This window comes from Salvelinus fontinalis, chromosome 27, assembly GCF_029448725.1.
Source record: "Salvelinus fontinalis isolate EN_2023a chromosome 27, ASM2944872v1, whole genome shotgun sequence".
NCBI classification, from domain to species: Eukaryota; Metazoa; Chordata; class Actinopteri; order Salmoniformes; family Salmonidae; genus Salvelinus; species Salvelinus fontinalis.
This window is the reverse complement of record NC_074691.1, coordinates 18,999,352-19,143,530: the sequence shown is the minus strand read 5'-3', so window position 1 is coordinate 19,143,530 and position 144,179 is coordinate 18,999,352. Positions and strand designations below refer to the sequence as shown.

General features: G+C 42.1%; 1 protein-coding gene and 1 long non-coding RNA gene across 4 annotated transcripts; both read left to right on the top strand.

The window, feature by feature from the left end:
- The first annotated feature begins 5,442 nt into the window (after positions 1–5,442).
- On the top strand, positions 5,443–10,057 carry LOC129825710 (uncharacterized). The gene is made up of 5 exons (XR_008754922.1): positions 5,443–5,648; positions 6,295–7,270; positions 9,173–9,372; positions 9,620–9,735; positions 9,848–10,057. It is a non-coding gene; the product is annotated as an uncharacterized LOC129825710 (long non-coding RNA).
- A 62,356-nt stretch (positions 10,058–72,413) lies between these two features.
- LOC129825236 (potassium channel subfamily K member 2-like) lies at positions 72,414–125,795 on the top strand. Of its 3 annotated transcripts, none has more exons than XM_055885158.1 (8): positions 72,414–73,056; positions 78,320–78,639; positions 83,680–83,797; positions 87,469–87,528; positions 94,513–94,673; positions 100,736–100,955; positions 101,215–101,354; positions 121,321–125,795. In XM_055885158.1, coding segments are annotated over exons 1-8 (1,371 nt in total). In that variant the 5' UTR covers positions 72,414–73,055; the 3' UTR covers positions 121,672–125,795. The 3 variants fall into 3 exon arrangements, with proteins under 3 accessions (XP_055741133.1, XP_055741131.1, XP_055741132.1); XM_055885156.1 differs by lacking the exon at positions 72,414–73,056 and adding an exon at positions 73,071–73,257; XM_055885157.1 differs by lacking the exons at positions 72,414–73,056; positions 87,469–87,528 and adding an exon at positions 73,073–73,257.
- The last annotated feature ends 18,384 nt before the right edge of the window (positions 125,796–144,179 follow it).

Sequence of the window (144,179 nt, the reverse complement as noted above, 5' to 3'; positions counted from 1 at the left end):
CGACTCTCACAGTTGAGTCACTCCATCCCTTCAATCTAGTGGATGAGCTAACAGTCCCACAGGCAGACATAGAGAGAGAGGGAGAGATGGATAGAGGGTGAGTAGGTGTGAGAAAGACCAGACCACTGCACAATCACAGCATTATCAAACTATCAAGTGATCATATTTGATTCAACACAACTAACAGTGGTACTTCTTGATTTGGTCTCTAAAAGACTCATAAAAAATAAAGCGGATTGTTAGTCAGAACGAAGAATAAGGATGATACCAGGAGAGAGGGGAGAACTGCAGCTCTTTTACGTCTTTAATTTTAATTTTAACCTGCAACTTTGAGCACTTCCCCTTCCATTCTGCATCGTCTGCATGGGACTTCAAGACGCTACTGTACTACAGGGAGATGATTGTGCAGGACACGTAATGATGCTGTTGCATGTTTTAATGTTGACCTCAGCGTACTGATGTGTGCTCAGGGACTTGGAAAGGGTTTGTGTGTGTGTGTGTGTGCGTGCGGGGACTTCGGGGGAAAGAATAGTCAGCATATATACTATACGGAGATGAGATGCATTCACAGTCCACACAGAGAATGCAATTACAGGTTCATCATTATGTCAGTATGCCTATCTCTCTATGCTTCTCATTTATTCTCATTAAATGTACTTGTGTTTCTTTAACTCCAGCACCTGATTACTTTTACACTGCTCAAAAAAATAAAGGAACACTTAAACAACACAATGTAACTCCAAGTCAATCACACTTCTGTGAAATCAAACTGTCCACTTAGGAAGCAACACTGATTGACAATAAATTGCACATGCTGTTGTGCAAATGGAATAGACAAAAGGTGGAAATTATAGGCAATTAGCAAGACACCCCCAATAAAGGAGTGATTCTGCAGGTGTTGACCACAGACCACTTCTCAGTTCCTATGCTTCCTGGCTGATGTTTTGGTCACTTTTGAATGCTGGCGGTGCTTTCACTCTAGTGGTAGCATGAGACGGAGTATACAACCCACAAGTGGCTCAGTTAGAGCAGCTCATCCAGGATGGCACATCAATGCGAGCTGTGGCAAGAAGGTTTGCTGTGTCTGTCAGCGTAGTGTCCAGAGCATGGAGGCGCTACCAGGAGACAGACCAGTACATCAGGAGACGTGGAGGAGGCCGTAGGAGGGCAACAACCCAGCAGTAGGACCGCTACCTCCGCCTTTGTGCAAGGAGGAGCACTGCCAGAGCCCTGCAAAATGACGTCCAGCAGGCCACAAATGTGCATGTGTCAGCATATGGACGTCACCATTTTTCATGTATCCATTTGTTTTGTCTTGTTCCCTGCACACCTGGTTTTCATTCCCCAATCAATCCATATGCATTTATTCCCCATCATGTCTTTGTGTAAGATTGTTTGTGTTACGTGTATTTTGGAATTGTGGATATTGTTACGCGCATTACTTTTTGTCTATGTTCCGTGTTTGGGCACATTTTATGTTACTTTGTGCTGTCATTTTGGACCGGAATAAAAAGTGCGCCTGATCACTACACTCTGCTCTCCTGCACCTGGCTTCGCCTCCAATACACACTCCTAACATGGTGAATCTTCTGTACTGTACAGTGTATATGAAACATTCCATATGCTCAATTTCTATCCCAACCAAATGATTGAAGGACACAAGAAGCAGATTGGAAGGGGCTCTGGAGGGATTGGTGGATGACTGACATGAGATGAATGTCGTAAAATGGTGATGTGCTTAATCGCCGAAGAGAACCCATAGGTAAAGGGCTATATTCTTGAAAATGTTTAGACCTCGCCAAGTAGGCAACACCTACAATTTATAATAAAATGCATCCCGTGATTGGATTTTTGGCAGTGCATTCAGTGAGATTAGATGTTTCTGACTTGGTGTATACAGTTGAAGTCGGAAGTTTACATACACTTAGGTTGGAGTCATTAAAACTATTTTTTCAACCACTCCACAAATTTCCTGTTAACCTGTTTGGGCTGCAGGGGCAGTATTGAGTAGCCAGATAAAAGGTGCCCATGTCAAACGGCCTCGTACTCAATTCTTGCTCATACAATATGCATATTATTATTACTATTGGATAGAAAACACTCTCTAGTTTCTAAAACCGTTTGAATTATATCTGTGAGTAAAACAGAACTCATTTGGCACAAACTTCCTGACCAGGAAGTGGAAAGTCTGAAAACTATGCTCTGTTCTAGGTCCTGCCTATAAATGGGCATGATACGTATTAGTATACATGCACGTCATACACCTTCCCCTAGATGTCAAGAGGCGGTGAGAGAAGAAATGGAGTGTTTATCTTAGTCTGAGTTGGAATAAATCCTCTTGGAATGACGTGTCACCCATTTCCTGTTTTCAGGAAGGCGCAAGAAGGAACCGGGGATTGCCTTCTGAAAAGCTGTCGTTATAGGCGACTACTATCTCCGGCTTTGATTTTATTTGATACATCTGACCATATCATCGTAAAGTATGTTTTTTCAATATAGTTTAATCAGATTATTGAAATTTTTTCGGGAGTTTTGCCGTGTTCCGTTCTCTTCCGTTTGTTGACATGGAGAGATTTGCGCCACTTGGCAAGTGTGCTTGCTAAATCGAGAGGGAAAAAGGCCGTTCTAAATCCAAACAACGATTGTTCCCAACAAAGGACCCCTTGTACAACATTCTGATGAAAGATCATCAAAAGTAGGACCCATTTTATGATGCTATTTCATATATTTGTCGAACATGTGAACTAGTCGTTTGCGTCCAGCTTTTGGGTACTCTCTCGCCATACCTAAGCTGTATGTCGTAATTAAGTTATTTTTAGAATTCTAACACGGCGATTGCATTAAGAACTAGTGTATCTATCATTTTCTATACAACATGTATTTTTTAGTTATGTTTATGAATAGCTACTTGGTCAGAATATGTGTTTCAGAAAAAGTGTCAGAAAAATATCCGGACGTTGTGGGAAAAAGTAGCTACGTTAGCACAATATATAACCACTGATTTCAGCTCTAATATGCACATTTTCGAACAAAACATAAGTGTATGTATAACCTGATGTTATAGGACTGTCATCTGATGAAGCATATCAAGGTTAGTCAAAAATTATATATCTTTTGCTGGTTTGTTACGATCGCTAACTTTTGCTGCTGGGAAATGGCTTGTGTTTCTGGCTATTGTGGTAAGCTAATATAACGCTATATTGTGTTTTCGCTGTAAAACACTTAATAAATCGGAAATATTGGCTGGAATCACAAGATGCCTGTCTCATTTGCTGTACACTATGTATTTTTCAGAAATGTTTTATGATGAGTATTTAGGTATTTGACGTTGGTGTCTGTAATTATTCTGGCTGCTTTCGGTGCAATTTCTGATTGTAGCTGCAATGTAAACTATGATTTATACCTGAAATATGCACATTTTTCGAACAAAACATAGATTTATTGAATAACATGTTATAAGACTGTCATCTGATGAAGTTGTTTCTTGGTTAGTTTGGTTAGTTCTTGATTAGTTAGGTTGGCTTTGTGCATGCTACCTGTGCTGTGAAAAATGTCTGTCCTTTTTTGTATTTGGTGGTGAGCTAACGTAAATATATGTGCTGTTTTCGCTGTAAGACATTTTAAAAATCGGACATGTTGGCTGGATTCACAAGATGTGTACCTTTCATTTGTTGTATTGGACTTGTTAATGTGTGAAAGTTAAATATTTCAAAAAAATATATTTTGAATTTCGCGCCCTCCACTTGAACTGGCTGTTGTCATATTGATCCCGACTTAGGGCTTGCAGTTTAACAAACTATAGTTTTGGCAAGTCGGTTAGGACATCTACTTTGTGCATGACACAAGCAATTTTACCAACAATTGTTTACAGACAAATTTACAGACAGATTATTATTTTTACTTATAATTCACTGTATCACAATTCCAATGGGTCAGACGTTTACATACACTAAGTTGACTGTGCCTTTAAACAGCTTGGAAAATTCCAGAAAATGATGTCATGGCTTTAGAAGCTTCTGATAGGCTAATTGACATAATTTGAGTCAATTGGAGGTGTACCTGTGGATGTATTTCAAGACCTACCGTCAAACTCAGTTCCTCTTTGCTTGACATCATGGGAAAATCAAAAGAAAGCCAAGACCTCAGAAAAAGATTTGTAGACCTCCATAAGTCTTGTTCATCGTTGGGAGCAGTTTCCAAACGCCTGAAGGTATCACGTTCATCTGTACAAACAATAGTACGCAAGTATAAACACCGCTCAGGAAGGAGACACATTCTGTCTCCTAGAGATGAATGTACTTTGGTGCGAAAAGTGCAATTCAATCCCAGAACAACAGCAAAGGACCTTGTGAAGATGCTGGAGGAAACAGGTACAAAAGTATCTATGTCCACAGTAAAACAAGTCCTATAGCAACATAACCTGAAAGACCGCTCAGCAAGGAGGAAGCACCATCCCAACCGTGAAGCACGGGGGTGGCAGCATCATGTTGTGGAGGTGCTTTGCTGCTGACTGACTGAACTAACTGACCTAAGACAGGGAATTTTTTCTAGGATTAAATGTCAGGAATTGTGAAGAACTGAGTTTAAATGTATTTGGCTAAGGTGTATGTAAACTTCCGACTTCAACTGTACATGTAAAAGGGGTATTGGGATGGAGATCGGTCCATGGGGACCACCACTATTGTATTTATCTAGATGATGATGCATTTAGATAAAAACAACAATTTAATACCAGGTGTAGACATGATGCCTGCGGTCAACTTGGTCCATCGTGAACGATTTGAGAAGTTGTTTTAAAGTGCAGCTGTTAGCCCAGATATCCCAGTTCTGAGGATATCTGGGCCATACATGTCCGGTGTTAGATAAGGGACTAGACAGACAAGTCTCACCCTGAGAGCTGTGTGTACGCTGGGATTGCCTGGGTTTGCATGGTTGTCATTCTGGTCTCCTGTCCTCTGTCTGGATCTCTCTCTCCTCTGCCAGTCACAGTCTGTGGCATAGACAACAACAATATTATTACATTTGATAGTTATCATACCAAATAGAAGTAATCCATTCACAATCATACTGAAGTGATGACCCAATCAACATATCATGAGCCAAGGCGTCCCAAGTATCCTTATACTTGGGATAAGTGCACTCACATCAGTTCTGTGAATGTCACTCCCACATGGTTGATTGCATAAAACGTAGGAACTACAAACGTGAAATGAATGTGTAAGATAAAGTACATACCATCATTCTCTAGACTCTAGAGTCTAGAGAATTCCTCTTAAGTTTGTGTTGAACGTGGACATCCCTACTCAACCCTCTCTTAAATCAACTACCAACAAGCTAATGCTGCTTGAGAGTGTCTACAATGTAACATCTGTGGGAATATACATATGAGCAATTTTAGCCCACATTCTCTCAGAGAGATACTGACTCCGCCAGTGGCAGAGACCGCTGCATTAGTGACAGGGTTGTGAACACCACACCAGAACGACACTAATCGGACAGAATGTCTCCTCCGCTGGTTCTAAATTACTTCTGGCGAGGAAGCAGAGAAAGGAGATATACACTTTAGAGAATTCTAAAGTTGATCTCTTGAATCCGGTGTGACGTTGCCATCTGTTTGACTCCTCTGCAGTCCTACCTACTTAGATTCAGTATGTATATTTACTGTATATATGTATATTTACTGTATATATGTGTATGTAAGATGGCACATCAGCCGCGAGGTTATTTCAAAAGCACTTACATTTGATACTGGTGAGGAGAGATCTGGGCGGGGAGCAGTCCACACAAGCTGCAAAACATAATAGAACAAGACCGTGTGTTTGTGGAGACCAGCTGTTATGTTATGCACTGTGCGTGCCGTAGTGAGGGTGAAACTGTGAGTACTGTACCTTTAGCAGAGAGCAGCGCTCTGTAATGGGCATCCATTTTGTCTCGAATAAGGAGTAGGGTTGAGTATTTACACGTGGACCCTGGATATTGAAAAATAAACATAATGGTAAGGCAATGACAGAGGGATGGGGCGCTCTGTATTGCATCTTGGTTCAAATAAGGAGTCAATTCAACTATATGTGACACTGCTTCAGTCTAATTTGTGTTAAATTGGATGGTGTTCAGGTTTAATTGGGAGACCAGGGTTTGATTATCCACTAAGGCACAATGTTCTCAGCTATTCCCTGAAATGGCTGTGTCACATTTCCATTAAACCAAGGTAATGCATGGTGAAAAATAAACATTGTATAATGGAAAATCTCTCTCTCTCTCTCTCTCTCTCTCTCTCTCTCTCTGGACTATTAGCCATTGATGGCTACAACGCAAGGCAAGTTAAAAGAGGGACTGACGAGTGAATACATGGGCCACGGGAGCAGAACAGATTGCAATTACTGGGCCGTGTGTGGAAAACACAAAATGACCCACTTACAGGAGAAAGGAGCTGTTATTTACAGAGAGAGAAAAAGACAAACAGAGGATCCTGACATGTCGCTGAGTCACGCAGGGGATCTGGATCTGAGATGGGGGAGAGGAATATGTGGTGGAGGTAGAGAGTGACAGTAGTTTGGGGGAGCTATAACTACAGCCACATGTGATGAGTTTTCTTGCATAAAGATACCTGTTGTGATGAATAGCGTATCTCAATATACATGCCAAACACTAGGTGTTAACTAGGCTTTATTTTGGGAAGTGTAACAATTCCGTAGGTGGAGGAGTGTGTCACGTGTGGTAGTGGTAACCAAGAGTCAGGAGAAGCAATTCAGTTCTCAAAAGGGAAATTATTACTCTTAAAGAGCGACTTCCCCTAAAAAACAACTAATCCCTTTGAAAAGAGCCTCTGTGGCATCGATGTGAGTCAGAAACATTTGTATTCTAGTATCAATATTGACTACAAAGTGTAAATAGGATAATTTTGGTCATAAAGTCAGTCTCGTGTAAAATGGAATTTGGAAACTAGGTGCGTCACAGCGAGTAAATAAAGGTTGGGTTTGGATTACAATTATGCCAACAAATCATACCCCCTTTTGCCAAGCTCTACGTGCAAATCGCCCCTCCGCCCACTTTGCTTCCATTCATTGAATGGGACTCCATTGTTTCATCGCACACAATGACGGCAGACTGAAAAGCCCTAGACGGATTGATCATGCCTCTACAGCCAAAGTTCTATACTTTGCATGCCCTGCCGAAGGACCCTAGCTACTACGCGGAATAGGTGCTTGGAGTATGTCGGTCCCCAAATCTGCACCAGTAACGCTAGCTTGGTGGGCAACGACCCGTGGTGGTGAGTATAACCAGAGATACTGAAATATATTGACCTCTCTGTCAGTGTTGTGTATACATGGATGCAGGCTTCCCCCCAAAATGTACCAAGAAAAATATAAAAACATACAATTATTTATCTCTCATATCTCTGTATTTCATAATTTTCTTTCAATTCGCAAGAGGCTGAATTTATCTCATGGGAGAAAGCATCAGAGTAAGCGAAACAGCGCCACTCTGTCTCTCTATATCTAGGCCATTTATCTGATGCTGTCTGCATTAAAGGAAGCCAGCGAGAATCTGGCCTCTCTTGAAAAAAAAGTATACAAAATTATCCAATCAGCGTTGAGCTAAACTGAGCGAGCTCAACTGTGAATGGTCAGCAAAAAAAGTGTCAAGGGAAGCCAGCTTGAATTTGCTTCACTCCTATCAAATCCAATTGAGAGCATACGTCATTGAGAGAAAAACTTGAATTGTTGCATCTGATTGTGTTGTTGTCCTCCCTAGCTAAGATTTGCTCTTTCCTGGATGGAGATAGGGATTTGGACTTGCGGTTTTACTTCATTCTCCATACTGGCCAATGATTATAGCGGTGATTCTTATCCAACCATTAATTCATACATTGTTGTGCCCCTGGCCTGAGAGGATGGAAGTTCAATATGTAGCTATATGTTGAAGGCTAATGTTAACTAGTTAAGTTAGGCTAGCAAGCTAGCATTTTAGCCAGGTAGCCTAGGACAACAAAAAATAAAAGCGCGTACTGTATGACAGTATGATAGACAGTTTCGCCAACATGAAAGAAAGGAGGATGGCATTGGCGTTTCTCTACAAGTAGGGTGAGTCAATATGTTTTTCTACCCACACACACACACACACACACACACACACACACACAAGTCTTTGCGACTTGCGGTAACTGTGGTTCTAAAATACTAGTTGTTTAGTGGTCCAAAAATGTGGGAAATTTTTACTTGTTTGACCATGCTGTAGGTCATGTATGTTACTGTACATGCAATATGCTTTGTGGACTTCACTGGACAGAGGTTGCTATCTGGTTTTGTGAGGCAGGCTAGCTAATGTTTTAGTTAATGTTAGTATAGCTAGCTAGATACCTCATTACAACTTAGTTAGGTCATAACTCATACAAGTTTGTGTATTGTCTAGATACTGCTGGTTGTGTGACGTTATCATTTGATAAAGGTAGCGAGGCAGGCTAGCTAACATTAGCTAGCTAACGTTAGCCTACAAGTCAGATTTGCAATTTAGTTCGTAGCTCATATAAATGTATTCTGTATTGTCTAGATTATAACAAAATAATGGATGCAGCTATGGCGGTAGCTAACTCATGTCTGAGTCTGACTAATACAGTGAACTAGGAGAAAAAGACCGTAACGGCATCCCCGGCCTGAATCTAATCCAATACAGGGTTACAGTCCGTCTAAATCTGATAAGCATCAAATTAGGGTTTCCACTAGTTACCACAACCACAAAGACCCAATTGTTTATATCATAAAAATCCAGAAAAACCCAAAATGTGCTTTTTGGTCTTCATTTAAGGTTAGGGTTAGACATAAGGTTAGCAGTGTGGTTAAGGTTATGGTTTTGATTTAAAATCACATTAAAAAAATATACATTTTTTTATGACTTTGTGGCTGTTGTACCTAGCAACGACCTAGAATTAGCTTGAACTGAGTTACTGCCCTGATGACACAGACGGCTTCATCAACAACCGTAATGTGTGTTATGTAAACAGTTGTATAAAAAAATACCAGGTTTGAGAAACAAGTAGGTTAATTCCCCTGCCAAGCAGATACAACTAGTAGAGTCATTTTGATTGTGAAGTGCATAAGCAAAAAGCTTTCTCTTTTCTTTAGAACAAAATGCAATTGACCACCTGGCTGTCTATTGTATCACCCTGTCACAGGCCCTCCCAGTCAACACCACGTCATACAATGAGGAAGTATATTGTTTATGAGGATTTCCTGGTGCAATTGTTCCAGAGATGTCCAGTTTGCAGCTGAACATGCAACATGTAGAAGACCAGCAAGGGGACCCTCAGCATCACCAGACATGCCCTCACTGTGAGCATTGCAATAAATGGAATTGGGAGGACACTTGAATCAGGTTGGTGACATTTGACCTGGTCAAAGGTCAAAAAAATTGAGTTTTATCTCATTTCAGCTTCATAACCTAACCTGGTGGAACCACCCGGATCGCTGTGTTTACCTTTTCTCTTCACGCACATATCAGGATATCTGAAGTGAAATAGAAAGGGGAATGCAACGATCAGGTTGGTTCCACCATGCTAATCATAACCACCATTTATAATGTAATCCGTGCTCTGTGTGTGTGTGTGTTTGTGTTTGACCAGGGGCCAGGAGCTGATCTACGCTGCCATGCCCATCAATGGGATGCAGTCAAAGACCTACCTCCAGCCTCAGCGCTTGCCTGCTCACCAAAGGTCATAGATGGGGAGACCAGGATTAGGTAGGTTTAATCTGACCTTTTCAAACTTCAACATAGTATATGTTTGTTTGTCAGATATCACCTATCCTAACTGCTATTGGTAATAGAACAGCGACTGTGTATGTGTTCACAGATGTGCCTATGGAGCCAGCACTTGGAGACTTGCAAGATGATGTGATGGAGTCCAGACTGACATCTTTGATGTCTCTAAATGGAGAGAGACTTGGCACTTGGAATTACAATTTTACTAGACACAACTTTTATTTGTTCAGGTGGGCCTTAGAGCTTCAGCAAACAAAGGAAAGGAGGAAAGGAATAATTCAAAATTGCATTTGTATTTACAGATGGCATACAAGTTTGTTATTGAGCTACATAAAAGTTCACATGTTCCAGAATGCATTTCTGCTATGTTTACGTTCAAAATGCATTTTTGCCATGTTTTCATTCAAATGCCTCTCCTGTGAAGTAGTGACGTGCGACAAAAGCCTAGCTTCCTGAAACTGGTCACATATCACCAGTGCTTAATTTGTAAATCAGAAGGTCCCTGAACACATAGGGGGGGGGGGGGGGTCCGGAGGCCCTGAGGTACGAGAACACATTGAGAAAAACGTAACAGTGCAGCAGACAGAGTAAACAGCCAAGTAGCCTACTATCTATGTGTAACAGTTTAACTTTACGTCCGTCCCCTCGCCCCGACCCGGGCGCGAACCAGGGACCCTCTGCACATATCAACAACAGTCACCCACGAAGCATCGTTACCCATCGCTCCACAAAAGCCGCGGCCCTTGCAGAGCAAGGGGAACCACTACTTCAAGGTGTCAGAGCAAGTGACGTCACCGATTGAAAGGCTATTACCGCGCACCACCGCTAACTAGCTAGCCATTTCACATCTGTTACACTCACCCCCTTTTGACCTCCTCCTTTTCCGCAGCAACCAGTGATCCGGGTCACGGCACCAATGTAACAGTTTAACTTTACGTCCGTCCCCTCGCCCCGACCCGGGCGCGAACCAGGGACCCTCTGCACACATCAACAACAGTCACCCATGAAGCATCGTTACCCATCGCTCCACAAAAGCCACGGCCCTTGCAGAGCAAGGGGAACCACTACTTCAAGGTCTCAGAGCAAGTTACGTCACCGATTGAAAGGCTATTAGCGCGCACCACCGCTAACTAGCTAGCCATTTCACATTCGTTACATATGGTGGTGAAACGGACAGCACTCTCCAAGGTGCTGATTCATTCAAAGCATTTTAGACGTCACTGCAGTATGCCCACATATTTTAGTATAGCTGCGGGACTTACACAAGTCCCAATTTCTTATAGTCTAATTTTCCAAACATCAATGTACAGGAACATTTTTAGACGACACTGAAGAACAGCGGCAACATGCATATGCACACATACTCAGCTGTGGAGCTTACAAGGCCCGAATTTCATATCATTTTCAAGACATCAATGTAGCAGTAGAACAAATATCACAATATCGGAATATAACTTAAAATAAAATAAGTCACAGCAGAACATACATGAGAATATATAGGCCTCCTGCCTATGTGATCATACGAAGCACGTATTCAAATTACCTTCACAGTACAGAACAAGTTTGTAAAGAAAAAAAATCCTGTCTTAGTTTTTAATACCTCCCACAATGACTCTCCCCATGTCAAGTCCATTTAACTCATGAGAGTCAATTTCTTGCTCAAAGCCATGAGCGGGCATGTGCCTGTGATGTTTAGCCTTCTCCTAAGGCTGTTCTCAAGACTCTGGCTGTCTATTTTTTAATTTTGAGTGTTAACTATAACCTGGGTGTCCTCTTTAGCCTCGTCTACAAGGCTTGCTGCCACCAAATGCACCTTGGTTTGGGCATGTTCAAAACCATTTGTTTCTGAGGGCTCTTTGTTGTTATTTTGAGGCATAGGATGGTAAATTACTGTACATTCCACCCACTCTTTTGCTAGTTTAATCCCTCCAGTCATTTCTAGACCCAAGCCCAACTTTGAATTCTGCATGACAAGCCAAGGGTTATACGTTTACTTGTTCTTGTACTGCAAATTGCACCTGCTCCGAGCTCCCCGTCTCCCTCTCCCGCTGAGTCTGACTCCTCGCTAGTAGGCTTACCAGCTAGTGGGGGTGCCAGTGGTGATGCTGAACTGGCAGGATTAGCATCGTCATCAGGAACAGTTTGCCCCTCACTACTCTCCTCCGGCACTGACAGTTCTTTGGCTCGTTCCGGGTTCGATTCATCATCTTCCTCGGGATTTTTGAACTGGAAAAATGTCATCAAAATCTGTTGCTTTTTCTTATAAATGTTTTGTTTGACTTTCCTACGATTCAAATTCAGTAGGGAGAGAACTAGCCTAGGCTACGTGACGTGATTACGTAGGGACCTCTTCACTAGCTGAATCCCCCTACCAAGACCTGTGTCAAGATCCGTTACTTTCCCCACCGGCCCTCCCCAAAACCTCTATGTACTAACAAGAAAGTAGGTCTGGAATCATTGTGGCACGATAGGATGATTACACAGAAGTATCACCACGCTTTTACATGATGATCTTCCTGGGGGTCGGGAGTAATAACAGGGTTCAACTTGATTTAACGCTGATCACTTTTATTAGAAAGTCTACAATGTGAACAGTTAAACAATTATTAATCATGCAGCAAGAAGTACCGGATCCGAACAAATAGGTGCCGGAACAAACAAAGTCAAATCTGAGAGATGCTGTTCCGTCAAGATCCGGCTCAAATTAAGCACTGCATATCACTCTGACCTATTCAAAGCTTCCTCCGGCATCTCACCATACATCCGCATGTAGTTATTAAACTCAACATGCAGGAGGTTTGTTTGTTGTGATAGAGTGGGGGGAAGCAGCTGCGGGCAAGGTTCTGACAGATGTATGTGTCTTGGTGGTGGCAAGGACACACACAAGAAACACCCACATCTAACCACATCCCCAAGCCAACTCACGTTTGGCTTCTGTCATGATTGGCAGCATTTCTTGAGGAGCAGGCCAAAAAAAAACGAGTCCAGCGGGTGCAATTACCCTTTAATAAGGTTTAACAGTTCCCAAAAGAAAGTACTCACTCAAACATGACACACTCCAAATCAAACACTGGCCCTTTAAGGCAACAACTGAAGTAAACTTCAAGGTCCATTGCAGCCGTTTAAAAAAAATCTAAATATCAAATAATTTCTGACTAACAATTAAGTACCTTACTGTGATTGCTTCAATCGTCAAAAAGAAACCAAAGCAGCTTCTTAGCAAAGAGCAATTTCTCAAGGAAGAATTTAGCTAGGACAGTCTGGCAGTGGTTTGAGTGGGGAGAGGAAACTGAAAACTATCTGTTGTTGGTTTGGAACTCTCTTTCTTATTGGTCTATTAACTAATTTACTGTCCAGCTTACACTCATTGGAGCCAATTACAAGTACTGGAGTATCTGAAAAAGGCTTTGAAAAAGCATCTGTGAATAGGCAACCAGTGTAGCAAGTGCCGCTGGCTGCTGGTAAGCTTTCTTGACATGGGCATACATTTTTGCCAACACATTGCTAACCTTTGTTTAACCAGCTAAACAGCTGCTCTTAGCGAAAAAGTGTTTGGAGTTACCTTTCTAGCTAATAGGCTATGTTAAAGTATACACATCAACTTCCAATTATAATGTAGGGAGGTATTTTTATTTCTTTTTTACTATCTGCCAAATCTATTCATTTTAAAATGTTGATTACTTCTTCTTGCCATTATTGTTCGCCATTTTCTTGGCTGCCATGAGGCCAGCCAGACATAATCGATTTTCCTGCAAAGACAGATCCAATTTGGAGTGTCATTGAGTATGGAATATGTTTAGAGAATTGTGGAGAGCATATTGGAGACTAGTCTCCAGAATTGGGATACCTCAGGGCACTCCCAGACCATATGAATAAAGGTCCCGGGAACACCCTTAGGGCATAGAGAGCATTTCGGGGTTGGATGTATTTTCATTTGGAACCATCTGCGCCAGGGCCGGACTACCGCATTTGGGGCCCCGGGGCATCTACCTCCAGGGGGCCCCTGAACCCCCCCAATATTTCATTTTGGGGGGGGGGGGGGACAGCTAAAACCAGGTTTATAATAATGCTATTCTACACATTTTGTCATGCAGCTGAGAGATAGTTTTCTGCAATTCTAGTGAAGAATGTGCTGTTTTATAGCTGATCTCATGCTATTCTACACATTTTGCCATGAGGATGAGAGAAAACTGTGCAGTTTTAAAGCAAATGTCCTGCTTTTCTACACATTTTGCCATTACTTATGACATGTTTATATGCTATCTAGGGGACCACGACCTCCAGGGGGCTTGTAGGTCGGGGCCCAGCGGCACGTGGCCATTCGGGAATCTGGTCCTGGTCTCTGCGGGTATGATAAGATCTGTGGATAAAATTTAAATTGATATTTTGATGATTAGGATTTCTAAAAGAGAGAATTAAGTTAGACCATACAGTTTGTCAGTTAACGTCTAAAAGTCTAAGCCCGTTGGGGGAGGGGGGAATTGTTTTAAGACGGTCATAACATGAATCATTTAGCTATTTAATTTGGAATTTTAGAACCCCTTTAGGTATCCCCAAAAATGTGTACAAATGATTTGATAAAATATTGAATTTGTTCTTTACTACTATAGCCCATAGAAACGCATTGAATAACACATTCAGAAATAGCTAAATAGACATTGGATATTATATGCATCTAAAAAGTAGAAAATAAGCAACAAATAATGTCTGTTTACATAAATTATGTTTCACAATTGGGTTCTCAAATGCATCAAAGTAATGAAATGGATTATCTTCTGTACAAATCATGAGTCTGTGAAAGCCGTTGCCACTGACAGGTGAAGGTTGCTGGCCGGATACTTGCCAACATGTGTCTGACTGTTGCATTCATAGGAATGCTCACAGCAAGAGCATATCTGCATGATGCTGATGAGGGCCCCCCTGCTGGTCTTCTCTATGCTGCATGTTCGGCTACAAACTGGACATCTCTCGAACAACTGCAGCAGGCAATCTTATGAAGTGGTGTTGACTAGGAGGGCCTGTGTCAGGGTGATATAATAGGCAGCCAAGTGGTAAATTGCATTTTGTTCTAAAGAAAGGACAAAGCTTTTTGCTTATGCACTTCACAACCAAAATGACTCTACTAGTTGTATCTGCTTGGCTTGGGAATTAGCCTACTAGTTTACCAAGACGGATATTCTTTTCTTCTTATGGCTGGGGGCAGTATTGAGTAGCTTGGATGAATAAGGTGCCCAGAGTAAACTGCCTGCTACTCAGACCCAGAAGCTAAGATATGCATATTATTAGTAGATGTGGATAGAAAACACTCTGAAGTTTCTAAAACTGTTTGAATGATGTCTGTGAGTATAACAGAATTCATATGGCAGGCAAAAACCTGAGAAAAAATCCAACCAGGAAGTGGGAAATCTGAGGTTTGTAGTTTTGCCTATCCAATATACAGTGTCTATGGGGTCATATTGCACTTCCTAAGGCTTCCACTAGATGTCAACAGTCTTTAGAACCTTGTTTCAGGCTTCTACTGTGAAGGATGAGGGAATGAGAGCTGTTTGAGTCAGGAGTCTGGCAGAGTGCCACGAGCTCACTCAGACGCGCCCCCGTGAGAGGTAGCTGCGTTCCTTTTCGTTTCTAAAGACAAAGGAATTCTCCGGTTGAAACATTATTGAAGATTTATGTTAAAAACATCCTAAAGATTGATTCTGTACATCGTTTGACATGTTTCTACGAACTGTAATGGAATTTGTTGACTTTTCGTCTGGCCTGCACGTCATGAATTTGGATTTTTGAACTAAACGCGCGAACAAAAGGAGGTATTTGGACATAAATTATAGACGTTATCGAACAAAACAAACATTTATTGTGGAACTAGGATTCCTGGGAGTGCATTCTGATGAAGATCATCAAAGGTAAGTGAATATTTATAATGCTATTTCTGACTTCTGTTGACTCCACAACATGGCGGGTACCTGTGTGGCTTGTTTTTGTGTCTGAGCGACAAACTCAGATTATTGCATGGTGTGCTTTTTCCGTAAAGTAAAAAAAAATAATCTGACACAGCGGTTGCATTAAGGAGAAGTTTATCTAAAGTTACATGTAAAACACTTGTATCTTTTATCAAGGTTTATTATGAGTATTTCTGTAAATTGACGTGGCTCTCTGCAAAATCACCGGATGTTTGAGGCAAAACATTACTGAACATAACGCGCAAATATAAACTAAGAGTTTTGGATGTAAATATGAACTTTATTGAACAAAACATACATCTATTGTGTAACATGAAATCCTATGAGTGTCATCTGATGAACATCAAAGGTTAGCCTCTTTAGGCTAGGGGGTGCTGTTGTCACTATTTCTGGAAATCGTGTAATTTTTAAACGGCTTCCTACTAAATTCTTGCTCGTACAATATGCATATTATTATTATTATTATTGGATAGAAAACAGTCTCTAGTTTCTATAGCCGTTGAAATTTTGTCTCTGAGTGGAACAGAACTCATTTTACAGCAATTTCCCTGACATGGAGTCAGATTTCACACATTTTGGCCCCTGATCTGGAGTCAGTTTAAAGGCCACTGTGAATGCTATGAGGATACAGACACTGCTTACGTCTTCCCCTGGATGCCTTTACGTGATGACGCTTTGAATGGTGTCGATTGCGCAATCACAGCCACTATAAAACAAAAAAACGTGTAGGTAGGAACTCTTTTCCAGCTGCGCCGGACGCGCGGTGGACACCGACCTGCTCTTTTTCCAAGCATTAGTCTAGCCAGTAATATTTCTCCGGTCATGTTTTTACTCGTTATAGGAGTTAAAAACATCATAAGGTAGTTAATTTAAACCGTTTTATAGCAATTTATATCCGTTTAGTGCGATTTTGGGACATTTATTTCTGAGACACTGTGAATCTCTGGGCACGTTTCCAGTTCATGCCGAACGCAATGGGCATTTCCACATGGCAAGAGGACAGCTTTCGACCAAAAGACGATTAGACCCAAGAAAGGATTCTTTGCCCAAGATTCTGATGGAAGAACAGCTCAAAGTAAGAACAATTTATTATGATAAATCGTGTTTCTGTCGAGAAATGTTAATCGCTTATGACGCCATTTTGTTTGACGTAGCTTCGCTTGGCGCAAACTGTATTGAAAAGTAAGGATAATTTAAAAAATGTAAATCAGCGATTGTATTAAGAATTAAATTGTCTATCAATCGCTGTCCACCCTATATTTTTTAGTCACGTTTATGAGTATTTATGTATACGACTAGATCACTGTCTAATATGGCGCACGACATTGTCTGACCAGCTGGGCAACTTTTGTCATTGTCTAACCATGATTTTGGTGGCTAAATATGCACATTTTCAAACAAACTGTATATGTATGTTGTAATATGATGTTACAGGAGTGTCATCTGAAGAATTCTGAGAAGGTTAGTGAAAAAATTAATATTTTTTGGCGACGTTGACGTTATCGCTCTCTTTGGCTAGAATCTATGCTCTGGTAATGTTTGCACATGTGGTATGCTAATATAACGATTTATTGTGTTTTCGCTGTAAGACACTTAGAAAATCTGAAATATTGTCTGTATTCACAGGATCTGTGTCTTTCGATTAGTGTATGCTGTGTATTTTTACGAAATGTTTGATGATTAGTAATTAGGTAATACACGTTGCTTTATGTATTTATTCTAGTCCATTTGTGACGGTGTGTGCAATTGTAAACTATGATATCTACCTGAAATATGCACATTTTTCTAACAAAACCTATCCTATACCATAAATATGTTATCAGACTGTCATCTGATGAGGTTTTTTCTTGGTTAGTGGCTATCAATATCTTAGTTTAGCCGAATTGGTGATAGCTACTGGTGGAGAGAAAAAATGCTGGACAAAGAAAAGATGGTGTCTTATGCTAAGGTGTTTAGCTAATAGATTTACATATTGTGTCTTCCCTGTAAAACATTTTAAAAATCGGACATGTTGGCTGGATTCACACGATCTGTGTCATTCATTAGCTGTATTGGACTTGTTAATGTGTGAAAGTTAAATATAAAAAAAAAAAAAAATTGTGCGCTCTGCCTTTTCAGTGGAATGTGGGAAGAGTGCCGCTAGCGGCACCCCAGTCCTAGACAGGTTTTAATGATTCATTTTATCTCTATTTCTGCTTTTTGTGACTCCTCTCTTTGGCTGGAAAATGGCTGTGTTTTTCTGTGACTAGGCGCTGACCTAACATAATCAGATGGTGTGCTTTCATCGTAAAGCCTTTTTGAAATCGGACACTGTGATGGGATTAACAGCAGGTTTATCTTTAAAATGGTGTAAAATACTTGAATGAATGTTAATCATGAGATTTCTGTTGTTTGAATTTGGCACCCTGCACTTTCACTGGCTGTTGTCAAGTCGATCCCGTTAACGGGATCTCAGCCGTAAGAAGTTTTAATACAACTTTTTATATTTCACATACAACACATTACCTATCATTGTTGATGTGTCATCAGGGCAGTAACTCGGTTCACTATCACAGGCCTCATGATGGCGTGTTCTTTTCATAGGAGTTGAAGGAGTCTCTGGCAACAACAGAGGACGTGTCACAACGGTGCTTGTGTCGCATAACACACTTTTATTCTTGCTTGACAAGCTGTGAAAATAATTTTGGATGTCACTAAACCATTGCAATCACATTGCTGGACACACCTTTACTCCTTCTGGTAGGTTCCGGCATCCATTCATGACCAGGAGATCAGTCTGGCACCATACTGTGCACTTTGTCTAACTGTCACGACTTCCGCCGAAGTTGACTCCCCTGCCTGTTCGGGCGGTGCTCGGCGGTCGTCGTCACCGTCCTACTAGCCGCCACCGATCCCTTTTTCGTTTGTCTGTTTGTTTTGTCTTATTAGTTGCACCTGTTTTTTGTTTCGTAATGAGCTTCCCTATAATTAGGAGTTTGACCCACCCTTGTTTTGTGCGGGATTGTTTTTTGTTACGTGTGTGTATTTTGGGTGTTTGGCAAGTGTTCTCTCTGCGTCCTGGATGTTCGGGCTTATTCAGTTTTTGTTAAGAAAAAATATAAGGAATATTTTTATCAAGCGGCTCTCTCTCTCTGCGTCTGGTTCTTTCGCCAACATAGTCCCGCGTGACACTAACAGATAAACATGGTCAATGATTGTTCCCATCCCTCAATTATAAGCATAGCTCGAGATTTAACGTAATCTCTTTTGGAAGGTAATTCTATACTTTACAGATGTTGACTGACTGGCTCCAGATTAGATTAGATTCAGGCCGGTGATGCCGTTACACTAAGCAACCAACTTTGGCATGTTTTGCTATGGCCCTGGGTTGGTTTGAGTTTGTTGCTGCTAGTTAGTATACTGTTGTAGTCAGACATGAGTTAGCTAGTACCACCATAGCTGGATCCAATATGTATTTGTGCCCTAGACATGGGTTGCACCTCGGTGGCTAATGTGACTGTTTTGCAGAGGTGTGGACTCGAGTCCCACGACTTGGACTCGAGTCACAAATATGATGACTTGCACCTCAACTTTGACTTTAACAACAATGACTCGTGATTTAACTTGGACTTGAGCCTTTTGACTCGACCTGACTTGATACCCTCCCCAAGCTCAAATATAAAAAATGATGCTATTAAAAAAAGTGTGCATCCCATCAACTCTTCATTTAACAGATTACAGTTTCAAAAAAGCCAATCAAATTGTGCCAGCTGAGAAAAAGCTGTGCGTGGCAGTGCAGAGGAACGCTGGCGGGTGAATTCAGATGGAGCCCTTGGAAAGATGATACCCAAAATTATTATAGTCAGTTATAGTCAGTGCGGGAACGTGATCATTGCACCCAAGATTGAGCTACAACTGGCAAGCATAAATCCTGCCTGATGTTACTGCTGTTCTTAAAATCATTGACATATGTTAGCCTACTGTAATACTGTAACCACACAGAGAGTGTGTGTGTGTTAAGGTTGGGCGATTGTGTACAAGCTTGCATCGTCCTATTGCGCCCCATAGCGGTCCTCGATAGTCCATCACTATGATTTGCGTAAATGTTATATACTAACTATTACTCTTGTGAAAAATATGAAATTATATTACATTTAGTGAAGAGCACATTATGACTTGTTTAGGACTTGAAACTCAAAGTTTAGGACTTGGGACTTGACTTGATACTTGACGGTCTTGACTTGAGACTTGACTCGGACTTGTCTGTCTTGACTTGGGACTTGAGTGCTAAGACTTGAGACTTACTTGTGACTTGTAAAACAATGACTTGGTCCCACCTCTGCTGTTTTGTCTAAATTACACAAACTTAGAGAGTCATCTAAATACAGTGATGTTGCTAAAGTAGGCAAATAATTAGTAGGAAACAACTTTGCTATTTTATGATGTCGTCAAATTTACTTTAGAGAAATGGTAATTACTGTTGCCATTACTGTTACTAGCAAAGTGTGTAATGTTAGATTGATACAGTGGTCCCCTAAATCTTAGTTAGATGGCTAAAGTTATTATTCATTTTTTTTATACAGTGGGGCAAATAAGTATTTAGTCAGCCACCAATTGTTCAAGTTCTCCCACTTAAAAAGATGAGAGAGGCCTGTAATTTTCATCATAGGTACACTTCAACTATGACAGACAAAATGAGGGGGAAAAATCCAGAAAATCACATTGTAGGATTTTTTATGAATTTATTTGCAAATTATGGTGGAAAATAAGTATTTGGTCAATAACAAAAGTTTATCTCAATACTTTATTATATACCCTTTGTTGGCAATGACAGAGGTCAAACGTTTTCTGTAAGTCTTCACAAGGTTTTCACACACTGTTGCTGGTATTTTGGCCCATTCCTCCATGCAGATCTCCTCTAGAGCAGTGATGTTTTGGGGCTGTTGCTGGGCAACACGGACTTTCAACTCCCTCCAAAGATTTTCTATGGGGTTGAGATCTGGAGACTGGCTAGGCCACTCCAGGACCTTGAAATGCTTCTTACGAAGCCACTCCTTTGTTGCCCGGGCGGTGTGTATGGGATCATTGTCATGCTGAAAGACCCAGCCACGTTTCATCTTCAATGCCCTTGCTGATGGAAGGAGGTTTTCACTCAAAATCTCACGATACATGACCCCATTCATTCTTTCCTTTACACGGATCAGTCGTCCTGGTCCCTTTTCAGAAAAACAGCCCCAAAGCATGATGTTTCCACCCCCATGCTTCACAGTAGGTGTCACGTTCCTGACTTGTTTTCTTTTGTCTTGTATTTATTTAGTTGGTCAGGGCGTGAGTTGGGTGGGTTTGTCTATGTGTGATTTTCTATGTTGGGATGTTTGTGTTCGGCCGGGTATGATTCTCAATCAGAGGCAGCTGTCAATCGTTGTCCCTGATTGAGAATCATACTTAGGCAGCCGGGGTTTCACGTGTGTTTTGTGGGTGTTTGTTTCAGTGTTTGTATTCGTGCCACACGGGACTGTTGTTGTATTCATTTTTGTTATTTTGTTTCATGTTAGTGTTCAGTTTTGATTTAATAAATTATCATGAGCACTACCCACTCTGCGTGTTGGTCCCATCCATGCTCCTCCTCGTCTGAGGAGGAGAACGACTATGACGACCGTTACAGTAGGTATGGTGTTCTTTGGATGCAACTCAGCATTCTTTGTCCTCCAAACACGACGAGTTGAGTTTTTACCAAAAAGTTATATTTTGGTTTCAACTGACCATATGACATTCTCCCAATCTTCTTCTGGATCATCCAAATGCTCTCTAGCAAACTTCAGACGGGCCTGGACATGTACTGGCTTAAGCAGGGGGACACGTCTGGCACTGCAGGATTTGAGTCCCTTGCGGTGTAGTGTGTTACTGATGGTAGGCTTTGTTACTTTGGTCCCAGCTCTCTGCAGGTCATTCACTAGGTCCCCCCGTGTGGTTCTGGGATTTTTGCTCACCGTTCTTGTGATAATTTTGACCCCACGGGGTGAGATCTTGCGTGAAGCCCCAGATCGAGGGAGATTATCAGTGGTCTTGTATGTCTTTCATTTCCTAATAATTGCTCCCACAGTTGATTTCTTCAAACCAAGCTGCTTACCTATTACAGATTCAGTCTTCCCAGCCTGGTGCAGGTCTACAATTTTGTTTCTGGTGTCCTTTGACAGCTCTTTGGTCTTGGCCATAGTGGAGTTTGGAGTGTGACTGTTTGAGGTTGTGGACAGGTGTCTTTTATACTGATAACAAGTTCAAACAGGTGCCATTAATACAGGTAACGAGTGGAGGACAGAGGAGCCTCTTAAAGAAGAAGATACAGGTCTGTGAGAGCCAGAAATGTTGCTTGTTTGTAGGTGACCAAATACTTATTTTCCACCATAATTTGCAAATAAATTCATAAAAAATCCTACAATGTGATTTTCTGGATTTTTTCCCCTCATTTTGTCTGTCATAGTTGAAGTGTACCTATGATGAAAATTACAGGCCTCTCTCATCTTTTTAAGTTGGAGAACTTGCACAATTGGTGGCTGACTAAATACTTTTTTGCCCCACTGTATATATTTTTAAATTAACAAACAAATATCAACTAACAAAAGAGGAATAGTTACATGCAAACAAGAATAGATACAAACTATTTACATTGCCAGGAATCCTAAACAAATAAATAATATTAATTAATTATACAACAAGTTTTAATTGCCATTTTGTTTTTCACTTTAGTTGAAGTAGTGCCATATTGTTTGAATTCATTTATAAAGTGAAAAGAGTTTTGAATTAGACCATTTGCATTTGTGAACATGAAATTGACCAAATATTATTAGAAGTTGAATTAAATATACTACATCTTTATCAATGTCAGAATTTCTGAAATAAATCATTACATCAATACCATTAAATTGTACAACCTGTCCTGTTTTCTTTGTAACAAAGTTATGTATTTTAATCCCAAAAATTGTACGATAAATACAGATAAAAAACAAATGATAAATGGTATCCTTCTCCATTCTACAGAAATCACAAAATATAGTCAATATTCAGCTTGAATCTTTCCAAAACATGTTTGACAGGATAAATGATATTTACCATTTTAAATTAAACTTCCGTAACCTTGTTACTGATAAAATATTTCACAGGAATGTTCCATGCTTTCCTCCTTTGTATATATCGCCATAGATATTGTCACGTTCGTCGTAATGTGAAAGAGAGGAGGACCAAGGCGCAGCGTGATTCAAATACATTCTTCTATTTAATAAACAAAGAGAAACACTAAACAGAGTAATACAAAACAACAAAACGAACGTGAAGCTATAAATGACAAGTGCAGACACAGGCAACTTACATATAGACAATAACCCACAACCCACAATACAAAACAGGCTACCTAAATATGGTACCCAATCAGAGACAACACACAACACCTGTCTCTGATTGAGAACCATATCAGGCCAAGCACATAGAAATAGACAAACCAGACATACAACATAGAATGCCCACTCAGATCACACTCTGACCAAACAAAACATAAAACATACAAAGCAAACTATGGTCAGGGCGTGACAGATATTCAACCCAAAAAATCTTGCTGAGTTAAGTGTAGTATCACAAACAATATTCCTAATCTGTTTATTACTACATTTATCTTTTAGGATATTAATATTGCCAATTAATATATTTCCATGTAATTCTATGTTACTTACATCAACCACAGAAGAATTGAAAAAAAAACCCCGTTGGAATCGCATCAAAAACAAAAGTTATGGCTAAAGGTATAATGCATCTAAACTCAATCTGGTGACATCAATCAATCAATTTTATTTTATATAGCCCTTCGTACATCAGATAATATCTCGAAGTGCTGTACAGAAACCCAGCCTAAAACCCCAAACAGCTAGAATGCAGGTGTAGAAGCACGGTGGCTAGGAAAAACATCACAATCATGACAAAAGGTTTTCCTACTAATTATTTGCCTTGTTTTGAAATGCTATTGTTTTTCCAAGCTAAATCCGAGTTGTATTGAGGTAGGCTAACATTAGCCAGCTAGCTAGATAGGTAGCTAGCTAGCTAGTTAGGGTAGCTAGCTAGCTAACGTGTCATCAGCAATGCTAGCAATAATAGTGATAATGATGATCAAAATATACATAACCAAATACATAACCAGCAGTCTATGGTCTAGCTACCGGTATACTCACCACCACTGGGGACCAAAGGACTCTAACCACCTATTCTGCATGATAGGGTCCTTTGGCAGGGCATGCACCAGTTGGCTATGCATTTTGCTGGAAGCATGCATTGCATGGACAATCAATATAGGGCTTTTCAGTTTAAAACTGCCGTGATCCTTTGAACACATTGGGGGCAATGAAAAACTGAGCCCCATTCAATGAAGGGAAGTGGGCAGAGGGGCGATTTGAACATGGAGTTTGGCAAAAGGAGGTATGATTTGTTGACATAGTTGTAATCCAAACCCAACCTTCATTTAATCGTTGTGACGCACCAAGGTTCCAACGTAGTATTAGATGAGACTTTATGACAAAAATTATCATATTTACACTTTGAAGTCAATTTTGACATTGGAATAAATGTTTCTGGCTCATATTGATGCCACATAGACTGTTTTCAATGGGATTAGTTGGTTTTTCGGGGCAATCACTCTTTCATTTCAGTGATTGGAGGTGAGAGGTCTTTCTTCCATAGTTGATCAAGGCTTCGGATATGCTTTTAATAAGAAACACAAGTATTGATCAGAAACCAGTCCCCTAGGTTTAGGCCGGTTCTAAAAACACCATAAGCTTGCATGGCAGAGTGAAGCTGTAAATAAAAGAAGAAGGATTTGCCCGGTAAATTAAAAGTTGTTTGTAAATCCTGAAATGCACGGAACCCTCCCTCATCAGCTGCTATATGTACAGCCTTGTCGCTCCACCAGTGGAAGGATATAGTATGTGAAGTATATATAATATGTGATTGTGCCAATTGGTTTCGGATAACTTTTCGGTGGTGCCTTACATAGAGAGGCCTGTGTTATTAAGGCGCCAAATTGTTTTGGGGAATATCTCAAGGAGACATTGGAGAGGACCAGATCCTGTGAAAATATACTAGGTACTCCTCTATGGGACGCCAAGCAACCTGAGCATCTCGATCAAACCATGTGGTGAGAGGGCAGAGAACAAATTACCAGAAATAATACCAAAAATGTGGAATGCCTTGGCTGCTTTTTTGCCTTTGCAGGGTCAACTACGGATTGGATTGTGGGCAGATATCATCTCCCAGGTATCTAAACTGTTTTACTACAGGGGTACCAAGTGTTACCATTGGATAATCTCCCATATTCTCCCATATCAATTAGAGTTAAAAGGGCAGACTTGACCCAATTGATTTTATTGCCTGAAATTTGGCTAAATTCATTAAAGATGTCAAAAATATGAGGAAGAGAATGCTGGGTATTTTGGGGGATGAGCAGTATATTGTCAGCATATACTGTATGTAGATGTAATCCTTGGTGTCCTGTATAATGATTGGTGTGTGAAAAGTGGATTGGCGGACTGTCTAGCCAACAGGCTCCAAGGATAAGGCAAATAACAGAGGAGAGCGTGAACAGCCTTGCCGTGTGCCACCGGATAGAGCGAAATGGAAGGAGCAATTGTTGCCCGTCAACAAGGGAACGTTCCATTATCATTCACCTGATGATAAGACAAGACATGAAAATGTTTTCTTTGCTAACATATGATGGCCGATTCCTGGGTCGCTGCTTGGGAGGCGGTCCCTGGGCAAGAAAAGGTTGAAGACACCTGCTCTACTCTGAGAAGTAGGTGGAAGGAGGTCATAAAGCAAAATAATCTGTTAAGAAAAAGAGCCTTGCGGGAAAAAAGAACAGTTCTGTGACGATAGAACAAGACTTTGCAGAAACCCTAAGTCCCAATTGGATGAAGTCAAGCTGCTCAAGGAGGACACCTGCTGGGCATTCAAGGAGAACAGGAAGGCTGGTGAGGAGGCAAAGATGCATGGAGGTGAGAAGCTCCTCCCTCTCAATAACTAGTTATCATTTGTGTCTCACAGAAAATGGCAGTAACCCCGACCCATGAAGAGGGTGAACCAGGGTGAGGCTGAATACCAGCCTTTGGTGTATGACCCTCGAGGTCCAGGGGTGTACCTCAATGGCTTTGGATCAGATTGCTTGTCAAGCAAGAACGCTCTAGGGGCATTGGGCGCTACAACCCACAGGTTGAAGCTTCGGTTGGAGGTGTGGAAGGACCCGGGGCGTGTAGGGATGGGAAAGCCCTGCTTTTGTCCCCATCTGGTGGCTACGTGTGGCAGCTCTCCACAGTGAATTAATTGACTGCAGCTGCACACCCCTCAGGTGCTCACACACCTCCCACCTCAGCTTCAACGTGTGGGTTGCAGTGGCCAATGCCCCAAGAGCTGCAATTAGGGCAGCAGCAGCAGCAGCAGAAAGGCTATGCAGTGGCATTCAAATGGATGAGAGAGAGCGCTTTTGAAGGAGCCAAAGCTCTGTTGCGGGCGTTGGACCAGCCAGAACAGAACCCCAATATGATAAGGTTTGAAGCTCTGTCTGCCCTGGTTGAATAATATATTCCCCAATACTTAAGTTAGTTTAGATATTGTCTTAAAGGGCCAGTGTCTGATTTGGGAGTATTTGCCATGTTTGAGTGAACTTGATTTTGGGACATGAAGATTCCCCAAACTAACTCTTATGAGTTAATATATCCCCATTTGCGAACTGGAAATTAATCTTGGTTTTGCACTACTACACATGTGACACTAACCTCCACCTACGGGGTCGTTGCAGAAGCTAATGCCATGTTTAAGATGACTGGGAACCTGGAACTATGAAATCTCCAAATTCAGTGCGCTGAAGACTACTGGGAACTCAGAAAGAAATGAGCTTCCAACTCAGAATTCCAAGTTGGAAACTCTGACATCTTTCTAGAGCTCGGATTTTCTGACCTGAAGATCACTGACGTCATGATTTGACCTAGTTCTTTTCCAAATTTCCAGTTGTTTTGAAAGCACAATAACATGGTCATGTGATGCAGGGGCGCAACTTCACTAGGGATGGTGGGGACATGTCCCCCCCACCACCCCACATTCTGAAATTGCATTATTGTCTCTCCCAGTTTTATCATTGGAATGTGATACAAAATGAGGCAACGGGGTGCTTTCGGACCATTCGGAATTCTCCAAGCGGTTGGGTAGGCTATTTGGAGTGTTTATCCGACCCCCACTTCTAAAACCAAAGTTGCATCCCTGATGGGGTGTACTGATGACTAGAGGAGGTTCTGTCTAACCCCATTGCTCTTGACTTAATCTGGTTACTTCCTAACTAACAGTTTTCTATGGTGATAGTCTCTTAATAGCTTCAATGATAAAGCTTGATGATTGATGATCAAGCTGCTATATTCTAGTAGGTTACACCAAAATCTCAATGGCCACATCTTTTAAAGTGATAGTAATGAAACTCAATCCAATTGAATATCATCAATGTTTTATTGCATAATTAAGTATTGAGTTTCAATTTAAAGAGGAACCCATCTAGGGACAATCAGGAAGGAAACGTTTTCAACTCACCTGAGCCATTATTATTATTTAACCATGCTGGTCATTTATGAACATTTTGGCCATGTTCTGTTATAATCTCCACCCGGCACAGCCAGAGAGGACTGGCCACCCCTCATAGCCTGGTTCTTCTCTAGGTTTCTTCCTAGGTTTTGGCCTTTCTAGGGAGTTTTTCCTAGCCACCGTGCTTCTACACTTGCATTGCTTGCTGTTTGGGGTTTTAGGCTGGGTTTCTGTACAGCACTTTGAGATATCAGCTGATGTAAGAAGGGCTATATAAATATATTTGATTTGATTCCTTTTGTCCAGGTGGGAAAGGGCAGTGTGGAGTCCAATAGAGATTGCATCATCTGTGGATCTGTTGGGGTGGTATGCAAATTGGAGTGGGTCTATGGTTTCTGGGATAATGGTGTTGATGTGAGCCAGTACCAACCTTTCAAAGCACTTCATGGCTATGGACGTGAGTGCTACGGGTCTGTAGTCATTTAGGCAGGTGGCCTTTGTGTTCTTGGGCACAGGGACTATGCTGGTCTGCTTAAAACATGTTGGTATTACAGACTCAATCAGGGACATGTTGAAAATGTCAGTGAAGACACCTGCCAGTTGGTCAGCACATGCCCGGAGCACACGTCCTGGTAATTCGTCTGGCCCCGCAGCCTTGTGTATGTTGACTTGTTTAAAGGTCTTACTCCGGTCGGCTACGGAGAGCGTGATCACACAGTCGTCTGGATCAGCTGATGCTCTCATGCATGCCTCAGTGTTGCTTGCCTTGAAGTGAGCATAGAAGGGATTTAGTTCATCTGGTAGGCTCGTGTCACTGGGCAGCTCGCGGCTGTGCTTCCCTTTGTAGTATGTAATAGTTTGCAAGCCCTGCCACATAAGATGAGAGTCGGAGCCTGTGTAGTATGATTCAATCTTAGCCCTGTATTGACGCTTTGCTTGTTTGATGGTTCGTCGCAGGGCATAGCAGGATTTCTTGTAAGCTTCCGGGTTAGAGTCCCGCACCTTGAAAGCGGCAGCTCTACCCTTTAGCTCATTGCGAATGTTGCCTGTAATCCATGGCTTCTGGTTGGGGTATATACGTACAGTCACTGTGGGGACGAGGTCCTCGAAGCACTTATTGGTAAAGCCAGTGCCTGATGTGGTGTACTCCTCAATGCCATCGGAAGAATCCCGGAACATGTTCCAGTCTGTGCTAGCAAAACAGTCCTGTAGTTTAGCATCTGCTTCATCTGACCACTTTTTATAGACTGAGTCACTGGTGCTTCCTGCTTCAATTTTTGCTTGTAAGCAGGAATCAGGAGGATGGAGTTGTGAATGGATTTACCGAATGGAGGGTGAGGGAGAGCTTGGTACGCATCTCTGTGTGTGGAGTACTAGTGATCTAGAATTCTTTTCCCCTTTGGTTGCACATTTAACATGTTGATAGAAATTTGGTAGAACTCATTTAAGTTTCCCTGCATTAAAGTCTCCGGCCACTAGGAGCGTCGCATCTGGGTGAGTGTTTTCCTGTTTACTTATTTCCTTATACAGCTGACTGAGTGCGGTCTTAGTGCCAGCATCTGCCTGTGGTGGTAAATAAACAGCCACGAAAAGTATAGCTGAAAACTCTCTAGGCAAGTAGTGTGGCCTGCAATTTATCACAATATACTCTACTTCAGGCGAGCAAAATCTAGAGACTTCCTTAGATTTCGTGCACCAGCTGTTGTTTAAAAATATGCACAGACCGCCCCCCCTCATCTTACCGGAGTGCGCTGTTCTATCTTGCTTGTGCAGAGTATATCCCGCTAGCTGAATATGCATGTCGTCATTCAGTCACGATTCCGTGAAACATAGGATATTGCAGTTTTTGATGTCCCGTTGGTAGGATAATTGTGATCGTACTTCGTCTAGTTTATTGTCCAATGATTGCACATTGGCGAGTAGTATTGACGGTAACGGCAGCTTTCCCACTCGCCTTTTCCGGGTCCTGACCAGGCATCCGGCTCTTTGTCCTCTGTACCTGCGTCGCTTCCTCTTGCAAATAACGGGGATGCTGGCCCTGTCGGGTGTTTGGAGAATGTCCTGTGCGTCTTGCTTGTTGAAGAAAAAATCTTTGTCTAATCCGAGGTGAGTGATCACTGTCCTGATATCCAGAAGCTCTTTTTTGCCGTAAGATACAGTGAAAAAAAACACACAATAGCACAATTGGTTGGGCGCCCGTAAAACTGCTGCCATTTCTTCCGCCGACATTTTGTCTTGTAGGAACTGGTATGAGGATAGTTTATATAAAGATATAAGAACAGTATTTGCATAGGATGTGAACCAGATCATAACTTGTGTACGGTGGCCTCAGAGGGACATGAGTGAGCAGACGTAGATAATGTATGGGCAGGTTGGCATTTATTGTCATGAATCTTGACCTGGAGGCCACTAGCTAGCATAGCCACAAAGTCATCAAATCTGATTTTAAACCTAACCTTAACACTGATCTTAACCAAACTGCTAACCCTAATGCCTAACCTTAAATTAATACCAAAAATAACATTTTTGATTTCATGAATGTTTGCGATATAGCAAATGTTGACTTGGAAGCAAGCCCATCTAGTGCCAAGCACTCAGTTCTGCCTCCAGGGCAAGATTCATAACAAACGGCAACCTACAATGTATTGTGGCTAAAACCATTACGTAGAGATTCACTAACTAATGATCATGCTGAAACATTGTTTAACAGCAGTAATGTAATGTATACAGTATTATAATACTAATGTTATGCATAATCGTTAGATCTATGAACACTAGCTACACACCCACACAAACCTGCCCACCGTCTCTCTTGGCAACCATAGCCCCACACACGGACAACAACACACATATCCACCCACACACACACTCAATACCCCCAATACACACGCACACATGCATTCACACGCGCACACACACACACACACACACACACACACACACACACACACACACACACACACACACACACACACACACACACACACACACACACACACACACACACAAACAGATATATGTCTGTAGACATTGTTATTGCTTGCCGTTCACCCTAACAGACCTCTGTGATACTTTGGCATTAGAATGGTGCAGCCACTGGAAATGGTCTCCATTGGCACCAGAATAAACAACGTAACCTTGGTAACAGTGGCACTGACCGATAATTGTACGATTATTGTGAAAAGCAGTTCGATACGTAAACAGAATGTGTTGGATTAACACAGGTATTTTATATCTCCGCATTGCTGAAGCAAATCCTACACAGGATTATTAATATTTTGGTCTAGATTTGATGTAAACCAAAGAGTAGAGAGCCAAGAATGAAACCATACAGTGTAGAACACTGCACAAGTAATAGGGCAAGGTAAATTAGCCCTTATGTGAACATGAGAACATGTAGTGTGTGTGTGACTCCTATAAACAGACTCCCTGCACATTTGGATCTCTGATTCCCACTGTGTGTGTGTGCTTGGCGTGCAGCCGTGCTTGTGCGTGCAAGCTATAGTGACGCGAGTGATGAGGAACTGTTAGATCTAACACACCTACACCAGTTGATTCATCTAACAGATGTGTGAAACAATGAATGTTTGAAGTGAATGATGATATAAAAGGACAAATAGATAGATGACCTGTTTGTGCACATGAAAAAAACGACACAATTTGAAGTGCTACAATTATTACATTGCGTTTCAAGCTATGCAGAATTCCCGGCATGGTACGCACTGTAACATGTTTCAGATCACAAGCCGGAATGCATAACAACTAGGCATTTCAGTGGTGCACAGATTGTCAAACTGGGTATCAAGGACATGAGTGTCCTTTCATGTTGAAATTGGAAAGCAACATTTCACATCAGAGAGATTTCACATCACTACATGGGATCAGAACATTGTTAATGCAGTATATGGTCATGCACTTGTGACACTAGAGTCATTTCATGTATTGTATGTGAATGTGAATGATTAGGCTGTGTTGCCTTCATCTCTCACCTATAGTGCAGGGCATGCTACAAGTAAATGCCGTACATTCACTGATGGTGCTGAATATTCACTCTAATTACAAGATATTATTAGCTGAGCCAGAAGCACTTCACTGAGTTGTCAGTCAGTCTAATGGCACCGTTTGTAGAAAGACAGAGTGACGGGTTCCCACTGACCTCTGTGTCGGACTATCATCTCCATCTGCTCCTGTCAAGGGAGAAGGAAATTATCCACAATGAGACGTGTCCAGCCCTGACTCAAACACAAACACAAATACTCAACGTTGAAAGGACAGCACAGAAAAAATACAACAACTGAGGTATTGTACTGACTTGAATTCAAACAGGACAGCAGGTACACTGCTACTCACAGCTTGCATATAATGAAAGGTATATTCAGGTGAGACTGTGGGGTATTGCATCACCAACTCCATGAGGACTGTGTCAGCCAATACATAATGAATGTTTGGGGTGAGATTGTAGGTTGCCATGGGCTGCAAGGCTCCAAAGGGAAATAGCTGACCAAGGGGATTGTGGGTATGTAAGTATTGAGTTGTGTTATTTTTTAAAGCCTACCTATAAAGCAAATGGCATGAAGATTATCAGGTTAATTTGCTATAGGCCATGTAAAAATTCCTAAAGAAAAACTATACCTCATGTCTTTTGGTTTTCACAGGGTTGTGGATTTGAATTGCACTCATAAAAAGCTTGCTGCAGCTCTAGCACATAGAAATTCCAGTATCTGTTTGATAAGAAGAGTTAAAAGAGAAAAGTGGGGTTTCGTGGGACTTAGATCTGAGAGGCCAAGCCCCTCATGTGCTCCTCACATTTCAGCCCTGTATTGATTAACCTGTCACAACTCCTGACAGCTGTTTGTGAAGCACTAATCTGGAGGGAGATTAGAAGGTTAACAAAAAACACAGTCCAACTTCTAAAAACCTGGAGGAGATGGATCTCTCAAAGACAGACGATCAGATCTGTGTGTGTGTGTGTGTGTGTGTGTGTGTGTGTGTGTGTGTGTGTGTGTGTGTGTGTGTGTGTGTGTGTGTGTGTGTGTGTGTGTGTGTGTGTGTGTGTGTGTGTGTGTGTGTGTGTGTGTGTGTGTGTGTGTGTGTCGGAGTATTATACATTTTTGGTTACTCAGAGTTATGTATCATATGTATCTCGAAAATACAGTGTATTTGGAAAGTAATCAGAACCCTTGACTTACACATTTTGTTACATTACAGCCTTATTCTAAAATAAATTATTCTGTAATCAATTACACACAATACCCCATAATGACAAAGCAAAACAGGTTTTTAGAAATTTCTGCAAATTTGAAATATCACATTTACATAATTATTCAAACCTTTTACTCAGTACTTTGTTGAAGCACCTTAGGCAGGGATTACAGTGTTGAGTCTTCTTGGGAATGACGCTACAAGCTTGGCACACCTGTATTTTTGGAGTTTCTCCAATTCTTCTCTGCAGATCCTCTCAAGTTATGTCAGGTTGGATGGGGAGCGTCACTGCACAGCTATTTTCAGGTCTCTTCACAGATGTTCGATTGGGTTCAAGTACGGGCACTGGCTGGGCCACTCAAGGACATTCAGAGACTTGTCCCGAAGCCACTCCTGCATTGAATTGTCTGTGTGCTTAGGATCTCTCTGTACTTTGCTCTGTTCATCTTTCCCTCAATCCTGACTAGTCACACAGTCCTTGCCTCTGATAAATATCCCCACAGCATGATGCTGCCACCACCATGATTAACCGTAGGGATGGTGGCAGTTTTCCTCCAGACGTGACGCTTGGCATTCAGTTTAAAAGAGTTCAATCTTGGTTTCATCAGACCAGAGAATCTTATTTCTCATGGTCTGTGTCCTTTAGTTGCCTTTTGGCAAACTCCAAGCAGCCTGTCTAGTGCCTTTTACTAAGGAGTGGCTTCCATCTGGCCACTCTACCATAAAAGCCTGGTTGGTGGAGTGCTGCAGAGATGGTTGTCTTTCTGGAAGGTTCTCCCATTTCCACAGAGGAACTCTGGAGCTCTGTCAAAGTGACCATCGTGTTCTTGGTCACCTCCCTGATCAAGGCCCTTCTACCCCTATTGCTCAGCTCTAGGTAGTTCCAAACTTCTTCCATTTCAAATTATGGAGGCCACTGTGTTCTTGGGGACCTTCAATGTTGCAAACATTTTTTGGTACACTTACCCAGATCTGTGCCTCGACACAATCCTGTCTCGGAGCTCTACAGACAAACGTAACAAAATTTAGAAAAGTCAAGGGGTCTAAATACTTTCCAATGCAGTGTATGTGCTATTGAGCTTCGACATTGCCTTCTAAATTGCCTCTTAAGGGATTATAAAACCATATTGAATTGAATTTACTTTAAAGATATGGACCAAAAGGGCAAAAGTTTCATCCATTTGACTTGGGATTGACATATGGCAGGTTTGATGAATGGATGATGTGTAAGGCTCACCACAGGGAATATCATTATTCCAGATATCTCCCTTCACCCTTCCTGGAGGGATAAGAGGAGGGGTGGTCTCATGGTTATCTTGTCCCTTAGACATACATCCCCCCAGGGAAATCTTCCTCATATTCCAAGGAACAGGATGTGTCAGTGCCTCCAAAACGATCCCAGAGACAGCAACAGGAAGAGATGGAAAGTGCAGAGTCACGAGCATAAAAACAAAGCGAGGAAATGGAATGATACATGACATAAGCTCCTGCCATCAGTACACAGCTGCATCTGGAAAATAACACACTATCTTTCAACACTTTCAAGGTTCTAAGTGATACACGAATAACCATATTATTCAGTACTTGTGGTCTACATTTCAAAACACACCTGAAATATGTCTGTTGGGTTGGAATTCAATCGGTAAGTTGCTTCACAGTGTTGGAAAAAGTAACCAATTTTCATACTTGAGTAAAAGTAAAGTTACCTTAGTAGAAAATGACACAAGTGAAAGTCACCCAGTAAAATATTACTTCAGGAAAAGTATAAAAGTATCTGGTTTTGAATATACCTAAGTATCAAAAATTAAATGCAATTGCTAAAACATACTTAAGTATCAAAAGTAAAAGTATAAATCATTTTAAATTCCTTATATTAAACAAACCAGACGGCACAATTATTATTTTTAAATTTACAGGGGCACACTCCAACACTCAGACATAATTTACAAACAAAGCATTTGTGTTTAGTGAGTCTGCCATATCAGAGGCAGTAGGGATGACCAGGGATGTTCTCTTTATAAGTGTGAATTGGACCCTTTTCCTGTCCTGCTAAGCATTCAAAATGTAACAAGTACTTTTGGGTGTCAGGGAAAATGCATGAAGTAAAAAATACATTGTTTTCTTTAGGACTGTAGTGAAGAAAAAGTCAAAACAATAAATAGTCAAAAATATACATAGTAAAGTACAGATCCAAAAACGACTTAAGTAGTACTTCAAAGTATTTTTACTTAAGTACATTACACTACTGTTAATACAGTGCATTCCTTCCATTACACTAATAACCTTTTGGTATTGTCCTAGGTTGGCCAGGGTCAGGCCTTGTAGTGTCCCAGCTTTGGCTACTCCTAACAGGGTTATGATAGGGACAGAAGTCTGAAGCAGTGCTGATGGCAGATGGTTGATAATTTGTCTTAGAATTTCAGGGTGCGTGTCTCACCCATATGCCAACACAATAGGATGATACATGTAACTCTAAAAAATACTAATATACCCTGATGCTAGTAGCACACACACAAACAGTCAGAGAGAACTGAGAATATTACATTACCAACAATCAAGTGTAAATTCCCCACCCCTGCTCCGTGAAATCTGCCACAGTCTAAATTGAGCTGTGATTCGTAGCTCACTTATGCTTCCATGCCCAGATTCAAAAAACTCTTCTTACACAAAGACTTTAGAAGCTCCTTTAAGAAAAGAAAAAGAAGTTCATAAGATAGTTTGTAAGTGCAATTCCTCAAACCTTTCTTAAGAATTTATGATTTACTTACCTCAAATATCTTCTTATGAACTTCTTAACTATCTTATTAAGATGATTCTCGCTAGCTTAAAAAAGCTAGCGGGCAATCATGTTAGCATATTTCTTACTGACATTACTGGTCTAAAATAAATATAACTTTTCGGGAACAGTCCTCAAAACTGTTGAAACAAAATTCCCATGTGAACCAGACATATTGATCCTCTCAGATGAAACTGATTCGCATAAACAACAATTTATAGTCCTTGCTGCAAAAGCAGCAAAAATATATATATTCTCATGCCGTGGAAGGATGAATCCCAACCAACCTTCCAACAATGGCTTAATTGTCTGTTTATTGATTCTCTTCCCTCTCTATAATGACCTTATTGCACCTTTCCTTTTCTTTTTATCAAACCATCTCTCTCCCAACATACTTTAAAGAGAATATATATTTTACCTTCATTAATTATAAAATACTTAATTAATTAATTGAACAATGTTAGCTAACCAAATCTCACTTTAACAGCGTTAATATAGTAGAAGTACAACACTGTTCCAAAAAAAAGAGTGCTGAGGTTTAAGAGGCAGAACACAACAACAGCACAATAAACTTCAACATCCATTTACACCAACTGATAAATTAGCTTTTTAAATTCTACAGCACTGCGAGTATTGATGTATCTACTCTATACAGGCATGTGTTTGAAAATGTGAAAGGGATTTGATGGCACTAGATTTGATGTGTGAGAATGTGAATTATATATGCTATCAGCACTGTGTGTGTGTGTATGTGTGTGTACGTTGATTGAGTATATACGTACACACATTCAATCTAGTGTGCATTTATTTCAGTGGGTTGTTCATGATGAGATAGATTTTCAAGTGTTCAGTGCACTGAGCAGGAGATAAAAGACCTTCAACTGTGAAGCTGAAATTATTCTTTTTGAACTAAGTTCTCTTTCAAACCTAGTGACTGGAACACTCAGACCATCAAACACTCACACACAGTAGTGGTACTGAAACACATACATTAAAGGGGCAATCTGCAGTTGTTACATACATTTTGGGATTTATAATAGAATGATATGTACCCATTCATTCTTGAATAACGTAACTTATAAATGCCTCATGAGCTTATTTCAACTGTCATACCCCATCAAAACCCCAAATATAAGCTTATTTTACTCCAATGTTTGTAAACCAAGTAAATGTAAACAGACACTATATAGCCTCAAAACATAGCTATGTCTATGAATTTGAGAGCGATTACATTTCTCCAGCTCCATCCTTCAGATTTTTACCGAAACAGGGGTGGGGAGTCTTTTTCTTAATGTTTAAACTACTGATTGCTCCTATAATGAGGAAAAAGAACGAGAAAAACATGATTCATCACATCAACTGGTTCCAGATGGACGATAAATGTGTACAAAACCATTTATAATCGTTTCTTTAATATATTATAATGATGACAGAACTACATGAGTTTGTATTTTGAATTTAGTTACACATTCAGATTCATGGTTGGACGATTTACATGTTTCATTTAATATCGCAAATTGGTATAACGATATGTGAAATATTTAACAACGATCGCAAACTTGAAACTTGATATTTGACTACATTCAATAAAATTTACAGGCATAATTTATTTTCAGAATTTAGGACTATGGATATTCTGCTATGAATCAAAAATACATTTTCAGATTTTGATTGTGCTCGCGCTCTGAATTCTGTCACTGTTTTTGTCAATTTGTTGGAAGAGATTTGCAAGTACAATCTTGATTTGTGCTCTTGGGGCATGACCTTCAACACCTGAACAATTGGTTCCCTCTGCCAAAACAATAGTCGCTTAACCATTGGCTGGATAATTCCATCAATCAAACATCAGGAAGTAGCTACCCACATGGACAAGAGATGATGAGGTAAAAAAAACTAAAACGATCTATTTGAAGGTAATCGTCTCTTTTTTCTGTGTACATCGATTTTTTGGGGGGTGAAAAGGCAGGACAGTAGTTTGCTTATCATGTGAAATATGATGGAACATTTCAGACAAACTCCAGACCAGCCATTGCATTGACAGCCGCATTTGCATTAGCTATCTGGCCTCAGACATTCATCCTAGCTTTACTTTCAACTGACTAGCTTTAGATACAAGGGGAAGATGAATATATATTTGCTAATTAACCATCTGATTGATAATGTCATTAATGTTAAATCGATAGCTAGCTAAATTGAAACTGAAAGGTACAGTAGCTAGCTAACTCCCACCATCATCAATGCAGTGTAGCTAATGTTAGCTAGGCTTTTAGAAAATAAAAACTATAGCTATATTTGCTAGCTCTATTTTAAAGACTTGTTATTGACTTTTGAATGCTTTTTGTGAAACTACTTTATTCCACTGCCTGTTTATTGATTAAAACTTCTTATGGCTGCAGGGGCAGTATTGAGTAGCTTGGATGAAAGGTGCCCAGAGTAAACAGCCTGCTCCTCAGTCATAGTTGCTAATATTTGCATATTATTAGTAGTATTGGATAGAAAACACTCTGACGTTTCTAAAACGGTTTGAATTATGTCTGTGATTATAACAGAACTCATATGGCAGGCAAAAACCTGAGACGTTACACTTCCTGTTTGGATTTTTTCTGAGGGTGGCAGATTTTCAACCAAGCTCTCATTGAAATTACAGCGAGATATGGATGAGTTTTCACTTCCTACGGCTTCCACTAGATGTCAACAGTCAATAGAACTTTGTCTGATGACTCTAATGTGAAGGGGGCCGAAGGAGACAGGAATTAGTCACCACTGCCACGAGCTGACCATGCTTTGACCACGCGCGTTCACGTGATAGGCAGTTCCGTTCCATCGCTCAACTGAAGTCAATCTAATTCTCCGGTTGGAACGTTATTCAAGATGTATGTTAACAACATTCTAAAGATTGATTCAGTACATCGTTTGACATGTTTCTACTGACTGTTATGGAACTTTTGGACATTTCGTCACGTTATAGTGGACGCGCTTTGTGACTTTGGAATTGTTTACCAAAAGCGCTAACCAAAGTAGCTAATTGGACATAAATACCGGACATTATCGAACAAAGCAAGCATTTATTGTGGACCTGGGATTCCTGGGAATGCATTCTGATGAATATCATCAAAGGTAAAGAAACAATTATCATGTATTTTCTGGTTTCTGTTGACTCCAACATGGTGGCTAATTTAACAAATGTTCTGAGCGCCGTCTCAGATTATTGCATGGTTTGCTTTTTCCGTAAAGGTTTTTTTAAATCTGACACAGCGGTTGCATTAAGGAGAGGTATATCTATAATTCCATGTGTATAACTTGTATTATCATCTACATTTATGATGAGTATTTCTGTTGAAACGATGTGGCTATACACTATCACTGGATGTTTTTGGAACTAGTGAATGTAACGCGCCAATGTAAACTCAGATCTTTTTATATAAATATGAACTTTATCAAACAAAACACGCATGTATTGTGTAACATGAAGTCCTATGAGTGTCATCTGATGAAGATCATCAAATGTTAGTGATTAATTTTAGCTATATTTCTGCTTTTTGTGAAAGCTATCTTTCGCTGGAAAAATGGCTGTGCTTATTGTGGTTTGGTGTGACCTAACATAATCGTTTGTAGTGCTTTGCTGAAAAGCATATTTGAAATCGGACACTTTGGTGGGATTAACTTCTTGAGAATACAGGGGGTGCTGTTTTCGCATTAGCATAATTTCCTCTACAGATTAAACTGCCTCTTATTCAATTATTGCTCTTACTATATGCATATAATTAATACCATTGGATAGAAAACAATCTATAGTTTCTACAACCGTTTCAATTTTGTCTCTGAGTGAAACAGAAGTCATTTGACAGCACTTTCCCTGACCAAGAAGAAGAATGCAAGATGTGTATGCTCGCTTCAACGCTCTGCCTATATATGGTCACGCCACCTATGACCCGAAACACACTTCATTCGTCTTCCTCTGGGTGTCAAGAGGACGTCAGAGGAGAAATTTTTGTTTATCTTGTACTGACGTGAAATAAGACCTATTTCTTGGCGTGACCGACAACTTCCGGTTCTCTGAATCGCGCGATTTGGAGGTGCGATTGTCTACTGTTTTGCTGCCGTTACGGATGAAAACTATCTCCGTCTCGAAGTTTGTTTGATACATGTGACCATATCATCTTAATGTATGTTTTTTCAATATAGTTTAATCAGATTATTTGAATTTTTTCGGGAGTTTTGCCGTGTTCCGTTCTGTGACTTTTTTTACTTTGGCCAGTCGACCAGTACATATGCTAAATGAAGAGGGAAAGTTGCCATTATGAATGGATTGAACGACTCATCAGGACTAAGGACACTTTGATCAACATTCTGATGAAAGATCAGCAATAGTAAGACCCAATTTACGATGTTATTTCATATATCTGTCGTGCATGTGAACTTGTCGTGGGCGCCCAGCTGGTTCTGGCTGGCGTGGCTATGCTAATTTAGCGCTACATTTTGTTTTCGCTATAAAACATTTAATAAATCAGAAATATTGTTTGGATTCACCAGATGTTGGGCTTTCAATATCTGTACGCTGTGTATTTTTTCTGAAATGTTTAAAGATAAGTAATTAGTTATATGACGTTGGTCTCTGTAATTGTTCTGGCTGCGTCGGCACTATTTCAGATTTTAGCTGCAATGTAGAACTGTGATTTATACCTGAAAAATGCACATTTTTCAAAAAAAAACTATCCTATACCATAAATATGTTATCAGACTGTCATCTGATTAGGTTTTTTCTTGGTTAGTGGCTATCAATATCTTAGTTTAGCCGAATTGGTGATAGCACCTGATGGAGTAAGAAACTGATGGAGTTAGAAAAGTGATGTCTTTTGCTAACGTGGTTAGCTAATAGATTTACATATTTTGTCTTCCCTGTAAAACATTTTAAAAATCTGAAATGGTGGCTTTATTCACAGGATCTGTATCTTTCATTAGGTGTCTTGGACTTGTGATTTAATGATATTTAGATGCTACTATTTAATTGTGACGCTATGCTAGCAATGCTAATCAGTGTGGGGGTGGGGGGGGATCCCGGACCCGGGGTAGGTGCTCGTTAGAGGTTAACAACAAGATTACCTTTAAAATGGTATAAGACACATGTATGTCTGAGAAATTTTAATTATGAGATTTCTGCTTTTTGAATTTGCCCCCCTGCACTTTCACTGGCTGTTGTCATATCGATCCCGTTAGCGGGATTGCAGCCATATGAAGTTAATTGGTGATGTAAAAAATTGTCAAGAAAAAATCCACTCTTATTTTCACTGCAAATTGACTAGCTAGCTAAAAATAAAAGTCTCTCCAGAGATGTTTGATCGGGTTCAAGTCCGCGCTCTGGCTGTGCCACTCAAGACATTCAGAGACTTGTCCCGAAGCCACTCCTGCATTGTCTTGGCTGTATGCTTAGGGTCATTGTCCTGTTGGAAGGTGAACCTTTGCCCCAGTCTGAGGTCCTGAGCGCTCTGGAGCCGGGTTTTCATCAAGGATCTCTCTGTACTTTGCTCGGTTCATCTTTGCCTCAATCCTGACTAGTCTCCCATGCCCTGCCTCTGACAAACATCCCCACAGCATGATGCTGCCACCACCATGCTTCACCGTAGGGATGGTGCCAGGTTTCCTCCAGACGTGACGCTTGGCATTCAGGCTAAAAGAGATCAATCTTGGTTTCATCAGACCAGAGAATCTTGTTTCTCATAGTCTGTGTCCTTTAGGTGCCTTTTGGCAAACTCCAAGTGGGCTGGCATGTGCCTTTTACTAAGGAGTGTCTTCTGTCTGGCCACTCTTCCACAAAGGCCTGATTGGTGGAGTGCTGCAGAGATGGTTGTGCTTCTGGAAGGTTCTCCCATCTCCACAGAGGAACTCTGGAGCTCTGTCAAAGTAACCATAGGGTCATCTCCCTGACTAAGGCCCTGCTACCACAATTGCGAAGTTTGGCCGGGCGGCCAGATCTAGGAAGAGTCTTGGTGGTTACAAATGTCTTTCATTTAAGATTGATGGAGGCCACTGTGTTCTTGGGGACTTTCAATGCTGCAGAAATGTTTTGGTACCCTTCCCCAGAACTCTGCCTCAACTTAATCGTGTCTCGGAGCTTCATGGACAATTCCTTCGACCTCATGGATTGGTTTTTGCTCTGACATGCACTGTTTATATAGACAGGTGTGTGCCTTTCTAAATCATGTCCAATCGCATTTACCACAGGTGGTGTCACGACTTCTGCCAAAGACGATGCCTCTCCTTATTCGGGCGGTGTTCGGCGGTGATCGTCGCTGATCGCCGATCCATTTTTCATGTTTTTGTCTCGTTTTCCCACACACCTGGTTCTGATTTCCCTCGTTATGTGTTGTGCATTTAACCCTCTGTTTCCCCCATGTCTTTGTGTGGTATTGTTTATCTGTTTTCATGTATGCGCACGTTAGGCTGGTTGCGCTGGGTTAGGTTCAACCCGTATTTGTATTTCGTGTTCGTTTGTGCCGTGTGCTTTTGGTTCGCCAAATAAAGGCTCCGTTTTGCTACCAAATATCTGCTCTCCTGCGCCTGACTTCCTACGGCCCTTCACGCATACCTTGACAGAATACCACACCCATTATGGAGTCAGCAGGAGCAGGTACCTATGGTAGCGGAGTCGAGGAGCGCGTCCAGGAGCACACGGCGTTGATTCACCATCTCGGCACCGCGATGGACCGCGTCGTTCAGATAAGGGATCGCTGGGATAGACAGGGAGGTCCTCCAGTACCTCCCCCAGCACAACAGGGGTCCTCACTACCCGTCCCTCCTGTACCCGGTTCCAGTGGGATGCGTCTCACCCTTCCCGGGGAGTATGATGGGACAGCGGCACGGTGCCAGGGCTTCCTACTACAGCTGGACCTATACCTGGACACCGTTTATCCATTTCCCTCGGGAAGGGATAGGGTGTCCGCCCTCGTCTCGTGCTTCTCAGGGAGAGCTCTGGAGTGGGCCAACTTCACGGAGTTCACCCGCCGCTTCCGGGCAGTATTCGCACGTTAGGCTGGTTGCGCTGGGTTATGTTCAACCCGTATTTGTATTTCGTGTTCGTTTGTGCCGTGTGCTTTTGGTTCGCCAAATAAAAGGCTCCGTTTTGCTACCAAATATCTGCTCTCCTTCACCTGACTTCCTACAGCCCTTCATGCATACCTAGACAGGTGGACTCCAATCAAGTTGTAGAAACATCTCAAGGATGATCAATGAAAACAGGATGAACCTGAGCTCAATTTCGAGTCTCATAGAAAAGGGTCTGAATACTTGAAATGAAAGGAAAATTATGTATTTCTTTAAACCTGTTTTCGCTTTCTCATTATGGGGTATTGTGTATAGATTGATGAGGATTTTTTAAATTTAATCCATTTTAGAATAAGGCTGCAATGTAACAAAATGTGGAAAAGGGGAAGGGGTCTGAATACTTTCCAAATGTACCGTATGTAAAACTGTTTAAAAAATGATGGCACATTTAATGCAGTTGTCATTCTCAGCACTGAAATTTGAACAGTGAGGTTAATTTCTTCCCCCTCTCTGCTCTTTTCCTCAGGTTGAAGCACATTAACAACACCCAGATAGATGCAAAGAACTTGGGAACCACCCAGCCACCAGGAAAATCATCTTGTTCTTGGAGTTTATTCACAAGGTTAGATAGAAATAGATCCACACATGCTATTCTCTATCATGCAGAATTGTAGCTAAGAATGTAACCTGGGAAGCTCATTCAATAATACAGGCATGGGTGATTTCTGTTCCAGGTGACTAAACTGTGCAAGTTTTTGTTCAATTTAGACCACAATTAGTAGAATGAGGTGTTAGTGAAGTGCTGGAATAAAAACATGTACACTCCTGTGTAAAGAACCTATGGCTGTTGTCATAACTATCCCTTGAGGATCCAAAAAAAGTCAGATCAGCTTTGCAATAAATAACTTCAACCTGACACCCTCTCACCCACAGAGGGGGAGAAGGAGGGAACTGGTGGGGGTTAACACCTCACACCCTGTTGTAAATCAAGGACAGAACCTTCAGACATCCCTCTCCAAATTCACCCAAGAAATGTGCTTTGTTTTAAGATGACTTTTCCCGCCGAAACTCTAACACGTTCAAAAGCATATTTTTCAACAACATTTCGAACATAGAATGTGGGGAATGGGCAGGAGTGACCTAAAAGAACACTAATGTCGTTTTGGTTGTTCTTTTGTGATGTCATTAAAAATGTTATAAAGGAAATACTGTAACTTGAAAAGTATAAACACCACATGTACAAAGTTTCCGTCCTCTGCATTGTGCATGCTTTATGAAAAATGATGAACGTGTTTTTGTTAAGAGAGGGATGTGATTTTAGAAACTATAAGAGGAAATTGTTTCTATAACTGTGCACAGTAAGTAGTCACCACCCCTTTGAGTGAGGTCAGAGAGCATGTCAGCCTGACGGAACCGCCTTTTTTGAACGAACTGTATAAAATTATGGATTGAGAATGAACATATTAGACTAGAGAGATGTAGAGTTACAGCTCATGTTTAAAGTGGTTTGAACTCTGAATCTCAACAGGAGGTAGAGACGATATAGTCACCTCCCGGACAATCAATGTTATGGCTGATTAGCTGTCGTGAGTAAAGTACCTAGAAAAATGAACTTAAGTGGGACAATTCCACTACTCTTTTCAAACCATCGTATTATGCTACTGTCATCACCCCACTTGGAACCATCGACACGGCTGGTTAGCAAAGAGAAACGATAGTCTGTCATTAATTTAAGACATGACGGTCAGTCAATCAGGAAAATTTCAAGAACTTTGAAAGTTTCTTCAAGTGTAGCCAAAAATCCATCAAGCGCTATGATGAAACTGGCTCTCGTGAGGACCACCACAGGAAAGGAAGAGCCAGAGTTACCTCACCTTATAAGTTCATTAGAGTTAACTGCACCTCAGATTGCAGCCCAAATAAATGCTTCACAGAGTTCAAGTGACAGACACATCAACTGTTCAGAGGAGACTGTGTGAATCAGGCCTTCATGGTCTAATTGCTGCAAAGAAACCACTACTAAAGGACACCAATAACAAGAAGAGACTTGATTGGGCCAAAAATCACAAGCAATGGACATTAGACCAGTGGAAATCTGTCCTTTGGTCTGATGAGTCCAAATTTTAGATTTTTGGTTCCAATCGCTGTGTCTTTTTGAGACGCAGAGTAGGTGAACGGATGATCTCTGCATGTGTGGTTCCCACCGTGAAGCATGGAGGAGGAGGTGTGATGTGTGTGGGTGCTTTTCTGGTGACACTGTCAGTGATTTATTTAGAATTCAAGGCACACTTATCCAACATGTCAGAGAGACTAATTTTAGTTTTTTTGCCGGAAGCCCTGGGCATATGGGAGGTGAGGGCTTAGGGGCAGAGGGAGTGAGAGTGAAGCTATAGACATGAAGATACAACTTGAACCACGGATTAAGGCTTCTTTCAAACCAGAATGCATGAAACACACGTCCAACAAGGCTGTTTTTGTGGGGGAAAATCATTTTTTAAATTGGTTGATTGATAGTGTTTGCAACTTTTCTGACAGACACCACAACAACTCTTGCTTTCTCTTTCAAGAGAATTTAGTACCTTTATCCATCTCTCGCTACAGAGACAGAATATTCCACGGACCTCCAGAGCCTTCAGACCAACTTCCTGCGATCTCTGCTAGTGGAATATACTTTATGCACTATGTAAACCTCCTTCATTATGGCGGTCTGTGTGATGACATATAGCATATTATAAACTAGGTGGTTTGAGCCCTGAATGCTGACTGGCTGACAGACAGTATACCACGGGTATGACAAAACATTTTTACTGCTCTAATTATGTTGGTAACCAGTTTATAATAGCAATAAGGCACCTCAGTGTTGTGGTATATTGCCAATATACCATGGCTAAGGGCTGTATCGAAGCACTCCGCGTTGCGTCGTGCTTAAGAACATCCCTCAGCCATGGTATATTGGCCATATATCACACCCACTCGGGCCTTATTGCTTAATTATCCAGAGCCAATGGGTAGATTGGATTTACTGTACTCACTCAAACTCATGCACTCTCCTCCCTCTAAGTCTCCCAGACTTTTATAAAAACTAACGTGTCATCCCTCTATTCCCAGGTGAGTCTCCTGGGCCATGATGTTGATGTGGCAGCACATCAAAAAACCTGCCAAACTAATGTCAGCTATCAGCAGACAGTTGCCTGAGGAAGGATGCAACTATCAAGGCTTTAAATTGAACATTTGGGGGATGTTCACCAAATGCAAAAAAGTTTGGTATAAACTACTAATGTTCATTTGTTTGTAGGTTACAAACTCCTCTGGTAACTTAAACATCTAACAAAATGCAGACTTTATCCATCACGACAACACTTAGAGCTTAAAAAAAGGTTTGAAATCAAAGAAAGTCTCATATTCAGGGTGAATACATTTTTATTAATGCATATATGACATCACACAGGTGTGCCAACTAAAATATATATCCCAGACTTGACTGACGAATAGGACAAATACCCAGCTGTCACGTAAAAAAAAAAAAGCCTTTATTTTCTATGGTAGAGTAGGTCAGGGCGTGACTAGGGGGGTTAGTCTAGTTTATATTTTCTATGTGGGGTTCTAGGTAGTTTTTTCTATGTTGGGGTTTTTGGTATGATTCCCAATTAGAGGCAGCTGGCTACCATTGTCTCTAATTGGGGATCATACTTAAGTAGCATTTTTTCCACCTGTGGGTTATGGGATATTGTTTATGTTAAGTTGCCTGTTCGCACTGCATTGTCATCACAGTTAGTTTATTCTTTATTTTGTTTTGTATTTGCTTAAGTTTCACTTTCATTAAAATGTGTGGAACTCGAAGTACGCTGCGCCTTGGTCCGACCATCATTATTACGAACGACATGACAGCAGCGTTTAGACTGGCAGCCCAATTCTTAATTTTTTCACTAAATAGTATTTTGACCAATCAGCTCTGAAAAATATCTGATACAAAAACATCTGTGATTTGTCAAAAGACTATTTAGTGGAAAAAAATATCCGAATTGGGCTGCCAGTCTACACAGCCAGGGCAAGTGAATATAAATCAGTTCTGTGTTCATAGCAGTTTAAATTAATTTGAGTTGTTTCATACAGTACATGTTATTAAATGGCTACGAGACAGAGACGCTTGCTATAATCAAAGGGGACGGTACCACTGAATACACCAGTATTCAGTTTAGCACCTTGAAGCAGATGTTTCACCATCCAGGCCCTTGTCACAGCATTATAGGGAGATGACAAATTCATTATGTACCTTTTAAAACAAATCAAATGTTATTTGTCACATGCCCCTAATACAACAAGTGTAGACTTTACAGTGAAATGGTTACTTACAAGCCCTTAACCAACAGTGCAGTTCAAGAAGAGTTAAGAAAATATTTACCAAATAAACTAAAGTAAAAAAGAAAAAAAATGAACACAATAACATAACAATAACGAGATTATATACAGGGGGTACCGGCACCGAGTCAGTGTGCGGGGGTACAGGTTAGAGGTCATTTGTACATTTTATTTTTAATTTTTTTTTATTTCACCTTTATTTAACCAGGTAGGCTAGTTGAGAACAAGTTCTCATTTGCAACTGCGACCTGGCCAAGATAAAGCATAGCAGTGTGAACAGACAACAACACAGAGTTACACATGGAGTAAACAATAAACAAGTCAATAACATGGTAGGAAAAAGAGAATCTATATACAATGTGTGCAAAAGGCATGAGGTAGGCAATAAATCGAATAATTACAATTTAGCAGATTAACACTGGAGTGATAAATCATCAGATGATCATGTGCAAGAAGAGATACTGGTGTGCAAAAGAGCAGAAAAGTAAATAAAAGCAGTATGGGGGTGAGGTAGGTAAATTGGGTGGGTAGTTTACAGATGGACTATGTACAGCTGCAGCGATCGGTTAGCTGCTCGGATAGCAGATTTTTAAAGTTGTTGAGGGAGATAAAAGTCTCCAACTTCAGAGATTTTTGCAATTCGTTCCAGTCGCAGGCAGCAGAGAACTGGAAGGAAAGGCGTCCAAATGAGGTTTTGGCTTTAGGGATGATCAGTGAGATACACCTGCTGGAGCGCGTGCTACGGGTGGGTGTAGCCATCGTGACCAGTGAACTGAGATAAGGCGGCGCTTTACCTACCATAGCCTTGTAGATGACCTGGAGCCAGTGGGTCTGACGACGAACATGTAGCGAGGGCCAGCCGACTAGGGCATACAGGTCGCAGTGGTGGGTCGTATAAGGTGCTTTAGTAACAAAACGGATGGCACTGTGATAAACTGCATCCAGTTTGCTGAGTAGAGTATTGGAAGCTATTTTGTAGATGACATCGCCGAAGTCGAGGATCGGTAGGATAGTCAGTTTTACTAGGGTAAGTTTGGCGGCGTGAGTGAAGGAGGCTTTGTTCCGGAATAGAAAGCCGACTCTAGATTTGATTTTGGATTGGAGATGTTTGATATGAGTCTGGAAGGAGAGTTTGCAGTCTAGCCAGACACCTAGGTACTTATAGATGTCCACATATTCTAGATCGGAACCGTCCAGGGTGGTGATGCTAGTCGGGCGTGCAGGTGCAGGCAGCGAACGGTTGAAAAGCATGCATTTGGTTTTACTAGCATTTAAGAGCAGTTGGAGGCCACGGAAGGAGTGTTGTATGGCATTGAAGCTCGTTTGGAGGTTAGATAGCACAGTGTCCAGGGAAGGGCCGGAAGTATACAGAATGGTGTCGTCTGCGTAGAGGTGGATCAGGGAATCGCCCGCAGCAAGAGCAACATCATTGATGTATACAGAGAAAAGAGTCGGCCCGAGAATTGAACCCTGTGGTACCCCCATAGAGACTGCCAGAGGACCAGACAACATGCCCTCCGATTTGACACACTGAACTCTGTCTGCAAAGTAGTTGGTGAACCAGGCAAGGCAGTCATTAGAAAAACCGAGGCTATTGAGTCTGCCGATAAGAATATGGTGATTGACAGAGTTGAAAGCCTTGGCCAGGTCGATGAAGACGGCTGCACAGTAATGTCTTTTATCGATGGCGGTTATGATATCGTTTAGTACCTTGAGCGTGGCTGAGGTGCACCCGTGACCGGCTCGGAAACCGGATTGCACAGCGGAGAAGGTACGGTGGGATTCGAGATGGTCAGTGATCTGTTTGTTGACTTGGCTTTCGAAGACCTTAGCTAGGCAGGGCAGGATGGATATAGGTCTGTAACAGTTTGGGTCCAGGGTGTCTCCCCCCTTTGAAGAGGGGGATGACAGCAGCAGCTTTCCAATCCTTGGGGATCTCAGATGACGAAGGAGAGGTTGAACGAAGGAGAGGTTGAACAGGCTGGTAATAGGGGGTGCGACAATGGCGGCGGACAGTTTCAGAAATAGGGGGTCCAGATTGTCAAGCCCAGCTGATTTGTATGGGTCCAGGTTTTCCAGCTCTTTCAGAACATCTGCTATCTGGATATGGGTAAAGGAGAAGCTGGGGAGGCTTGGGCGAGTAGCAGCGGGGGGGCGGGGCTGTTGGCCAAGGTTGGAGTCGCCAGGTGGAAGGCATGGCCAGCCATTGAGAAATGTTTGTTGAAGTTTTCGATTATCACGGACTTATCAGTGGTGACCGTGTTATCCAGCCTCAGTGCAGTGGGCAGCTGGGAGGAGGTGCTCTTGTTTTCCATGGACTTTACAGTATCCCAGAACTTTTTGGAGTTAGAGCTACAGGATGCAAATTTCTGCTTGAAAAAGCTGGCCTTTGCTTTCCTGACTGACTGTGTGTATTGGTTCCTGACTTCCCTGAACAGTTGCATATCACGGGGGCTCTTCGATGGTATTGCAGTTCGCCACAGGATGTTTTTGTGCTGGTCGAGGGCAGTCAGGTCTGGAGTGAACCAAGGGCTATATCTGTTCTTGGTTCTGCATTTTTTGAACGGAGCATGCTTGTCTAATATGGTGAGGAAGTAACTTTTAAAGAATGACCAGGCATCCTCAACTGACGGGATGAGGTCAATATCTTTCCAGGGTACCCGGACCAGGTCGATTAGAAAGGCCTGCTCGCAGAAGTGTTTCAGGGAGCGTTTGACAGTGATGAGGGGTGGTCGTTTGACCGCGGACCCGTGGCGGATACAGGCAATGAGGCAGTGATCGCTGAGATCTTGATTGAAGACAGCAGAGGTGTATTTGGAGGGCAAGTTGGTCAGGATAATGTCTATTAGGGTGCCCATGTTTACGGATTTAGGGTTGTACCTGGTGGGTTCCTTGATGATTTGTGTGAGATTGAGGGCATCAAGCTTAGATTGTAGGACTGCCGGGGTGTTAAGCATATCCCAGTTTAGGTCACCTAACAGAACAAACTCTGAAGCTAGATGGGGAGCGATCAATTCACAGATGGTGTCCAGGGCACAGCTGGGAGCTGAGGGGGGTCGGTAGCAGGCGGCAACAGTGAGAGACTTATTTCTGGAGAGATTAATTTTTAAAATTAGAAGTTCGAACTGTTTGGGCATAGACTTGGAAAGTATGACAGAACTTTGCAGGCTATCTCTGCAGTAGATTGCAACTCCTCCCCCTTTGGCAGTTCTATCTTGACGGAAAGTGTTATAGTTGGGTATGGAAATCTCAGAGTTTTTGGTGGCCTTCCTAAGCCAGGATTCAGACACGGCAAGGACATCAGGGTTGGCAGAGTGTGCTAAAGCGGTGAGTAAGGCAAACTTAGGGAGGAGGCTTCTGATGTTGACATGCATGAGGCCAAGGCTTTTTCGATCACAGAAGTCAACAAATGAGGGTGACTGGGGACATGCAGGGCCTGGGTTTACCTCCACATCACCCGAGGAACAGAGGAGTAGTAGGATGAGGGTGCGGCTAAAGGCTATCAAAACTGGTCGCCTAGAGCGTTGGGGACAAGGAATAAAAGGAGCAGATTTATGGGCGTGGTAGAATAGATTCTGGGCATAATGTGCAGACCAGGGTATGGTGGGGCACGGGTACAGCGGAGGCATGCCCAGGCACTGGGTGATGATAAGAGAGGTTGTATCTCTGGACATGCTGGTCTCAATGGGTGAGGTCACCGCATGTGTGGGGGGTGGGACAAAGGAGGTATCAGAGGTACGGAGAGTGGAACTACGGGGTCCATTGCAAACCAAAACAATGATAACTAGCCTGAACAACAGTATGCAAGGCATACAATTGATGCAATTGATAGTATGCAATTGATATTTGAGAGATACATACAATAAGGCATAAAGTGATTGCAGGTCATGATTGGGAGAGCTAGCTAAAACAGCAGATGAGATAACAGCAGCTAGTCAGCTAACACAGCAACAGAAGGTAAAAATGGCGACGACTGGGCAGAGAGGGTCGGATTAACTACACACAGATCCTGAGTTAAGGCACAGAGCCGACAGATAAAACACAAATAAACAGAATGGAGTACTGTGAATTAATGGACAGTCAAGCAGGCATCAGCTATGTAGCCAAGTGATCATAGTGTCCAGGGGGCAGCCGTAGATGGAGTAGTGAGGCCTCCACTAAGCTAGCCCGCGGCGTTTAAAGTTAGTAGCCCGGGGGGGTGGTCTGCTCAGACGGAGGGGGTCTGCTCAGACGGAGGCCGGTTGAGGGCACAGCGGATGGGGTATTTGTCTGCAGACCAGACGTGGTCGTGTCGACAGAGAATCCAAGCCGGATGGCGGTGGCGAAAGAGAGGTTGTGAGTTGTAGAATTGTGTTTGCTAACTGGTGCTAGCTTCGTGATTCAGACAGCTAGTCATGGGTTGCAAGCTAGCAGAAGATGGAGGTCTGTTTTTAGCCACGCCGTGCAATTCCGTCGGTAGATTAGTGGGGTTCCGTGTGGTAGAGGGGACCGATCCAATTGTCAAAATAGTTATAGTGGCCTAAGAAGATTGTTCGATAGACCTGTTCAGATAGCAGCCGATATGCTCAAGACAGCTAACGATTAGCGGGCCGCAGTTAGTATATGGACGTTCAGGTTACGTCGCGATGGAGGGGCCAGTTGAAATACTCCCTCGGGCAGATAACGTCGGTATCCCAGTCGTGAAGGCCCGGTGGGGCTCCGCATCGGCAGTAAAACGGGTCCGGATAGGTGATTGTAGCCCAGGAGTGGCTGATGGAACTCTTCAGCTGGCTAGCTCCGGGATAATTGGTGTTTGCTCCGGAATTGATGTTAGCCGATAGTCACTCGGATAGCAGCTAGTTAGCTGCAAGATCCAGGTGTAAATGTCCAGAGCTTGAGGTAAAAATCCGGGGATATGGAGAGAAAATAGGTCTGGTATGCTCTGGTCTGAGTCGCGTTGTACAAAACTGGCAATAGTTTTCCGAGCTAAAGGATAGCTGATGAGCGCTAGCTGTGGTTAGCTGAACTACTAACGTTAGCTTGTGAGCTGGCTAACTTCTGGTTAGCTTCTGTTGTAGATTTCGGATACGAGGTGAATAATACTTTTGAGGAAGAAAAAAAAAACAGATCCGCACCACATTTGGTGAGGTGGGTTGCAGGAGAGTGTTTTGAATTTGAGTTTTTAAGAAGAAAAGAATATATATATAAAAAGATATGCGAAGAAAAATATATAAAATATATATACACGGGACAAGACGAGGACAAGGACATCTGACTGCTACGCCATCTTGGATTTCTGTGGTCTGATTCCATGTAGGTAGGGGTGAAGTGACTGTGCATAGATGATAAACAGCGAGTAGCATTAGTGTACAAAACAAATGGGGGGGGGTCAATGTAATAGTCCGGTGGCCATTTGATTAATTGTTCAGCAGTCTTATGGCTTGGAGCTAGAAGCTGTTAAGGAGCCTTTTGGTCCTAGACTTGGCGCTCCGGTAACGCCTGCCGTGCAGTAGCAGAGAAAACAGTCTATGACTTGGGTGACTGGAGTCTCTGACAATTTCATGGGCTTTCCTCTGACACCGCCTATTATATAGGTCCTCGATTGCAGGAATCTTGGCCTCAGTGATCAAATCAAATCGTATTAGCCACATGCGCCAAATACAACAGATGTAGACCTTACAGTGAAATGCTGACTTATGAGCTCCTAACCAACAATGCAGTTTTAAAAAATAAGAATAAGAATAAAAAGAATAAGAATAATAAATAAAAGTAACAAGTAATTAAAGAGCAGCAGTAAAATAACAATAGCGAGACTATATACAGGGAGGTACCGGTGCAGTGTCAATGTACGGGGGCACCGGTTAGTAGAGGCAATATGTACATGTAGGTAGAGTTATTAAAGTGACTACGCATAGATGAGAACAACAGAGAGTAGCAGCCGTGTAAAAGAGGGGGAAGGGGGGGGGGGGCAATGCAAATAGTCTGGGTAGCTATTTGATTAGATGGTATAGAGGTCGTGGATGGCAGGAAGCTTGGCTCCAGTGATGCACTGGGCCATACACACTATCCTCTGTAGCGCCTTATGGTCAGATGCCGAGCAGTTGCCATACCAGGCGGTGATGCAAACGGTCAGAATGCTCTCGATGGTGCAGCTGTAGAAATTTTTGTGGATCTGGGAACCCATGCCTTTCATCACCAAAGTCGTGTTAGCATTTACTGCACGATGCTGAACAATCCAACAATTTTGTTAGTATCATTGATCTAAATGGGCAATTCACATACAATATACAATTCATGAGCATTGACTAATATCTCTAGGGTCCTGTGGTGGTCTGGCAGCATGTTTCTTTCTAATGATCTTACTCCCACTCCACCTGAAATGCAATAACAAAAACATGAATGACAATAAGCCTAGTCAGTCAGTAAATTGGTTAGTTAAACACTCATGTAAACGTCCACATCAGCCAAATGATACCCAACCAATACAGCCTGATAATTTGTTTACAGTGAAATTGTGAGGAGCATTTTTCTTTCCAACTTTTTCAGTCCCCAATTAGTAAATAAACAGGTAGTGGAATTAAGTAGTTTGACAAGTGTTCAAAAGTCAGTAACAAGTCTTTTAAATATACTATAGCTAGCGAATATAGCTATAGTTAGGTATTATTCATTATTTTCTAGAAACCTAGCTAACAGCTACACTAGCTACCTTTCCCCCAGTAGTTTAATTTTAGCTAGCTATCTAGCTAACGTTAATGGCATTTATATAAACTATCAATCAGATGGTTAACTAGCAAATATATTTGTTTTCCCTTCTTATCTAAAGCTGCTTGGATGAAGCTAGGATGAATGTCGGAGGCCAGATAGCTAACGCAACAGCGGCTGTCAATGCAATGGCTGGTCTGGAGTTCGGCTGAAATGTACCATTAAATTTCACATGATAAGCAAACTACTATGTGTTTTCACCCAAAAATTGATGTACAAAAAAATCGTAATCGTCTTTTACAAAAAAGATGATTACCTTCAAGTAGTTATGTAACACTATATTAGATCACTCCAACATGGTCTGATTCCATGCGGCAGGATACATGCTGAGTAAAAATTTCAGATCAGTCCAGCCGCTATTTAAGGGGTCGCTAACTAGCCTCTCCATCAGGGTGCTCTGCTGTCACCCCACTTGGTTTGGCTTGTGCCATCTTGTTCTGATTTTGTCCTTGTTTCTATTACTTGTGACAGTGTACCAACCTGGGCGATACTCGGTTTGGTTTAGTGTTGCGGCGCTGAGGGTTTGTCTTAGTTGTCTGTGTGACTTGTCTGTCCACCAGAACCCTCCCGGTTATAGCCTTTGGGTTCAGGGACCGCGTCTGCCCTGTTAGATCGGGAGCCTGTTAATGTTTCGCTCCGCCGGGCTTTCGGTTCTCCCCCGAGAGCTAGGTGTTGCGAGGCGCACAACGTTTTATCTCTCACAGGCGCAACCATCTTGCCTATACTCTTGTGTGTTCCACGATGAACAAGCTAAGCAAAGTAGCTTGCTTAACAAGAGGTGTCCATTGCAGGACTAAGCATGGTTATAAACACACTTTCCCTTAAGTCCTGCCAGACAGCACCCCTACGTATACAGCAGGAGCTAAGCTATACACGTGAAGTGAGTTACAGCCGACCCACACGTATAAAGCAATATATAAGCTATACATGTGTGTAAGGTAGAATGCTCTGTCCCTTCACAGTCAGGCAGTTTACACTGTTGGCTTGAATACTAGTAATCTTTACTATTATACTGTATTGTGTTTACAGTACAGACAGTAACTATCATAGTTTCTCTTAGAAACTCACATCTCAGCTCTATTACACTGAGGGTTTCAGTGTGTAGCTGTGTTTACTCTAGTTCTGTTGTAATACTGTACTTTACAGTACAGACAGTAACAATCCCTTAATTGGAAACTGACAGCTCTAACAACTAGTGTCTATTTGGACATAAATTATGGACTTTATGGAACTTTATGGAACAAATCAGTCATTTATTGTCGAACTGGGATTCCTGGGAGTGCATTCTGATGAAGATCATCAAAGGTAAGCAAATATTTATAATGTTATTTCTAACTTCTGTTGACTCCAACATGGCGGATATTTCTTTGGCTGGTTTGGGCTCTGAGTGCCGTACTCAGATTATGCTTTTTCCGTAAGTTGAAAAAAATTCTGACACAGCGGTTGCATTAAGGAGAAGTCTGTCTTTAATTCTGTGAATAACACTTGTATCTTTTATCAATGTTTATTATGAGGATTTCTGGGATTCCTGTGGCTATCTGCAAAAACACCGGATGTTTTGGAATCAAAACATTACTGCACGTAACGCGCCAATGTAAACTGAGATTTTTGGATATAAATATGCACATTATCGAACAAAACATACATGTATTGTGTAACATAATGTCCAATGAGTGTCATCTGATGAAGATCATCAAAGGTTAGTGATTCATTTGATCTATATTTCGGCTTTTTGTTTACTCCTATCTTTGGCTGGAAAAATGGCTGTTTTTTTTTACTTGGCTCTGAACTAACATAATCATATGTTGTAACGATCTTCGTCTGGAGAAAGAGAGGAGGACCAAAGCACGGTGTGGTAAGTGTTCATGATGAAACTTTAATAGAACAAACTGAACACTGAAATACAAAGCAATAAATTGAACGAACGAAAACCGAAACAGTTCCGTGTGGAACACACAGACACAGACAACCACCCACGAAACCCAGGTGAAAAAAGGCTACCTAAGTATGATTCTCAATCAGAGACAACTAACGACACCTGCCTCTGATTGAGAATCATACCAGGCCAAACGAAAAAACAAACATAGAAAAACGAACATAGATAACCCACCCAACTCACGCCCTGACCACACTAAAACAAAGAAATAACAAAAGAACTAGGGTCAGAACGTGACAGTTGTGCTTTCGCTGTAAAGACTTTTTGAAATCGGACACGATGGGTAGATTAACAAGATGTTTATCTTTCATGTGCTGTATTGGACTTGTTAATGTGTGAAAGTTACATATTTAAAAAATATATTTTTGAATTTCCCGCGCTGCCTTTTCAGCGGAATGCTGTCGAGCAGTTGCGCTAGAAAGGTTAAACTACTGTTTTTTTCACACAGTGTATAGCTGGGTTTATCAGAGTTTTTGGGTTGCACTACTTACAGTAGACTACATACAGTAACTATGCTAGTTTCCAGTGACTATCCTAGTTTCCCTGCGATCTTGCACAGTGTGTAGCTGGGTTGACTATTTTTCTGAGGTGCTTGCCGCTGGCATTGGCAGCTTCTCACAGGCCCAAAGGCCAAAGTGAGAGAGGCAAGTGAGGTCACCATGAGCACTGAATACAGTGCTGGAAGGCTACGAATTCCGATGTTGGTCCACTGCTATAGTACTGGCTCCTCAATCGTCTCAGGGCCTTCTAGTGTTCAAGCGCTGGGTGACTGAATGTTTCCCAATGAGTTCAGGTGAAGGAGTGTCAACCTACACCCAAACCCCTCATTCTGGCCAAGGGAACTGTCTGACAGACATGTTAACCAGCCATTACAGTTGTCCACACATGCCCTTCTTGCTGTTGCAGGTGAATAAGGGGCTTCCCCCAGTGTGTTGTGCTAGGGCAATGGACACTTTTCACAGATGCAGGCAATTCGAAAGCTTCATCAGTTTTTGTTAACTATGGTGAAAGAGTTTTGGGCCAGAACCTATCCGACCAGACTCTCACATTGCATGGAGGGCACTGCAACATTTCGGCTGGCCTGCCAGCCTTTGCCTTTTGCTGTGGTGTCGCATTCTACTGGAGGAGTAACTGCCTTACCTGGACGATTGGATAGTCTGCCTCATCCAGGGAACAGGCCACAATGGACACAAGGACCCTCTTGAACCACAGATGTCTGTGCCTTACCCTAAATGAGGAGAAGAGTCACCTGACCCCCTCATGGAATGTGATCTATCTAGGGATATTCCAAAGACTCAAATCTCATGAGGGCACTTCTCCCTCAGGTGACAGTAACAAAATCACTGAGCACTGAATGTTTTTCAGAATGGGTCCAGACAAGAGGAGTGTCACCCTCCATCTTAACCCCTCATTCTTGCCAAAGGTCCTGTTTGACAGACATTTGAACGGTCCCTTACATTTGACAGCATATGTTCCTCCAGCAGCTGCAGGTGAGCTGGGTGTTTTCCCCCCCAAATGTGCTCTGCCTGGGTCAGGGCCTTGGACAGTTACATTACACAGACACAGACAACATGACAGTCTGATTGGCTATTCATTTGCTATGGTGAGAGAGTTCTGGCTGAGCCTATTGATACAACGACACTATTACTACAGCATATCGTCTGGCCAGCCAGCCTCTGCCGTCTGCTGTAGTGGCCATACTACATGATGGAGTAGCTACATCGTGGGCACTGCTCCGAAGAGTTCCCCTCAATTACATTTACGCCTCAGCCAGTTGGGCATTATCTAGCACCTTTTTCTAGGTACTATCAAATCATTGTTACCCCCGGATATGCTGGGTGTTGCCTCCGCTGCCCTGAGTAGGGACGAAGGGACATAGCAACTATGACTGCCCTGAGCTCAGTCCTATGGGGCTTTGCCCCCTGTCTGGCCCTTACCTAGTTAACCAATGAATCTGGAATTGTGATACCATATTGGAGTGATCCAATGTAGTTCTACATAACGAAGGGTACGTATGTAATCACGGTTATGTGAGCTATTGGATCACTCCAATCCTCTTTGTCGGTGATCTACGGCACCTCAAAAAGGACACGAGGTGGAAGTAGTGTGGCGGCAGCTATTTAAGGGGGTCAGCCGCAGCACTACCCAGTACACAGGACTAATCTGAAATTCTTACTTGGAATGTATCCTGCCGTGCAGAATGATACCATATTGGAGTGATCTATTAGCTCACATCACCGTGGTTACAGACTTAACCTTCGATTGTTATGGTTTTCTTTACCTCATCTTCTCTTGCTCATGTGGCTAGCTACTTCCTAATATTTTATTGATGGAACAATCCAGCCAATGGTTAGGCGGCTGGGGTTTTAGCAGAGGGAACTGATTGGTCAGGAGACCAATTTACGGTCTCAATTTGCCAATTCGCCCCCCATAGGGCGCAAATCAAGATTTTACTTGCAAATCTCTTTCTACAAATTTACAAAACTTTCTACAACGTGACAACAATAACAGAACTCCGAGCACATGCAGATTATAAATCTGCAAGTGTATTTTTGATTCACAGCAGAATATTAATAATCATTAATGGACTTACAATAATTCTGAAAATACATTATTTTTGCAATCTTATTGAATGTTTCAAATGCCAAGTTACACGTTTGCGACCATTGTTAAATCTTTCACACGTCACGATACAAGCTTGCAAAATTATATTACACCTTTGCGAATCGTACTTGCAACCACGGATCTGAATGTGCAACCACGAATTTCAAAATACAAACTCAGGTAGTTCTGTCATCATTATAATCCCATATTAATTAACCGCATTTGTCAAACCAAAGAGGTCACAGCTACACATGTGTAATTGGGGAGAAGACAACGTTTCAACATTTTTCCACCAAAATTCAAATGTTTGCATCTCGTGCACCAATGTTAGGAGGCGCGCACACCACCCACAGTTTCCGAGATTATTACTCGCTAATGTTCAGTCTTTGGTTAACAAGTTGATGAGATCAGGGTAAGGATTTCTTTCCAAAGAGACATCAGGGCCTGTAACATACTTTGTTTCATGGAAACATGACACTCTCGGGATATTCAGCCAGAGGGATTCTCAGTTCATCTCGCAGACAGGAATAAATATCTCTCCGGGAAGCAGAAGGGCGGATATGTGTGTTTCATAATTAACGACTCGTGGTGGAAATGTAGTAACATATAGGAACTCAAGTCCTTTTGTTCACCCGACCTAGAATACCTCACAATCAAATGCTGTCCGTATTATCTCCCAAGAGAATTCTCCTCTGTCATAGCCACGGTCATTTATATCCCCCCTCAAGTCGATACCACGACGGCCCTCAAAGAACTCCACTGGACTTTATGAAATCTGGAAACCACATATCCTGAGGCTGTATTTATTGTAGCTGGGGATTTTACCAAAGCAAATTTGAGGACTAGGCTGCCGAAGTTCTGTCAACAAATTGACTGTTGTACTCACGGGGATAAAACACTCGACCACTGCTATTCAAACTTCCGGAATGGTTACAAGGTCCTCCCCCACCCTCCTTTCAGAAAATCTGACCATGACTCCATTTTGCTCCTCCCTTCATATAGGCAGAAACTCAAAGAGGAAGTACCCGTGCTAAGGACTATTCAAGCTCATCTGACCAATTGGAATCCACGCTTTAGGATTGTTTTGATCACGTGGACTGGGATATGTTTCGGGTAGCTTGCGAAAACAATTTAGATGAATACACTGAAACGGTGTCTGAGTTTATCAGGAAGTGTATAGGAGATGTCGTATCCACTATGACTATTAAAACCAACCTTAACCAAAAACGTGGATACATGGCAGCATTTGCGTGAAACTGAAAGCGTTAAAACCTCTTAGGGCTCGGATCCCGCTAGCGGGATCAAAATCGACAACATGCATACAAACGAATCCAAAAAGCTACCGGTAAACTTCGTCCAAACAAGTCAAACAATGTTTCTAATCAATCCTCAGGTGCCCTAATATGTAAATAAACTATAATATTTCAGACGGAAAAAACGGTGTTCAATAGAAAAGGAAAATAACGAAGAGCGCTCCCTCGTTCACGCACGCCAAAAGTCTACCTGTCCTGATGAGAACACCTTGGATAAACTACAAGTACTTGATCATTTTTCAAGAAACAAGCCTGAAACCCTTTCTAAAGACTGTTGACATCTAGTGGAAGCCATAGGAACTGCAATCTGGTTCTATTTTTTTGTATATCCCATAGGCTAGTATTGAAAAGGCCTGTGACCTCAATTTTTTTTATTTCTGCATGGATTTTCCTTGTGTTTTCGCCTGCCATATCAGTTCTGTTATACTCACAGACATTGTTTTAACAGTTTTAGAAACTTCAGAGTGTTTTCTATTTCATGCATATCCTAGCTTCTGAGCCTGAGAAACAGGCAGTTTACTTTGGGCATGTCAGTCATCCGTAAATTCAGGATACTGCCCCCTAGCCTTAAGAAGCGCATTTAACCATGGCAAGGTGACTGGGAATATGGTAGAATACAAACAGTGTAGTTATTCACTCCGCAAGGCAATCAAACAGGCAAAACATCAGTATAGAGACAAGGTGGAGTAGCAATTTAACGGCTCGGAGAGGAGACGTATGTGGCAGGGTCTACAGACAATCACGGACTACAAAAGGAAAACCAGCCACATCGCCGACACCGACGTATTGCTTCCAGACAAGTTAAACTCTTTTCTCGCCCACTTTAAGGATAACACAGTGCCACCAACACGGCCCGATTGCAAGGACTGTGGGCTCTCCTTCTCCGTGGATGACATGAGTAAAACATGTAAACGTGTTAAACTTCGCAAGCCTGCCAACCAAGACGGCATCCTCAGAGCATGCGCAAACCAGCTGGCTGGTGTGTTTACGGGCATATTAACAATCTCTCCCTATCCCAGTCTGCTGTCCCCACATGCTTCAAGATGGCCACCATTTTTCCTTTAACCAAGAACGCACAGGTAACTGAACTACCTAACTATCGCCACGTATCACTCACCTCTGTCATCATGAAGTGCTTTGAGAGACTAGTCAAGGATGATAACACCTCTACCATACCTTATCTGCCACCCTAGACCCACTTCAATTTGCTTACCGCCCCAATAGATCCACAGACGATGCAATCACCATCACTCTGCTCACTGCCCTATCCCTGGACAAGAGGAATACCTATGTAAGAATGCTGTTCATTGACTATAGCTTAGCATTCAACACCATAGTACCCTCCAAGCTCATCGTGTAGCTGGGACCTAGGTCTGAACCCCGCCCTGTGCAACTGGGTCCCGGACTTCCTGACGGGTCGCCCCCAGGTGGTGAAGTTATGAAACAACACCTTCACTTCGCTGATCCTCAACACTGGGGCCCCACAAGGGTGGATGCTCAGCCCACTCCTGTACACCCTTTCACCCATAACTGTGTGGCCAAGCACGCCTCCAACTCAATCATCAAGTTTGCAGATGACACAACAGTAGTAGGCTTGATTACTGCCTACAGGGAGGAGGTGAGGGCTCTGGGAGTGTGGTGCCAGGAAAATAACCTCTCAATCAACGTCCACAAAACAAAGGAGATGATTGTGGACTTCAGGAAACAGCAGAGGGTGCACCCCCCTAACCACATCGACGGGACCACAGTTGAGAAGTTGGAAAGCTTCAAGTTCCTTGGAATACACATCACTGACAAACTGAAATGGACCACCACACAGAGCCTCTTCAACCTCAGGAGGCTGAAGAAATGTGTCTTAGCACCTAAAACCCTCATAAAACTTTACAGATGCACAATTGAAAGCATCCTGTTGGGCTGTATCACCGCCTGGTACGGCAACTACATCGCCCGCAACCACAAGGCTCTCCAGAGGGAGAGTCTGCCCAACGCGGTCTGCCCAACGCATTACCAGGGGCAAACTACTCGCTCTCCAAGAGACCTACAGCACCCGATATCAAAGGAAGGCCAAAAAGATCCTCAACGATATCAACCACCCAAGCCACGGCCTGTTCGCCCCTCTGTCATCCAGAAGGCGAGGTCAGTACAGGTGCATCAAAGCTGGGACCGAGAGACTGAAAAACAGCGTCTATCTCAAGGCCATCAGACTGTTAAACAGCCACCACCAGCACATTAGAGGCAGCTGCCTATAGACATAGACTTGAAATCACTAGCCACTTTACGTAATGGAACACTAGTCACTTTGATAATGTTTACATATCTTGCATTACTCATCTCATATGTACAGTATTTACTGTATTCTATACTATTCTACTGTATCTTAGTCACTTTAATTAAGTGTACACATCTTGCATTACTCATCTCATATTTATATGCTGTATTCAATATTATTCTACTGTATCTTAGTCCATGCCGCTCTGACATCGCTCATCCATATATGTATATATTCTTAATTCCATTCCTTACTTAGATGTGTGTGTATTGGGTATATGTTGTTGTTACGTTCCCCAGTTTCTGTGTTCTGTTTTGTATTTTAGTGTGTGTGTTTCAGGAGATGGCTTCTGGAAGTACTCCCCAACCAGCTGATTGGTCTACCCCCAGGCTAATTGATGATTGGAGCTGACCCCGCCCCCTCGTCAAGAAGCAGCTGACACTAATCACCATTGCCACCTGAAGATAAAAGCCAGTGTTCTGCCCCAAGAGATTTGAGAGAGAGGAGAGGAGATAAGGAGTAGAGATTTGGAGATTTGGAGATTTGGAGATTTGGAGATTTGGAGATTTGGAGATTTGGAGATTTGGAGATTGAGATTTGGAGATTGAGATTTGGAGATTGAGATTTGGAGATTGAGATTTGGAGATTGAGATTTGGAGATTGAGATTTGGAGATTGAGATTTGGAGATTGAGATTTGGAGATTGAGATTTGGAGATTGAGATTTGGAGATTGAGATTTGGAGATTGAGATTTGGAGATTGAGATTTGGAGATTGAGATTGAGAGAGAGAGAAACATTAGATTGTGATATAGTGTGGGTTGTGTATCAGAAAGTGTGGTATGTACTGTTGTTGTTGGTAGCAGTTTTTCTATGTCCTGTGTTTGAGTGTTTGTGAAATCATTAATAATTACTCTGTTTCATTTGTTCCCAGGGGGGAAGGAGAAGGCACTTTGGGAGTGCTTAGGCAAGAGGCCCGTGGGCATACATATACCCGTAGTATATTTACTGTCTAGGCACACTAGGTAAGACCTGGGCGGACCACCCCCTGTATTTTGGTTAGGGCACCAGACGGTGCTAAGTTAGGTAAGTTAAGTGGGTAGGCAGGTTAGATAGGAGAGGGGGAACTTTGATATTTACTTTCTTTGCTTTGGTTCCGTCCAGACCCTTTTCCCCATATTACCGTGTAAGAAAATAAATTCTAGTAAACAGTAAATTCTGCTTTTGTGTCATCCTTACTCGCACCTACAGTCCATATCTCTTGCACTTCAGAGAGTTGAGTTGTAGCAGGGAGTTGCGTTCCCTCTTCTCAGAGGCGTGCGTAACAGTTGTGAAATTGTTAGGGATATTACTTGTTAGATATTACTGCACTGTTAGATATTACTACTGCAATAGTTTTATACTCAGTAGAGGATTTGCAGGTAGACATTATTGATAAAAAACTAAAATAATAATATGTCTTCATGGGATAGCTTATAGGGAAACTGCAAGCTCAGCAAAATACTTAAATTACGTTTGGTGACATTTGAAGCTGTGAGGTAATCTTCACAATTGTATGCATGCTTTCCTGTGTGCAAACTCCAATAAACCTGTACCATCTCTGTTCTTGCATTAAGTAGTCTAGAGTTTGCATACATTATGGTAAACTGACACCAGCACTGTAGTCTCTCTTATTTTCTTCTCCATCCTTTCACCAGAAGCCAGCAAAGTTACTTCTTCCTTCAAAGCTCTTCTTTCCAAGAACATTCTTGACAAGTTGTCAGGCTTCTTTATTGTGATTGGCTAACCTACTCTAGCATCTAAGTATGTTGGCTTAATTTATATTTGTTGTAACTCACATTGATGTGGCTCAGTTGGTAGAGCATGGCGCTTGCAATGACAGTGTTGTGGGTTCACTTCCCATGAGGGACCAGTATGGAAAGAAAATATATGGCATCCTTTGCCATAGGGTTGACTACTCTGCTGCAAATTGATGTAAAGAGGTGTACCAGATTGTCCAAAAGCTTGACAGAATCTGTTTGGTCCTCCCTCAAATGACTTCACTGCAACTTTGTCAGACAGGATTGATTTGAAGAATGTCAGGTAGACACATAGTTGGTCTTGTCCATATACATGGCACGGAGCACATCCGCCATGTAGTAATGCTCACTGGCCTTGGTCACCTCAAAGTGGAGTTTCAGTTCTTCCCACTGGCTCAATATACGAGTTACCGCAGGCTCAATCGATAGCCAACGAGTGGCACACACTTTGATCATCTGCGGAGGTTTCTGGCCACAATTAATGGTGGCATATACTGCTTTGTACGCCTAATGTCGTTTTGGGGAAATGGAAAACCAGTTGTAGGTTTTCCTGATTAAGTACTCAACACTCCTAGGGATGGTTTCTTTGGATGCTGCACTGACAGCTAATTGTAAAGAATGACACACACAGCGGATGAATACCAAATTGGGCAACGCGCATCCTTCCTTTAAAATCTTGTGCACCCCGCAGTTGTCCACTTTCTTAGCCAACTGTGATAATGTAGACTGCATTGCGGGGTTGTACGGTTTTGATTTATTTATATGCTTTGCTGTAGCCCAATGTTTTTTGATGTCATACATTTTTGCAAGCATATCTGATTTGCAGTACGCACAGTATGCCCTGCAAACAGCCCCAATTACTGGCTTCAGCCACCCTTTAAATTCAGGTACAGACTCCCACTCTTTTCTGTACCTCTGACTGTATAATTTTGATTGAGACGTGTTGATTGTTGTACGTTATGTTCAAGATAAAACATTCGTGACCAACTATATTCATTGGGTTTGTCTCGTCGAATGCATACTACTGCTGCTGCAGTCAGCCAACAATGATGTGAAATTTGCTGAAATTGCTACTGGCCTGCTGCTGCCTGTGTAAGAGATGAGCGCCTGCTGCTGACGTCATTCACAATGCACTTTTGCAGCCAGGCACGTGTGTTGTGACTGAGTCTGTGACAGAGAAAATCGTTATGTGTCATTTAGAGGGAAAATGTGTGCATTTTAGCATTTAGTCACACACTAGTCACATTTGAGTCACACAAAGTTGCTAAAAGTTCAAAATAGAGTTTTAAAAGTTGCTAAATTTGTTGCTAGGTGCTGTTTGAAAAAAGGTACTTCCCAGGGTACTTCCCGCTCACCTTTCCACAACCAGGGTACTTCCCGCTCACCTTTCCACAACCAGATACTTCCCGCTCACCTTTCCACAACCAGGGTACTTCCCGCTCACCTTTCCACAACCAGGGTACTCCCCGCTCACCGTTCCACAACCAGGGTACTTCCCGCTCACCTTTCCACAACCAGGGTACTTCCCGCACACCTTTCCACAACCAGGGTACTTCCCGCTCACCTTTCCACAACCAGGGTACTCCCCGCTCACCTTTTTACAACCAGGGTACTTCCCGCTCACCTTTCCACAACCAGGGTACTTCCCGCTCACCTTTCCACAACCAGGGTACTCCCCGCTCACCTTTCCACAACCAGGGTACTTCCCGCTCACCTTTCCACAACCAGGGTACTCCCCGCTCACCTTTCCACAACCAGGGTACTCCCCGCTCACCTTTTTACAACCAGGGTACTTCCCGCTCACCTTTCCACAACCAGGGTACTTCCCGCTCACCTTTCCACAACCAGGGTACTCCCCGCTCACCTTCCCACAACCAGAGTACTTCCCGCTCACCTTTCCACAACCAGGGTACTCCCCGCTCACCTTTCCACAACCAGGGTACTCCCCGCTCACCTTCCCACAACCAGGGTACTTCCCGCTCACCTTTCCACAACCAGCGTACTTCCCGCTCACCTTTCCACAATCACTCGCACATGTCGCCTCGTGCACTTGTTGAAAATTAATTGGGGCGGAACTTTTCCTGTTGAATTTGTTGTTAGTGAGAATCCTACATCACCATCCAAACTGAATTCAGAGGGTCACGAGGTTGCCTCATAGTAACCACGTCATGTCATCTCGACCCAGATAATTCCCCCTCCACAAGGCCCATTGCGCTTCTGCGTTCCATCTGTTTTTTCCCGCAATATTACAATAGATTACCATAGTAATAACGGGCATTAATGCGGCCGCCAGTAACGCTATAATCTGATTATTACTCACATAACTGTACAACGGTACCCATATAGATTCAAGCTTTGTCCTGACTCGAGACCAGGTTGTTTTATTCTATATCTCTTCAACATACCATGATCCTCCTCATATCAGATCACTCATCTGTGAATAGCTTTGGAGGCAATTATCCAGAGATGTGACTATTTTATAAATCTAGTTGACCTGGACCATAATGGCCTATTTGATGGATAGAGAGAGGCCTTGAAATGGACCCTTAGAACTCATCCAGCTGATGCCATCAGGATACCATAATCTTCCATCAACCCATAAAGGCCATCAATCCAGCTATAAAACAGGCCATAATACGGGTGAAATTAGCCATAGCCCAGCGAATCAGGGCTTAAGTTTGACACATCACAATACAGCCAGTCAGGAATAAGTGAGCAACGTAAATATCCAATCAAGGCCTAAATGTATACAATTAATAGCCAATGTCATTGTCAAATCACAAATGTTAGTGATAGCTCATCAAAGCAGTATTGAGAGAGAGCAGTTACAACACAGACCCAAAGCAAAGACAAACAAGTATCAACACATAAGACAACACAGTACAGATAGCAGCCTGAGTCACACAGCTCTCCAAGCCAAGCTCAGAACTTAGCGCCGCTAAGCGCTGTGTGGCTCATAAAAGACAAACAGCAGACTGTACTGTAGCAGACTGTGACAGTATGACTGTCTAACTACAGTTGAAGTCGGAAGTTTACATACATCTTAGCCAAATAGCTTTAAACTCAGTTTTTCACAATTTCTGACATTTAATCCTAGTCAAAATGCCCTGTCATAGGTCAGTTAGGATGACCACTTTATTTTAAGAATGTGAAATGTCAGAATAATAGGAGAGAGAATTATTTATTTCAGATTTTATTTCGTTCATCACATTCCTAGTGGGTCAGAAGTTTACATACACTCAACTAGTATTTGGTAGCATTGCCTTTAAATTGTTTAACTTGGGTCAAACATTTTGGGTGGCCTTCCACAAGCTTCCCACAATAGGTTGGGTGAATTTTGGCCCATTCCTCCTGACAGAGCTGATGTAACTGAGTCAGGTTTGTAGGCCTCCTTGCTAACACACACTTTTTCAGTTCTGCCCACAAATTTTCAATAGGATTGAGGTCAGGGCTTTGTGATGGCCACTCCAATACCTTGACTTTGTTGTTCTTGTGCCATTTTGCCACAACTTTGTAAGTATGCTTGGGATCATTGTCCATTTGGAAGACCCATTTGCGACCAAGCTTTAACTTCCTGACTGATGTCTTGAGATGTTGCTTCAAATATCCACACAATTTTCCTCCCTCATGATGCCATCTATTTTGTGAAGTGTACCAGTCCCTCCTGCAGCAAAGCACCCCCACAATATGATGCTGCCACCCCCGTGCTTCACGGTTGGGATGGTGTTCTTCGGCTTGCAAGCATCCCCCTCTTTCCTCCAAGCAAAGGCCAAACAGTTCTATTTTTGTTTCATCAGACCAGAGGACATTTCTCCAAAAAGTACGATCTTTGTCCCCATGTGCAGTTGCCTGGGTATTTTATGACGGTTTTGGAGCAGTGGCTTCTTCCTTGCTGAGCGGCCTTTCAGGTTATGTCGATATAGGACTCGTTTTACTGTGGATGTAGATACTTTTGTACCTGTTTCCTCCAGCATCTTCACAAGATCCTTTGCTGTTGTTCTGGGATTGATTTGCACTTTTCGCACCAAAGTATGTTCATCTCTAGGAGACAGAACACGTTTCCTTCCTGAGCGGTATGACGGCTGCGTGGTCCCATGGTGTTTATACTTGCGTACTGTTTGTACAGATGAACGTGGTACTGTCAGGCGTTTGGAAATTGCTCCCAAGGATGAACCAGACTTGTGGAGGTCTACAATTATTTTTCTGAGGTCTTGGCTGATTTCTTTTGATTTTCCTATGATGTCAAGCAAAGAGGCACTGAGTTTGAATGTAGGCCTTGAAATACATCCACAGGTACACCCCCAATTGACTCAAATTATGTCAATTAGCCTATCAGAAGCTTCTAAAGCCATGACATCATTTTCTGGAATTTTACAAGCTGTTTAAAGGCAGAGTCAACTAAGTGTACGTAAATTACTGACCCACTGGAATTGAGATACAGTGAATTATAAGTGAAATAATCTGTCTGTAAACAACTGTTGGAAAAATGACTTGTGTCATGCACAAAGTAAATGTCCTAACTGACTTGCCAAAACTATAGTTTGTTAAGAAGAAATTTGTGGAGTGGTTGAAAAACAAGTTTTAATGACTCCAACCTAAGTGTATGTAAACTTCTGACTTCAGCTGTATATGAGAGCTCATCTGAATGGCACCAGGCTTGTCTGAGCAAATCAAATCAAATCAATTTATATAACCCTTCTTACATCAGCTGATCTATCAAAGTGCTGTACAGAAACCCAGCCTAAAACTCCAAACAGCTGTAGTTGTCAAGGGTGCAACAAGTCAGCACCTCAGGAGTAAATGTCAGTTGGCTTTTCATAGCCGATCATTGAGAGTATCTCGACTGCTCCTGCTGTCTCTAGAGAGTTGAAAACAGCAGGTCTGGGACAGGTAGCACGTCCGGTGAACAGGTCAGGGTTCCATAGCCGCAGGCAAAACAGTTGAAACTGGAGCAGCAGCACGGCCAGGTGGACTGGGGACAGCAAGGAGTCATCGTGCCAGGTAGTCCTGAGGCATGGTCCTAGGGCTCAGGTCCTCCGAAAGAGAGAAAAAAAGAAAGAGAGAAAGAGAGAATTAGAGAGAGCATACTTAAATTCACACAGGACACCGGATAAGAAAGGAGAAATACTCCAGATATATAAGACTGACCCTAGCCCCCCGACACATAAACTACTGCAGCATAAATACTGGAGGCTGAGACAGGAGGGGTCAGGAGACACTGTGGCCCCATCTGATGATACCCCCGGACAGGGCCAAACAGGCAGGATATAACCCCACCCACTTTGCCAAAGCACAGCCCCCACACCACTAGAGGGATATCTTCAACCACCAACTTACCATCCTGAGACAAGGCCCACAAAGATCTCTGCCACGGCACAACCCAAGGGGGGGCACCAACCCAGACAGGAAGACCACGTCAGTGACTCAACCCACTCAAGTGACGCACCCCTCCTAGGGACGGCATGGAAGAGCACCAGTAAGCCAGTGACTCAGCCCCTGTAATAGGGTTAGAGGCAGAGAATCCCAGTGGAGAGAGGGGAACCGGCCAGGCAGAGACAGCAAGGGCAGTTTGTTGCTCCAGAGCCTTTCCGTTCATCTTCACACTCCTGGGCCAGACTACACTCAATCATATGACCTACTGAAGAGATGAGTCTTCAGTAAAGACCGAGTCTGCGTCTCTCACATGGGTAGGCAGACCATTCCATAAAAATTGAGCTCTATAGGAGAAAGCCCTGCCTCCAGCTGTTTGCTTAGAAATTCTAGGAACAATTAGGAGGCCTGCGTAAAGATAGGTAGGAGCAAGCCCATGTAATGCTTTGTAGGTTAGCAGTAAAACTTTGAAATCATCCCTTGCCTTAACAGGAAGCCAGCGTAGGGAGGCTAGCACTGGAGTAATATGATCAATTTTTTTGGTTCTAGCAGCCGTATTTAGCACTAACTGAAGTTTATTTAGTGCTTTATCCTGGTAGCCGTAAAGTAGAGCATTGCAGTAGTTTACCCTAGAAGTAACAAAAGCATGGATGAATTTTTCTGCATCATTTTTGGACAGAAAGTTTCAGATTTTTGCAATTTTACGTAGATGGAAAAAAGCTGTCCTTGAAACAGTCTTGATATGTTCGTCAAAAGAGAGATCAGGGTCCAGAGTAACGCCGAGGTCCTTCACAGTTTTATTTGAGACGACTGTACAACCATCAAGATGAATAGTCAGATTCAACAAAAGATCTCTTTGTTTCTTGGGACCTAGAACAAGCATCTCTGTTTTGTGCGAGTTTTAAAGTAGAACATTCGCAGCCATCCACTTCCTTATGTCTGAAACACAGGCTTCTAGCGAGGGCAATTTTGGGGCTTCACCATGTTCATTGAAATGTACAGCTGTGTGTCATCCGCATAGCAGTGAAAGTTAACATTATGTTTTCGAATGACATCCCCAAGAGGTAAAATATATAGTGAAAACAATAATGGTCCTAAAACGGAACCTTGAGGAACACCGAAATTTACAGTTGATTTGTCAGAGGACAAACCATTCACAGAGACAAATTGATATCTTTCCGACAGATAATATCTAAACCAGGCCAGAACTTGTCCGTGTAGACCAATTTGGGATTCCAATCTCTCCAAAAGAATGTGGTGATCGATGGTATCAAAAGCAGCACTAACGTCTAGGAACACGAGGACAGATGCAGAGCCACGGTCTGACGCCATCAAAAGGTAATTTACCACCTTCACAAGTGCCGTCTCAGTGCTATGATGGGGTCTGAAACCAGACTGAAGCATTTCGTATACATTGTTTGTCTTCAGGAAGGCAGTGAGTTGCTGCGCAACAGCTTTTCCTAAAATTTTAGAGAGGAATGGAACATTCGATATAGGCCGATAGTTTTTTATATTTTCTGGGTCAAGGTTTGTCTTTTTCAAGAGAGGCTTTATTACTGCCACTTTTAGTGAGTTTGGTACACATCTGGTGGATAGAGAGCCATTTATTATGTTCAACATAGGAGGGCCAAGCACAGGAAGTAGCTCTTTCAGTAGTTTAGTTTGAATAGGGTCCAGTATGCAGCTTGAAGTTTTAGAGGCCATGATTATTTTCATCATTGTGTCAAGAGATATAGTACTAAAACACTTGAGTGTCTCCCTTGATCCTAGGTCCTGGCAGAGTTGTGCAGACTCAGGACAACTGAGCTTTGGAGGAATACGCAGATTTAAAGAGGAGTCCGTAATTTGCTTTCTAATGATCATGATCTTTTCCTCAAAGAAGTTCATGAATTTATTACTGCTGAAGTGAAAGCCATCCTCTCTTGGGGAATGCTGCCTTTTAGTTAGCTTTGCGACCGTATCAACAATACATTTCGGATTGTTCTTATTTTCCTCAAATAAGTTGGAAAAATAGGATGATCGAGCAGCAGTGAGGGCTCTTCGATACTGCACGGTACTGTCTTTCCAAGCTAGTCGGAAGTCTTCCAGTTTGGTGTGGCGCCATTTCCGTTCCAATTTTCTGGAAGCTTGCTTTAGAGCTCGGGTATTTTCTGTATACCAGGGAGCTAGTTTCTTATGACAAAGGTTTTTAGTTTTTAGGGGTGCAACTGCATCTAGAGTATTGCGTAAGGTTAAATTGAGTTCCTCAGTTAGGTGGTTAACTGATTTTTGTCCTCTGACATCCTTAGGTAGGCAGAGGGAGTCTGGATGGGCATCAAGGAATCAAGATAATGAATACAAGGTAAGATGATTACCACAAACACTCAGGCTTGGTTCCAATACTCCTTACCTTGTATCCTTTACTTTCATGGCCACCTAGAGTTAAGAAGGCTAGAGGGGTTTTAAACTATAGTGATATCACACATCATGTCAATTTGTATTTGTGATGACGTGGGAGAGCACACAATGAGAGATATACTGTAGCTTTTAAAATCCATTGAGACACAAACCAAGCTCAGATAGAGATTGTCAATGATCACTTAAAACCCAAGTACCTTTAGTTAAGAAGAAGTATTGATTCATGAGTGAGTGCTATCCATACTTCAAATGTAGTGCAGCACGGGTGCATCTGAACATATTAGAGTGGGCCACAGACTCCCGACATGACCAGTGAGTGTAGCCAGCAGAGGTACACCTGAACGTTGGTCACATCAACTACCCACGGTCCAAAATCATAGTATGGAAATATGGTAATTATGTGTTGAAAAATAGTAATGTGGTTTCACTAAATATAAGCACTAATGCATACACAGTCACACCTGCAGACTAATGAATATATGTGGGGAAAATTACCGATTTGAAGCCTTGTGTATGGTGAAAAATAAAACAAGTCAGCTTTGAGGATGTGGAGTGAGAGAAAGATAGAGGGGGAAGAGAGAGGAGTGAGAGGAGGGCTCAATTCACACAGAGCATTGATTATTGGATTTCTCTTAAGGAGAAGGGGACAGCGGGCAATTATGTCTTTTGTCAGTTTAAGCACAAATGGGATTTTCAATAAATCCTTTTGAATTGAACCAGAGACAATATCTGTGAAATTTTCCCAAACAGATAATACAAGATTAGGCCTATGCACCTGACATAGACTACAAGATAATACTTACTAAGTCAGGGTTGTTCAAATAGACCAGAAAGAGAGCCAAGAACCATATCTGGGGGGACAAAACCATAATGGTGTCTGTTTTTCAAGCACAATGCAAAAACAAAACATTTTGACAGGTATGCCTGTGCAGGCTCTTAGAGACCATGAGAGATAAAGGGTGTGAAGTTAGTGAAGCTGAGTTATGTGCAGAATGATTAAGAAACACACACATCCTCCCAGATGTGAACCTGTCTTACTCCATCACTAACCATTAAGACCAGCTGGCCATAGACATAAACAGAAAATACATATGACAGAATGTCAAAATGAAGTGTTAGGGCGATAACCTCTGATTAAGTAATGTACTTTGGCCTACATTAGCCCTCCATAACATAGAACATGCAATGAATAGATAGAAACCAATGTTGAATAAGTAATGTGACCTTTTACCCAGCATTACTGAAGGAGGAGGGAGGAACACAGCACATCCTAACTGATACTGTAGGATTTTGTGCCTTTGATGGACACAGTAGACGCCACAGAGAAGGATACAGGCAAGGCAGAAAGACCAGTACGAGGATGCAATTCACCTCTTCAAAGGGATAAAGAACACAAAATAACTTTCATACTATACATTTTTCAGATAACGAACCTGTCTTTGAGTCTGTGCGTTCTCACGTGGGTTCGAAGTCCAGCACGCTAGAATTGTGAGCGCCCGTCTTATTATAACCCCACACGAGTTAGTTCAGTTTGGCACATCCAAACTGAAGTGCATTTACCACGCAGCCGCTCGCCAGTGGAAGCACATCATCTGAAAGGGACCTATGCGTTCTTCCCCGGGCACTATGTTTGGAAAGAACTGGACGGATTTCTTGGAACCATGTGTTCCTCTCCGATCTCCCGCTATGGTTTCACGCACCATTAAATGGTAACGCAGCGTACTGACAAATATTTAATTGGGAGATTATAAACTGAACCAAGACGAGAGGAGAGAGTAAGAAGACTTTTATGTGGGAAGTACGCCTCCCCAAAACCATGTGGAGAATTGCGACCCTTGATGCACCGAGCTCTCATCACGGAGAGAGGAGAATTTAAAACAGTAAGATATTTAGGCCTACATTTGGAAATCTCTGCCGATGAGGAACTGCAAGAAAAGGACATTTGGTAGAGAAGAAGTAAGTGCGATACCCACTCATTTTGAAATTCAGACGCATGATAAGTAGCCTAGGCTAGACTACTGTAGCCTACCGTGGGCTGATATTCAAATCGCATGTTGCGTGACTCACTCCCACCAGCTGGCCAGTCTACGGTGCCTTTCTCAGATCGTTTAGTATTATTCAGAAAAACGTTGCTTTGGAGGAAAAGACCATGCCCAGGTACAGTGAAACAATTGGTGGTGTCCTTTCGCGTGTCCAGTGTTTGGTGTTGTTATATTGTTTAGTTTAGTTTTGGCAGACAATTATTTGACAATGAGAAAATCTGGGTTATTCAATGCGTAGCCTATTATTCTATTCAATGGACCTATTCGATTTTAACCATATGCAATAGAGACAGTTAACCGATTAAAAACGACTCAAACTCAAAACATCAAGTGGATAGTTAGTTGTGCACAACGGACGTCATTGGGTGCTTTTCTAAAATCTTAAACGCATCAAGCTACCATATGCATGAGTGGGAAACCATTATGACAAGTAGATAATTCATTTTATTCACGAGATAATAGCCTACAGTATAGGCTACAATCGCCAAGAGAGGTTTTCCTTGTTCCTTTGAAAAACCTTGTCGTTATGTATTAATACAGACTCGTAACGCTTGTTATCGGGTTGTCTGCCTTGTGTGAAATTGAGGATGTTTAATTTAACAAGAGATTAAAAATGCATGGGCGTATTTGTTAATAATGGCGAGACCACATTTGATGCACAATACAGATGATGCCCTTGTTTCAACCTTTGCTTTTCATTTTTTTCTTCTAATGTTACATTTTTTGACATTACAGTGGGCCTAGGTCCTTTTCTGTCACGAATTACAGAGAGATAATCCTTCTTCTTCAGAAATAGAGCAAGTTTATCTTTGGTAATGTCCTTCTGATACATTTTATAATATGGTAAATGCATTTGTTTATGTAAATTGTTCAATTTAAATTGAATGGGGCGATCTTGAGTTGCTACAACCATTTTTGGACGTATAAATTATATACTCATTGAGTCTTGAAGAATATAAGGCATACATGCCTCATGAGCCTAGTCCAACTGTCATACCCCGTCAGAACCCAAAATATAGGCCTAAACCTGTTTTACTCAAATGTTTGTAAACAATCTAAATCCAAACAACCACTGTATGGCCTAAAAACATAGTTACAACTATAATTTTGATATAATGGGTGGTCAATCCTTGCATCCATAGCATAGTCTATAGAGTTGAGAGTGGTTGCATTTCTCCAGCCCCATCCCTCAGTTTTTTACTCAAACTGTGCCGAGGTGTGGATGTTAACGTTTCGATTAAGGGTTGACACTTTCAGGGATGGGGAATGGCATAGATGGAAATAACCTGGAAAGTATACTAATTGCAAGTCACTCTGGATAAAAGCGTCTGCTAAATGACAAAACATTTAAAGTAAAATGTACTCCTAGCAAACCAATGCCATTAGATAGCAAAGCAATGCCATTAGATAGCAAAGCAATGCCATTAGAACATTAATTTGTTTTGTCATTAATTTAGGATCAGCCCCCTTTTTAAATGTTTTGCCTAAAATGACATACCCAAATCTAAATGCCTGTAGCTCAAGTCATGAAGTAAGGATAGGCATTTTCTTTGTATCATTTGAAAGGAAGCACTGAAGTTTGTGGAAATGTGAAAGGAATGTAGGAGAATATAACACATTAGATCTGGTAAAAGATAATACAAAGAAAAAAACAACCGTTTTTTTTGTACCATCATTTTTGAATTGCAAGAGAAAGTCCATAATGTATTATTCCAGCCCAGGTGCAATTTAGATATTGGCCACTAGATGGCAGCAGTGTATGTGCAAAGTTTTAGTGTGATCCAATGAACCATTGTATTTCTGTTCAAACTTTTGTATCAAGACTGCCCAAATGTGCCTAATTTGTTTATTAATAACTTTTCATGTTCAAAACTGTGCACTCTCCTCAAACAATAGCATGGTATTCGTTCACTGTAATAGCTACTGTAAATTGGACAGTGCAATTAGATTAACAAGAATTTAAGCTTTCTGACCATATCAGATATGTCTATGTCCTGGGAAACGTTCTTGTTACTTACAACCTCATGCTAATCGCATTAGCCTACGTTAGCTCAACCGTCCCGCAGGGGACACACCAATCCTGAAGAAGTTTTAAGATCCAACAATCCTTACCAGTTGTAGCTGCTTTTAGCAACACTTATATTTACACACTAGCATTGCTAGGAATTAGCTTGCAAAAAACAAGATGGTCAGCTAGAAGTTAAAGGTAGACTCAGTGAAATGACATTGCCATGAGTAGCACCATGAGATGCAAGACTTCAGTCTCACACAGTCACACACAGTATCTGCGCATCGGCACAGGTTTGCTTCACGTTGTTCACAATGTGGTAGCCAGGGCACCAAAACATTGGAGAAGTTGAGCCTAGCGCTTCAACGCTCTTAATTGCTGCAGAAATGTATCCACTATGTTGTGTACTTTCTGCATCTATGGTGTTTCCTCTGACACGTTGGTGCAGCTGTGTGTCAAGAAGCAGTGCGGCTTGGCAGGGTCGTGTTTCGGAGTCTACCTGTCACGTTCGTTGACGGAAGAATCAGACAAATGCAGCGTTGTACGCGTACATCATTTTATTTGATGAACACGGAAAAAACAATAAACTACAACCGAACGTGAAGCTACATGCAGTGCAGAAAGCAACTACACACAAACAAGATCCCACAAACTAAAGGTGGCAAAAAGGCTGCCTAAGTATGATCCCCAATCAGAGACAACGATATACAGCTGCCTCTGATTGGGAACCATACCCGGCCAACAAAGAAATAGAAAAACTAGAATGCCCACCCAAATCACACCCTGACCTAACCAAATAGAGAAATAAAAAGGCTCTAAGGTCAGGGCGTGACAGTACCCCCCCCCCCCCCCCCCCCCCCAAAGGAAGTCCGCAAAACCTACTCTATGGGGGAGGGTCCGGGTGGGCATCTAGCCTCGGTGGCGGCTCCGGTTCGGAGCGTAGACCCAGCTCCGCTCCCTGATCCCTCCGCGGGTTTGGCCGGCCGGGATTTCCTTGTCCCATCGTGCTCTAGCGACTCCTTGTGGCGGGCAGGGCACCTGCAAGCTGACCCCAGTTGCCAGCTGGATGATGTTTCCTCTGACACGTTGGTGCGGCTGTGTGTCAAAAAGCATTGCGGCTTGACAGGGTCGTGTTTCGGAGGACGCATGGCTCTCGAACTTTGCTTCTCCCAAGTCTGTAGGGGAGTTGCAGCAATGGGAAAATACTGTAACTATCAATTGGATATCACAAAATTGGGGAGAAGAAGGGTAAAAGTTGAAAAACACATAAGAAAACACACAAAGCACATAGGCTTCATTAATTATAAAGGTCATGTTAACTGACTGATATTATCTAATAAGCTTGTGTTATTTTCAGACCTTATTTTCGGCGTTTATCCCAAAACCATATTCTTTCCCCATTCATTTTCCCCATAGGAATGGCTGAACCATCCAGAGGTAACATTTTTTTTGGTTTGAGGATTACAAGCTGGCGAACTCTATTAAACAGACTTTACAAATGTGGGTCTGTTGTAGACCCACTTCCTCTCTGCTTAGCTAATGTTAAAATACAATTCCTGCATGTGTACCAAACCTGCACAAAAAACTTGTGTGGGACTTTTATTTTGATATGAGGTAAGCAGAGAGGAACTGGCCTCACTGAGGAACAGCATGGGTCTACAACAGACACGTTTGTACATTTTGTTTAATTATACGTTCCATTAGATGTTTTTTTCTCAAATCCCCCCCCTGCATAAGTACCAAACCTACAGACAATCGACAGAGCAAGTTTAAACTGAATTTTTGTTAACTTCTGGCTTCCAGCGGATTATTACTTTTTATGCAAGCTAATTTCTAGCACCGCTAGTGTGTAAATACTAGCTTTGCTAAAAGCAGCTATACCAATTGATGTACTAGCTGGATATCGATAACACAAATGGGATTATCTTCGTTGACAGGTCAAATGTTCTAATGTGCAACTCACAGGTAGTCTAGTAGATCAGGATGCAGGAAAGAGTGTAACCTAGCCTAAAAAGCTACAAGTTCTAAAATCTGATGTAAGATAGTGCAATAATAAAACTGGTGTGTAACCGGACTTTGTTACTAGGATTGTTGAAACAATTGAGAGAAAATAGAAACGGGAGGCGTAAAATATTTTTTTTATCAAGGTCGTGAACATCTAACAACAAGCAGTTGTCCTTCAACCGGAATTTACGTGATTCACATCACCTATCTTGGGAGATGTCCTCCTGCACCTGCATTCATGTCTGAGTACTGCTAAGGCCATAGATGATTGCAATTTGCAATTGCAAATATGGTTTAAGTAGCCTACATAATCACTTTTATCTTATGATTAGTTCCATCACCATAATGTAATAATGCTGTTGTTGCATCTTTAGCTAAGGCTTAACACAAAATATTGAACTTATCAGGTATCAAGGTAAGACCCAAGTGCAAACTGTGTGAAGTAACAGTGTTTATTGTAACATCAGGGGCAGGCAAACGACCAGTCAAGGCAGGCGGGGGTTGATAATCCAGAGTAGGAGCAAAGGTACAGGATGGCAGGCAGGCTCAGGGTCAGGGACAGGCAGAGTTGTCAGGCAGTCAGGGTCAGGGACAGGCAGAGTGGTCAGACGGGCAGGTACAGGGTCAGGGACAGGCAGAGTTGTCAGGCAGTCAGGGTCAGGGACAGGCAGAGTGGTCAGGCGGGCAGGTACAGGGTCAGGGACAGGCAGAGTGGTCAGGCAGGCAGGCTCAGGGTCAGGGACAGGCAGAGTGGTCAGGCGGGCAGGTACAGGGTCAGGGACAGGCAGAGTGGTCAGGCGGGCAGGTACAGGGTCAGGACAGGCAAGGGTCAAAAACCAGGAGGATGAGAAAAGACTGGAGCTGACAGGACACATACTGGTAAGCTTGACAAACAAGACAAACTGGAACAGACAGACAGAAAACACAGGTATAAATCCACAGAGGGGAAGATGGGCGACACCTCGAGGGAGTGGAGACGAGCACAATTACAGGTGAAACAGATCAGGGCATGACAGAACTTTAATTTACCAGTTTATCAGTTAAATGAAGTAAACCTTTTCATTAGAGAGATGGGTTTACAAGAGAGGCCACAACAAAGTCATCAATGACCAATGATTATTGACATCCCAGTTAACAGCCAATGGTAATGATTCCGCTCCTACAGTGGCCCCACCTGATCTCCTTGACCCAAAGTCTGCCGCTCACAACTCCAAGCCCCGCCTCTCCTTCTCGGCTGCCAAGCCGGTGGTCCTGAACTCCCCCGAGGACGAGTACGACACCATGCGCTTCACCGTCATGAGGTGGAAGACGGTATCAGTCATCTTCTTCCTGGTGGTGCTCTACCTTATTGTGGGAGCCCTGGTGTTCCGGGCGCTGGAGCAACCCCACGAGAGCCAACAGAAGCTGGCCATCCTGGCCGAGAAACTGGACTTCCTGTCGCTGCACGCCTGTGTCAACTCCTCCGAACTGGAGGACCTCGTCAAGGTGGGTCAAGACTCTACATCCTGTCCACAGAGCTACTGTGTAGACTAAAGTTATAGTACGAAAAACACTGGATTATTTCCTGCGAAAATTGCCCCTAGCTGATGTGCTAGTGTTTACATACAGTAATGAATGATAATGGTTTCAATTTATGTTCCTTTTTGCTGGAGTGTGATTGAGGAAAAAGCTTTACCCTTTTAGAGGAACACCCTATCCGAAGTGATCACTTGCTATTGTCGATCCATAATAGAGATCACTGACAAAATCTCCCACTACTACCAATGCTGTGGCACCCACCTGGCTGGCTACCATGGCTTATCAATCTGGGGTAATAGACACTTTGCTGATGTGAACACCTGCTAATGTTTGAGTAGAGTAATAATGCCTTTAATGTTTGAGCCTGCGCTGTGTTTCCTGATAGATTTTGTTTGGAGACGGAGCATAAAAGCACAATGAACACAACATCTGGGGGCTTGTGACATCAAAATAACTTTCAACTGAACTTTATTGAAGCCAAACTGTTTGAGGCTTGAATGGGGGTGGGAAGTTAGCCTCATACGAACCATCCTGATCTAGCAAGCTTTCATTCTGTTTCGCTAAACAGAATGTAAGCTTGTGAGATCAGGATGGTTTTATGAGGGGAGTAGGAGGTAAGGAACATGACTTCGCTCTCGCTAAGCCTCCCTAAGTGGGAAACTCCACAGCGATGGTGGCTCCTTCCATTAGTAGACATTAGTTAGCTGTTGCACCACTCCAGTAGGGCCTTCAGTGGGGTTAGTGCCAGGCCCTACCTGACTACTCGGATGATTTATTAATACACAAACACTCTTTTCTATCACAAACACATAGTCCCTCCACTTTCCCACACCTCTCTTTAATATGCACTGCTTTCATACACACATTGTGACTCTCTCACGCTCTCTCTCTCTCACTCTCACTCTCACCTTTTACCAAGCTCTCAGTATTCCAGAGCCCCTGGCTCTCCACCTCGCTAGATGAATGAACAGAGACATTCCCTCGAAGGGAGTAATTAAAAGCGTGTGTGTTATTGAAAGCCCGGCCGAGGGGGGATTCCAGCGTAGCGGCGACGAGGAGGAAGACACATTTGTTAATGCCAACAGAAAAGCATTCCATTGTGGGCCTCTTCTTATCCCTATTGTATGACTCCACAGGGTTAGAGTGAGAACAACTGGAAGTGAATGCTAAAACACTGCATTAATATGTGCATTAATATCTCTGCATGCCTTTGCTGGGAGACAGAGAGGAGACAGACATCCAGAGAGATGGAGCCAGCAGGCAAATCAGAGTGGATGCTATGCTAAATGGAACCCAGAACAGTTCTACCTGGAACAAAAAGGTTCTTACTTGAACCAAAAAGGGTTCTCCTATGGAGACAACCAAAGAACCGTTTTTTCTAAGAGTGTAGATAATGTCTACCCACCGTAGTCACAGCACTATCCTCCCTTATCTCTCACCTGTCACATGCTCCTGCTCCTCCACTCCATCAACCATGCCACAACCCCGCCCTCCCTCCCTACATTAATATGCCATCTCAGCTCTTTTAACATCACACTATAACACCGCTCTAATCACATTCAGCAGTAACAGTTTGGGTTAGCCAGAATTTAATTGAAAGTTTTGTCTCCCCTTCATTCACAGTGATGAATTGAAGTGGACAGCTCCTTGACTTTGCACCAACCCAGTTGCTACTCTACTGAAAGTCACTGGGGTAGTAGTAGCTGGGTTGTTCCATCAGTTCGGTGCCTTTAGAGATGTGTAACTTGGTGAAAAAAAACGTCTGATTTCACCTAATTTTAACATTCCGTCATAAATAGCACATGTTGAACAAAAAAACAAATTTTCCCATATCAAAATGTTAATTTAAAAAACTACTATAGTAAGCAAGCTAGTCAACTTTAGCCAGTTAGCTTGGGTGCTTGGTTGGGACAAGCATGCGTTGGCTGCAAGCTGCAGAAGGATAAGTAGGCTACAATTCCCCATCGTTTTTCAGTGCAGTTTTGACTGCCACCAAGCTGAAAAAGTTTGAGAGGGCTTATCTAATGTTCCTTCAATAGATTTGAGTTCCTCTTGTTCTGGCTAGCATTAGTTGTTGGTCTTGTTGATGTACATAAGAGATAAACCTACCATTTCATAGGACTGTAAAGTTCCCAAATATAAGAGTACTCCTGTGGCATTTACATATTTGCAGAATTCCATCCAGGTGTATTTTGTGACTTTTGGTGAATGTGTTCTAATGGTCTGAAGTCACACTGTTGCTACTGCCTGTAAACACACAGTCCAGTTCAAAGTGAATGATGGCAAATGGCTTGTCTGCATAAAGGTCTATTGTAGCTCTGATTGGCTATGGTGCACCGGTCTGCGTAGACTCCGGTCCTGGACAAGACAGATGTTTTTTTAGGTTTTATTTACTGCAGTGTCTATTAATTGTCAAACTCACGTCCGATTTCCCACTATATATTGCTGTAGAATTTTCACAAATGCCTTAGTATACTAATTCACCAAACATTCTTAGAATTTATGAAAACGTGAAAATCACCACATCTATGTGCGCGCTTGTCAGAAAATGTAAAATACAACTAAAGTGTTATATTCTTCCTGGGGATGTATATGAACAGATTTTAATAAGATTTCATGTTGCTAAAACGCTGTCACTTCCACTTTAAAATATCAAAGGAATGCAAAAGGAACACATTTCGTGGAACGACCTCAGTCCCGACACCCGAGACTCCAGCAAATATCACATTTTCATTTATCTGCATGTCCAGCCCTTATATTTAGCCTCACAATGAAGTGTTTTACCATTTTATTTTCAGGACAATCAGGGCTTCAAGTAGAACACAAAACTATTTGACATGAATAGCATTCATGAGATTTATTGTAAAATGTATTTATTAATTTATGTGAATACTGTAAGTGCAGAAATTGTTTGCTCACCAGGAAATTAATATCCAACTAGTCAGTGACAACTGTGTGGAGTTTGGAGTTTGAGACAGCAACCATGTGAGCTTATTACAGTATTATAGATACTATGTCCTGGGATTTCTTATGATCTTCTATGTAGAAGAACCCCTTAGCTTCTAACGCCTTTTGTGTAGCTTGTGAGCCCTTTCCGGATCTGCCCTTGTCTCACAAACACCACTGTAGCTCAGCCCCCATTAGTTACACAGACTAATATCTGATATATATGGATGCAGAAGAAATATACAAATCCAATGGTACAACCCATAAATCTGTCGCTCAAACACACAATGTTTAAAATGGGTTAGAAGTCAGTGAGACTCATTGGGTTAAACTCCTGTTACAAAGTGTTTGTGTGTGGTGTGTAGCATGCAGCCTAGCCTGTGTAGGTGCTGATTGTGAAGTATCAGGACCATGGACAGTGCTCTGTGCTGTTTCCTATGCTGAGGTGTGGGGCCTGGCTTTAATGCTACAGTACATAATAATAGCAATGGAACACAGAGTCCCTGGTCTAGCTGCATGCTTCATGCCTGCTTTGCAGTTATGTCACCTTAATTTATTTATTCAAGTGCACATCTCAGATAAAATCAGATTTGAGATGAATGTGATATGATTGCAAGCAGGCAATCATAGAATGTGGGAGATGAAAGAAACCTCCCAATGTGCCTGTGAAGGACTTAAATCAGATCAAACATTTCATCTGAAGTCCTAATGATTTCCACCAGCTCACCAAATTGTCTCCTTTTTCTTTCTTTTGTCTTTCTGCTATGACTCTTTCTGCAGGACAGTGCCTTAGTACAACTAAGTTTGAGAATACCCGCTCTAGGACACATAATGACAAAATCCATTTAATCCAACAAAAGCAGCATTTAAGGCTCCAACTCTCAAAAGACTCAGATTGATGTTTATTTAAGTTATTGATTGGTTAACGGGACTGGTATGGAAGCAGTAGAGCTGTGTTTAGACTTCACTTGTCTTTCTATGTTTGCTCTGGGACACATGGATGCCCATGGATTATCAGTGACTGGGCGTTCGTTAAGCCCTCTGGTTTCCTCTGTGTTTGTTACAGTGGTATTTCCCTCCTGGACACACACAAGGATGTCCAGACATGTTTGTTAGAGCAGGGCTAAACCCACTAATGAGATATGTTAGGATTACAGAGTATTGTCGCCATCTAACATTTCGAGCTGTTTTAGGGGGATTATAGGGGATGAAGCATGCTCTGACTCCACTGGCGCTGGCTGAAACGTTATGGACGTCTGAAGGAGTTGTGAGTGTGCTTGACAAAGCTTTGACTTTAGCTCAACCTATGCATGACCACAATTTCTCACCCGACAGCACATTCTCCTTAGATCCTCTAAATTTCTGTCTGTCTGTCTGTCTGTCTGTCTGTCTGTCTGTCTGTGTGTGTGTGTGTGTGTGTGTGTGTGTGTGTGTGTGTGTGTGTGTGTGTGTGTGTGTGTGTGTGTGTGTGTGTGTTCTGTCTCCATCAGATGACTTCCCTCTCTATCTCTCCTGAGATAAGACTAGTGTTCTGAGTGAGTTTACACTCTGCTGCTCTATTCCTTATGCAACAGGCTGGGATCTGACAGGACAGTCACGCACAAAGACTACTGGGAGTTTCCAGTCACAGCTAACACACACACACACACACACACACACACACACACACACACACACACACACACTAGCGGCCGCGGGGCCATATGCGCAGCGTGTAGTCTGAGTGCAGGGAGAGGCGGCTCTGGTAGTGATTGAATGCAGAATGAAAAGGCTTGTTTCCCAGCATGTGGTGCATCTACCATAAGAGCAGACTCATGCACACACGTGCACACCAGATCCTGCACACACATGTGCTCTACTGTACACATACACAAACGCAATAATGCATGCAGACACACACACACACACACACACACACACACACACACACACACACACACACACACACACACATTAGGAGGTATTATCCTACTTGAGTGGAGTGTGTTTATATTAATGTTTGTGTTTGTGTAAGTATGTGTGTGACGCTTAACCCTAAACTGCTGTTCTCTGTCTCGTCAGCAAGTGATCTCTGCCATCAGAGCGGGCGTCAACCCATCAGCGAACTCATCCAATCAGACAAGTCTGTGGGACCTAAGCTCCTCCTTTTTCTTCGCTGGCACTGTCATCACCACTATTGGTGAGTTTGATCAATAATCAGTACTCTCTGATCCATAATCAACCATCAGCCAGACTTATATGTTATCAATGCTGTGTCAACGCTATATACATTTTTCCACTGGTAACCTTCAGCCAGGCTGTTAAAGCAGTGGTACTTTCTAAATAAATCAATCAGAATATCCAAATAAAATAAAATTGTATTGTTTGCATACACATATTGAGCAGATGTTATTGCGGGTGTAACAAAATGTTTGTGTTCCTAGCTCTAACAGTGCAGTTATACACTGTATATACTGTATATGTATACTCCGGACTCCGACATTGCTCATCCTAATATTTCTATATTTCTTAATTCCATTATTTTACTTTTTAGATTTGTATATATATATATATATATATATATATATATATATTTACTGTATACAGTGGCTTGCAAAAGTATTCACCCCCCTTGGCATTTTTCCTATTTTGTTGCCTTACAACCTGGAATTAAAATGGATTTTGGGGGGGGTTTGTATCATTTGATTTACACAACATGTCTACCACTTTGAAGATGCAAATATTTTTTATTGTGGAACAAACAAGAAATACGACAAAAAAAAATGAAAACTTGAGCGTGCATAACTATTCACCCCACCAAAGTCAATACTTTGTAGAGCTATTACAGCTGCAAGTCTCTTGGAGTATCTCACTATAAGCTTAGCACGTCTAGCCACTGGGATTTTTGCCCATTCTTCAAGGCAAAACTGCTCCAGCTCCTTCAAGTTGGATGGGTTCCGCTGGTGTACAGCAATCTTTACGTCATACCACAGATTCTCAATTGGATTGAGGTCTGGGCTTTGACGAGGCCATTCCAAGACATTTAAATGTTTCCCCTTAAACCACTTGAGTGTTGCTTTTGCAGTATGCTTAGGGTCATTGTCCCCCTTCTCAAATCTCTGAAACAGGTTTCCGTCAAGAATTTCACTGTATTTAGCCCCATCCATCATTCCTTCAATTCTGACCAGTTTCCCAGTACCTGCCAATGAAAAACATCCCCACAGCATGACGCTGCCAACACCATGCTTCACTGTGGGGATGGTATCTCAGGGTGATGAGAGGTGTTGGGTTTGCGCCAGACATAGCGTTTTCCTTGATGGCCAAAAAGCTCAATTTTACTCTCATCTGACCATTGTACCTTCTTCCATATGTTTGGGGAGTCTCCCACATGCCCTTTGGCGAACACCAAACATGTTTGCTTATTATTTTCTTTAAGCAATGGCTTTTTTCTGGACACTCTTCCATAAAGCCCAGCTCTGTGGAGTGTACAGCTTAAAGTGGTCCTATGGACAGATACTCCAATCTCTCTCTGTTATCTTCTGTCTCTTTGTTACCTCTCTGATTAGTCTCCTCCTTGCCTGGTCCGTGAGTTTTGGTGGGCGGCCCTCTCTTGGCAGGTTTGTTGAGGTGCCATATTCTTTCCATTTTTAATAATGGATTTAATGGTGCTCCGTGGGATGTTCAAAGTTTTTGATATTTTTTTTATAACCCAACCCTGATCTTTACTTCAACTTTGTCCCTGACCTGTTTGGAGAGATCCTTGGTTATCATAGTACCGCCTGCTTGGTGGTGCCCCTTGCTTAGTGGTGTTGCAGACTTTCAGAACAGGTGTATATATACTGAGATCATGTGACAGATCATATGACACTTAGATTGCACACAGGTGAACTTTATTTAACTAATTATGTGACTTCTGAAGGTAATTGGTTGCACCAGATCTTATTTAGGGGCTTCATAGCAAAGGGGGTGAATACATATGCACGCACCACTTTTCATTAAAAAAAATAAAAAATAGATTCACATGTGTATGTCCATTACATGAAATCCAAATAAAAATCAATTTAAATTACAAGTTGTAATGCAACAATATAGGAAAAACGCCAAGGGGGTGAATTCTTTCGCAAGGCACTGTATATATACAAAATTATGCGGACACCCCTTCAAATTAGTGGTTTCGGCTATTTCAGCCACACCCGTTGCTGACAGGTGTATAAAATTGAGCACACAGACATGGAATCTCCATAGACAAACATTGGAGTGTAGAATGGCCTTACTGAGGGGCTCAGTGACTTTGAACGTGGCACCGTCATAGGATGCCACCTTTCCAACAAGTCAGTTCATAAAATTTCTGCCCTGCTAGAGCTGCCCCGGTCAAGTGCTGTTATTTTGAAGTGGAAACGTCTAGGAGCAACAACGGCTCAGCCGCGAAATGGTAGGCCACACAAGCTCATAGAACGGGACCACCAAGTGCTGTAGCGCGTAAAAATTGTCTGTCCTCGGTAGCAACACTCACTACCGAATTCCAAACTGCCTCTGGAAGCAACGTTAGCACAATAACTGTTCGTCTGGAGCTTCATGAAATGGGTTTCCATGGCCAAGCAGCCGCACACAAGCCTAAGATTACCATGCGCAATGCCAAACGTGGGCTGTAGTGGAACGCTTGCCGCCATTTGACTCTGGAGCAGTGGAAACGCGTTCTTTGGAGTGATGAATCACGTTTCACCATCTGTCAGTCCGACGGACTAATCTAGGTTTGGCGAATGCCAGGAGAATGCTACCTGACCGAATGCATAGTGCCAACTGTAAAGTTTGTCACTATGAGGAGGGATAATGGTCTGGGGCTGTTTTTCATGGTTTGGGCTAGGCCCCTTGGTTCCAGTGAAGGGAAATCTTAACGCTACAGCATACAATGATATTCTAGACATTTCTGTGCTTCAAATTTTGTGGCAACAGTTTGGGAAAGGCCCTTTCCTGTTTCAGCATGACAATGCCCCTGTGCACAAAGCAATGTCCATAGAGAAATGTTTTGTCGAGATCGGTGTGGAAGAACTTGACTGGTCTGCACAGAGCCCTGACCTCAACCTCATTGAACACCGTTGGGATGAATTGAAACGCCGACTGCGAGCCAGGCCTAATCGCCCAACATCAGTGCCCGACCTCACAAATGTTCTTGTGGCTGAATGGAAGCTTTGATGCACTGGTACTGACCTCGCCTTCTGGATGGTAGTGGGGTGAACAGGCCGTGGCTCGGATGGCTGAGGTCCTTTGAACGTTTTGACCTTCCTGTGACACCGAGTGCTGTAAATGTCAAGGAGGGCAGGCAGTGTGCCCCCGGTGATGCATTGGGCAGACCTCACCACCCTCTGGAGAGCCCTGCGGTTGAGGGGGGTGATACAGCTCTACAGGATGCCCACAATGGTGCATCTGTAAAAGTCAAATATCTTCAGTCTCCTGGGGTTGAAGAGGCGCTGTTGCACCTTCTTCATCACACTGTCTGTATGGGTCGACCATTTCAGATTGTTAGAGATGTGTAAGCTGAGGAACTTGAAGCTTTTTGCCTTCTCCACTGCGGTCTACCATTGTTGTGTCATCTGGAAACTTGATGATTGAGTTGCAGATATGCGGGGCCATGCAGTCATGGGTGAATAGGGAGCACAGGAGGGGGCTAAGCATGTACCTTTGTGGGGCCCCTGTGTGTTGTTGCCTACCTTCACCACCTGGGGGCGGCCCGTCAAGAAGTCCAGGACCCAGTTGCACAGGGCAGGGTTCAGACCCAGGGCCTCAAGCTTAATGATGAGCTTGGAGGGTATTATGGTGTTGAAGGCTGAGCTGTAGACAATGCATTCTTACATAGGTATTCTTCTTTTCCAGATTGGATAGGGCAGTGTGCAGTGCGATGGCGATTGCGTCACCCGTGGATCTATTGGGGCGGTAAGCAAATTGCAGTGGATATGATCCTTAACTAGCCTCTCAAAGCACTTCATGACAGAAGTGAGTGCTACGGGCGATATTCATTTAGTTTAGTTACCTTCACTTTCTTGGGTACAGGAACAATTGTGGACATGTTGAAGCAAGTGGGGACAGCAGACTGGGATAGGGAGAGATTGAATATGTCTGTAAAGACTCCAGCCAGCTGGTCTGCGCATGCTCAGAAGACGCGGCTAGGGATGCCATCTGGGCCGGCAGCCTTGCAAAGGTTAACTCGCTTAAATTTCTTACTCACTTCGGCCACAGAGAACAAGAGCTCACAGTCCTTGGAAGTGGCAGTCGCCCACGTCGGCGGCACTGTGTTTTTCTCGAAGTGGATGAAGAAGGTGTTTAGTTTGTCTGGTAGAAAGACATCAGTGTCCGCGACGTGTCTGATTTTCCCTTTATAACACGTGATTGTCTGGAGTCCCTGCCACATACGTCTTGTGTGTGAGCCGTAGAATTGCAACTCCACTTTGTCTCTGTTCTGACGTTTTGCCTTTTTGATTGCCTTATGGAGGGCGTAACTGGACTGTTTGTACTGAACCATATTCTCAGTCACTTTGCCGTGTTTAAATGCAATGGTTCGCACTTTGTTTTGCGCGTATGCTGCCATCTATCCATGGTTTGTTGTTCGGATAGGTTTTAATCAACACGGTGGGAACAACATTCTCTATACACTTCCTGATGAACTCAGTCACCGTGTCAGTGTATATATTATTCTCAGAGGCAACCCGGAACATATCCCAGTCCGCGTGATCAAAACAATCTTGAAGCATCGATTCCGATTGGTCAGACCAGTGTTGAACAGGCCTATAGGAAGTGAAAGGTAGAATGGAGGCGTGATCTGATTTGCCCGAAGGGCGGGGGAGGGCCTTGTAGCCATCCCGGAAGGGAGAGTAGGAATGGTCAAGAATTTTTGATGCGCGAGTATTCTAGTGTGGATTCATGAATAATGGGGGTTCACTGAAGTGCGTAGTACTAACTGAGTGTAATTTCTAATCAACACCATACATACTAAGGGATTGTCATAAATCGCAAAGGTGGGTATGAGTCTGAATGTTTATATCTCTTCACAGCTTTGGCATTCCTCTTCCCGTCACTTTAATTGTCAGCTCCAGCTGTAAGAGCTTAGCTGCAGAAGGGAAAAAAGTGTGACACACACACACACACAGACACACGGAGCCGCCGCTAGTCTGATAGCTTGTCTGGAACGTGTGTCTGCTGGGCTCGGTTCCAAACCTTTTCCTAGGCACTTGACTTTGCGTCTTTAAATCAACATAAACATTCACCCTCAATGTGCTGTTTGTGTACCCACTAAGGGGAATGGTGGGAGAGAGTCAGATCTATAGTACCCTCCATTCGTGCTTTTCTGACATTTGATGATAGTCATCTGGGATGTGAGAACGAGTTCTATTTCTCCCTTCACTGCAGCACAAGTCTTGTGTATGCATGTTTGAGATTGCTGTTTGTTGGAACCAGGCAATGGTGTTCACTGACATAAGACTTCTAGATTTCCAACAAAAACTGCTCTAGTTTGAATGTTTTTTTATCTGCAGGAAAGTTTTGTCCTTTCAAGCTGTTTGATTTTGGATCTCTGTCTGACTAAACAACATCATGAAAGGATTTTTTATCCGTTTTTCTTTACAAATGTTTGTAAACTGCTTTGATGTTCTTTTGATTGCCTTTGTTTTCAAGGGGTTATCCACAGGTAATGTTACATATGCTTTAACTAGGGGAACTTCCTGTGAACTTGACAGACATAACACCACTTTAATGCTTTAACAATTAGTTTGTATAAAGTGGTCACACTTTATCTAGCCATTTAGACAATCTTCCCTGCCAACTGCTGCTTTTGCATATATGCAGCCATTGCTTAGTTCATTGAATAGAGGAGAGGTACAGTAGAAAGAATATAAAACACAATTAGGTGATTCATTTTCTCCCATTATCTTTTTCATCCCACTGCCCAGAAACAAAAGACTAGACTGGCAGACTTTCTCCAACAACGAAATGGCTCACAGTTCATCTACACTATAACAATTAAAGCCGTTTGGTTAAATCATGTTTATAACTAGCCTTATTCTATCTCTTTCTCTTTATCTCTGCTGCAGTTGCTTCTTTGAATCAATTAGAGATGGTTGAACAGAATCCTCTCTGATTAATTTACCTTATAATGATTAGTTTGGGAGATGTGGGGGTAGAAGAGGTCTAATTGGTTATCAGGCACTCTCTGGCTTTGCCTGGATTTCAATCTATCCAGGAAGTGAATTGAAACAACTCTGGATTGTATTGTTTTCTCTCTCTTTCTCTGTCTTTGCCATCTATATCTGTCAGTGAGGCAGAGGAAAACAATGCAATTCATCACAATGGTCTTTTCTCCTGGGAACCCCCATTTAGTCCTCCTCCTGTAGCCTGTCTCTCCTGTGAAGGCTGCATCTCCATGGTGGGAACATCAAACACCTCTCAGAGGATTTATCCCATCCTTAAGGCACAGAGCTGGTAAATGAGAGAGGTAGTTAACGTTGAAGGGTTAATAGTTCATTACAGTGTTCTGTTCTGGTGTTGTATCTAACGCTGCTTCTCCCCCAGATCTTGTACCCCCAAGTACTGTACACCAGAGACGAGAGGGTGAATTATCCACTTTAAGATAAATAATGGATACATAAATAATGGAACTTTTGGTATCCACATGGTGCCCACAAACATCATGAATCTTGAACCAAGTTTGCTGAACTCAGTATACAGTTACAGTAACTAGGCCATGGTATATCTGTTGTCACGCCTCCATAGGGGTTAAAATGTGTCTCAATAAAGCCTAACGAGCCTGTTCCCACTGTAAAGGCTAATGAAGCGGCTCACCTTAATAACCTTTTAGATCCTGCATCTCAAAGTGCATTCATTTCTAGAGCAGTGACGTCATTAAGCTTTTATTGTCCATTTTCAGTCCCACTGGTCCCACTGAGAGGGGCTATGGGCTACGACAGGTTGCTATGTGTGTTATTGCATACACTGTATTTTCTTGTTAATTATGCAAGTCCAAACATTAACGTTAGCACGTTGCTATTGCATGACTTGATGAATGATAACCTATTACAGTACAGATGTAGGATCTTCATTTTATCAACCTGTTGAAGAAGAACTCAGGAGAACTCTCCTGCAATGCTGGACATTTCAAATGTTTAGTGTAATTGAGGTTTAAAAAAGCTTCTGAAGTTTTTAATTCCCACTTTGAAATTTCGGACTTGATTTTTCCTTATGAAAAATGTATCAATCCCTGTAAAAATGTGAATGTTATTATAATAATTCACAATTCCTGTTGCTGCAGGATTATTTTCCAGCTGTAGCAAACTGGCTCAAATGAAGATGCTACATATGTGTGATGACACACTGTACTTGATGTGGAGAATGTGTGGATAATGGAGGTCTTGTCAGGTGTCATCACAGTTCTTACACACAGTGCACACACTGCCTCTTTAAGGCCTGAACACATTTTAATTGGTGATGTACTTTATTCAGTGTTAAAAATCTGAAGCCTCATTTAAAAACCCACAGTAAGCTATGCTCTAATATTCCAGCTTTAGCTTGTCAGACATGTCTATTGCTTTCTACCCCTCTCATTTTCTCTCTCTCTCAATTAAACATAATTTAATTGAAATGACGTGGAAACAACATTGATTCAACCAGTGTGTGCCCAGTGGGTAAGGATTATAGCTTTACTCTCTACACTACTCTCCCATCAAATGTCGTTGATACAGAGAGCAGAGGGTTACTCTTCAGTTGGACAGAAGTCAGTGACTGACAGCCTATAGTAATGTTTCACAATTTCCTCGCCATCTCCGGTGCTAAAAGGGGTTTCTCCTTCAGAAACTCTCCTGATTTCCTCCTCTCCTCCACTTTCCTCCACTCTCCATGTAGTCCTCTCTTTCATCCCATGAAAGGAGCCCTCCCTCCTGGGTAATGACAATAGCTACTGACCCTGGAAATGGGCTTCTCTCTCTCTCTCTCTCTCTCTGTCTGTCTGTCTGTCTGTCTGTCTGTCTGTCTGTCTGTCTGTCTCGTTAGATTCAATCAGACAGAGGAAATCTTAACCAGAGATTTTGCTGATGCTGAGAACAGGAAGTGTCAGCAAGTGCAATGATACAACACGTCTATTGGTTATTTCATTCAACATGCCAGACAGTGCTGATTGGCATCTGTCTCAAATAAATAAATAATGCATTTTTTTAAAGACAAATTTAAGACATGAAGTTAAAAAGCGAGATCAATATCTATCCTCCTCACCACATGCATTGGGTGTAATGACTAATGTTGTGTCCTGTTGAGTTCTGATTGTTTGAGTGCCACAATTAATGAGGCGTCATTGGTGTGTGTGTGTGGCATGTGACTGTCTGTCAGGAAGTGAAGCCACAGAGCCATTAGACTCTGCCCTGCAGGCCCTTCCTGTCCTGTCCTGGCTCAGGAGACTACAGTCTAAACAAGTGGAATTGGCTGATTGAATTGGCTCAGTTGGATGTAGCCTAAAGGGGGGTTGGCTTTTGGGAAATCTACTAATTTTAATGTAAAGTGGTGTAATAAAAAATATATATATTGTCCAAATATACAGTAGTTCCTTTACTATCTATTGAAATTCCAATGGCAATTGGATTTAGATTTTGTTACATCCACTGACTGTACATACAGTATTTAATGAGGAGAGTGATTCAGTGCTTTGAATGATAGTGTTAATGTGTCGTTCAGATTTTTGTAATTACTATAAGCTGTTTCAGACCAATGGGATTTTGAATGGCGCTGTTGTAGTACATGAAGGGATTTGTGAATGAGTGTTTAATTTGTTTAGTGCTAAGGGTTCTTTGAATGGGAATCATAATGGGGTTTGCCTGATATATGCATTTCTTACTGCAATGAGAAGGTGGATTTTCAACGGGGATCATTCACCACACTGAATACAGTAGTGCAGCCTAATTGGTTAAGTAAGTGTGTGCCTGTAGGGCCTTCCGAGTGGCGCAGCAGTCTAAGACACTGCATAACAGTGCTACCTGTGCCACTAGAGTCCAGGATGTGTTGCATCCAGCCACGACCTGGAGACCCATGGGGCGGTGCACAATTGGCCCAGCGCCGTCCGGGTTAGGGGAGGGTTTGGCTGGCAGGGATGTCCTTGTCCCACCGTGCACCAGCGACACCTGTGGTGGGCTGGGCTCAGTGCACGCTGACATGTTGCCAGGTGTACAGTGTTTCCTCTGACACAATGGTGCGGCTTCCAGCTTCCTGGTTAAGTGGGCATTGTGTCAAGAAGCAGTGCAGCTTGGTTGGGTTGGATTGTGTTTCGGAGGACGCATGGCTCTCGACCTTCGACTCTCCTGAGTCCATACGGGAGTTACAGCGGTGAGACAAGACTGTAACTACCAATTGGATACCATGAAATTGGGGAGAAAAAAGGAGTGTATGTGTGTAATGCAATGAGCACAGGTCTGCAGTGTGAGCTCCTGGAGGAGAAATGAGAGGAGGGTGTATGTGAATTATAGATGTGGCACTGGCTTGCTGATCCTTGTGATTAGGCTCTCTCTACCCCTCTCAGTCAGTTAGTGTAAAAGTCCCTCTACTCATTCTCTCAGACTGGTTAATGCCAGCTTTCAGTTGACATGATCATGATCTGCTTTGTCTTCACATCCTAAATCACACAGTTCCTGTTGCAATTGCTTGAATGAGTTTTTGTCAAAACATGGATGTTTTTAAGTCAAGGCACTGGAGCACTCAAAAATCATGCTGGGATTATGAGGTATTCATGATTCTTTCAAGATATTTTCCTGATCCAAAAGTTGAAGGGTCAGACAGGACTGTCGTTTCGTCATCACCTGACGTCCCCCTAAAAGTGGTATTTTAATGGAATCTTAACTGACAGATTTACACTGAGTGTACAAAACATTAGGAACACCTTCCTATTATTGAGTTGCACCCACTTTTGCCCTCAGAACAGCCTCAATTTGTCAGGGCATGGACTCTACAAGATTTCGAAGCATTCCACAGGGAAGCGGGCCCATGTTGACTCCAATGCTTCCCACAGTTGTGTCAAGTTGGCTGGTTGTCCTTTGGGTTGTGGACCATTCTTGATACACACAGGAAACTGTTGAGCATGAAAAACCCAGCATCGTTGCAGTTCTTGACACACTCCAACCGATGCGCCTGGCACATTAACCCTCTGAATGGCACACATACACAATCCGTCTCAATTGTCTCAAGGCTTAAAATAATTATTTAACCGGTCTCCTCCCTTATATCTACACTGATTGAAGGGGATTTAACAAGTGACATCAATAAGGGATCATAGCTTTCAGCTGGATTCACTTGATCAGTCTTCACCTGGTCACAGAGCGTTTTGTACACTTAGTGTGTATTTTAATCCGTTTTTCTTCACGCCTATCCTATAGAATCACTGTGTGTGCTGAATTTCACCCCAGCTGAGCAGCAAATATAGAATATATTAATTAGTAGCTCCTCTTGGTTAAGGGAAACCAATTAACTGAAATACACTCAATTCAATCCTCAGTAGGTCACACGGCAAGATCTGAATAGTTCATTTAAATTGTTTCTTGGAATACCTCATATACTTTAGAAACAATTTGTCCGTTTGGTTCAGTCTTGGTAATGAGAATAATTGGCTGGAATATAAAAACCTGCTGCCGGTGCCCAGGACTGCATGGAGCTGAGAATCCATTGTCTAATTCAGGGTTTCCCAAACTCTGTCCTGGCCCCTACACACTACACAGCTGATTCAAACAACCAACTCATCATCAAGCTTTGATTATTTTAATCAGCTTTGTAGTGTGAGGGCAAAAAACAAAAACGTGGGGGGGGGGGGCAGGACCGAGTTTAAGAACCCCTGGTCTAGTTAACATCTTCCTGTGTGTTTGTGTGTGGGTGTGGGTGTATGATCGCTCTTCTCTCTAGGCTTTGGGAACATCGCTCCCCACACGGAGGGGGGACGTATCTTCTGTATCATCTATGCCCTCCTGGGAATCCCCCTCTTTGGCTTCCTGTTGGCTGGTGTTGGAGACCAGCTTGGAACCATCTTTGGGAAAGGCATCAACAGAGTGGAGAAGATAGTTGGGGTGAGTTTTAAATGTTTCATATCTGTTTGTGTCTCAGTCCTGGCATCCATAGCTCCGTCTATGAATTTGTGGGTGGTTACATTCCCCTATGCTCATCTCTCAGCTTACCAAACAAAGTGACAGTTGCAAGATATGTTGTGTGCAGACAACCCATAATAATGGACATGCATACAGTCAGGTCCAAAATGATTGGCATCCTTGATAAAGATGAGCAAAACATATTGTGTAATACAGATTCTGAGCTATATTGTATGCTTAATGTTTTTTGAATATTACATTATTTTATACTAATGCAATTGCTCAGAGAAAGAGATTGTGGTATTTTTTTCTCTCAAAAAGCAGATGTAATGCAGATGTAAAAATTATTGGCACCCTGTTTTCAATACCTTTCAATACCTCACCTTGCGAGGATAACAGCACTGAGCCTTTTTCTAAAATGATTTATGAGATTGGAGAACACATTGGGAGGGATCTTGACCATTCCTCCATACAGAATCTTTGAATCCTTCGTTCCAGACCCTTGATGTCCTTTTTCTGCTCTTATGGATTGCCCTCTTCTATTCAAACCACAGCTTTTCAATGGGGTTCAAGTCCAGAGACTGAGATGGTCATTGCAAAATGTTGATTGGCAGAGGCAACCAGGTTTTTGTAAAAAATTGTCCTGGTACTGGATAAAGTTTATGATGCTGTTGACCTTAACAAGGGCCTTAGGACCAGTGGAAGCAAAATAGCCCCATAACATCAAAGATCCACCACCCTATTTTACAGTAGGTATAGGGTCATTTTCTTCTTATGCATCCTTATTTCGACGCCAAACTCACCACTGGTGTGCATGGCCAAAGTGTTATATTAACATGTCATCTGACCATAGCACCGGTTCCAATCCAAGTGTCAATGCCGTTTTAGCAAGTCATCCATTTTTGTTGGATGACATGAAAATGAGAGTTCTTTGTCCACACACACACACACTAGTGGTTGAGTATTTGTTTTTACCTAACCAGCTTCTACACCCCCCCAGTTAATTTCCAATGCATGAGGAGATTTTCAATGCAGAAGTAGTTTGACCATCGCTGTCCATCACTGAGCTGCGTGTTCTTGAGCTGATAAAAGAAAAATGCATTATTTAGGTTGCCATGACAATGGCTTCTGGAGACCACGTTTACAATACAGACTATTTGAGTGGTTACCAAGCTCACATGAGAATATGGATTTTTTTTACCATACGTATAGTATCTCTCCCTCTGGACTGAATATTAACAGCAATACTACAAGAGTCAAAAGAAGAGCTTGGATGTGTTGCTGTAGCAAAAATGTACAGCCTTTATTAATGACAGTAAGGAGAGTCTTTCCCTCACTGGAGGAGACCTATCACCAAGGTACTCTGCTCTTACTGTTAACTGCACACACACACAGTGTGATTAGAGAGGACCATTTCTCAGCCAGGAAGACACATACTCTATAAATGGAACAAGAGCACAGTTTTATAGTGAGTCATTCATCTTCCCCTCCCTGCCCACCTACAACGACTCACAACGAGGTACAGTGAGCCGCACCAATCCAAAACCAGCCACAAGGAGGGGCATGTTAACCTGACTCACTGAGACAGCCACAATAGCTGTTTGATGATTTCTCTGTCCTTGTTGGAACTATTACATTGACTCCATAGTAGTGTTTTTCATTTGTTGCTACCTTGCTAGGCCGAAATTAAAATCTATATTTTCCCTGGGCCTATAGCTTCTTTGTTTATTAGTTACAGTAGGCATCTAATAGACCGCTCTCTTTAATTCTTTAATTGAAGGCTCTATAAGATGAGCTTTGATTGATGTGTTTCTCTGCTAGTGTTGCCCATAGGGAGCAACAGAGTAGTACGGTAGTACAGCATCCAGCAGGAGGGCCACTGTGAGTCTAAGCCCTTGGTTCGCGATAACTACTAAGCTAACCATGGGTCATTTAGCTATTTGATTTGAATTTTAGGACCCCTGTAGGTATAAAAACATGTATTTATTTATTATTTGATAGATTATTGAATTTGGCCTTTACTGCTATAGTCCATAGAAACCCATTGAATAACACATTCATAAATGGCAAAACAGGCAGTCAAAAAAGAAATCACGAGGAAGAAGGTTTTGAAGTGTCTGTCCTATATCTAGGAGATATAAGAAAACATTTTAGACCCAAATTAAGTCACTTTGGTTACCGTAAAACTTCAATTGAACACAGACTCAAATAGCCGCAAATAGGGCAATGGCACACATTTCATCACATAAACTCTGAGTCTAAATGAATTGTTAACGAGGATACCATGAATTGTTTACGAAGTTGTAACGGCTTTCCTCTTCCTCTTCATCAGAAGAGGAGGAGCAGGGATTGAACCAATATGCAGCGGATTGTGAAGACATGATTTATTAAAGAAAAAACACGAAAACACGAACTTGACTAATAAACTAACAAAACAACAAACGGTGTAGACAGATCTGGACGACGGACTCACATAACACACGAGAACGCACGAACAGGGAAAAAAGCCTACACATAAATGACACTGAACAAACAAACCGAAAACAGTCCCGTGTGGCGCAACGACATACACAAACACAGGAGACAATCACCCACACCGAACACTGTGAAAACACCTACCTAAATATGACTCTTAATTAGAGGAACGCCAAACACCTGCCTCTAATTAAGAGCCATACCAGGCAACCCATAAACCAACATAGAAACAGAAAACATAGAATGCCCACCCAAACTCACGTCCTGACCAACTAACACATATAACAAACTAACAGAAATAGGTCAGGAACGTGACAGAAGTTTAATGTTTGATTTGTTACATTAAATAATTCAGTGAAAGAACTGCTCGCCATTGGCTGCTTACAGCTAACTGATAAGCACAAAAATAGTCCACAACTTCGGGAGTAAAGACCAGATATTGTCTAATCGCCCGCTAGTGGCAAAATTATAAACTACCGAAAATGCACGGTCAAAGTGGAGAATAATTATAATAATTACGTTTTTTTTCTTCTCCTAAATAGAGGCATACTAAGACTAAAGAAACATGACACAGTGTGTAAATGATAACACATTAGTGCAGGAAATTAAGACATTTATTAAAATGCTGGAAGAGAATGTTAGAATTAAACAATTAACAATGCAAATCAGCAAAAGCTGTTTGCATTAAGGAAATAGATGCCTGGCTCAAATAGAGGCCTGTCACTAATATGCGCCTGTGTGGTGTTCAGTGATTCAAGCAAATTAACGCCCAGGCTATTAATTTAAGTTTTACGATTTGGCACTTTTACACCCTATTCACCTTTGTGTCGTTTTTACAGTGTGGTACTTGGTCACCTTCTAACAACTCTCCTAATGCTTGTGTGTGTTGAATGGCAAACAAGTGAGTTCTAATGTTACCTGTCGATGTTGGTGACTTATTCGTTTGTAGCTCGGTCTGGACAGTCACTTTTGTGAGAAGACATCTTTGAAATTATTACGTGGACGCCCACGTACTGGGAATTTGTGAGAGTCTACTCTTCGAAGGTGGGGAATTATGAGTTGCTAGCTTAAACGGTTTGAGTTTTACAGACAATTCCTTTGTCCGGATCTTGTTTCACAAGCCAATGTTGGAATAGGCAGAAAGAGGGGATTGAGCTACAGCCACTGCAAGCCATTTTTTACACTTGACATAACCCTAGTCGCTCTGGATAAGATCTTAAGTGCCCAGATTTTTCACCTAGTTGGCTTAGGATTCAAACCAGCGATCTTCCAGTTACTGGCCCAACGCTCTTAACCGCTAAACTACCACCTGCCCCCTGAGAAACTGTAAGTCTCATAAAAACACAGGAGCTATTCAATGTTTTAGAATTATATCACGTGTGACGCGTGGGCACGTCAATCGACTCTAGGGGGTTTTAAAAATAGCAATGAGCTGTGAAATATATATTATGCTTGGCAAGCGGCTATGGTCCATTCATCATCATTATTCCCTCCATATCAATATTTATTGTCAGGGTCCGAGGCTGGATTCAGTCCTGACTCTGACCTCTCTCTCTCTCTGGCCTCTAGCTGCTGTGCACTGTAAAACACAGTGGAACACATCACTGATGAGCTGATCTGAGGATGACCCTTCTTTAAGTTTCAGTCCCAGGGTCCCTGTTCTCATTCTTGTGTAACCCACTGTCTAGGGAAGGACAAGGCCAAGGAGTCTATCATGGAGTGTACACTTCAGTGTATTAAGAAGGTTTACTAGTGCTACAGACTGTCATATCCCTGTTACACCTGTGTTTCTATGGGTTTGAATGAAACTTTGTCCGACGATTGTGATGTTTGTGTTGCAATGTAGCCTACTGATGTAAGCCCACAGTGTTCCACTGCATCTCAGTGCAAGACGCGTCACTACAGTCCCTGGTTCGATTCCAGGCTGTATCACATCCGGCCGTGATTGGGAGTCCCATAGGGTGGCGCACAATTGGCCCAACATCGTCCGGGTTTGGCCAGGGTAGGCCGTCATTGTAAATAAGAATTTGTTCTTAACTGACTTGCCTAAATAAAATAAAAGCTTGTTAAATAAAAGTTAAAAAATAAAATAGCCTGATGGCCTGATGGCATACAGTGGAGCACAGCATGACTTGATCTGTAAGGGACATGAGGTCAGTAAATCTCATTGGCCGACCCACTGAGTGTGTGACATTCAAAAAACACTGGACATATATTCCAGGAAAAAGGCCAACACAAGGAAATGACTCATGTCATTGTGAAGTGACTGGAGAAAGGCCTTGTTAAAGACTGAGGGCTCTATTTTCGGCTGGCGCCAAGGAGGTGCTAGTGTCAAATACACGCTCCTTGGAAATTTCGACATGTAAAAGCCAGAGCTTTGCTATTTTCCAACCCTGGCGCCAGGGATGGTAATTTACCTGTCTTATATCAGCTCGTTTGCGCTGAGGTGGGAAAGGCGGAAATATTTGACCTGTGTCCGTAGATACATGTGCCAATTTCAAGCAGTGCTACTGGTGATATTAAGACTCACCAAAAGCTGGTCTTTGCAGTAACGCAATTGGTTATGGCATCGATTTTGCCTAATCAATAGACTATAACCAATCTTTTATTGAAATATGACGAGCAGTTAAACAGTGAACAGACATTCCTGCTTTTTCTTTATATCGGACATTATTTTTGTCCATGCAGCTCCTTTGAAAAGTTGGGATGTGCATAAAACCCTCCATAGTCTACGTAGCCTTGTCTGTATTATATGCCCATGGGAAGCAATTATGGTGCCTGTTACTGTATTTAGACATAGCCTATTTAAAACAAGTTGTTTCATTTTATTAGAATTTGATAAGAATTATACATTGTCTTTTTTCATCAAAAGCCTAGTGAATTGAATCATGCCTATTGACTACATTTGGCATGTCTATGTCCAGACTGAAAATGACAGTAGGCCTAGCCCCTATATCAGCGTGAAGGCTATAGCCCATGTTTAACAATGTATTTCCATACTGAAGCAATGCAATAAGAACAATGTGGACTGAAAACATGTTCAACATATTTAGCAAATATGGGGCAGGCTATTTAAAGAACTGCATTTGGTTTGTTAAAATAGAGCCCTGGATGTTTTTATAATGTTTTTCAAATGTTCAATTCCTTACCTAATTATGTCATGCATAATTAATTTGAAGATTGTTTTTAGACCTTAAGTGTTGGCGTCTGCTGATTTAAAAGAAAATATGCCGAAATTAAATTGCACAATACTGACACCCGCAGACATAATAGATACAGCCATTCAAAAACAGATACTCTAGATACAGATATGCCCTAAAAAAATGTTTTTTTAAATGTATAAAAAATATGCTCACACACACATATACATACACTGCAGCGCCATTATAATCCAACTGTTTTGTTAGTATTCATAGCCTCCTCTTCACCTCTTCCCCCCTCTCTGCTTGTTGGTACTTGCTGTCTTTCAAACCTCTGCAGTCTTCCCACGTTCCATTGCCATGTTTATTTATTAATATCTTTATCCATCTCTTTATTCATTTGTTTATCTATTCTACCCTGCCTCCCAGTCTCTCCCTCAAAAGTGGAAAGTGAGCCAGACCAAGATCAGGGTGATCTCCACCGTGATCTTCATCCTGTTTGGCTGTGTCCTCTTCGTGGCGTTGCCAGCGGTCATCTTTAAACACATAGAGGGCTGGAGTACGCTGGAATCCATCTACTTTGTGGTCATCACCCTCACCACCATCGGCTTCGGCGACTTTGTGGCCGGTGAAAAAGGTCTTGAAAAAGGTATTTGTTGTATGTTCCTCCTCTGCTATCCCGCCTTCTGTGTCTTAGAAAGAGTTTGTTTGAAATCACACGTGTGCTTAATCTACTGAGACAAAACGTGATTTCTGTACCCTTCTTCACAATAGAAGATCAATAATCAATACTCTGTGTGACATAGCCTCTCTCTCCTTCGCTCTCTTTCTGCTCTCTGGCTAGAGGTGTGATATCACTAAAAGCTTGTATAGTCTTTATTAGATGTGTGTCTGTCTCCTCCCAATAGGTGGTTCTGAAATAGAGTATCTGGACTACTACAAGCCTGTGGTGTGGTTCTGGATCCTGATTGGTCTAGCCTACTTTGCTGCCGTGCTCAGTATGATAGGAGACTGGTTCAGAGTAATCTCCAAGAAAACCAAGGAGGAGGTACGTGATGTGTGTGGAAATCAGTGCACCAAACCACAATACACAGTCACAGATACTTCCTATAGATAATTTCAGAAGCTATACTATAGGTATCCTATACCATAAGTATCTGTGGTACACTGGTAATCACTGCATGTTGAAATGTGGAAGGGAACCAAATTGGGAAGATCACAGCTAAGAACAAACGTTCCCAGAACTTTAGAGAGCATTCCCTTAAGTCTCATTAGGTCATTTCTCAGACATGTTTCCATGATGTGCAAGGAATGTTTCCAAGAGACCATTTTTTTATGTCAAATGTTCTCAGAACATAAGATATTAATCAAATCAAATCACATTTTATTTGTCACACGCGCCGAACACAACAGGTGTAGACCTTACAGTGAAATGCTTACTTACAAGTCCTTAAAAACTTCTTAAAGCATTGTTGGTTAAGAAAAAAAAGTGTTAAGTAAAAAATAGACAATAAAAGTAACAAATAATTAAAGAGCAGCAGTAAGAATAACAATAGCGAGGCTATATACAGGGGGTACCGGTACAGAGTCAATGTGCAGGGGCACCAGTTAGTCAAGCTAATTGAGGTAATATGTACATGTAGGTAGAGTAGCAGCAGCAAAAAAGAGGGGTCTGGGTAGCCCTTTGATTAGCTGTTCAGGAGTCTTATGGCTTGGGGGTAGAAGCTGTTAAGAAGCCTTTTGGACCTAGACTTGGCGCTCTGGTACCGCTTACCGTGCGGTAGCAGAGAGAACAGTCTATGACTAGGGTGGCTGGAGACAATTTTTAGGGCCTTCCTCTGACACCGCCTGGTATAGAGGTCCTGGATGGCAGGAAGCTTGGCCTCAGTGATGTACCGGGCCGTACACACTACCCTCTGTAGTGCCTTGCGGTCGGAAGCAGAGCAGTTGACATACCAGGCAGTGATGCAACCAGTCAGGATGCTCTCGATGGTGCAGCTGTAGAACCTTTTGAGGATCTGGGGACCCATGCCAAATATTTCTAGTCTCATGATGGGGAATAGGCTTTGTCGTGCCCTCTTCACGACTGTCTTAGTGTGTTTGGACCATGATAGTTTGTTGGCGATGTGGACACTCTCAACACAGGTTGAGAGCTTCAAGGAACTTGAAGCTCTCAACCTGCTCCACTGCAGCCCCGTCAATGAGAATGGGGGCGTGCTCGGTCCTCCTTTTCCTGTAGTCCACAGTCATCTCCTTTGTCTTGATCACATTGAGGGAGAGGTTGTTGTCCTGGCACCAAACGGCCAAGTCTCTGACCTCCTCCCTATATTCTGTCTCATCGTTGTTGGTGATCAGGCCTACCACTGCTGTGTCATCGTCAAACTTGATGATGGTGTTGGAGTCATGCCTGGCCATGCAGTCATTAGTGAACAGGGAGTACAAGAGGGGAATGAGCACGCACCCCTGAGGGCCCCCGGGGTTGAGGATCAGCACGGCGGATGTATTGTTACCTATTGTTAAGAGAATTATGTTCTCAATGTTCATAAACTGAACTTCAATTAACTACTCAGTCTGCAACCCAGAATTTGTAAGATACTGGTTGAAATGAAAACAGACAGAGGCCCAGCCTACAATAGTCAAATGTTTATTCACGAGAGCGCTCCCCCCGTTGTACAAACCCATCCGTTTTATACTGGCTCCTTACGCACATACCTTCACACACAAACAGTAGATATCCTATGCACATAATGTTATACTACCAAAGTCTCTCAGTGGCCTAGCTGACCTGAGACCTTGAGAAATCCTCCCTGTCCTCCTAAGTTTTCTCACTTCCTGCCAGGTGGGTTCAAACACAGTCTATCTGTTCTCGGTATCTTTCTTCAGCCCCCCCCCCCCCATACAAGTTCAAATCCTGAGCTACGCCTTGCTCAGACAGTCTGGGTTTTTCCACTATACAGATACATTGTTTTAACCTAATTCTGACTAAAACTACACACATCATCAGAATATAATTTTATAATTCTAATCAATTTCATACAAGTATATGGTTTCAGGGTGGAATATTCTAATCATTAATTTAAACATATAAATTCCGTTATCACCTACCTTTACCACCTGGGGGCGGCCTGTCAGGAGGTTCAGGATTCAGTTGCAGAGTGAGGTGTTTAGGCTCAGGGTCCTTAGCTTAGTGATGAGCTTTGAGGGCACTATGGTGTTGAACGCTGAGCTGTAGTCAATGAATAGCATTCTCACATAGGTTTTCCTTTTGTCCAGGTTGGGAAAGGGCAATGTTGAGTGCATTAGAGATTGCATCATCTGTGGATCTTTTGGGGCAGTATGCAAATTGGAGTGTGTCTAGGGTTTCTGGGATACTGGTGATGATGTGAGCCATGACCAGCCTTTCAAAGCACTTCATGGCTACAGACGTGAGTGCTACAGGTTGGTAGTCTTTTAGGCAGGTTACCTTAGTCTTCTTGCGCACAGGGACTATGGTGGTCTGCTTGAACCATGTTGGTATTAAAGACTCAGTCAGGGACAGGTTGAAAATGTCAGTGAAGACACTTGCCAGTTGGTCAGCGCATGCTCGGAGTACACGTCCTGGTAATCCGTCAGACTCTGTGGCCTTGTGAATGTTGACCTGTTTAAAGGTCTTACTCACATCAGCTACGGATAGCGTAGCGTAGCTGGTAGGCTTGTGTCACTGGGCAGCTCTCGGCTGTGCTTCCCTTTGTAGTCTGTAATCGTTTGCAAGCCCTGCCACATTCGACGAGCATCGGAGCCATTGTAGTATGATTCAATCTTAGTCCTGTATTGATGCTTTTTGCCTGTTTGTTGGTTGTTCGTCGGAGGGCATAGTGGGATTTTTTATAAGCTTCCGGGTTAGAGTCCCGCTCCTTGAAAGCGGCAGCTCTACCTTTTAGCTCAGTGCGGATGTTGCCTGTAATCCATGGCTTCTGGTTGGGGTATGTACGTACGGTCACTGTGGGGATGATGTCATCGATGCACTTATTGATGAAGCCAGTGACTGATGTGGTGTAGCCCTCAATGCCATCGGAAGAATCCCGGAACATTTTCCAGTCTGTGCTAGCAAAATAGTCATGTAGCTTAGCATCTGCTTCATCTGACCACTTTCTTATTGACCGAGTCACTGGTGCTTCCTGCTTTAGTTTTTGCTTGTAAGCAGGAATCAGGAGGATAGAATTATGGTCAGATTTGTCAAATGGAGGTCGAGGGAGAGCTTTGTACGCGTCTCTGTGTGTGGAGTAAAGGTGGTCTAAAGTTTTTTCCCCTCTGGTTGCACTACCTCTTGACGCTAGGGGTCAGATTTTTTATTTTTTTTAAATAACGTCCCCAAGGTAAACGGACTATCTCTCAGGTCCAGATCGTAGAATATGCATATAATTTACAGATTAGGATAGAAAACCCTCCAAAGTTTCCAAAACTGTCAAAATATTGTCTGTGAGTATAACAAAACTGATTCTGCAGGCGAAAACCTGAGAAAATCTCATCCGGAAGTGATTATTATTATTTTTTTAATCATCTGTGTTTCCTGGCCCGTCTTTCTTCCATTTAAAGGGGTATCAACCAGATTACTTTTCCAATGGCTTCCTCAGGCTGTGACCAGGCTTTAGACATAGTTTCAGGCTTTTATTTTGAAAAATGAGAGAGATATTTAAAAACTAGTCAGGTGTCCTCTGATTAGTTCCTGCGAGCGAGAGGGGTAGCTCTCCATTTTCTTTTTCTCTCTTATTGAATAGCTTACGGTCCGGTTGAAATATTATCGATTATGTTTGTTAAAAACAACCTGAGGATTGATTATAAAAAACATTTGGCATGTTTCTACGACCATTGCGAATACTTTTTGGAATTTTCGTCGAACGGAACGAGGCTTTGGTTTTCTGAACATAACGCGCAACCCAAATGGCGTTTTTTTGTTATAAAAGTAATATTTATCGAACAAAAAGAACATTTGTTGTGTAACTGGGAGTCTCGTGAGTGCAAACATCCAAAGATTATCAAAGGTAAGCGATTCATTTTATTGCTTTTCTGACATTCGTGACCATGCTAATTTGGGGCTAGCTGTTGTAGCATTGATTGATACACTCACAAAAGCTTGGATTGCTTTCGCTGCAAAGCTTATTTTCAAAATCTGACACGATAGGTGGATTAACAACAGGCTAAACTGTGTTTTGGTATATTTCACTTGTGATTGCATGATTATAAATATTGTTAGTAATATTTAGCGGTTGTTTAGGAAAATGATCCCGCTAAAGGGATCTGTAGCGCAGAGAAGTTAACATGCTGGTAGAAATTAGGTAAAATGGATTTGAGTTTTTAAAGTCCCCGGCAACTGGGAGCACCACCTCTGGATGAGCATTTTCCTGTTTGCTTATGGCGGAATACAGCTCATTGAGTGTGGTTTTAGTTCCAGCATTGGTTAGTTGTGGTACATAGACAGCTACGAAAAATACAGATGAAAACTCTCTTGGTAAATAGTGTGGTCTACAGCTTATGATGAGATACTCTACTGTAAGACATCCTTAGATTTCGTGCACCAGCTGTTGTTTACAAATACACATAGACCGTCACCCCGTCTTACCAGAGGTTGCTGTTCTATACTGCCGAAAAAGCTTTAAACCAGCCAGCTGTATGTTATTCATGTCGTCATTCAGCCACGACTCGGTGAAACATAAGATATTACAGTTTTTTATGTCCCGTTGGTAGGATGTACGTGATCGTAGTACGTCTATTTAATTATCGATTGATTGTACGTTGGCTAATAGGACCGATGGTAAAGGTTGATTACCCTCTCGGCGACGGATCCTCACAAGGCAACCTGACCTTCGTCCACGATGCCTCCGTATCTTCCTTCTGTGAATGACGGGGATTAGGGTCTTGTTGGGTGTCTGAAATAAATCCTTCCCGTCTGTCTCGTTGAAGAAAAACTATTCCTCCAGTACGGGGTGAGTAATCGCTGTCCTGATATCCAGAAGCTCTTTTCGGTCATAAGACACAGTGGCAGAAACATTATGTACAAAACAATTTACATATAACGCAAAAAAAACATACACAATAGCACAATTGGTTACGGGGTTGTAAAACGGCAGCAATCTCCTTCGGCACCATTCTCTATTAATGTTTTAGACGCGTTAAATGTAAATGTTGCAGGAACATTCATGTGTCAAATCAAATCAAATTTTGTTGGTCACATACACATATTTAGCAAATGTTATTGTGGGTGTAGCTAAATGCTCCAACGTTGCAGTAGTATCTAACAATTCACAATAATACACACAAATCTAAAAGTAAAAGAATGTATAAATATTAGATCGAGCAATGATCTAAAATACAGTAGAATAGAATACAGTATATACATGAGATGAGTAAAGCAGTATGTAAACATTATTTAAACATTATGAAAGTGACTAGGGTTCCATTATTAAAGTGACCAGTGATTTCTATGTATATAGGGCAGCAGCCTCTAAGGTGCAGGGTTGCGTAACCGGGTGGAAGCTGGCTAGTGATGCTTCTTTAACAGTCTGATGGCCTTGAGATAGAAGCTGTTTTTCAGTCTCTCGGTCCCAGCTTTGATGCACCTGTACTGACCTTGCCTTCCGGATGATAACGGGGTGAACAGGCCGTGGCTCGGGTGTTTGATGTCCTTGATGATCTTGTTGGCCTTCCTGTGACATTGGGTGCTGGAGGTGTCCTGGAGGGCAGGTAGTTTGTACCCAGTGATGTGTTGGGCAAACCGCACCACCCTCTGGAGAGCCCTGCAGTTGAGGACTGTGCAGTTGACGTACCAGGTGGTGATACAGCCCGATAAGATGCTCTCAATTGTGGGTTTTAGGGACCAAGCCAAATTCAGCTTCCTGAGGTTGAAGAGGCACTGTTGCGCCTTCTTCACCACACTGTCTGTGTGGGTGGACCATTTCAGATCGTCAGTGATGTGTATGCAGAGGAACTTGAAGTGTTCCACCTTCTCCACTGCGGTCCGATCAATGTGGATAGGGGCGTGCTCCCTCTGCTGTTTCCTGAAGTCCACGATCAGCTCCCTTGTTTTGTTGACATTGAGTGAGAGTTTATATTCCCGGCACCACTCTCTCTTGTTGGTAATCAGGCCTACTACTGTTGTGTGGTCTGCAAACTTGATGATTGAGTTGGAGGCATGTGTGGCCACGCTGCGCATGCACCCTTGTGGGACCCCCGAGTTGAGGATCAGAGAAGTGTAGTTGTTGTTTCCTACCTTCACCACCTGAGCGCGGCCCGTCAGGAAGTGCAGGACCCAGTTGCACAGGGCCGGGTTCAGACCCAGAGCCCCGAGCTTAATGATGAGCTTGGAGGGTACTATAGTGTTGAATGCTGATAGTCTGGGGTGGAAGCCTTGCGAGGTTTAACATGCTTAAATGACTCACTCACATCGGCCACGGAGAGCCTACAGTCCTTGGTAGCGGGCGGCATCAGTGGCACTGTGTTATCCTGAAAGCGGGCGAAGAAGATGTTTAGCTTGTCCTGAAACAAGACGTCAGTGTCCACGATGTGGCTGATTTTCCCTTTGTAGTCCGTGATTGTCTGTAGACCCTGCCACACGTCTCATGTCTGAGCCATTGAATTGCGACTCCACTTTGTCTCTGTACTTACGTTTTGCCTGTTTTATTGCCTTACAGATGGAATAACTACACTGTTTGTATTTGGCCAAATTCCCAGTCATCTTGCCATGGTTAAATGTGGTGGTTTGCGTTTTCAGTTTTACGAGAAGGCTTCCATCTGTCCATGATTTCTGGTTTGGGTAGGTTTTAATAGTCAAAGTGGGTAGAACATCTCCTATACACTTAGTGATGAACTCAGTCACCGTATCCGTGTATTCGTCAATGTTATTCTCAGAGACTACATGGAACATATCCCAGTCCGTGTGATCAATACAATCTTGAAGCATGGATTTCGATTGGTCAGACCAGCATTGAATAGACCTTAGCACAGGTACTTCCTGTTTGAGTTTCTGCCTATAGGAAGGGAGGAGCAAAATGGAGTCGTGATCAGATTTGCCAAAGGGAGGGCGGGGGAGGGCCTTGTAGACATTTTGACAAGTTGAGTAGCAGTGGTCCAATGTTTTCCCAGCGCGAGTACTACAGTCAATGTGTTGGTAGAACTTCAGAAGCATTTTCCTCAAATTTATTTGTTAAAATTCCCAGCTACAATAAATGTGGCCTTGGGATATGTGGTTTCCAGTTTGCATAAAGTCCAGTGTAGTTCTTTGAGGGCCATCTTGGTAACGGCTTGAGAGGGAATATACACGGCTCTGACTACTGTGACTATAACCGAAGAGAATTCTCTTGGGAGGTAATGCAGTCGGCATCTGACTAAGCTATTCTAGGTCGGGTGAACAAAAGGACTTGAGTTTCTGTATGTTATCACACCATGAGTAGTTAATAATGAAACATACACCCCCACCTTTCTTCTTCCCGGAGAGTTCTTTATTCCTGTCTGCAGAATGTACTGAGAACCCAGCTAGCTGTATGGACGGATACAGTATATCCCGAGAGAGCCATGTTTCCATGAAACAGAGTATGTTACAATCCCTGATGTCTCTCTGGAGGGAGATCCTCGCCCTGAGCTCATCTACTTTATTATCCAGAGACTGAACATTAGCCAGTAATATACTCGGAAGTAGTGGATGGTGTGCACGCATCCTGAGTTGGACTCGAAATTCACTTCGAATACCTCTTCTCCGCCGGTGGTGTTTTGGAGCAGCCTCTGGAATAAGTTCAATTGCCCTGGGGGATACAAACAAAAGATCCACTTCAGGAAAGTCGTATTCCTGGTCATAATGTTTGTGAGTTACCACCACTCTGATATCCAAAAGTTAATTACGGCTGTATGTAATAACACAAAAAAAATCTGGGCTAATAATGTAAAAAATAACATACAAAAAACAAAACACTGCAAAGTTGCTTAGGAGCTAGAAGCAGAGCTGCCATATGTCGGCTTCATCTACACACTTTATTATCTATTTTTCTGTGGGTTAGGAGTATATTCCATCAACGTCCCATCAAACATACACAGACCATGATTGTAATTTTCTCAGAACAAAAGATATTAACAGAACTGAGATTTACTTCGAAGTGCAGTTACTCTATTGCTTACACCTATCAAGTTGTTTCAGTTCTACACAAGTGCCTAGGGAGGAGGGTTTCTTGACAGGGCCTAGCTATACTGGCCAATAAGGACATGCCCTAGAGATGTCCTTTATTCGGACAGTGGTTAGGGCATTCATCATTGGTGCTTGTGGTCTGGGTTCGAGAACTGCTAGGGAAGTCGTCCTCCTCTCACATTCTTAGCAATATATTAATGTCATTATTGCCGTTTGGAATTGCTTTTATCAGACATTTCGAATGTTCATATGGAAATATAATTTATGTTTATTGTAATTGTATAGATTTCTCCTTTTTCACGCATTTCTAGAACATTAGGTACCAGCTTTGTTTCTTTCTGCACGACCTCCAGATGCTTTTTCAGGTTTGATGTAGTGTTTCTGGACGAAGAGATCAATGCACCCTTTGCAGAGTTTGCATTTGACTAAAATTGTTGTTCTCTTTTTCCTCGATTAACTCAAATTAATGGGAGCATTTCCACAGGGAAAAGGGGTAACAACTGAGCTGCTATGTTTCTTTGATTTTCAGCTTTACGATAGCCAATTGTAAACAAGTTAGCCTACAGTATAAATTCCGTTAGCATGAGACAAGGCTTTAAAAAATGGGTTACTTGAAAACGTAACTAATAATATTACAATATCTCAGATGATGAGCAAATCCCTGATTTAGATTTTTTATTTTATTCATTGAATCAGACATTGTAGACTATTCTGAAACGGTGACCAACAGTGTTGTTGTCATGGAAGAAGTTGACAAAGTTTTGAAATCAGTGGAATGCCCGGTGGAAGCAGAGTATGAAAGCTAAGGACATGGAGGAAATGCTGCCGTTTGATTGCCAATATGTGGATGGAGTCGAAAAGAGAACACACAGAAGTCTGTTGTATAAAACACCTGTCTCTGGATTACATCTTCAAACTAAGGACAACAATGGCATCTGTGACAGAGGGAGAAACATTCATCCTTGTATACAGGTAAGAGAGTCTAGCTAGCTACATTTTCAGATATTATACATTTCTAATTTGGCAAGAAAGTCATTTTAATTGCAAGTTAAAGTGTACTGTTAGGAATAATATTACTACAAATCATACTAGCTATCTCAGAAATCCATTTGCATTGCTAGTTATAGCCTATGTTAGCTAGCTAGCTAACATTGAACCTAGTTGGTTAGCTTTCGCTACCTGCAGATTCATGCATGGTAATAGCGTTATAAATTATGGTTCATGTCCAAACAAAAGATTCCACTATGCAAGTAACTATTTCACTGTACCATTTACATCTTCTGTATCCTGTGCATGAGACAAAAAAAATGATTTTATTTGATATAGTGTGCGTTTACCAGAGATGTGAAGAACAATATGACCTGCACCAAGTCAAATTAGAATTTATGTCGATAGACGTAGTATAAACCAGCCTTTAGTCTAGAAATCTCTGGTTGTTTAATACACTACACCGTACTCACTCTGTTTAGCACATGGCCTCAGATGTGAATCCTTAAAGAGATGGGTGGGGATAAGGCATAAGACAGTGTGAACGATGCTGAATGGGTGTAGACAAAGACGAGCTCTCCAGTAGGTGTACCAAAACATGCAAGGTCCATTTTCTCAAAAGTGGGGTTACAAGTTTATCAACTTTCAAAGCAGAATTACTTTCCCATTGTTCCCCAACTGTAGTGTATGATATACCATTTTCTAGCTCTGAGTCTCTACTTTTATCCAATGTAAAAAACACTGTTTAAAATTATCTTGCTACTTAAGACTGACTAGAGCCGATCGGTCACATATTACGGTAATATATTAGTGTAAGTAATTATTACCCCAAACACTGGTCCCAAGTGATTCTGTTGCAATTTGTCTTTTTTTCCACATAAAAACTTGAAGATGGAACTGTGTTTTGTTTTGGTATAACTGGCATCATCATTCCTTATTAAATGTCAAATGTAAGAAAGTACAGACATACTACTGTAAATATACACATTCCTAATCATCTGAGAATATGGCAACCATGTTCTGAGTTTGTTTCTATCGGCAACAAATTAGGAATGTTACAAATAGAAATGCAATGACTAGAGCTGATGTTATTGCTTATAAGAGAAACATGTTTGTTCTACATGGTATATGTGGTGTGGATTTCAAAAAGACAACAGAGTTCACTTTGAGATGCTCTGTTACAGTTGAAGTCGGAAGTTTACATCCACCTTAGCCAAAAACATTTAAACACAGTTTTTCACAATTCCTGACATTTAATCCTAGTAAAAATTGTTTTAAGTCAGTTAGGATCACCACTTTATTTTAAGAATGTGAAATGTCATAGTATTAGTAGAGAGAATGATTTATTTCAGCTTTTATTTCTTTCATCACATTCCCAGTGGGTCAGAGGTTTACATACTCTCAATTAGTATTTGGTAGCATTGCCTTTAAATTGTTTCACTTGGCTCAAAAGTTTCGGGTAGCCTTCCACAAGCTTCCCACAATAAGTTGGGTGAATTTTGGCCCATTCCTCCTGACAGAGCTGGTGTAACTGAGTCAGGTCTTTAGGCCTCGATGCTTGCACACGCTTTTTCAGTTCTCCCCACAAATTGTCAATAGGATTGAGGTCAGGGCTTTGTGATGGCCACCCCAATACCTTGACTTTGTTGTCCATAAGCCATTTTGTAAGTATGCTTGGGGTCATTATCCATTTGGAAGACCCATTTGTGAACAAGCTTTAACTTCCTGGCTGATGCCTTGAGATGTTGCTTCAATATATCTACATAATTTTCCTCCCTCATGATGCCATCTATTTTGTGAAGTGCACCAGTCCCTCCTGCACCAAAGCACCCCCACAACATGATGCTGCCACCCCCGTGCTTCATGGTTGGGATGGTGTTCTTCGGCTTGCAAGCATCCCCCTTTTGTCCTCCAAACATAACGATGGTCATTATGGCCAAACAGTTCTATTTTTGTTTCATCAGACCAGAGGACATTAATCCAAAAAGTACGATCTTTGTCCCCATGTGCAGTTGCAAACCGTAGTCTGGCTTTTTTATGGCGGTTTTGGAGCAGTGGCTTCTTCCTTGCTGAGCGGCCTTTCAGGTTATGTCGATATAGGACTCGTTTTACTGTGGATATAGGTCATTTGCTGTTGTTCTGGGATTGAATTGCACTTTTCACACCAAAGTACGTTCATCTCTAGGAGACAGAAGGCGTCTCCTTCCTGAGCGGTATGACTGCTGCATGGTCCCATGGGGTTTATACTTGCGTACTATTGTTTGTACAGATGAACGTAGTACCTTCAGGTGTTTGGAAATTGCTCCCAAGGATGAACCAGACTTGTGGAGGTCTACAATTATTTTTCTGAGGTCTTGGCTGATTTCTTTTGAAATTGACTAAGGCTAATTGACATAATTTATCAGAAGCTTCTAAAGCCATGACATCATTTTCTGGAATTTTCCAAGCTGTTTAAAGGCACATTCAACTTAGTGTATGTAAACTTTTGACCCACTGGAATTATGATACAGTGAATTTGAAGTGAAATAATCTGTCTGTAAACAATTAGGCCATGTCAAGAATTAGGCCCTGTCAAGAACAAAACCTAACCCTTCCTGCCTAGGCACTGAAACAACCTAGATCTGAAACAACTTGATAGGTGTAAGCAATAGGGTGAATGCACTTTGAAGTAAATCTCAGCTTTGTTAAAAGTACACTCAAGAAAAAACATACTTATATCAGTGATTCAGGAGTATCATTAAAATAGGTTAAAATGCCCCTAGATTCGATTGAGACACATTGTTGCGTCAATCTAAGTTACATAACAAATAAATTCCCATCAAAAATTGTCAGTTTAAGCTAGAGATATGAGGTTTTTGCATTGGCTCCGTATCAATCCACCGCATCCGTCAGTGTCGTACTACCGCATCTGCGGTGAAAAGTGGCAGCTGGTTGAGAGAATGCCAAGCGTGTGCAAAGCTGTCGTCAAGGTTAAAGGTGGCTACTTTGAAGTATATCAAATATCAAATATATTTAGATTTGTTTAACACTTTTTTGGTTCCTACATGATTACATGTGTTATTTCATAGTTTTGATGTCTTTACTATTATACAATGTAGAAAACAGTAAAATAAAGAAATCCCTGGAATGAGTAGGCGTGTCCAAACTTTTGACTGGTACTTTAGGACAGGCACTTCAAAACCTTGATTCTTCTTATTTATTTTTTTACTGTCCTTTTTGCCATTTATGAATGTGTTATTATATGCCAAAATCAATATTTTATCAAAAAAAAAATTATAAAAAAAAATTATACGTAAAGGGGTCTTACAATTCAAAATCAAATAGCTAAATTATCCATAGTATGACCATCTTAAAACAATTCCATATGTCAGCTTAGCACCCCCCCAACATCTTAGACTCTAATTAATTTATATGCCCCACCCATATTTGACAACTATACAGAAAACCCTTAAATTGTTGAAATAAGTAAATCAAATCAATAAGAGAATAGTCAAATGAACTGATAAGTGACACAGACATGGTGGCATGGCAACAAGATCTGAATACTGTGCACCAAGATGTTGTGAGTTCAAATCCCAGATGAGGACATGAAGAATATTTACTGTGTAAATGACCATGCACAATATAATCATGTATCTCAAAGTGCATCACATATGTAAGTTGAAAACATTATGTTAAAAGCAGTATGAGTATCCCTTGCCAACAGGCAAAAATAGTTGTGAATGGATCAGTGGTTCACCAATCAGGGCCTTGATGGGCAACAGTAACAAGGTGTGATGTGTAATGAAACATGTTTTGTGGAGAACATTTCTTTGGGACCATCAGGCGGGTCCTGACAAATGATACACAAAAATGTTCTTGAAACGTGTATATAACATTACTATCTTACATTCTGATAACATAGCAACCATGTTCTGTGTATGTTTGGTGGGACGTTGATGGAATATTCTCCTAACCCTCAGAAAACTGGACACGAATGTTCTTGCAATGTAACATAAAACAAATCAATAACATTAATGTTGTATATTCTGAGAACATTGTAACCACGTTATAGATAAGTTCTGCTTGACATTAAGGCAATGTTCTGCTAACTTTAACACCAAAACATCCAAAGGTTTTTGCTAGCATACAATGTTCCCCATACTAACGAAAAATTGGTCTCTCAAACAATAGGGGAACATTACAAAATCATTCTCTCTCCCTAGAATTGTTAGCTGGAATGTAGCTGTGAATTCACCCAATCACAGCACAACAAGTTGTGACCATATATCAAATCCCCAAACAGGGTGAGGCAAAGTGTTTACTAGAGTATTCGACCACGACCTGGCATATTCAACACCGACCTAAAACGGATTACTTCAAAAATAAACCAACCTTTTAGATCAGATGTATAGTATATCTTCTTAGCCATTTTACACTGAGTGTACAAAACATTAGGAACACATTGCTAATATTGTGTTGCATCTCCTTATGCCCTCAAAACAGCCTCAATTCATCAGGGCATGGACTATAACAGTGGCAGGTAACCCTGTTCCTCGCGTGCCGTAGACACTGCAGAATTTTGGTCCAACTAGGGACAACACCTGACCAACTGAGTTAATTTATCAGTGATTACCTAAATTAAACACACCTGGTGTTCCAGGACAAAAACATGAAGTGGGGCTGCCTACCCCTGGACTACAAGATGTTGAAAGCGTTCCACAGGGATGCTGGCCCATATTGACTCCAATGCTTCCCACAGTTGTGTCAAGTTGTCTGGATGTCCTTTGGGTGGTGGACAATTCTTGATACACACAGGTAACTGTTGAGCGTGAAAAACCCAGCAGTGTTGCAGTTCTTGACACACTCAAACCAGTGCACCTACAACCATACACCGTTCAAAGTCACTTCAGTCTTTTGTCTTGCCCATTCAACCTCTGTATGGCAAACACACAATCCATGTCTAAATTGATTAAAAATAATTATTTACCCTGTCTCCTCCCCTTCATCTACACTAATTGAAGTGGATTTAACAGGTGACATCAATAAGGGATCATAGCATTCACCTGTATGTCATGGCATTCACCACCTACCCTCCTCCCTAGCAGTGTGCTTAATTCTACTTCAACCCCCTAGTTTACCCTTTAAACGTGGATGGATTTCCCTGATTAATTAAGTTGTAGCATGTATTTTTAAAGGATGATTAATACAGTTAAATTCCAATCGCAAATTAATCATGGGACATCTTACCGCTCTGTCATGTTCATTCGTTTAGCTTAAGTAGATGGAGAACACACACATGCAAGGGTCTGTAACACACACACACACACACACACAGAGAGAGAGAGACACACACTCACACACTCACACACAAACACAAGTGAACGCTGACAGGCACAAACCTCCTCCACATTAATCTCCATTCATTATCCGATATAAAAGTAAATCCCATTACAAAGGGAGAGATACTGTGTGTGACTCTGCCGTGTGAATACTTGCATCATTAGGAGTGTGAGTGTGAGCCCTTTTACATAGAAACCTATTACTGAGAGCGAGGGAGACAGTGAGAGAACAAGAGAGTGTGTGGCGGAGAAGTGAGAATGAGAGGGTAAGAGTGGGTAGTGAAGGAAGAGAGGGAGGAATGGAAATGTGGACAAAAGATGAAGAGGGTGAGGGAAGCAGAAGAGCACACATGCAGACTCACAAATCTTAGCTTGGGGGTCTTCGATCCAGTAGCCCAAGACAGCTCATCTCAGCTTATTGTATAAGAACATACCCTAGAGGTATTCATGCTATATTTTATGAAAATAATCAATAACTTCATCCCCCTTCTTCCATTTTTCCCCACTCTTTTTTTCTCTTCCTCTCTGTAACCATGAAAACGCCCTGCATCCCATTGTATCTTATAAAGCACGTTCTCGTGTAGTGAACGGATAGTTCTGGGTAGAAACTTCATTCAAAGGGGAAAAGGCAATCGGTCCCTTTTGTCAAAAGGATGTATATATATATCAGTGGAGGCTGCTGAGGTGAGAACGGCTCATAACAAGAGCAAATGGAATGGCATCAAACCATGTGTCAAACCAACGGTATCAAATATGGCGCAGGAGGAGATTAAGACATTTTACTTGCCCACAGCCGATTTTGTTTTTTTGTTTGCTTATTTGCGTTGTTTGTAACTTGTTTTTTAAACTTATTTTGTACATTATGTTGCCGCAACCATCTCTTATGAGCGAAAAAAAAACCTTCTAGACATCAGGACTGCGATTATTCACCACGGACTAGCAGAATCCTCTTTTTCCTTTCACGACTCTGACGAGCCCGACACGAAGGATACGCTGCTTCCTCGGTAACAGGCCCCGATCCCCGTGATCTGCGTGAAGAGGAGGCGGAGAAAGAGTGGCCGAAGGTCCGGCTGCCTTCTGAGAATTCGCAGGTGATCAAATAAACCCCCATTTCCCTCCATTCTGCTAGCAAACATGCAATCTTTGGACAATAACATTTACGAGTTTACGGGGAAGATTAAACTACCAACGGGACATTAAAAACTGTAACATCTTATGCTTCACGGAGTCGTGGCTGAACGACGACAACATCAACATACAACTGGCTGGTTATACAATGTACCGGCAGGATAGAACAGCGGGGTCTGGTAAGACAAGGGGCTGCGGTCTATGTATTTTTGAAAACAACAGCCGGTGCACGATAGGAAGTCTTGAGCTATTGCTAAGACAGCATTGAATGAGCTGTATTCCGCCATAAGCAAACAAGAAAACGCTCGCCCAGAGGCGGCACTATTAGTAGCTGGGGACTTTAATGCAGGGAAACTTAAATCCGTTTTACCAAATTTCTATCAGCATGTTAAATGTGCAACCAGAGGAATAATAACTCTGGACCACCTACACTCCACAAACAGAGACGCATACAAAGCTCTCCCTCGCCCTCCATTTGGCAAATCTGACCATAATTCTATCCTCCTGATTCCTGCTTAAAAATGTTTTTTTAAGCAGGAAGCACCAGTGACTGGATCAATAAAAGAGTGGTCAGATGAAGCAGATGCTAAGCTACAGGACTGTTTTGCTAGCACAGACTGGAATATGTTCCGGGATTCCTCCGATGGCATTGAGGAGAACACCACATCAGTCATTGGCTTCATCAATAAGTGCATCGATGACGTCGTCCCCACAATGACCGTTCGTATATACCCCAACCAGAAGCCATGGATTACAGGCAGCATCCTCACTGAGTTAAAGGCTAGAGCTGCCGCTTTCAAGGAGCAGGACTCTAACCCGGAAGCTTATAAGAAATTCCGCTATGCCCTCCAACGATCCATCAAACAGGCAAAGCATCAATACAGGACTAAGATCGAATCGTACTATACCGGCTCTGACGTTCGTCGGATGTGGCAGGGCTTGCAACCCATTACAGACTACAAGGAGAAGCACAGCCGAGAGCTGCCCAGTGACATGAGCCTACCAGACGAGCTAAACACATACATGAGAGCACCAGCTGTTTCGGAAGACAGTGTGATCACGCTCTCCGCAGTCGATGTATGTGAATAAGACCTTTAAACAGGTCAACATTCCCAAGGCCGCAGGGCCAGACGGATTACCAGGACGTGTGCTGCGGGCATGCGCTGATCAACTGGCAAGTGTCTTCACTGAGATTTTCAACCTCTCCCTGTCCGAGTCTGTAATACCAACATGTTTTAAGCAGACCCTCATAGTCCCTGTGCCCAAGAACACTAAGGTAACCTGCCTAAACGACTACTGACCCGTAGCACTCACATCTGTAGCCATGCAGTGCCTTGAAAGGCTGGTCATGGCTCACATCAATAGCATCATCCCGGAAACACTAGACCCACTCGAATTTGCATACCACCCCGAGAGATCCACAGATGATGCATTCTCCACAATGCCCTTTCCCACCTGGACAAAAAGGAACACCTATGTGAGAATGCTATTCATTGACTACAGCTCAGCGTTCAACATTATAGTGCCCTCAAAGCTCAGCAATAAGCTAAGGACCCTGGGACTAAACACCTCCCTCTGCAACTGGATCCTTGACTTCCTGACAGGCCGCCCCAGGTGGTAAGGGTAGGTAACAACACATCCGCCACACTGATCCACAACACAGGTGCCCCTCCGGGGTACGTGCTCAGTCCCCTCCTGTACTCCCTGTTCACTCATGACTGCACGGCCAGGTACCACTCCAACACCATCATTTAAATTTGCCGATGACACAACAGTGGTAGGCCTGATCAACGACAAGACAGTCTATAGGGAGGAGGTCAGAGACCTGGCCATGTGGTGCCAGGACAACAACCTCTCCCTCAACGTGATCAAAACAAAGAAGATGATTGTGGACTACAGGAAAAAGAGGACCGAGCATTGCCATTTCCATCGACGGGGCTGCAGTGTAGCAGGTTGAGAGCTTAAGTTCCTTGGTGTCCACATTACCAACAAACTATCATGGTCCAAGCACACCAAGACAGTTGTGAAGAGGGCACGACAAAACCTATTCCCCCTCAGGAGACTGAAAAGATTTGACATGGGTCCTCAGATCCTCAAAAGTTTCTACAGCTGCACCATCGAGAGCATCCTGACTGGTTGCATCACTGCCTGTCCGACCGCAAGGCACTACAGAGGGTAGTGCGAACAGCCCAGTACATCACTGGGGCCAAGTTTCCTGACATCCAGGACCTCTATACCAGGCGGTGTCAGAGGAAGGCCCTACAAATAGTCAATGACTCCAGCCACCCTAGTCATAGACTGTTCACTCTGCTACCGCACGGCAAGTGGTAGGGGAGCACCAAGTCTAGGTCCAAGATGCTTCTAAACAGCTTCTACCCCCAAGCAATAAGACTCCTGAACATCTAGTCAAATGGCTACCCAGCCCCCCCACCCCCCACCCCCTCTTTACACCACTCCTACTCTCTGTTGTCATCTTTAATAACTCTACCTACATGTACATACTACCTCACATAACCGGTGCCACCGCACATTCACTGTGTATCGGTACCCCCCTGTATATAGCCTCGCTGTTGTTATTTCACTGCTGCTCTTTAATTACTTGTTACTTTTATCTCTTAGTCTTATCTGTATTTTTTGAAACTACATTGTTGGTTAGGGGCTCGTAAGTAAGCATTTCACTGTAAGGTCTACACCTGTTGTATTCGGTGCATGTGAAATAATTAAATTTGATTCGATTTGACTAATTCCGCTCCAGCCATTACCACAAGCCCATCCTCCCCAATTAAGGTGCCACCAACCTCCTGTGATATATATATATACAGTACCAGTCAAAAGTTTGGACACACCTACTCATTCCAGGGTTTTTCTTTATTTTTACTATTTTCTAGATTGTTGATTAATAGTGAAGACATCAAAACTATGAAATAATACATAAGGAATCATGTAGGACCAAAAAAGTGTTAATCCTATCAAAATATATTTTATATTTGCGATTCTTCAAAGTAGCCACTCTTTGCCTTGATAACAGCTTTGCACACTCTTGGCATTCTCTCTAACAGCTTCATGGGGTAGTCATCTGGAATGCATTTCAAATAACAGGTGTGCCTTGCTAATTTTTGGAATTTCTTTCCTTCTTAATGCATTTGAGCCAATCAGTTGTGTTGTGACAAGGTAGAGGTGGTACACAGAATATAGCCCTATTTGGTAAAAGACCAAGTTCATATTACGGCAAGAACAGCTCAAATAAGCAGAGAAACGACAGTCCATCATTACTTTAAGACATGAAGGTCAGTATATCCAGAAAATGTTAAGAACTTTTAAAGTTTCTTCAAGTGCAGTCGCAACAACCGTCAAGCGCTATGATGAAACTGGCTCTCATGAGGACCGCCACAGGAAAGGAAGACCCAGAGTTACCTCTGCTGCAGAGGATAAGTTCATTAGAGTTACCATCTTCAGAAATTGCAGCCCAAATAAATGCTTCAGAGTTCAAGTAACAGATACATCTCAACATCAATTGTTCAGAGGAGACAGTGTGAATCATGCCTTTATGGTCGAATTCCTGCAAAGAAACCACTACTAAAGGACACCAATAATAAGAAGCGACTTGCTTGGGCCAAGAAACATGAGCAATGGATATTAGACGGGTGGAAATCTGTCCTTTTGATCTGATGAGTCCAAATTTGAGATTTTTGGTTCCAAACGCTGTGTCTTTGTGAGACGCAGAGTAGGTGACCGGATGATCTCTGCATGTGTGGTTCCCACTGTGAAGCATGGAGGAGGAGTTGTGATGGTGTGGGGGTGCTTTGCTGGTGACACTGTCGGTGATTTATTTAGAATTCAAGGTACACTTAACCAGCATGGCTACCATAGCATTCTGCAGCGATACGCCATCCCATCTGGTTTGTGTTTAGTGGGACTATCATTTGTTTTTCAACAGGATAATGACCCAACACACTGTGTAAGGGCTATTTGACCAAGAAGGAGAGTGAGGGGGTGCTGCATCAGATGACCTGGCCTCCACAATCACCCGACCTCAACCCAATTGAGATAGTTTGGGATGAGTTGGACCACAGTGAAAGAAAGAATTCCAAGAGTGTTCAAAGCTGTCATCAAGGAAAAGGGTGGCTACTTTGAAGAATGTAAAATCCAAAATGTATTTTGATTTGTTTAACACTTTTTTGGTTACTACCTGATTCCATATGTTTTATTTCATAATTTTGATGTCTTCACTATTATTCTACAATCTAGAAAATAGTAAAAATGAAGAAAAACCTTTGAATGAGTAGGTATGTCCAAACTTTTGACTGGTACTGTGTATATAAAGAGTATTTGAATAGGTCAAATACATCAGGAATTCTTGATGAATCTGGGGGAAATTATCCTCCCTCTCTATCTCTTTCTCTCTTTCTTTCTTTATCTTTCTGTAGGTAGGGGAGTTCCGGATCCACGCAGCAGAGTGGACGGCAAACGTGTCGGCTGAGTTCAAGGAGACGCGGCGTCGCCTGAGCGTAGACATCTCGAACAAGTTTGAGCGTGCCGCCTCCATTAAGCGTCGACTGTCCTCAGAGCTGGGCCTCAACCCCATCACCCAGGAGATGACCCCGGGCAGGAGGACGCTGTCCGTGAATCTGGGGCCAGGGGATGAGAGGGAGGCCTACCCCAACCTGGCTCTCTCCCTCACTCCTGTCCCTGGAGCCCTGGCCCGCAATGGCAGTGGACTCTACCTGAACGGACTCAGTCCGGACTACGCTGAGGTAGCCATCATAGAGAGCCTCTAGTGATGAGACACCGGGGTTGTGGAAGGAACATGGAGGTGAGACACATTTATGGTCATCAGTGGAGATCATTAAGTGAGACTAGCACACACATGCTTGTGTGTTCATGCTCACACTTGTATGTTCATGCTCACACTTGTGCTCATTGGTTAAGAGGCTGGTTGGAGAGACAGATAGACACTTCAAGCTGAGATCTCAGGCATACTGTAGGTGAGTTTTCAGACATACACACATGCACACACGCATGTTCGTCAAAGGTGATGAGATACAAACACACACTAGGCTGTGCAGTGATCGGTTGAGTGCTGTGAGGGAGAGAGACACTGGTCGATCATCACTTACAGTAGATCGATCATCACACACAAATACAAACACACACACTAATTGATGGAGCTTGTGGAGAGACACACTCTACCTGAATACACAGAGAGGCTCTGAAGTCTGCATCAGATGAAGAGGTTCTTCACTGTCCAACACTGTATCATCCAAGATGAAACGTTCTCTAAGGCCTTTTACCCAACAAGTGTTAGGTTCTCACCAGGAGGCAACAATAATCACCAAACTTACGAAGCATGAAGTTGATGTATTTCCAAGATTGTGTCTTTTTTCGTTTCAGTTGACACTTTTGTATGGTTCATGTATTCAGACTACTAGGACAGTATTTATTTAATGCCTTGCTTTCAGTAATGACACCGCTTACAGTTTTAAAGCAGAATGTTTGGATCATTTTTTTACCTTCAAGAAGGACATGCAGCTTTTTACCTAAGGAATATTCCAAGTGCCTTAAATATTGGAAGAACACTTTGAACAGTGTTTTGGATTGCCGGTGCATGTTGGACTGAGTCTTATCTATCTGGTTCGTTATCAAGTCTTAATTCTTACTTAAGCAATCCTTGAGAATATTTGTACATTATTTATGCGTCTTTTAGAGAACACAGCAACACATCAAGTAACAAGGAGAAGGTGCATGGAAGGATATGAACTTTGACCTTTTGAAGTGGAGATTTAACAGAAGACAAAGCATCCAAGCATATTTCCGATTGGAGCTGGACTGACTGGGATATTTCTGACCTCTCTGTCTGTGTGTGTCAACCATTTTGTCCCTGTTACTGTCCCATTGTCCCCTGCCTGCAATGGTGACTTTGTCATTCAGGCGCATTACTGATAGAATGTCACTCTCTTCCTCCTCCTCCTGTTCCCCTCCTCTCTCTTCATCCCTCCTCCTCTCCTCCCACTCATAGACAAACGTAGACACTCTATTTATCAAAGAGAGAAATGGTCCTACAGAAGCATATCAACCATTCACCTCTATGGTTGCCTTCAATAACTCTGTATCCCAACAACTGATCCATGTATGTGGAAATAGTAAGGTAAGATATGTATTTATATCAATGTTAAGTCCATCAAAAGCAGAAGTGATCTGCACACATAGTACAAAGACTCTAAGATTCTTCTTTTGCCATCTTTGGTTGGTTTTCTTAACGCAGCAGGGGGAGGGAGAGGGGGTGTTAAACACAGAGGTTTTGGCTAATGCTTCGTCATTTAGTCCCTCACTTGGTCTGCACATCACTATTTCTGGGGTTAAACAGAATACTCATCATAAAAAACCCTCTTCCTGTGTCCACCTGTGAGTAACAGTAGGCTATCTAAGCAAAGCTCGAGGAAGACAGGGCTTATATCATGGAGTTCCATATTGATGAATACTTCTTAATGGGTGGTGGATGTAGAAGGCAGATTAGGGAAATAGCTTGGTAGCCTCAAGGTTTAATCCGGCTTCTCTCCTCTGACAGGCTATTCATCATGTTGGATAGAAATATATTTGGGACATACATATATTGTATTTTCTTATACAAATCAGGCCCATTTTATGCATTTTACTCACTGTTTATTTTGATTGGGTATGTGGGTAATGGGCATGGTTATTGGCATGGTTATGGGCTTGGTTATGCAATGTGTTATAAGGCTGAGGGGAGACGCAATGAAAAAATGACTTGGATTGTTACTTAAATGAAGGGGGATGCAATGAAGAAATGACTTGGATTGTTACTTTAATGTGTCTTTAATGTGTCTAACTTTAATTATTTTTTCTGTGCTTTCTTATTTCCAATCACATTTTTAATGTCATATCTTGCCATAACATCACACATGTACCTCTCATGTGCATCATACAATACAGAACAAAGTGTCTTACAAATGCCCATTTCATCAAGAAACAGGTTTACATTCAATTTTTGAACAGAGTAACGGTTGTTAACTGAAAGTATGAATGTTTGAATGGTGAGAAAGCAGCCAGGTCACCTGTGATACAAATCAGTATTTGAAATCCATCCATTTTTTTATTTAACCTTTATTTAAGTAGGCAAGTCAGTTAAGAACAATTAAGAACACATTCTTATTTACAATGACGGCTTACACCAGCCAAACCCAGATGACGCTGGGCCAATTGTGCACCGCCCTATGGGACTCCCAATCACAGCCAGTTGTGATACAGCCTGGATTCAAACCAGGGTGTCTATAGTGACGCCTACTAGCACTGAGATGCAGCGCCTTAGACTGCTGCACCACTCGGGAGCCCATGTCTGCAGATTTCGGGAGATGACATGGAAACCGGGAATTAGGGGCAACAGTGAGGGCTGTAACCAAGTAGTTTTCGGGTTTGCTAGGGCATTGTGGACAGGGATGGTGGATGGGTGTAAGCAGCTGCCTCTAGTGCTAACGGTTGCATGTTTGAATCCAGCAATAGAAAGTTGTTTTTGAGATTTGGTATAGGCTTAAAACAAAAATCTATTTCATCCATCTGCTTCCAGTGCCAAAGGTTGCATATTAGAATCCAGAGATAGAAAGTAGTTTTGTAGATTTTTGTTTTAAACCTATCCGAAAACTTAACCCTTACCTTAACCATTCAGAGTTAATGCCTAACTTTAAGATTCCGGAGTTAATGCCTAAACGTAACCTTTAAACACTTCGAAATGTGACTTTTGGAACTACTTTGAATTTTGACGTTTGAGTAACATGGATGAACGTCTAATTCTGACGTGAAATTGTGAGAGCATGTTGGAGAAACAAATGTTTATTTACAGTACAAATCTGAGCAGGCATCATTGCCATCACGGCACTATTTTATGTGTACAGTATAGTATAAAAGTGAATCATGTGTTGCTGGGGGGGAAAGAAATCCAATGACAGGTTTATCCTGTTTCCAAGAAGTGTCAAGAAGTGTCCTAATACTCTTAAATGGTGTATTTTCCTTGTCTCCTTAGCATTCCTTTATGACCCCCGATGTCAAATGACTGCATAGGTTTTCTCCCATACCTATAATCTTCCATATCCTATCAAATCAAGTGATCATGACGAACAAGGAGACGAGGATACAGTAGAAAGCTATTTATTAGTATTGGGACAGTCCATTATCAGTGTGGTTATGAGGGAGAATGCTCACACAGCTCAGAGCAGAGGCCCATGGGAGTTTGCTCGTACGACTTCTGCCCGGGCTGTTGTATGATGGACAGGCACTGTAAGGAGTTCTGTCACCACCAGAGAAAAACTAGTGCATCACGTTATATAAGCATATCTACAGCCCACAGGGGGATTCAGAGTGAGAGAGAGAGTGAGAGAGAGAGTGTGTGTGTGTGTGTGTGTGTGTGTGTGTGTGTGTGTGTGTGTGTGTGTGTGTGTGTGTGTGTGTGTGTGTGTGTGTGTGTGTGTGTGTGTGTGTGTGTGTGTGTGTGTGTGTGTGTGTGTGTGTGTGTGTGTGCGTGTGTGCGTGTGTGCGTGCGTGTGTGCGTGCGCATACATGTAGTATATGTGATCATCACTAATCATTTCCCATCCCCCCCCTGAAGGATCGTGGTAGTGTCACATAATTTTTCAAGGGTAAAGACATGTCATGATCACGTCTGTGGTTTGCATCAATGTCCAGACTCAAGCATTTTGAAATTTTCTCAGCCTTTTATATAGAAATGGATATTGAGAGTCATTATGAATGTAAACATGCTCATGATCTAATATTGTGATGTATGTGTGCCCAGAAGCATTCAAGTTGTCTCGATGATTACAACGTATATCAAGAGAAAAGAACAGTTAGTTCTTTCATTTATTTCTAATAAACGGATGTGTATATAACACCATTTTGCATGTTATTTACTACTTCCAGTGTTTGTAAATGCATATATATTTCCAGCTGTGCTTTGCTTCCAATAAGAGGTTTGGACGACAATTTTTCCATTTATCATGAAATAAATAAAAAAGTCTATGTGTGAATTCTTCAGACCACGACAACCTTAAAGTATTTTTATATGAAGTACTCTCAAGATCAATGCTTTGTTCCTGCACAGAAAGCAACACTCAGAGCCAGAAGAATGCAATTAACAGGAGAAGGAAACTCAATGTGACTCAATGTACAGACTGACAGTATACTGTACCAAGCTTTCACTCTCTAGACCTTGACCAGACACAATACAATACATAAAAGGTTGTTATTGCAGATTGCTAGATGGCATTACGTAATGTCAGTTGTAAATGCAATAACTAATGCTTGTGATTCTAACCCCAGCTGGTTGTCCTTTGTTCTGTATAAATCCTTTCTGAAAATGGCCGTGCCTCAAAATGCAGAAGAACATAGACCCTACTGTAGCTTTGACCAAACTGCTATAAGCTTTAAGTCTCCCTCAGATATCATTGTGAGTGGGGAAGGCAATCATCAATAAGATTATGTAATTATTATCTAATGAAAGGTTTGGGTTTCTGAATCACAGGTGTGTGAAGCGGGAGAACATGTTCTATGTGACCTCACAGGTACAGTGTACAGAGCCTAATCATCCAATCATTGCATCAGAACAGTGAAAAAAAAGAACATTGCATTAGCAGAACACTTGAGATGTTCGTCCTGGCCCTGTCCACAGAGACAGGTCCAATCAGACACAGATGCTCAACCTCAGCTGCCTTACTGTACAGTATACAAATGTATAAAAAAAAAAAAAAAGCAGATACCTTATCTTCTTATGGCTGCATCCCGCTACCGGGATCGATATGACAACAGCCAGTGAACGTGCAGGGCGCCAAATTCAAGCAACAGAAATCTCATAATTAAAATTTCTCAAACATACATGTATCGGATATCATTTTAAAGGTAATCTTGTTGTTAATCCCACCAAAGTGTCCGATTTCAAATATGCTTTTCAGCGAAAGCACTACAAACGGTCATGTTAGGTCACCACAAAACCACAAAAAGGACAGCCATTTTTCCAGCGAAAGATAGCAGTCAGAAAAAGCAGAAATAGAGATAAAATTGATCACTAACCTTTGATTATCTTCATCAGATGACACTCATAGGACTTCATGTTACACAATACATGCATGTTTTGTTTGATAAAGTTCATATTTATAACAAAAAATTTGAGTTTACATTGGCGCGTTACATTCACTAGTTCCAAAAACATCAAGGAATTTTGCATAGCCACATTGTTTCAACAGAAATGCTCATCATAAATGTAGATGATAATACAAGTTATACACATGGAATTATAGATATACCTCTCCTTAATGCAACCGCTGTGTCAGATTTCAGAAAAACTTTACGGAAAAAGCAAATCATGCAATAATCTGAGACGGAGCTCAGAACAATAGCCAAATCAGCCGCCATGTTGGGGTCAACAGAAACCAGAAAATACATGATAAATGTTTCCTTACCTTTGATGCACTTCATCAGAATGCAGTCCTAGGAATCCCAGGTCTACAATAAATGCTTGATTTGTTCGATAATGTCCGTTATTTATGTCCAAATGGCTACTTTCGTTAGTGCCTTTGGTAAACAATTACAAAGTCACAAAGCGCCTCCACTATAACGTGACGAAATGTCCAAAAGTTCCGTAACAGTCAGTAGAAACATGTCAAACGATGTACTGAATCAATCTTTAGAATGTTGTTAACATACATCTTGAATAACATTCCAACCGGGCAGTTTACTATGGGCACCTCTGTGCACCTTTCATCCAAGCTACTCAATACTGCCCCTGCAGCCATAAGAAGTTATATACTGTAACTATTCAGACCATTTGCTATGAGACTCGAAATTAAACTAAGGTACATCTTGTTTCCGTTGATTATCCTTGAGATGTTTCAACAACTTGATTGGAGTTCACCTGTGGTAAATTCAAATGATAGGTGTATGACTTTCCAAATCATACCCAATCTATATAAGGTCCCACAGTTGACAGTGCATGTCAGAGCTCCGAGATAGGATTGTGTCAAGGCACATACCTGAGGAAAGGTACCAAATCATTTCTGCAGCATTGAAGGTCCCAAAGAACACAGTGGCCTCCATCATTCTTAAATGGAAGAAGTTTGGAAACACCAAGACTTTTCCTAGAGCTGGTCGCCCAGCCAAACTGAGCAATCGGGGGAGAAGGGCCTTGGTCAGGGAGGTGACCAAGAACCCAATGGTCTCTCTGACAGAGCTCCAGAGTTCCTCTGAATAGATGGGAGAACCTTCCAGAAGGATAAACAGCTCTGCAGCATTCTACCAATCAGAACTTTATGGTAAAGTGGCCAGACGGAAGCCACTCCTCAGTAAAAGGCACATGACAGCCCGCTTGGAGTTTGCCAAAAGACACCTAAAGACACTCAGACCATGAGAAACAAGATTCTCTGGTCTGATGAAACCAAGATTGAACTCTTTGGCCTGAATGCCAAGCGTCACGTCTGGAGGAAACATGGCACCATCCCTATGGTGAAGCATGGTGGTGGCAGCATTATGCTGTGGGGATGTTTTTCAGCGGCAGGGACTGTGAAACTAGTCAGGATTAAGGGAAACATGAACAGAGCAAAGTACAGAGAGATCCTTGATAAAAACCTGCTTCAGAGCGCTCAGGACCTCAGAATGGGGGCGAAGGTTCACTTTCCAACAGGACAACGACCCTAATCAAACAGCCAAGACAAAGCAGGAGTGGCTTCGGGACAAGTTTCTGAATGTCCTTGAGTGGCCCAGCTAGAGCCTGGGCTTGAACCCGATCGAACATCTCTGGAGAGACCTGAAAATAGCTGGGCAGCGACGCTCCCCATCCAACCTGACAGAGCTTGAGAGGATCTGTAGAGAAGAATGGGAGAAACTTCCCAAATACAAGTGTGCCAAGCTTGTAGCATCATAGCCAAGAAGACTCAAGGCTGTAATCACTGTCAAAGGTGGTTCAACGAAGTACTGAGTAAAGGGTCTTTACTTATGTAAATGTGATATTTCAGTTTTATAGAAAACAGTTTTTGCTTTGTCATTATGGGATATTGTGTGTAGATTGACGTGGGGAAAAAACGATTTAATCTATTTTAGAATAAGGCTGTAACATAACAAAATGTGGAAAAAGTCAAGGGGTCTGAATACTTTCCGAATGCACTGTATGTACACTACCTTTCAAAAGTCAATTTGAAATGTCCTTGTTTTTGAAAGAAAAGCTAATTTTTTGTCCATTAAAATAACATAAAATTGATCAGAAATACAGTGTAGACATTGTTAATGTTGTAAATGACTATTGTAGCTGGAAACTGCTGGAAAACCTATATAGGCGTACAGAGGCCCGTTATCAGCAACCATCACTTCTGTGTTCCAATGGCACGTTGTGTTAGCTAATCCAAGTTTATCATTTTAAAAGGCTAATTGATAATTAGAAAACCATTTTGCCATTATGTTAGCACAGCTGAAAACTGTTGTTCTAATTAAAAAAACAATAAAACTGGCCTTCATGAGACTAAATTTACTTTTTTTTCAAAAACTAGGACATTTCTAAGTGACCTCCAACTTTTGAATGGTAGTGTATATGCAACTGCCAGAATAATAGAAACACCAACATAAAGTGTTTTAATAGGGAGTTGGGCCACCACAAGCCTCCAGAACAGCTTCAATGCGCCTATGCATACATTCTACAAGTGTCTGGAACTCTTTTGGAGGTATAACACATTCTTCCAAGAGAAATTATATCATCTGGTGTTTTGTTGGTGGTGGAAAACGCTGTCTCAGGCGCCGCTCCAGAATCTCCCATAAGTGATCAATTGGGTTGAGATCTGGTCACTGAGACGGCCATGGCATATGGTTTACATCGTTTTCATGCTCATAAAACCATTCAGTGACCACTCGTGCACCGTGGATGTGGGCATTGTCATCCACTATCAAGATAAGGTGATCAGTCAGAATGGCTGTGTATTTACTGTCGTTTACCTTGCCCTCTAAGGGTTAAGTAGACCTAAACCATGCCAGAAAATACACCCACACCACAACAGAGCTGCCAGAAGCCTCAATTACTCAAGTCTTTCCATTCTTTTTGGCAGTTACCTGTATTTTACAATGACCTACATACTTGACATAACTCACTACATGACAATCCACACACGCACGCACACACGAACCAAGCCTTTATTTCCTGTCTAGACATGATTGAATGACTGATTGAAGGATTGACTGATTGACTGAGTTCTTAATGCGTTTGTACTCTGTCACATCAGACTGAAAAGGATGTGTCAGGCTCAGTCAGACAGGGATCATCTGAGGACGAGTCAAGACAAGCTGGTGTTAGATTGAGAGATGCTAGAGCTGTGTGTGTGGTTGTGCGTGTGCGTGGGGGCGGGGGGGGGGGCATAGAGGAGGAAGGTTTGATTTGATTTCTACATCACTGAGAGTCTTTTAAAACATTATTATTCTGTTCATTATTGTACACTTGGATTTTGTTCTTTAACTTTTACCTCCTTTAGTCATGAGATAAGCCTCTGCTAAGCTAGATGCTGTCCATTGATTTAAAGCATTTCCCAGCCACTGCTTCCAAACCTAGAGGAGGCAATGTACGAGAAATGCTAGCACTGTGACACTTGCTATTGCCAAACTGCCTCGTTAGGAAAATGCAATACCATGCAGTCATGTATAGCAAAAGCAACAGAGCATCTCATGAAATGGAGAGTATAGGTTTTATGTTCTCATCAATGGTCTTTGTGAGGTAGCTTTAGGCCACTCAAACTGTTTCAGAGTGACTTCATTGATTCTCAGACAATAGGGTTGTTCACCAAATTCCATGTTCTAAGAAACGAGAGGAAGAGACATTTTTGATTCTGAGAAAACCTCTGACTGTCACTGTCACCCTGCTTTCATCCTCTACAGACAATAGCCTCAAGATTCAGTTAATGATCACAGCAGCTCAAATGGAGAGGAAAAACAAGGCTTGATTAATTTTTTATCTCACAGGCCAGAGTTTGAAAGCTGCTAATCTAATAAATAACTGCTGAGAACAACAGTAACACAACAATAAAGGAACACTAAAACTGATGCAGCAAGGTACATCACACTTTTTTAAAGATCAATAAAAACTAGTGGTTTGGAAATGTGTAATTAGACTTGTGGTATAGTTAAAAACCTATTTACTGTGTCCTTAAAGAGCCCTATTCAACCAACCACTGTGATACCAGCTTTCTGGAAATAGGACAAAACACATAATTCTTCAAAAAGGCACATTTGGAATTGTTAACAACATTTTTCTCAGACATATACACTGTGTGTACAAAACATTAAGGACACCTGCTCTTTCCATGACAAACTGACCAGGTGAATCCAGGTGAAAGCTATGATCCGTTATTGATGTCCCTTGTTAAAACCACTTCAATCAGTGTAGATGAAGGGGAGGAGGCGGGTTAAAGAAGGATTTTCAAGCCTTGCGACAACAGAGACATGGATTGTGTGTGTGCCATTCAGAGGACAACGGGGCAAGACAAGATTTAAGTGCCTTTGAACGGGGTATGGTAGTAGGTGCCAGATGCACCGGTTTGTGTCAAGAACTGCAACGCTGCTGGGTTTTTCACACCCAAAGGACATCCAGCCAACTTGACACAACTGTGGGAAGCATTGGAGTCAACATGGGACAGCATCCCTGTGGATCGCTTTCCACACCTTGTAGACTTCATGCCCCAATGAATTGATGCTGTTCTGAGGGCAAAAGGGGGGGGGGGGGGGTGCAACTCAATATTAGAAAGGTGTCCATAATTGTTTGTACACTCAGTGCCTTCAGAAACTATTCATACTGCTTGACATACTGCTTTTACTGTGTGACAGCCTGAATTCAAAATGGATTAAATCTTTTTTTCTCACCCATCTACACGTAATACCCCATAATGAAAACAGGTTTTTAGAAGTCTGCAAATTTATTGAAAATTAAATACAGAAATATGTAATTTACATATGTATTCACACCCCTGAGTCAATACTTTGCAGAAGCACCTTTGGCAGCAATTAGAGCTGTGAGTCTTTCTGGGTAAGTCTATAAGAGCCTTCCACATCTGGATTGTGCAACATTTGTCCATTATTCTTTTCAAAATTCTTCAGGTTCTGTCAAATTGGTTGTTGATCATTGCAAGACAACCATTTTCAGGTCTTGCCATAGATTTTCAAGTAGATTGAAGTCAAAACTTTAACTCGGCCAATCAGGAACATTCACTGTTTTCTTGGTAAGCAACTCCAGTGTAGATGTGGCCTTGTGTTTTAGGTTATTGTCCTGCTGAAAGGTGAATTATGGAAAGTAGTGTCTGGTGGAAAGCAGACTGAACCAGGTTTTTGTCTAGGATTTTGCCTGTGCTTAGCTCCATTCCGTTTCTTTCATATCCTAAAAAACTCCCCAGTCCTTAACGATTACAAGCATACCCATAACATAATGCAGCCCCCACTATGCTTGAAAGAGTAGTACTCAGTAATGTGCTTTATTGGATTTGCCCCAAACATAAGACTTTATATTCCAGACAAAACATGTATTGCTTTGCTACATTTTTTGCAGTATTACTTTAGTGCCTTGTTGCAAACAAGATGCATGTTTTGCAATATTTTTATTCTGTACAGCCCTCCTTTTCACTCTCTAATTAGGTTAGTATTGTGGAATAACTACAATGTTGTTGATCCATCCTCAGTTTTCTCCTATCACAGCCATTAAACTCTGTAACTGTTTTAAAGTCACCATTGGCTTCATGGTGAAATCCCTGAGCGGTTTCCTTCGTCTCCGGCAACTGAGTTAGGAAGGACACCTATATACTGTATTTGTAGTGACTTGGTGTATCGATGCACCATTCAAAGTGTAATTAATAACTTCACCATGCTCAAAGGGATATTCAATGTCTGCTTTTCTAAATACTTATGAGGCACTGGAAAACCTCCCTGGTCTTTGTGATTGATCCTGTTTTTGAAAATGACTTCTCGACGGACGGACCGTTAGAGTGAATTGTATGTGTGGGGTACAGAAATAAGGTAGCCATTCAAAAATCATGTTCAACGCTATAATTGCAAACAGAGTGAGTCCATGCAACTTATTATGTGACTTGTTAAGAAAATGTTTACTTCTCAACTTATTTAGGCTTGCCTTAACCAACGGGTTGAACAGTTATCACTCCAGACATTTCAGCTTTGAATTTTGAATTTAAATATTTAAAAAATACTAAAACTTAATTTCACTTTGACATTATGGGGTATTGTCTGCAGGCCAGTGACAAAACATCTAAATGTAATACATTTTAAATTCAAGCTGTTACACAACAAAATGTGTAAAAATTCAAGGGGTGTTAATACTTTCTGAAGGCACTGTAACGTTGAACATGGCTACTCTTCCGTTGCAGGGGACAAGTGGTGTGTTTGACTGTTTGACCTTTATGTTGCCTGTGACAGGGTGATCATGGTGCTGTCCATGGAGCTGTGGGGTCCCCTCCCATGCTGAGAGGATGAATAGTCCTCTGACCTTCTCTCTGCCCAAGCCCACCTACTGGGTGGCTAGATAAAACATGGGCTGGTGTCAGGGTGTTATTTTAGGAATCAGATTCATGTTATGAGATGTTATACCGCATTGTGGCCCCTACATTACAGCACTATACTGGAGCCATTGTTTAATTAACTCTGTCTTCCAAGCATATCCACATGGTTAATTAATGTGGTTCATTCAGTATCTTGTTTGTGTTTTGATGTCATCTTTATTAACTGCTCTGTTCTTCCAACATTTCCACAAGTGACTTTTCATTTTTGGGTCGTTCCATGTCATTTCAGCAACCATGACACCCACCATCTCAGATTGTTTCTGAAATCATTTCTGTAGTTAAAAACAGTTACGATTAGCATTCCTGCAAGATCATTTTATTGAAATATAATTAGATCTCTGAGAAATTAAGCTAATTGATCACAGCTAAGTTGGCCATTTTAATTTATAGCATTTATATAATATTCAACAAATATAGTATTTAACATCCAATTTTGTCACTCCCTGGCCTTAGTATTATTTGTTTTCTTTATTATTTTAGTTAGGTCAGGGTGTGACATGGGGAATGTTTGTGTTTTATCGGTTTTGGGTGGTTATATGGTAAAGGGGGTGTAGTGTATGGGTTTGTGTTGAGTGCATGTGTCTAGCTGTGTCTATGTTGGTGTAGTTGTCTAGGAGAGTCTATGGTTGCCTGAATGGGTTCCCAATTAGAGACAGCTGATTTCTGTTGTCTCTGATTGGGAGCCATATTTAGGGTAGCCATAGGCTTTCGTTTGATGTGGGTAATTGTCTATGTCAGAACGTTTGTTAGCCTGTGTATGTGCACAACGTTTATTAGCTTCACGGTCGTTTTTTGTTTTGGTTAGTTTGTAAGTGTTTTTGTTTCGTTTTTTTCCTTCTCCTAAATAAAAGGAAGATGGCTTATTTTCCAACTGCTGTGTTTTGGTCCGTCAATCCCCCACACGATCGTGACAGAAACCCCACATAGAAATAGAAAACATAGACTGCCCACCCAACACTCACGCCCTGACCAATAAAGACATATAAAACAAGAGAAAACAGGTCAGGAACGTGACAAATTTGGAACAACAAAACAAGAAACAAGCAGAATATCATGACAGAAGGTCAACCAATAGAGGCCAAGTCTTTGAAAGCTACATCCTCTGCAGATGGAGAGGGTCAGTTTATGACTTGAGCGGATGGAGCTGGTCAGAGGATGGTAAATGATGGCGATGGAGTCTGCTGGTGATCTTGTGGAGGGCAAGTCTGGGAATCAGCCTGAGTCATATAGCCACTGGACTTTTCCTCTTCCACTCTGTGAATCACCCACTAGGGTGAGCCACGGCAACTGGGCGCCAGAAAGCTCACCACACTAAGATAAAAATAGTAACCAGTCAACCTCTCTACGAGCCCTCTGCCTCAGCACTGTTGTATTCCTCCATCCCTTATTCTTGTATCGCTTCAAGCAACTCTTCACATGATGTTATCAAAGATCAGGAACTGGCAGCCAGGATATAGGATGGGACAACTTCAGTGACTAATTTATCTGAACAGGGGGGAATCACCAATTCACTGGGTATACATTACATAGGATGAAGAAATAATACTCGGGGGGAGGGTGGTGGAATTTTTTGAGGTGGAACGACCCTTTTAGCAATTCTCTGTGTCTGAGAGATGCAGGAGACAGCACGGTGGTTGCTATAGAAACAGTTCATTAGGGCTGAGAGCTTGGGTAATGTTTTGTATCTGCAGCACCAGGCGTGCGAGGGGAAGCTATATTCCCCTGACAGACAGATAGACATACAGACTAGGCCTATGCATAGCCTCGGGACGATGTTTAAGTTGGGAGTGCTGGAGGAGGGGGGGGGGGGGTTGGGGGGTCCTTTCGAATAAATAATGCATCTACACTGAGTATAAAAACAATAAGAACAGTTGCTCTTCTATTGAACAGGTGACTGAGCAGGTGAATCCAGGTGAAACCTATGATCCCTTATTGATGTCCCTTGCTATGATCCCTTATTGATGTCCCTTATTATGATCCCTTATTGATGTCCCTTGTTATGATCCCTTGCTATGATCCCTTATTGATGTCCCTTGTTATGATCCCTTATTGATGTCCCTTGTTATGATCCCTTATTGATGTCCCTTGTTATGATCCCTTATTGGTGTCAGTTTTCTGGAAACAGGACAAAACACATAATTCTTCAAAAAGGCACATTTGGAATTGTTAACAACATTTTTCTCAGACATATACACTGTGTGTACAAAACATTAAGGACACCTGCTCTTTCCATGACAAACTGACCAGGTGAATCCAGGTGAAAGCTATGATCCGTTATTGATGTCCCTTGTTAAATCCACTTCAATCAGTGTAGATGAAGGGGATGAGACAGGTTAAAGACGGATTTTTAAGCCTTGAGACAATTGAGACATTGATTGTGTATGTGTGCCATTCAGAGGGTGAATGAGCAAGAGAAAATATTTAAGTGCCTTTGACCTGGGTATGGTAGTAGGTCCCAGGTGCACCGGTTTGTGTTAAGAACTGCAATGCTGCTGGGTTTTTCATGCTCAATAGTTTGCCGTGTGTATCAAGAATGGTCCACCAGCCAAAGGACATCCAGCCAACTTGACACAACTGTGGGAAGCATGGGATTCAACATGGACTAGCATCCCTGTTGAACACCTAAGACACCTTGTAGAGTCCATGCCCTGACGAATTGAGGCTGTTCAGAGGGCTTTTTCTAATTATTTATAATAATTTGTTTTATCATTATTATTATTATATATATGTAAAACTTGTTTTGTTTCATTCTCTTAACATTTTAATTTACTAAATTCAGTTCAATATGTCTTTTTAATTGTGTGCTCTATATTTAGTTTAACATTGGTTAGTTTAACATAGGCCTGTTGTAAAATAAATGTCATTAGCATATTGCTGTCATTGGTTGGGTATGGTAGGCACTATTTTTTCTTGTTAATTGCTGCAATATAGTCTGTTCAAAATGTTTGTTCAAAACCAGTTAGCAAGTGTTTTGTTTCATTCTCTTGAGATATTTTCTTTGGACAATTTAAGTTCCAACTGTAATGTCCTATAATACAATTTATGAAATGGATTCCTAAACATTTGGAAAAGGGGATACCTAACCAGTTGCACAACTGAATGCTTTCAACCAAAATGTGTCTTTCACATTTGACCCAAACCCTCTGAATCAGAGAGGTGCGGGAAGGCTGACTTAATCGACATCCACGTCATCATCGCCTGGTGAGCAGTTGTTGTTGGGGGTTAATTGCCTCACTCAAGGGCAGAACGGCAGATTGTTCCACCTTGCTGGCTCAGGGACTTGAAGCAGTGATCTTTCAGTTACTGGCCCAATGCTCTTAACCGCTAGGTTACCTGCCACCTGTGCCTGCACTGCCCTGATTCATTTAGTGTTCAAATCTCTGACAGCTGAACCGTGAGGTGGACAATTATTGTTTTAGCAAGTAAAACCAATAAAACAATAGACTATAAAGTTTTGCATATGCTACACATCGAAAAACAAGGAATAGTGTTTTGTCCTTTGTTATAGGCTGTTTATAAAGACATGTAAATGTGGCTAATTTGGCCAATATCCCTTGTTTTTTTATGGCGCTGGCTGCGTGGGTGTACACACTAATGGGTGAAGCATCCAATGCATACGGATGACCAGTACATTTCTCAAACACCCAATAAATGTAAATCTTCCCTGTCACTTGTTTGGCACCAAATTTTGCTAACGGAAACCCTGATATATATTATATATAAACTCAGCAAAAAAAGAAACGTCCTCTCACTGTCAACTGCGTTTATTTTCAGCAAACTTAACATGTGTAAATATTTGTATGAACATAACAAGATCCAACAACTGAGACATAAACTCAACAATTTACACAGACATGTGACTAACAGAAATGGAATAATGTGTCCCTGAACAAAGGGAAGATCAAAATCAAAAGTAACAGTCAGTATATGGTGTGGCCACTAGCTGCATTAAGTACTGCAGTGCATCTCCTCCTCATGGACTGCACCAGATTTGCCCCTTCTTGCTGTGAGATGTTACCCCACTCCTCCACTAAGGCACCTGCAAGTTCCCGGACATTTTTTGGGGGAATGGCCCTAGCCCTCACCCTCCGATCCAACAGGTCCCAGACGTTCTCAATGGGATTGAGATCCGGGCTCTTCGCTGACCATGGCAAAACAATGACATTTCTGTCTTGCAGAAAATCATGCACAGAACAAGCAGTATATCTGGTGGCATTGTCATGCTGGAGGGTCATGTCAGGATGAACCTGCAGGAAGGGTACCACATGAGGGAGGAGGATGTCTTCCCTGTAACGCACAGCGTTGAGATTGCCTGCAATGACAACATGCTCATCCGATGATGCTGTGACACACTGCCCCAGACCATGACGGACCTTCCACCTCCAAATCGATCCCGCTCCAGAGTACAGGCCTCGGTGTAACGCTCATTCCTTCGACGATAAACACGAATCCGACCATCACCCCTGGTGAGACAAAACCTCGACTCGCCAGTGAAGAGCACTTTTTGCCAGTCCTGTCTGGTCCAGCGTTGGTGAGTTTTTGCCCATAGGCGACGTTGTTGCCGGTGATGTCTGGTGAGGACCTACCTTACAACAGGCCTACAAGCCCAGTCCAGCCTCTCTCAGCCTTTTGCGAACAGTCTGAGCACTGATGGAGGGATTGTGCGTTCCTGGTGTAACTCGGGCAGTTGTTGTTGCCATTCTGTACCTTTCCAACAGGTGTGATGTTCGGATGTACCGATCCTGTGCAGGTGTTGTTACACGTGGTCTGCCACTGTGAGGACAATCATCTGTTCGTCCTGTCTCCCAGTTGCGCTTTCATATGCGTCTCACAGTACGGACATTGCAATTTAGTGCCCTGGCCACATCTGCAGTCCTCATTGCAGCATGCCTAAGGCACGTTCACGCAGATGAGCAGGTACCCTGGGCATCTTTCTTTTGGTGTTTTTCAGTCAGTAGAAAGGCCTCTTTAGGGTCCTACGTTTTCATAACTGTGACCTTAATTGCCTACCGTCTGTAAGCTGTAAGTGTCATAATGATCGTTCCACAGTTGCATGTTCATTATTTGTTTATGGTTCATTGAACCAGCATGGGAAACAGTGTTTAAACCATTTACAATTAAGATGTGTGAAGTTATTTGGATTTTTACAAATTATCTTTGAAAGACAGGGTCCTGAAAAAGGGACGTTTATTTATTTTCTGAGTTTAGTCTAGGCTACAGTAGGCTACAAAATAAACCTTCCAGTGACACTGACTCACACAATGTTGAAGATGAAGTATAGGCTACTCACCAGTGATGACCGATGCACTCGTGCCAATATCTTAAGATAAGCTACTTTGAAAATCAGTGCTATTCACTCAGAATCACTCAAAATTGTTAGCTTCTACAGACAGACTAGTCTCCTCTTTTCTGCAGTAGGCATTTGCCTGACAGCCACAACCAACCATAGAAATATAATCAATCCATAGATGGCATTTCCCATTCAAGTCAGGAATGGCAGCCATTGCTAGTGTACCCATTAGTTGAACAGTCAAAGTGCCAGGGTTAGAGGTTCCAAAATTCAATGGATTATATCTCTGGCCACAATGCAACAACTGTTCTATATTTGGTGCACGTGCTGCCCAAATTGCAGCCTTCCCAACTGTAAGGGCTTGTGATAAACATAATCCACAGCAATTTTTTTAGAAGCTATTGATCCTCTGTAGCTAAATTAGGCTCATTGGTGTAGTATTTTATGCAATACATTATGCTCTGACGTTCAGACAGGAGTAATATAATATACTGTAGCCTAATTTTGGCCAAATTATTTCATGCAGCACCCCCAGCACCCCTATTTCCCGTGGCTATGGGCCCATGGAATGGAATTGTGTCTGTCTCAGGAGTTAAACTGTTTTAGCGAATAGTGAGTGTTTTGGTAACTGTGAAAGAACCCCAATTGGGGGAAGCATTTGCTGAGGTGTTGTACGGATGTTGTGTGGGAGTACCACTGGGTATATCTTTCATACTCATCTGTAAACACATGTATCTAGGGGGTTGTAGACCTATTTGAGTGCTTTTATGGCACTGCCTTACAAACAGAGTGTGGGTGCTCACAAAACGTTTATACGGCTTCCCTAAGAGTTTCAACCAGAATTCCGAACAAAACTATGTCTCCACACACCATTATCCTACCTCAAATGATTCGCTAGGGACATCTCTATGTGCTGATTTACACTCAAATAGACCTTTTTTATTTTTTTACTTATTTGACTGAACCTTCCTCTGGTTCTGATTTGCATAGCAGCTGCCAGATGACAGAGCTGAATCAGTATTCACTTCACAGCTGAGTAAATCAGACTTAGCCTTTATGGAAAGAGGGCAACAGCAGCATACCTATCCTGTACATTTTGTAAATATTAGTAAAAATGAATACATTTTTATTGCCATTTTTCCCTACAAACTTTTTGTTTTAAGAATGAACAATTAATGTAGCAAATTAATATAATCAAAATCTACCACAGAGTTTCAAGACTGAAGCTGGCAAGTCATTTGTTTGGCTAGCTAGCTAATGTTAGCTGGCTGGCAATTGTTTTGATTCGAATGCCAGCCAGTGTCTGGAGGTTGAGGATGTAGAGAAGCTCGAAAGCAAGACAGCTGAGGTGTGCAGTGATGAAGATCGTAGGGAGGACTACAAGGATACTCTGGGACCAAGTAGGGGACCAAAAGACACTTGACAGCTTCTACCAAGCCATAAGACTGCTGGAGAGTTAATCAAATTGCTACTCAGACTATTTACATCGGCCTCCTTTATTATTTATTAGTGTATTTATGTTAATTGTTTTGCACTGACTCCCTTGCACTGGCTCTATGCACACTCACTAGATACTATACTACACTGACACACACACACACACACTGTCAGCGTGTGCGCTACTGGTGTTGAAGTCAGGTGCAGGAGAGCAGAGAGTTGTGATCAGGCGCACACTTTATTCGGCAGAAGCAAACAACCGACGGACGCAACAGTGTCCAACAAACCCTCCATCCAAAGGCAAAAGTGCAAAGTGCGACAAAGTCACAAATAAGCAAAAATGTTTAACAATTAAACATACTCCGGGTTGAAACATAGTACCCGGGGGGGAAAACCAGCTAGGCGCGTCAATACAAAACACGTAACAAAACAATCCCACACAAAGACATGGGGGGAACAGAGGAATATATATATGCAGTTGATTAGGGAATGTAAACCAGGTGTGCGGGGAACAAGACAAAACAAATGGAACAATGAAAAATGGAGCGGCGATGGCTAGAAGGCCGGTGACGTCGACCGCCGAACGCCGCCCGAACAAGGAGGGGAGCCGACTTCGGCAGAAGTTGTGACACATACATACACTCACACACAAAAAACACACACACATGCATATTGACGCCACACACACTCACACAGACATACTTTCACACTCTTCACATACGCTGCTGCTACTCTCTTTATTATTTATCCTGATTGCCTAATCACTTTTACCAATACCCACATGTACGTACTGTATTCCCTCAATACCTCAACTACCTCGTACCCCTGCACATTGACTCAGTACTGGTATACTCCTTATTGCTTTTATTGTGTTATTATTTCCTTTTTACTTAGCAAATATTTGTCTTACTTTTTTAACTCTGCATTGTTTGGAATGGGCTCGTACGTAAGCATTTCACTGTTAATCTACACCTGTTGTATTCAGCGCACGTCACCAATAACATTTTATTTGAATTTGATCTGTGTACTATTTAATTATTATTGCAATGTGGTGTGCTTTCTGGTGCCACGTGACTGCCATAGCTTCACCCAAGTGGGTTCTTCATTTTGGTAGCAGTGAAGCAGTAGCTACTGTATCTAGCTACACCAACTGCGGAGTCCATGAACTCCAAGGCTGAGCTCAGGACTCTGATACACCTTGATGACACGGTGCTGCCTTCCCCTGGACTTGCTCCCGCTGACCATCTTTGCTTGCTCTCCCCCTTTAACCACCTCCCTCCGATGACCACTTGAGCCATACACTTTAAAGACCCTCCACATGACCTTCCATCTCATTAATGATATTGGTGTTGTTTTCTAAATTGCTTGACTTTTTTGTGTTGCTTAAAAGCGCTTTGAGATTCTTTATGTAATGAATAGCACTATAAAAGTTGAATAAATTATTATTATTATTATACAGAGAACGCTTTACTCCAGGGGCCCACAGTTGGGAAGTCAGGGCCTCAGCCCTGTCAGCCTTGCCCTTCTGAGGCAGACTGTCTGTTGACTTTAAGAGGTTTTGTCTGCCTCTGAAGTGAAGGAGGATATCTGAAACTACCTTCTGTCCTGGCAAACAGAACCCAGAGCTCTCTAGGTTACGGATCACTTCACCTTAGGGAATGTACGTTATTTATAATAAGGGTTACCTGGAGAAAGTCTGACCTCTGAAATAAAAAATATATTTTAAATATATCAAAATGAAAACATAAAGAGGATAGCAGAAAACATGGCTACCACTTACCAGAACTAGATATGCAGTTTTAGAAAATGTTCTTCGTCCATTACATGGCAACGCATACATTTTTATAGTGCACAGGCCTGCGAGCCAGAAGCTTGTGGGTTCACATACCACGGTGGACAAGAGTAGGGGTGGAGAGATCTCCTTAAAAGTAAAAGCATTGCATGAAGAGAAATTCTACTTCATTTTACAATCTTTTTTTAATACCACACAAATTACAGGATAAGAATTGACAGAGAGATGGGCCTATGCATTCATCTTATCATATTTCTCCAATGCCAAATCAGTGTGTCTTGTTTACAACAAAACTGTCCCTGTTTGCAAATAATTAAATCTGAGCCGTCATTATGAATCTGAGCATGTTACTTTCAAAAGTTAGGCCTACATTAAAAACATAATAATAATAATATTTGTCACATGTGCCGAATACAACAGCATTACCGTGAAATGCTTACTTACAGGCCCTTAACCAACAATGGAGTTTTCAGAAAATATAGTTAAGAAAAGATTTAGTAAATAAACTAAAGTAAATAAAAGTAACACAATGAAATAACAATAACGAGGCTATATACAGGTGGTACCAAGTCAATGTGCGGGGATACAGGTTAGTCGAGGTAATTGAGGTAATTTGTACATGTATGTAGGGGTAAAGTGATTATGCATAGATAATAAACAGCGAGTAGCAGCAGTGCTTGCCGTATGGTAGTAGAGAGAACAGTCTATGACTTGGGTGACTAGAGTTTGAGCCTTCCTCTGACACCGCCTAGTGTCAGAGGAAGGCCTAGATGAATTCTCACAAGGCACCCAGATCTGCGCCCCCTGTATTTCCGTCTTTTCTTCATGTGAATGACGTGGATTTGGGCCTGGTCTGGGAGAAACAGTATATCCTTTGCGTCAGACTCATTAAAGAAAAAATCTTCATCCAGTTCGAGGTGAGTAATCACTGTTCTGATATCCAGAAACTAGTTTTACTTATAAGAGACGGTGGCAGAAACATTAAGTACAAAATAAGTTACAAACATTGCGAAAAAACTGACAAAATAGCAGAATTGGTTACGAGCCAGCACCATGATTGCTCCGATAGATTGTGCCGCTTCAAGTTTCAGCACCAAGTTACTTGAATCTGGCTTATTGTGACATCAATACCTCTGATAAATACATAATGGCAAGAAACATATTGTTTTATTAAAATCAATAATAGTAGTAGCAAGCTATCAAAGTTGACCTCCGGTCCTTCTTCTCATATTCACGCTCTTCTTCTTAAACTGAACAAAACATATAGGCTAGTCCGCGAGTGCAATATTGCATTTTTGAGACTAGGCCTAATCAGAAAGTATTTATTTACACCATCCCAGCAGCGCAAAAGACTCAGGAAGGATATACATTTTCTTAGAAATATAACTTTGCTCTCGAGCATGCACTTCATATAGGCTATGGATCATTTGATTGAGACCACACTAAATAGCCTATAAGCGCACTTGATATTGTGCGCTCAGCGGATAATCAGAGATGACGGGCGGCATCACGCACACATCGATACACAAACAACAACACCTTCCTCTTAAAAAAAAAACATCTTATAAAAGTATGTATATCTATATAGGTATGTGTATGTATACAGTATATGTGTATATGTATGCATAAGTGTATGTATATGGATATATATATTTCCCCAAAAAATATATGGGGGATTGGAAATGATTCAGACAATTACATTGATGGAAGCAACAATCTTTACGCAATATTAAGCTGATCCTCCCCTTAAAGAAAGAAGAAGAAAAAGAACACCTTCCTAATATTGAGTTGCGTCCCCCTCCCCTTTTGCCCTCAGCACAGCATTCATTCGTCAGGACATGGACTCCATAGGAAGTCGAAAGCGTTCAACAGGGATGCTAGCCAATGTTGACTCTAATGCTTCTCACAGTTGTGTCAAGTTGGCTGGATGTCCTTTTAGTGATGGACCATTCTTGATATACTTTGGAAACTGTTGAGCGTGAAAAACCCAGCAGCGTTGCAGTTCTTGACACAAACCGGTGCACCTGGCACCTACTACCATACTCCGTTCAAAGGCACTTAAATCTTTTGTCTTGCCCATTCACTGTTTGAATGGCACACATACACAATCCATGTCTCAATTGTTTCAAGGCTTAAGAATCATTCTTTAACCTGTCTCCAACCTACTATCTATACTGA

What these genes read in the sequence shown, in the direction of transcription:
- LOC129825236 (XM_055885156.1), top strand. Translation starts at nt 73,152, where the DNA reads ATGTTGCGTGACTCACTCCCACCAGCTGGCCAGTCTACGGTGCCTTTC. An exon ending in TGAAAAAGGTCTTGAAAAAG is followed by an intron (nt 100,956 to 101,214) that starts GTATTTGTTGTA and finishes TCCTCCCAATAG; the next exon opens with GTGGTTCTGAAATAGAGTAT. An exon ending in CCAAGAAAACCAAGGAGGAG is followed by an intron (nt 101,355 to 121,320) that starts GTACGTGATGTG and finishes ATCTTTCTGTAG; the next exon opens with GTAGGGGAGTTCCGGATCCA.